The sequence below is a fragment of the Phyllobates terribilis genome, unplaced genomic scaffold (genome assembly GCF_046119375.1).
Source record: "Phyllobates terribilis strain yellow unplaced genomic scaffold, ASM4611937v1 Scaffold_10__3_contigs__length_209671492, whole genome shotgun sequence".
Taxonomy (NCBI): domain Eukaryota; kingdom Metazoa; phylum Chordata; class Amphibia; order Anura; family Dendrobatidae; genus Phyllobates; species Phyllobates terribilis.
In genome coordinates, this window is record NW_027362770.1 from 125,031,495 (window position 1) to 125,168,522 (window position 137,028).

At 46.9% G+C, this 137,028-nt stretch overlaps 1 protein-coding gene across 3 annotated transcripts; it reads left to right on the forward strand.

The window, feature by feature from the left end:
* The first annotated feature begins 38,316 nt into the window (after positions 1 to 38,316).
* On the forward strand, positions 38,317 to 105,653 carry MAML1 (mastermind like transcriptional coactivator 1). 3 transcript variants are annotated; one of them, XM_073649760.1, is made up of 5 exons: positions 38,317 to 38,865; positions 98,820 to 100,253; positions 102,119 to 102,406; positions 102,770 to 102,884; positions 103,997 to 105,653. In XM_073649760.1, the coding sequence occupies exons 1-5, from the start codon at positions 38,536 to 38,538 to the stop codon at positions 104,989 to 104,991; spliced, it is 3,162 nt and encodes a 1,053-aa protein (XP_073505861.1). In that variant the 5' UTR covers positions 38,317 to 38,535; the 3' UTR covers positions 104,992 to 105,653. The 3 variants fall into 3 exon arrangements, with proteins under 3 accessions (XP_073505861.1, XP_073505862.1, XP_073505863.1); XM_073649761.1 differs by having other exon boundaries at positions 98,823 to 100,253; XM_073649762.1 differs by lacking the exon at positions 38,317 to 38,865 and adding an exon at positions 75,176 to 75,424.
* Positions 105,654 to 137,028: the final 31,375 nt, after the last annotated feature.

Sequence of the window (137,028 nt, forward strand, 5' to 3'; positions counted from 1 at the left end):
GAGAAATGCACCCGTAATTAAGTGGGCTTCCCTCACTACCGTAGTACCAAACATGTGGACACTAACTGCGCTTCAGGCATATTGTGGGGCTCAGGAGGGAGGCATTTAAATTTAGTAGTGCAGATTTTGCTGGATTTCCTTTGGGGGGTGTGAAGATATTCAAGGTAATCCCCTGTCGATCACTGTGCACTGACGGGCGGGTTTTACAGAGCTCTACATATGCAAATCTGACACCTCTTGCAGCAAGCAGGAGGGAGGGGAGGCTGAGAAGCAGGGAGTGAGATCCCTCACAGCAGCTGTGAGTGGCACAGGACGGCCCATCCCCCGACCATGTGCTCACTTTGTTTAGGAAACTATAATTAAACAGTGAGTTATGGGAGAACGATACATCCGAGTGATACACAAAATAGATTTTCGGAAACTTAGAAGAATAAAGAATCTCACCATTCCCTTCTTCACCACCTAGCAAGCAAGGATAGGGAGATATGCAGCACAGCCTTTCAGAAGCCACTAGGGCCACGGTGTTTGGTATCCACTTGGAGCTGGGTCCTGGCTGGATCCGATGACATCAGAACCAGTTCCCTAGGATCGTCCAGTAAGGAGGTGTAGCCTGTTGTAGTTTTTAGAGTTGTAGCTAAGAGAGACCAGGGGGAGGAGATTTGAGTCCACCCAAGAGGCAGGAGGGGGCCTGACCCAGAGAGTTTATCAGTTCCCTGCTGGCCGAGCCCAGTGTCTTTTTTCCTGGGAGGGCCATGACGTTAAGTCGTGTGGAAGGAGTTCATCAACCAAGTGAGGTCCCACAAGCCTCCCATGTGGCAGCCCTCCCCCCACAAGCCAGGTCTTTTCATCTAACTGGTAATTGACTCGTAATAACTGCTTTATATCTTTTGTACTCATGCTATTGTGCTTGCAACTCTGACCATTGTGTATGTATAACCCTTATGTATATAGTGTTTGTCTAGTGCGCCCTTATGGCAATTAAATATATAATTTAACCTTGGGCTGTTCTTTTATCTCAATCCACGAACCTCACGTCCATTGTTCGGTCCAACAAACACGCTAACGGGCTGGTTTCTAGCCCAATATAAGTCCGTTATATCAAATAGAAACTGGTGGCAGCTCTCCCAGGCCGAACAGGCTCTGCTTCACTGGAGCTAGTGAGCGGAGCCTCTCAGCCTGTCAGGGTTGTGGGCGAGTGTGGTGCCATGTCAGTGAATGATTGGGCCTCCTCTTCTCACTCTCTGGTGCCTCCCTGTACCCGTGTGGACAGGGAGTGTCTGTGCATAACGTACCAACCTGACCTTACGCATCCCTCAGGGGGTAGGTGCAGAGGGGAGGTCCATACCACGTGCTCCGTCTGACATAACTGTGACATCAGGCGGGTGGATCCATCACAAGTGGTGGCAACAGTGAGATTTTGCAGGGTCTCCCGGTTTCCATTCAATCACAGGGGGTGAGGAGGCATGTCACTTTTTCCAGAGCCTTTGTGCTACCAGTAAAGTGGATGCTTCCTTTATTTCTGTTTACAGATGACAGATCTGATTGGGGACTTTTGTGGGTTGAGTTGAAGCTTTTATTGTTGGCATTTTAGGGTACAGAACATTTTGGATCATTTCACATTTATCCTGTGCTCTACACTGAGCACTTACATTGGAGTTTACATCTAAATCTACAAATACGTAATTCGGATGAAACCCCCGAGGGATCCATTCACTATAATGAGGCAGCAAAGTTACTCTGGACTCCGTTTGGCCTCTGTTCAGTGTTGTTCTTTGTGAAAACACAGGATTTTCTGTTAGCATAATACTACTCAGACAACACAGGGTGAGGGTTAAACAGCGTGGCAATACTTTATTGAACCACCAAACAGACAATAACATATAGAACAGTCCCAGCAAATACCCAAGTTGGTGCAAAATTACAGTCTCACCCTTTTGCTATTAGCATAGTAACAAACATCATTGTTCACAAACCAATATAAGTAAACATTCAGGGTTATACAAATACTAGTCTGTCCTTCTTGACCCACCAAAGAAGCATACACAATCAAAAGTCAAAACAAACACAATAGTGTATTTCTCTTGGCCTAGCAAATCTAGATGTCTAGCTAATTAAGATTAGAAGCTGTGTTGTCACAACCTTCAGAGGTGCCCAAAACCGTGGTCGAACACGCTTTTATGCACGCTTAAAAAGACAGACACTGTCGCATCATAGGCCAGACAGCGTTTACAGTGCCTCCATCTGCCTCATTACAGGGAATTTTCCACTGGGGGTTCCGTCTGAATCACAAATTTCAGAGATTACACGGAAACCGTAAGCACTCAGCACAGAGCGCAGGATTATTGTGCACTGAGCCTTACTACGATCTTTGGGAGGCAGAATGAACAAATCAACAGCAGGTGAAGAATTGGTTTTACTTATTTTTTTTACTTAACCGCTCACTGTGCGGTACCCTTTTTACCGGTTTATAGTAGGGCATGTTGAAAACTGTGACCCTCTGATCTCTGCGCTTACTATGTACGTTCTGAATTAGTTTACTACATATTATACCTTTCTATAGAAACTTATGAATTTTGAGAATAGAAGTTACTGGGATTTCACCTTGACTGGACAAATATCCACCAAGTATTCAAAGTCATCAGTCGCTTCGTACCATAAATGATCAATATCGATCAAAAATATTTTAATGAAAAATCACTGCAAATTTTTTTAATTGTCCTTGTGCTGCCGTATCCAGAGAAATAGGAGGATTCTCTAAAATGTGGATGTTCCTGGGCAGCATTCCTTTATAGCTCATTATAAGCATAATTTAGAAATATAAAATTGGTACCATGATTTACACATGTATTTACTAGTAGATGAAGAATTATGCATACGTAATCTATGACCCATGGGGGAATGGCGTATTAAGAGGCAAAGTTGATTCAGTGAAATATGTCTACCTCTATATTGGTTCAGTACACGGCTGTAAATAATGCCAGACCTCAGATCGTGATTGTCAACACCGACTAAAGAGGCAAATCTATCATGAGTGGAAGAATAAATTAGGCTCTGTGCACAGTTGCACACCACAAAAAAGCATACATCAACAAATATAGGAGCCATTTATTGGAGGTATGCCTCTAAGGGCATTGGGTATAGAAAACGCCATAGGTCAATGTGGAGGAGCATGGCTATAGAGGGCACAGAGATAGCCGTTACATCTTAGATGATGATACCTGAGAGGGCCCCAAAAGCCCTGTGCCACATAATAACAGTATTATAAATGGCATGGCACTTTTACACATTTTTGTTGAAGCCCAGACACTTCAACGTACACTTCTGTCAATGTGGATGGATAAAAGGACAGGGACCCTATACATTCAATCGACAGGAGATATTATGACCTCCTATTCTAAATCCATATACTGTACATTAATACTGGAATTGTTCCCCCTCAGCAGCCATAAATGGTGTCACTCTTCTGGGTAGGTTTTCTACAATATTTTGGAGGTGTCTATGGGAAATTTTGCCTATCCATCCAGAAGAGCATCCATAAGGTCAGACACTGATTTTGGAGGAGAAGGCCGGGCTACAATTGCCATTCTAGTTCATCCCAAAGGGGTAAAGGTCAAAGCTCGGTGCGACCGCTCAAGTTTTTCCACACCAAACTCGTAATCATGCCTTTATGGCTCGCTAGGGAAACAGAGAAGGTTCTTTCCCAAAGTGTTCCTGCACAGTAGGAAGCTACAATTGACCACTATGTCTTGTATGCTGAAGCATTCAGATTTCCCTTCACTTCGTCTTCGGCAGCACATATACTAAGATTTCCCTTCATCAGAACTAAAGGGGCTATGTCAACGCCGTGAAAAAAAACCCCATAGTATTAAACTTTACAGTAAGCACAATGCAGCCAAGCAGGTAACATTCTCCTGCCATTCACCAAATCTAGACTTATTAATCAATCAGACTGTCAGAAATGTCACAATCTGGCATCCTATTATTGGGCCATGCAGGTATTCTGTCACTCGTTAGTAAAGGAAAATTACATGGTGAAGGGCTGGGGTTTATTGACGGGGGGCAAGGGAACTAAATGAAAATCCTGAATTCAGTGATTAAGAAGTGTGTCCCAATATTTTTGTCCATATAGTGTATGTTAACTAACAGCAAAGATAGGATGGGAAATAGAGTTTAAAAGAAAGGGAAAAAATAAACAAAAATTGGGTTCTTTGCTTGCCCTAATCAGTTACTCCGGGATTAGGAGATTCTAGCACAGAGAGAGTTTTTGATTATTGTAATGTGAAGATCTGTATAAAAGGAAAAAAAACAACTGCATAGCTAAAATCTCCTGTAAAACACAGGAAATACTTAGGTCCATAAACAGATAAAAAGTTCTAATGATATTTAAGCATCTCTCTCCGAGCACTAATCTAGCTACATGGTAAGTGATTTTTAATGCTTGCGCCAACATCCAAGTAGTGAAAAGATTAAATTCATTTTCTGGTTAGATGCTCGCAACTGCAAATGTTTAATACTCTACTTCATAAGGGCTCCTCTGTACATGCTTTTAGCAGGGCTGATGTTAAGATCTTGTCTTCTTTTTAATCTGACAATGTGTGCGAATATTATTTTTATTTTGCAGAGAGCCTGGTTTTGACAGCACAGCTCGTTGACCTTACAAGACCGCAGATGGGCCAGTGCGAGGTTGTGTGAGAATTATTAGAAGGATCCACACCCTTAAAGAGGACCTTGGATCAAATTTTTCACATTGACCTAGACACATGATGTAATAAAGGCTGCAGAGAGGAGAATAAAATGTTTTTGTTTCGTTTTTGTTTTATTAATTTTTTTTATTTCGCCATTCTGTTGCAGAGATATTAGAAATAAAAGTATTTGGCACTTAAAGAGTTAATTTTCGTTAAGTCCAAGTGGGTGTTATCAGATAGTTTTCACTGGGGGTATATACTTCTGCCCCCCTGTATGCTGTTGCCCATTCATAAGCAGGTAGCAACACACAGGAGGAAGAAGGACACGGCCCCACAATAGCTTAGTGCAGGTTTCTCAGTCTGTGAGATGTTTGACATACAGCTCTGATCTGGTCTAACATCCTGCATGATTAGAAAGTACTGGGAAGAGAGCACAGATGACTATCACCTTTCAGATAAGGTGTTGGCAGTCAGTGTGGGGGAAGGTGCAGCACAGTTGAGTTTAGCTGTGTCACACTTTCAACTAACTGCATCAAAAGATGGGAAGTCAGCTACAGTATATTCCGTAAACTGGGAGACCTCACCAACTTCTTGGGGACTTTCGAACTCCAAATAAGTAGATTTACCGGAATGGACGACAACACTTCATCTCTCAATCACACCTCCTAGGTGGCAACATTCCTCTCGTCCAATGAAATAGAAGCGTGCCAGGGGTACCAGTTAAAGACACTTGAGGAGTCTAAATATTTGGCATGTTTTAGTTCTGCTTTCCTGGCCTTAACTACATAAGCCATAGAATCTGAGTATATCTGGTCCTATACTGATAGTTACAATTATTGTTAATCATATATTATACTCCCTAGCCCCTACTTACCCATGGGGTTCTCATATTACATGAAACCATATTATCACTGTTTATCTTATCATTTACCTACTTTTTTAAAAAAATATCTGCATCTGCTCCAGAGAATAATGTGCCGCCCACCTCCCCCCCCGTTTTTTGGTGGAGAAGAGAAGGAAAGAGAAAAAGGAAAAGAAAAGAAAAGACTTCTCCCTTTCTATTACACCTTGGAGTACTCTCGTATAATTGGTTCTAGACTTCAGGGTGGACAGCAGTGGGGCTCCTTCCTGCTATTGGCTTCCTCCCTTTTCCCTGGTGTAGGCGTTAATCGTCTTTTAATTATGCACATATGGCTTACAGTTATGGGGTGTTAAACCCTTACCTCTCTCTTTCCCGCTTAACCTTCTACTTCTTTTCCTTTTCTTCTCTGACTGACTCCAGCTCCATTGTCCAAAAACACAGAAATTTTCTCAGTCCTGCTGTCTAGCACCACCACTGCCATCAGGACAAACCGAGAGCTGCATGTAGAAGACAAACACACCCTCTGATTATCCAACCCCACACTATCAAGGGTCAATCGAGTTCCAGATACTCCTTTTTGCTTAGAAACCAAGTGACAGACCCAAATAAAATGTCCCTTTTTACCACAAAGAAACACCCCCCTTTCTCTTGCGGATTTCAGGTGAAATATGCGACGCAGTAGCTCCCCCTAACTGCACGGACTCCTCCAAATTCAAGAGTACAAGTTCACCCCCAGACTGCCCCCCCCCCCCGGCAATGGGGTGTTGCCCCGAAAAAGGGGTTCCGGAGAAGGTGGTCCCACCCTCCTATCCCGAAGGCGTTTATCTACGCGTATAGCCAATGACATGGCAGCCTGCAAGGACCAGGGGCGAACCTATCGCCGGTGCAGCTGCTGCAACTGTACTGGGGCCCGGCGGTGCACAGGGGCTAATGATGAGGGCAATATGGCCTGCTTCTCGGAGCCCCAGGCTCCAGGGGGCCCATGGCCAGATTGTCCTCATCATATGCGACGAGCAGGCAGTGATCCCTGCAGCTCCGCTGCTGACAGGAGGAAAATGGCAGCGGAGCTGCAAGGATCCGTCCTCACCTCTACCTCCTGCCCGGCGCTTCCTCCCTGACACAGGCCCGCGCTGCTTGATGACATCATCATGCAGCGCGGGTCAGTATCAGGAAGAAAGTTACCGGAGATGAGGAGGATGCTGCAGGGGAGCAAGCTGAGAGGTAAGTTGTGTATGTTTTTTTTATATACTGAAATACTGGGAGAGGAACAGGAGAATGAGGGGAGGTGGGGAACAGCAATGATGGGGCTGAGGAGAGCAATGATGAGGCTGGGGTGAGCAATGATGGGGCTGGGGTGAGCAATGATGGGGCTGGGGTGAGAAATGATGGGGAGAGCAATGATGGGGCTGAGGAGAGCAATGATGGGGCTGGGGTGAGCAATGATGGGGCTGGAGTGAGCAATGATGGGGCTGGGCATAGCAATTATGGGGATGAGGTGAGCAATGATGGGGCTGGAGAGAGCAATGATGGGGCTGGTGAGAGCAATGACGGGGCTGAGGAGAGTAATGACGGGGCTGGGGTGAGCATTGATGGGGCTGAGGAGAGCCATGATGGGGCTGGGGTGAGCAATAATAGGGCTGGGGTGAGCAATGATGAGGCTGGAAAGAGCAATGATGGGGCTGAGGAGAGCAATGATGGGGCTCGGGTGAGCAATAATGGGGCTGGGGTGAGCAATGATGGGGCTGGGTAAAGCAATTATGGGGCTGGGTAAAGCAATTATGGGGATGGGGTGAGCAATGGTGGGGATGGGGAGAGCAATGATGGGGCTGGTGAGAGCAATGATGGGACTGAGGAGAGTAATGATGGGGATGGGGAAGGCAATGATGGGGCTGGGGAGAGCAATGATGAGGTTGTGGTGAGCAATGATGGGAATAGGGAGAGAAATGATGGGACTGGGGTGAGCAATGACGGGGCTGGGGTGAGGAATTATGGGGCTGGGGAGAGCAATGATGAGGTTGGGGTGAGCAATGATGGGGATGGGGAGAGCAATGATGGGGCTGGAGAGAGCAGTGAAGGAGGTTGGGGTGAGAAATGATGGGGCTAGGAAGAGCAATGATGGGGCACGGGTGAGCAATGATGGGGCTGGGGTGAGGAATGATGGGGTTGTGGAGAGCAATGATGGGGCTGGAGGGAGCAGTGACGGGGCTGGGGTGAGCAATGATGGGGCTGGGACGAGCAATGATGGGGCTGGGGTGAGCAATGATGGGGCTGGGGTGAGCAATGATGGGGCTAGGGAGAGCAATGATGGGGCTGGGGTGAGCAATGATGGGGTTGTGGAGAGCAATGATGGGGCTGGGGAGAGCAGCGACGAGGCTAGGGTGAGCAATGATGGGGCTGGAGAGAGCAATGATGGGGCTAGGGAGAGCAATGATGGGGCTGGGGTGAGCAATGATGGGGCTGGGGTGAGCAATGATGGGGCTGGGAAGAGCAATGATGGGGCTGGGAAGAGCAATAATGGGGCTGGGGTGAGCAATGATGGGGCTGTGGAGAGCAATGATGGGGCTGTGGAGAGCAATGATGTGGCTGGGGAGAGCAATGATGGGGCTGGAGAGAGCAATGATGGGGCTGGGGTGAGCAATGATGGGGATGGGGAGAGCAATGATGATGCTGCGGAGAGCAATGATGGGGCTGGTGAGAGCAATGATGAGGTTGTGGTGAGCAATGATGGGGATAGGGAGAGAAATGATGGGACTGGGGTGAGCAATGACGGGGCTGGGGTGAGGAATTATGGGGCTGGGGAGAGCAATGATGAGGTTGGGGTGAGCAATGATGGGGATGGGGAGAGAATTTATGGGGCTGAGGTGAGCAATGATGGGGCTGGGGTGAGCAATGATGGGGCTGGGGTGAGCAATGATGGGGCTGGGGAGAGAAATGATGGGGCTGGGGAGAGAAATGATGGGGCTGGGGTGAGCAATGATGGGGCTGGGGTCAGTAGCGATGAGGCTGAAGAGAGCAATGATGGGGCTGGGGAGAGAAATGATGGGGCTGGGGTGAGCAATGATGGGGATGTGGAGAAAAATGATGGGGCTGGAGAGAGAAATGATGGGGCTGGGTAGATCAATGATGGGGCTGGGTAGATCAATGATGGGGCTGGAGAGAGCAGTGAAGGGGGTTGGGGTGAGCAATGATGGGGCTGGGGTGAGCAATGATGGGGCTGGGGTGAGCAATGATGGGGCTGGGGAGAGAAATGATGGTGCTGAGGTGAGCAATGATGGGGCTGGGGTGAGCAATGAAGGGGATGGGGAGAAAAGTTATGGAGCTGGAGAGAGAAATGATGGGGCTGGGGTGAGCAGTGACGGGGCTGGGTGAGCAATGATAGGGCTGTAGAGAGCATTGATGGGGCTGGGGTCAGCAGCAATGGGGCTGAAGAGAGCAATGATGGGGCTGGGGAGAGAAATGATGGGGCTGGGGTGAGCAATGATGGGGATGTGGAGAGCAATGATGGGGTTGGGGAGAGCAGTGATGAGGCTGGGGTGAGCAATGATGGGGCTGGAAAAAGCAATGATGGGGTTGTGGAGAGCAATGTTGGGGCTTGGGAGAGCAGTGATGAGGCTGGGGTGAGCAATGATGGGGCTGGGGAGAGCAATGATGGGGCTGGGGAGAGCAATGTTGGGGCTGGGAAGAGCGATTATGGGGCTGGGAAGAGCGATGATGGGGCTGGGGTGATCAATGATGGGGCTGGGAAGAGCAATGATGGGGCTGGGAAGAGCAATGATGGGGTTGGGGAGAGCAATGATGGGGCTGGGGAGAGCAATGATGGGGCTGGACAGAGCAATGATGGAGCTGGGAAGAGCAATGATGGGGCTGGGAAGAGCAATGATAGGGCTGGGGTGAGCAATGATGGGGATGGGGAGAGCAATGATGGGGCTGGAGAGAGCAATGGGGGGCTGGGGAAAGCAATGATGGGGCTGGATAGAGCAATGATGGGGCTGGGGTCAGCAATGGGCGACTGAGGAGAGCAATGATGGGGCTGGGGAGAGCAATGATGGGATTGGGGAGAGCAATGATGGGGCTGGGGTGAGCAATGATGGGGCTGGAGAGAGCAATGATGGGGCTGGGGTGAGCAATGATGGGAAGAGCAATGATGGGTCTGGGGAGAGCAATGATGGGGCTGGGAATAGCAATGATGAGGATGGTGGAGATGGGGAGAGCAATGATGGGGCTGGGGAGAGCAATGATGGGGCTGGGGAGAGCAATGACAAGGCTGGGGTCAGCAATGATGGAGCTGGGGAGAGGAATGATGGGGATGGGGAGAGCAATGATGGGGCTGGAGAGAGCAATGATGGGGCTGGGGAGAGCAATGATGGGGCTGGGGAGAGCAATAACAAGGCTGGGGTCAGCAATGATGGAGCTGGGGAGAGCAATGATGGGGCTGGGAAGAGCAGTTAATGGGGCTGGGGTGAGCAATTATGGGGCTAGGGAGAGAAATGATGGGACTGGGGTGAGCAATGATGGGGCTGGGGAGAGCAATGATGGGGTTGGGGAGAACAATGATGGGGCTGGGGTGAGCAATGATGGGGTTGGGGCGAGCAATGATGGGGCTGGGCTGAGCAATGATGGGGAGAGCAATGATGGGGCTGGAGAGAGCAATGATAGGGCTGGGAAGAGCAATGATGGGGCTGGGGTGAGCAATGATGGGGCTGGGGAGAGCAATGATGAGGCAGGGGAGAGCAGTAACGGGGCTGGGGTGATCAATGATGGGGCTGGGAGGAGCAATGATGGGGCTGGGGAGAGCAATGATGGGGCTGGGGAGAGACATGATGTGGCTGGAGAGAGCAATAACGTGGCTGGGAAGAGCAATGATGGGGCTGGGAAGAGCAATGATGGGGATGGGGAGAGCAATGATGGGGCTGGGGAGAGCAATGGGGAGCTGAGGAGAGCAATGTTGGGGCTGGATAGAGCAATGATGGGGCTGGGACGAGCAATGATGGGGCTGGGGTGAGCAATGATGGGAATGGGGAGAGCAATGATGGGGATGGGGAGAGCAATGATGGGGCTGGGGAGAGAAATGGGGAGCTGGGGAGAGCAATGATGGGGCTGGATAGAGCAAAGATGAGGCTGGGAAGAGCAATGATGGGGATGGGGAGAGCAATGATGGGGCTGGGGAGAGCAATGATGGGGTTGCGGAGAACAATGATGGGGCTGGGGTGAGCAATGATGGGGGAGAGCGATGATGGGGCTGGGGAGAGCAATGATGGGGCTGGGAAGAGCAAAGGTGGGGCTGAGGAGAGCAATGACGAGGATGGTGGAGATGGGGAGAGCAATGATGAGGATGGGGAGAGCAATTATGGGGATGGTGGGGCTGGGGAGAGAAATGATGGGGATGGTGGGGATGGGGAGTGCAATGATAAGGATATTGGGGATCGGGAGAGCAATGATGAGGATGGTGGGGATGGGGAGAGGAATGACGGGGGTGCTGGGAGAGAGCATTGATGGGGGTGCTGGGAGAGAGCAATGATGGGGGTAATGGGAGAGAGCAAAGATGGGGGTGCTGGGAGAGAGCAATGATGGGGGTTTCACTTTGCTTGTAGATTGTAAGCTTGCGAGCAAGGACCTCACTCCTAATGTAACTGTTTAAACTATCTTACCGTGTACTGAATTTATTGTCTGTACATGTCCCTGCTTAATTGTAAAATGCTGCGGAATATGTTGGCACTATATATATAAAAATTCTTATTATCTGCTTGTACTGTAAAGCCTTGTATATTTTCACTGTGCACATAGCCTTACAGTTAATTGGGGGAGTCTAAAACTGAATAATTTATATTATTGGCTGTTGGATATTATAGTTAAAGGGGGGCACAGTGCTGCTTATCACTTTATATTTTGATTACCAAGTGGCTAATAGTATAATAATGGGGGGGTTACATATCTGTATTCAGGGGAGTAGTGCGGGGGAGACACATGTATGTATACAATATATGTGACCTTGTTATTTTCTAGGCTGGAGATCATCATGACAAGACGAGTCGTGGCTGGGAGATGTCGACATGACGGTCTGACCAGATGGAGAAGAAGCAGAAACCGACTCTGATCAGATGAGACGTCAGTGGTAAGTGCCTGGATGTAAATATTATTCTGTATCTGCACTGTGTGACTTGGAGTGATAATGTTAGATGTAAAATCCCTTAGGCTGCATTCTCACATTTATGTGAAATGTCCATGAGCTGCCATATTTTTTTATCGGATTGTCCACACATCCATGAAAATCATGGATCTGAGAATGAGATCTGTGAGGGTCAGAGAATGTCCTGTTCTAATCTGATTTTGAGGATCAGAATAGGACATGCTCAATGCGTCAGTAAAAGCGGGCAGCACACCGACACTGCACACAGATGCAGGAATGTAGCCTTATTATATATAGCACAGTCCCTTAGTATATAGTGCACTCACTTATTATGTATAGCGCCATCCTTAGTTATATAGTTTCCTCTTTTATTATGTATAACACCCTCCCTTATTACCTACCATACTCTCTAGTTATATATGGTGCCGTCTCTTATTATATAGCTTCCTCTGCTGTTATGTACAGTGCTGTCTCTTACATAGCGTATTCTTGTTATTTTTGTCAGTCACAGCGCCCTCTCTTTATTAAATAGTCGTCTCTTGTTAGATATAAAATGACGGCTGATGGAGCAGCGGGTGACCAGAAGACCAGTCCATCAGCTACTCCATCAGAAAAGATGCTTTCCCATGCTCCATCAGTATGATGGTATGTAATAAAGACAGAGGGCTATAAATAATCCAATATGTAAGGGATGGTGCTGTACATAACAAGAGAGGGCACTGTGTAATAAGGGGCAGCAATATATATAATAAAGGAGGGTATATAAGAGGTATATATGTGTGTGGCTATATATACATCAGTAGCTTTGTCACAATAAAAGATGGGGGGCCCAGACACATTTCTTGCACAGGGGCCCCAAGCAGTCAGTGTCCACCCCTGGCAAGGACCAACGGGTTTCGTAAACTGCCAAGGCATCCTTCAACCTTACTGAAAGACCGTGACAAAATTGGCTTGTAATAGCCGGGTCATTCCACTTGGTATCAGTTGCCCCTGACCAATCCCCCTGCTGAAGGCGACGCAGCCTGGATTCAGCCAAGGAGATTCGGTCAGGATAATTATAGATGAGGGCCAGAGCAGGGCCGGCGTCAGCACCCGGCGCACCCGGGCAGGTGCCGGGGCCCTGAGCAGGCAGTCGGGGACCCCTGCGCGCTATGAGACCCGTGAGCGGTGCGGTGCCAGCGCCCACTCCCCCCCGCTTGCTCAGGGCCCCGGCACAATACTTACCTCTCCCCGTGCCTCCGCAGCAGCTCCGGTCTCTTCCGCGGCTGCTGCACTGTGACGTCTCAGGTCAGAGAGCGCAGTGACGTCTTTACACCGCGCCCTCCCCTGAGCCGTCACAGCGCAGAGCGGGATGACGCCGGCGCGGGTGAGGAGTCCGGAGCAGCGGCAGCAGGTGAGGAGTGAGGTGAGTATTTGATTTTTTGTTTTTTAATATATGGAGGCGTGGGGCATTATAAGAGGGGGGAGAGATGACATCCTGCATGGGGCATTATAAGGGGGGGAGAGATGACATCCTGCATGGGGCATTATAAGAGGGGGTGACATCCTGCATGGGGCATTATAAGGAGGGAAGAGATGACATCCTGCATGGGGCATTATAAGAGGGGGTGACATCCTGCATGTGGTATTATAAGAGGGGGTGACATCCTGCATGGGCCATTATATGGGAGGGGGGGGAGAGGTGACATCCTGCATGGGGCATTCTATGAGGGGTGACATCCTGCATGGGGCATTATAAGAGGGGGTGACATCCTGCATGGGGTATTATAAGAGGGGGTGACATCCTGCATGGGGCATTATATGGGGGGGAGTTTTGAGGAGAGATAAGTGGAAGGAGTTGGGAATCCGTAAGGTGGCCGGGAGTTTTAACTTGTAGGAGGGTATTTTGAGCCGAACATGTTTGGAGGAGAGCCAAACCTTGTCACCCGGACGGAATTGAGGCGGATCCAGATGTCTTGTAATGCACACGCCCGGACTGACTGACGTGTGCGTGTATGTGTAGTGATTCCACTGGGCCGTACCGGAGAGTGAATGCTTGCCGTAACTAAGTATCCACCCGATCCGACCAAGGTCGCACGACGGCATACGACGCCAGTGCACCAAGGAGGGACCGAGCAGAGGGACCAGGTGCTACTCCAGGTCAAACCCCGGACACGGCTGTTGACCCACACCGGGGAATACAGGAACAGGCAGGTTAGGCTGGCACACAGACTGGTGGGTACAGGCAGACACGGCAGGTATGCAGACGGGTGGATGCTGGCAAGCACGACTGGTATGCAAACAGGGAGGTACTGGCAGGTACGGCCGGTATGAAGGCAAGGTGGATGTTGGTAAGCACGACTGGTATGCAGGCAGGGAGGTACTGGCAGGTATGACAGGTTGGAGCACAGAGTGGATAGGGCCCTGTACAGACTGGGACTCAGGAACAGAACCGCAGATGCGGTGGACAAACACAGCAGAGTGAGGCCGCCCAGAGCGGCGAGCAAGAGCAGAGCAAGACGAGACCGCCTGGAGCGGTGAGCGAGAGTAGAGCAGGACGAGGCCGCCTGGAGCAGCGAGCAAAGGGTCAGAGCAGAGCGAGACTGCCGGAGCAGCGAGCAAAGAGTCAGAGCAGAGCGAGACTGCCGGAGCAGTGAGCAAAGGGTCAGAGCAGAGCGAGACTGCCGGAGCAGCGAGCAAAGGGTCAAAGCAGAGCGAGACTGCCGGAGCAGTGAGTAAAGGGTCAGAGCAGAGCGAGACTTCCGGAGCAGCGAGCAAAGGGTCAGAGCAGAGTAAGACTGCCGGAGCAGTGAGCAAAGGGTCAGAGCAAGACTGCTGGAGCAGTGAGCAAAGGGTCAGAGCAGAGCGAGACTGCCGGAGCAGTGAGCAAAGGGTCAGAGCAGAGCGAGACCGCCTGGAGCGGTGAGCAAAGGCAGAGCAGAGCGAGACCGTCTGGAGCGGTGAGCAAAGGCAGAGCAGGAAAGAACCGCCGGAGCGGTGAGCAAGGCAGAGCAGGCAAGAACCGCCGGAGCGGCGAGCAAGGCAGAGCAGATGGGACAGGGCTCTGTTCACACGGAACAGACAGGAAGGGAAAGGCAGAACCAGATACCCACAGGGTACTTGCAGTGAAGTAGCGAGTGGACCACAAACTCACAAACGGAAGTACAGTGACAACGAGCAGGAGTTAGGTACGAGTTCAGACTCTGCAGAAAAAGGGAAGATATGGGCGTAGAGAGAAATGGGAAACAGGCTGGAAGATGGTTAGGGCAGGAACAGACACTGGGAAAGGACATAGACAACTGATCTAGGTATGCGGCCCCTAGAGGGCGGAAGGAACAGGCTAAGAGCGTGTTCACACGGGCCTGGAATTACAGTCTCCAGGAAAGGCAGCTGGCTAGAGTACACAGACAGGACACAGTTCAGACACGGGAACTGATACCGCAAGGCAGGAAACATAGACAGGACCTGGCACATCAGTGACTAGACGCCGACTGAAAGAACAAGATGCTCAGGCAAGGATTCCAGGGAGGAGGTGGGTTAAATACCAGGTGACAGATAGCAATAGGCTGAGGAAGCATCAGGGGTGTGTCTGCAGCAGCTACAAGAAAGAGAAAGTTCAGCGGGCGTCGCCCTAAGCAGACAGAGTAGAGCAAAGCAGACCATATGGAAAGAAGCCAAAGTGATAGTCTGGACTGGAAATCAAGTGCGCGCTCTTGCACAGTGGGAGATGGACCACTATGCAAGGACGCCGCCAGGTATGTTACACGTCTCTTGTCAGCATATCTCTTCATCCGCTCGGAGGACTGAAGAAGTGCGGACCTAGTATTCTCCCAAATGGTGGAAAATTCGCTGACCAGAAACTCCGCGGCAGGGTTGTCCACAGAAGCGGAGACAGGAAACGGAATCCGGGGATGTTGACCATTGACTACAAAGAACGGGGACTTGGAAGTCGATTCGCTATCATGGTTGTTGTAGGAGAATTCGGCTCATGGTAGGAGGTCCACCCAATTGGTATGGTGAGCATTAACAAAGTGCCGGAGGTAGCTGGTAAGGATCTGGTTGATACGCTCCACTTGGCCATTGGACTGTGGATGGTAAGCGGAGGAGAAATCCAGGGTGACATCCAGCAGCTTACACGTAGCTCTCCAGAAGCGTGAGGTAAACTGAACCCCACGATCCGACACAATGTGGAGGGGTAGGCCATGGAGACGGAAAATGTGAAGCAAGAAGTCCTTAGCCAGCTCTGATGCAGATGTGAGACCAGGCTGAGGGATGAAGTGGGCCATTTTAGAAAAGCGGTCGGCGACCACCCAAATGACTGTGCAGCCGGCAGAAACAGGGAGATCTGTAATAAAGTCCATAGCAATGTGTTGCCAAGGGGCAGCAGGTACGGGAAGAGGCAGGAGGTGACCGGCTGGAAGATGTCTGGGAACTTTGTTGCGGGCACAAGACGAACAGGCCGAGACTAAGTCTACTACATCCTTGCGCAGGGTGGGCCACCAGTAATGCCGGGTAATGAGCAGGAAAGTCTTCTTCTGACCGGCATGGCCGGCTAGCTTAGATGAATGACCCCAGTGAAGAATCTTCTCCCGATCTGGAACTGCTACAAACGTCTTACCGGGTGGGAGACGAGTCAGATCTAAGGGGGCCATACTCATTACTTTGGAGGGGTCGATGACTTCTCATATTTGGCATAGAGGTGATTCTGCCTGAGCCTAAGCAGGACCTGACGAACATCCCTCTGGTGTGTGGGAAGGTCCGGAGAGAAGACCAAGATGTCGTCCAGGTACACCACCACGCAGGAATATAGAAGATCACGGAAGATGTCATTGACTAATTCTTGGAAGACGGCGGGGGCATTGCAGAGACCGAAGGGCATTACACGGTATTCATAGTGACCGTCCCGGGTATTGAATGCCGTCTTCCACTCGTCTCCTTGACGGATCCGGACCAGATTATACACCCCACGTAGATCCAGCTTGGAAAAGATCCTAGTGCCCTTAAGGCAGTCAAACAACTCGGAGATGAGTGGCAGGAGGTATTTGTTTTTGACCGTGATTTGGTTAAGACCTCGATAGTCTATACAGCGGCGTAGTGAACCATCCTTCTCCTTGACGAAGAAGAATCCGGCTCCAGCCTTGGAGGTAGATTTCCGCATGAATCCCTTAGCCAGATTCTCCTTAATGTATTCCGACATGGCCCGGGTTTCGGCCGACGACAACGGGTAAATACGCCCACGGGGTGGAGTGGCACCGGGTACCAGGTCGATCGGGCAATCATATGGCCTATGAGGTGGCAGTGTCTCTGCTTCCTTTTTGTCGAAGACATCTGAATAGGACCAGTAAGGTACCGGTAAACAGGGTAGATTAGCCAGGGTGAGGGGCGGACGAACCGGGCGGATCGGGACCAGGCAGGTCTCATGGCAATCCTGCCCCCAACGGAGAACTTCACCGGATTGCCAGTTCAGCACGGGTTCATGTCTCTGAAGCCAGGGTAGACCTAGCAATAGGGAGTGAGAGAGACCGGAAAGCACATGGAAGGTGATCCTTTCAGAGTGCAGCATTCCCACCTGCAGGGTTATAGGTTCTGTGACGAGCAGGATGGTCACCGGAAGGAGTCTTCCATCCACGGAGGCGACTGCCAATGGTTCAGCCAGAGGTTTGGTGGGAATGTGATATTTCTCTACCAGGGACTGGGAAATGAGGTTCCCAGCAGCTCCAGAATCTAGGTGTGCAATTTAAAAGTAGCGGTTCTCTCCCCAGGAGATGGAGACAGACAAAGTCAGGGAAGGAGAGGGTTTACTTTTGCCTAGGACGACTTCTCCGAGCGGTCCTAGGTACTGGCGTTTCCCGGCTTCACCGGGCAGGAACGGATGAAGTGCTCCTTACTGCCACAATAGAAACAGCTCCCCTTGGCTCGGCGTGACTCTTGGCGAGATTTGACCATCTTGGTCTGGTCGACTTGCATAGGTTCGGGCGAGCGTGCCCGGGGAGTAGCTAATTGAGAGACGGGTCTCTGGAAAGTCGGAGCAAGGCGAGGGAATCTTAGCTCCCGGGTAGTCTCTTTAGCACGTTCCAGGAAACGGATGTTGATCCGAATAGCTAGCGACACCAGGTCATCCAGGGTGGTAGGAATGTCCCAGCCGGCCAACTCATCCTTAATCGGCTGGAAAGACCCTCCCAGAAGATGGCACCAGGGCCTCGTTGTCCCAGGCAAGCTCAGAAGCGAGGGTACGGAACAGTATGGCATACTGGCCCACGGTGAGACTCCCTTGGTGGAGACGGAGCAAAGAGGAGGCAGTAGAGGATTTTTCGTTCTGGTTCATTGAAGACTTTCCGGAAAGCAGCGAGGAAAGACGATAGATCGGACACCAGGGGATTCCCTCTCTCCCACAGGGGATTTAGCCATGCCAGTGCCTCCCCAGTGAGATGGGACATTATGAATGCCACCTTGGCCCGGTCGGAGATGAACTGATGTGCCAAGAGTTCAAAGTGCAGGGTGCACTGGTTAATGAAACCTCGAGCTAAGGCGGGGTTGCCAGCAAAACGTGGAGGTGCCGAAAGCCGGGGTCCATAGCCGGACGCCATAATAGGACTGGGTTGTGGTGCCACGGAAGCAGGCGCTACTTGACCAGAGACGGACACAGACGGGTCGGACAATGCGCCTAGGCAAGAGTTAACAGACCGCAGGAAGGACAGGACCGACTCCTGTTAAGCCCTCTGACGTAAGACCTCCTGGTGCAGATCGGAGATTGCGGGGGTCTGGGGGCCACCGGGTTCCATGGCCCGAGCAAACTGTTATGCATCCGGGTGGTGGAACCTCTGTGCTGCGGTGCAAGGAGGGACCCAAAGGGGCATAACTAAGTATCAACTCGGACCGACCCTGGTCGTACGGCGGCTAACGACTCCGTGACCAGGGAGGGACCGAGCAGAAGGACCAGGTGCTATTCTGGGGACGACCTTGTAAGAGAGCAGGTGGTTCCCACAGGTCAGATGGCTGAGACTGACCTATACAGCAGATGGGCACAGCAGGCAGGCTGTCAGGTGGTCACGGCAAGTGACGGGCAGGAGCTTCCGGGTAGGCAGACAGGTGGTCACGCAAGTGACAGGCGGGAGCCTCTAGGTAGGCTGTCAGGTGGTCACGGCAAGTGACAGGCGGGAGCCTCCAGGTAGGCTGACAGGCAACAGGCAGGTGCTCCCAGGTAAGCAGGCAGGCAAAGCCCATAGACAGACTGGAGGACTGAACGGAAGACGTACTGTCGAGCTGGAGAGTAGTCAGGCTGGCGGACTGGACTGATAGTCAGGCTGGCGGGCAGGACTAGTTGTCAGGCTAGCAGCGGGACCTGAGGGCTGAAGCAGAGGTAAGTACACTGTGCATCAACTATTGCTCGGGCACCTCCATTTTGGAGGAGGTGCCTTATATATGGGAGGACCTCCGGCAATTGGCCGGGGACTCCTTCGGGCGGTGCGCGCGGCCCCTTTAATAGGTTTTGATCTGCTCTGCTTGTCTACCGCATCTGCGGGTTTTGCTCTGCTCTGCTTGTCTACCGCACCTGCGGGTTTTGCTCTGCTCTGCTTGTCTAACGCACCTGCGGGTTTTGCTCTGCTCTGCTTGTCTACAGCACCTGCGGGTTTTGCTCTGCTCTGCTTGTCTACCACACCTGCGGGTTTTGCTCTGCTCTGCTTGTTTACCGCACCTGCGGGTTTTGCTCTGCTCTGCTTGTCTACCGCACCTGCGGGTTTTGCTCTGCTCTACTTGTCTACCGCACCTGTAGGTTTTGCTCTGCTCTGCTTGTCTACCGCATCTGCGGCTCCATTCCTGTATCCCAGTCTGTACTGGTCCCTATCCTGCCTGCGTTCCTACCTGCCAGTGCCCGCCTGTCTGCATGCCAGCCGTGCCTGCCAGTGCCCACCTGTCTGCATGCCAGCCGTGCCTGCCAGTGCCCACCTGTCTGCATACCAGCCATGCCTGCCAATATCCACCTGTCTGCATACCAGCCGTGCCTGCCAGTACCCACCTGTCTATATGCCAGTCTAACCTGCCTGTTCCTGCATTCCCCGGTGTGGGTCAACAGCTGTGACCAGGGTCTGACCTGGAGTAGCACCTGGTCCCTCTGCTCGGTTCCTCCCTGGTTCACGGAGTCGACTGAGCCGCAGTACGACCTTGGTCGGACCGGGTTGATACTTAGTCACGCCCCTCCAGGTACTCCTCGGTTCATGGTCCAGTGGGATCACTAATCACGCTCACGCCAGTCAGTCCAGGCGTGTGCGTAACAAGAAGATCCTAGAATATGTTGTTCACCAGCTCTTGAAAGACTGCTGGTGCGTTGCAGAGTCCAAACAGCACTGCCTGATACTCATAGTGGCCGTCCCGAGTATTGACTGCCGTCTTCCTCTTATCTCCCTGCCGAATTTGGATCAGGTTGTATGCCCCTCGAAGATCGAGTTTAGTGAAGACTTTTGAGCTTTTGAGATGATCAAACAGCTCGGGGATGAGAGGCAATTGGTACTTAATTTTTATAGTTATTTGATTAAATCCCCTATAGTCGATACAGGGCTAAAGAGAACCGTCTTTTCTCTTGACGAAGAAGACTCCTGCACCAGCTGGAGAGGTGAATTTCCAGATAAATCCCCTAGCAAGATTCTCCTTTACATAATCAGACATGGTACGGGTCTCGGCCAGCAACAGGGGATAAATTCGACCTCGAGGAGGAGAAGCACCGGGCAGAAGGTCAATAGGACAGTCATACGGCCTATGGGGCAGTAGAGTCTCAGCCTCCTTTTTGTCAAAGATGTCCGCATACATCCAGTAGGGTGTAGGCAAGGAAATCTTCTCTGAGTGGAGCATTCCTACCTGGAGCACCAAGGGCTCAGTAACGAACAAGATAGTCTCCGAAAGCCCCTCCCATCCACCAAAGAGACAGCCAATGGATCCGGGAGTTGTTTGGTAGGAATTTGATACCACTCCACCAGGGCTGAATGAGATTACCTAGGGCGCCAGAGTCTAGATAGGCAGATTCAACTAAATGGATGTTGCCGCAGGATACTGATACTGGCAGAGTCAGAGATGGAGAGGACTGATTCACGCCCTGGGCGACCTCTCCAAGTGGCCCTGGAAGGCCTCCAAGAAAGCCAGAACGTTTGACACCAGTAGGTCTCCTCTCTCCCATAGGGGATTGACCCATGCCAGCGCTTCACCGGTAAGATGAGACATGATGAAGGCTACTTTGACTCGGTCTGACGGGAGATGAGAAGCCAGGACTTCGAAGTGCAGCATGAACTGATTCACGAATCCATGGTATTGAGCAGGATCCCCACCATAGCGTGGAGGAGCAGTCAGTCGTAGTCCCGAACCATTGCAGGATTGAGATGGCACCGGAGTAGTTACCGCCCGAGTAGGGGTTGGTGCCGAGGGTGAGGCCAGCGCATCCAGGTGGGAGTTCACAGTCTGCAAAAAGGACAGAATAGTGTCTTGGTGAGATGTCTGGCGGGAGACCTCCTGGTATAGATCTGCAATGGAGGGCGCCTGGGAGCCATCGGATTCCATGGCCTGTGCAAACTGTAACAGGTTCGGTGGTGGAACCACTGTGCACGGTGCAAGGAGAAACTGGAGGGGCGTAACTAGGTGCCTCACCGAATCCGACCTTAGATCTACGGTGATTTAATGACTCCGTGATCCAAGGAGAGACAGAAGGTGAACCAGGTGCTACTCCAGTTCTGACCTTGGATGGTTGGCAGCTGAGCCCTAGAGGCAGGCACAGACTGACGCGGCTGATGAACAGGTAGGCGGGCATGGCTGAGAGACAGGCAGGCGGGCACACCTGGCAGACACGGCTGATAGACAAGCAGCCGTACACGACTGATAGACAGGCAGGCAGGTGGACAGGTACATGTATTGGGACCTGAGAACTAAACAGAGTGTTACACACAAACAAACTAAGTTACACAGGCACCTCTTTATTGGAGGAGGTGCCTTAAATAGCCAAATTCCTCTGGCCATTGGCCTGGGGATTGGCGTCTCTGCCGAGAAATGGTGGCAGGAGGCAGAGACACCGGCGCTACATGAGGGGACAGTTTTTGGAAAGAAAAGTGGGGGCAACAGTATGGGGAGAGAAAAGTGTAAGAAGACTTGCCATTGCCATTCCCGTTTGTGGCTCCATTATTACTCCACAGCAACACGCCCGCTGTCTTGGGCTCATACTCGATTCAGATCTTTCCTTCACGCCTCACATCAAATCACTCGCTCGTTCGTGTCATCTACACCTCAAAAATATCTCTAGAATAAGAACTCTTAAGTTTGACTCGGTAAAAACTCTTACTGTCGCTCTTATTCATTCTCGTCTGGACTATTGCAACTCTTTACTAATTGGTCTCCCTCTTTCTAAACTTTCCCCTCTCCAATCCATCCTGAATGCAGCAGACAGGATCATATTCCTCACCAACCGATACACCGATACCTCTTCCCTGTGCCAGTCATTGCACTGGTTGCCCATCCAAAACAGAGTTCAATATTGTTAGAACCCTCCTGTTTGTTTTTTCCATCTTGTGTTTTGCGGTCACGTGACCATCTGCCTTTATATTGCAGCTCCGACCTTTTGGCTGTGCTGGACTTCAGTGTTTGACTGTTTCTCTAGCCAGGTGCTTCTGTGCCTTTCTCTGTCAGTTCGCTTGGTCCTTCTGAGACCTCTAGTACCTTTTTGTCAGTTTGTCTTTTTGTGTTCTGCAACAACTTCTCTATTTAGGAGGTGTCCCATTTTTGTCCCAGTCCCTAGTTCTTTTAGGGACCCCTACCCTTATGCTATAGGTCTTCGATCAGACTAGCCGAGGACAAAGGCGGGTCTGTTCACTAGGAACAGGCAGTCCGCTACATCGTAGGGATTCAGCTTAGTCTTACTGTAGGGACAGCTTTCCCCTATCTTCCCTTAGTACTTGTTGCAGATCATAACAGTAAGTCCAGCCCAAAAGCTAAGGAAAGAAATTCGGGGATCAGTATGGTTTCCGTCCAGGATTTGGCTCAACGCTTGCAGGGATTGTCTCTGGAGGTGGCCGAGCTACAGCAACACGTGAGTAGCTGTTCTGGAGCGCATTTTGTGGAATCCAAGGTAGGACTGCCTGATGGTTTTTATGGTAAACAGCAAGATTTTTTTTCCTTTAAAAATGTTTGTTATCTTTTCGTTTGAGACCAAGGTCCTCTGGGAATGAATCACAGCGCATTGGTTTTATTATGTCACTTTTCGGCAATGAACCACAGGGGTGGGCCTTTTTTCTCCAATCTAATGATCCATGCTTAAGGCCTGTAGAAGAATTTTTTTCTGCTATGGGTCTATTATATGATGATCCTGATAGAATCTCATCTGCTGAGGCAGAACTCAGGCGTTTGAATCAGGGGTCAGGCGATGTTGAAAATTATTGCACACACTTCAGAAGATGGACTTCAGAAGTCTTATGGAAAGATCCTGCTCTGAAATGTTTATTTCTTGCTGGTCTGAGTGAAAGGGTTAAGGATCTGCTAATTGCATTCCCTGCACCCTAGACTCTGCAGGATGCCATGCAATTAGCTGTTGTGTGGACAGGAGGCTGAGGTTCAGGCTGAATGAGGTAAAGACTCCTGTAATGTCAGGTCCTAGTCCCCAGAAAATCTGCTCAGACGGCGGAGAACAGATGGAGGTTGGGGCGATGTCACTCCGCTCTCAGGAAAGAGACCGGAGGTTCACTGAGGGATTGTGCCTTTATTGTGGTAAAGCTGACCATTTGATTAAGTATTGTGAGCTTCGTTTAAGTAAACAAAAAAAAAAAGGTCAGATACGCCCGTATTGCCTGTTTACGCTCTGCAAGAGTATTTATTTCTGGGAGTACTACTTTGCAGGGAGATTTGATTGAATTTCAGGTATTTGTGGATTGTGGTTCAACACTTAATGTGATTGATAAAGGGTTTTTGGAAAAACTTTGTAGCACCGGTGTCTCAGCCTCCTGCCCGGCAGAGACGCCGTCCCCCTTACTGCTCCGGCGTCTTCCGGCCTCCCTGCAGCTGCTGCTAGCGCACGCAGCTTCCCCGGCTCTGTGCTTAGGGCGCACGCGCTCCCTCCCTCTTAAAGGGGGCGCGCGCGCCGTCTTAAAAAGTCCCCGGCCAATGGCCGGAGGATTTCCCCTATAATAGGCACCTCCTCCAGTATGGAGGTGCCCGTGCAAGGTTGTTGCTTTCTGATTCTTACTTTACTTCAGCCCCAGGTGCTCTGCAAGTCAGTCCTGTCCGCCAGTCTGATCTTCAGTTTAGTCTGCCAGCCTGACTACTCTCCAGCCTGACAGTCTGTCTACAGTCCAGTCCGCCAGTCTGTCTATGGGCTCTGCCCGCCTGCTTACCTGGAAGCTCCTGCCTGTTACCTGCCGTACCTGCCAGCCCGCTTACCTGGAAGCACCTGCCTGTTACCTGCCGTGCCTGCCAGCCCCCTAACCTGGAAGCACCTGCTTGTTACCTGCCGCGCCTGCATGCCTGCTTACCTGGAAACACCAGCCTGCTACCTGTTGTGCCGCCAGCTTGCCTACCCGGAACACTCGCCTGACTATCTGCCTAATCAGCCTGCTTGTCTACCCGGATCACCCGTCAGCCTGCCAGCCGAAGCTCATCCGCTGCACCAGTCAGTTCCTGCCTTCTGATCCGTGGGAGTCACCTGCTCTCATACAAGGTCAGTCCCAGAGTTGCACCTGGACCCTCTGCTCGGTTCCTCCCTGGTTCACGGAGTCGACTGAGCCGCCGTGCGACCTTGGTCGGACCGAGTTGACACTTAGTCACGCCCCTCTGGCCCCTCCTTGCACCGCAGCACAGAGGTTCCACCACCCGGATCCGTAACAGTTTGCACGGACCATGGAACCCGGTGGCCCCCAGGCTCCTTCGCTTGCTGACCTGTACCAGGAGGTTTCTCGTCAGAGATCCCAACAGGAAACCATCCTGACCTACCTGCGGTCTGTCAACTCTCGCCTGGACACGCTGCCCACCCCACCTGTGTCCGTCTCGAGCCAAGCTGCACCCGCTCTGGCGGCACCTCTGCCTACCAGTGCCACGGCATCCAGCTCTGCGCCTCCTCGTTTTGGGGGTGACGCCGTCTTATGTCGGGGTTTTCTGAACCAGTGCACGCTGCACTTTGAACTCTTGGCACATCAGTTTCCCTCTGATCGGGCCAAGGTTAATCATGTCTCACCTCACCGGGGAAGCATTGGCATGGCTAAACCTTCTAACCCTCTTTCCTCACTGCCTTCCAGAAGGTCTTCGATGAGCCCGGACGAAGTACTTCTACTGCCTCCTCATTGCTCCGTCTCCACCAAGGGAATCTCACCGTGGGCCAGTATGCCATACAGTTCCGTACCCTCGCATCTGAGCTTGCCTGTAACAACGAGGCCCTGGTGTACACCTTCTGGGAGGGTCTTTCCGGACGGATCAAGGACGAGCTAGCCGGACGGAACAGTCCTACCACCCTGGATGACCTGGTGTCTCTAGCTACCCGGATTGACATCCGTTTCTTGGAAAGAGTTAAGGAGACTATCCGGGAGAGAAGATTCTCTCGTCTCACTCCTGTTTTCCAGAAACCTGCCTCCCAACCAGCAACTCCTCGGGCCCGAACCCATGCAGATTGACCAGACCAAGATGGTCAAGTCTTGTCAAGAGACACGCCGAGCCGAGGGGAGCTGTTTCTACTGTGGTAGTAAGGAGCACCTGATCCGTTCCTGTCCGGTGAAGCCGGGAAACTCCAGTGTCTAGGACCACTCGGAGAGGTCGTCCTAGCCAAGAGTAAATCCTCTCCGTCTTTGACTCTATCCGTTTCTATTTCCTGTGGAGAGATCCGCTTCTTTGAAACCGCCCACCTGGATTCCGGAGCCACTGGGAATCTCATTTCTCAGTCCCTTGTGGGGAAGTATCAGATTCCCACCAAATGTCTGGCCGAACCATTGGCAGTCGCTTCCGTGGATGGAAGGCTCCTTCCGGTGACCATCTTGCTCGTCACAGAGCCTGTAACCCTTCAGGTGGGAATGTTGCACTCAGAGAGGATCTCCTTCCAGGTGCTATCTGGTCTCTCTCACTCCCTTTTGTTAGGTCTGCCCTGGCTACAGAAGCATGAACCCATCCTGAATTGGCGATCTGGTGAGGGGGCTGGATTGCCAGGGGGCCTGCCTGGTTAAGGTTCGCCCGCCTCAACCTCCGTCTACTCCGGCTAATCTACCTGGTCTGCCGGCACCCTACTGGTCCTATGCGGACGTCTTTGACAAGAAGGAGGCTGAAACACTACCACCTCATAGGCCGTATGATTGCCCCATTGACCTGGTACCTGGTGCTTCTCCTCCCCGCGGGCGTATCTACCCATTGTCGCTGGCTGAGACCCGGGCCATGTCTGAGTACATCGAGGAGAATCTTGCTAGGGGATTCATTCAGAAATCCACTTCCCCGGCTGGAGCAGGATTCTTCTTCGTTAAAAAGAAAGAAGGCTCGCTACGACCGTGTATCGATTACAGGGGGCTTAATCAAATTACCATCAAGAATAAGTACCCCCTGCCTCTCATCTCGGAGCTGTTCGACCGCCTTAAAGGTGCGAGGGTCTTCACCAAGCTCGATCTACGTGGGGCGTACAATCTGGTCCGGATCCGCCAGGGAGACGAGTGGAAGACGGCATTCAACACCCGGGACGGTCACTATGAATACCGCGTCATGCCCTTTGGTCTCTGTAATGCTCCAGCCATCATCCAGGGGCTAGTTAATGACATTTTCCGCAACCTCTTGTATTCTTGCGTAGTGGTATACCTGGACGATATCTTGGTCTTCTCTCCGAATCTGCCCTCACACCGGAGGAATGTTCGTCAGGTTCTGCTAAGGCTCCGGCAGAATCGTCTCTACGCAAAATTTGAAAAATGTCTCTTCCAGCAGACTTCCCTTCCGTTCCTGGGATATATTATCTCCGAGACTGGTCTTCGGATGGATCCCAAGAAGGTTTCTGCCGTCTTAAAATGGCCCCAACCGGAGGGGTTGAAGGCGATGCAGCGATTCCTGGGCTTCGCAAATTATTACCGCCTCTTCATTCCTCACTTTTCCTCCCGGACTGCTCCCATCTCCGCGCTCACCCGTAAGGGAGCAAATCCCAAGGAATGGACTTCCAAAGCGGAGGAGGCCTTCGTCTCCCTAACACAAGCCTTCTCCTCCGCCCCTGTGCTGCACCGTCCGGATTGCAACAAGCAGTTCTTCTTGGAGGTTGATGCTTCCTCCTCCGGAGCTGGAGAGGTGCTCACCCAGAAATCCCCGTCCGGGAGAATGGTAACCTGCGGCTTCTTCTCCAAGCTCTTCTCCTCATCCGAGCGCAACTACTCCATAGGAGATCGTGAGCTGCTTGCCATCAAATTGGCGCTGGAGGAGTGACGCTACCTGCTGGAAGGGGCTCTGCACCCAGTGATCATCTTCACAGATCACAAAAACCTGGCCTATCTACAAAACGCCCAGAGACTCGATCGGCGTCAGGCCCGGTGGTCTCTGTTCTTTGCCCGATTCTGCTTTTTTCTACATTACCGCCCTGCGGACAAGAACGTTAAAACCGATGCTCTATCCCGCTCTTTCCTGTCCTCCGACCAAGAGGAGGAGCTTCTGCATATCATCGACCCCTCCAGTGTAATGACTGTGGCCCCGTTTGACCTGGCTCGTCTTCCACCCGGTAAGACTTTTGTAGCTGTTCCGGATCGTAAGAAGGTTCTTCTCTGGGGTCATTCGTACAAACTAGCCGGCCATGCAGGCCAGAGGAAGACCTTCCTGCTCATCGCCCGGCATTACTGGTGGCCTTCTCTACGCTAGGACGTTGCGGATTTCGTCATGACTTGTTCCTCCTGTGCCCGTAAAAAAGTTCCCAGGCATCTTCCCGCCGGCCGTCTTCTGCCTTTACCCGTACCTTCTGCTCCTTGGCAACACATTGCTATGGACTTCATTACGGATCTCCCTGTTTCTGCCAGTTGTAAGATGGCCCACTTCATCCTTCTGCCTGGTCTCCCGTTCGCATCTGTGCTGGCTAAGGACTTCATTCATCACATCTTTTGTCTCCATGGCCTACCCCTCCACATTGTGTCTGATCGCGGGGTCCAGTTCACTTCGCGCTTCTGGAGAGCTACATGTAAACTGCTGGATGTCACCCTGGATTTCTCCTCTGCTTATCATCCTCAGTCCAATGGTCAAGTGGAACGTATCAGCCAGGTCCTTACCAGCTTTCTTCGACATTCCGTCAATGCTCACCATAATGACTGGGTTGAGCTCCTACCATGGGCCGAGTTCTCTTATAACAACCATGAGAGTGAGTCTTCTTCCAAATCCCCGTTCTTTGTGGTCTACGGACAACATCCCCGGATTCCGTTTCCCGTCTCCGCTTCTGTGGACAATCCTGCCGCGGAGTCTCTGGTCAGCAAATTTTCTACTATTTGGGAAGACACTAGATCTGCACTTCTTCAGTCCTCTGAGCGGATAAAGAGACATGCCAATGAGAGACGTCTGGATCCACCTCAATTCCATCCGGGAGACAGGGTCTGGCTCTCCTCCAAACATGTTCGGCTCAAAATACCATCGTATAAGTTGGGTCCGCGGTTCATCGGCCCGTTTGAGGTTCTCAAGCTAATCAATCCCGTGGCTTACAAGCTAAAACTCCCGGCCACCTTACGGATACCCAACTCCTTCCACGTATCTCTCCTCAAACCAGTTATTCTTAACTCTTTTTTTGACGAGCCAGGTACCACTCCAGCTCTAGTTTCCGCTGAGGACATCTATGAGGTAGAGAACATTTTGGCCACCAAAAGGGTAAGAGGAAAAAACTTTTTTTCTGGTGGATTGGAAGGGGTTTGGCCCGGAGGAGAGGTCTTGGGAATCCAGTGAGAACATTCATGCCCCTCTTCTCTTTAAAGAATTTCTTGCTGGCCTGAAAAAGAGGGGGCATAAAGGGGGGGGTACTGTAGCACCGGCGTCTCTGACTCCTGACCAGCAGAGACGCCGTCCCCCTTACCGCCGCGGTCCTGCTCCGGCGTCTTCCGGCCTCCCTGCAGCTGCTGCTGGTGCACGCAGCTTCCCCGGCTCTGTGCTTAGGGCGTGCGCGCGCTCCCTCCCTCTTACAGGAGCCTCACGAGCCGTCCTAAAAAGTCCCCCCCTATGATAGGCACCTCCTCCAATATGGAGGTGCCCGTGCAAGGTTGTTGCTTTCTGATTCTTACTTTACTTCAGCCCCCAGGTCCTTGCAAGTCAGTCCTGTCCGCCAGTTTGATCTTCAGTCTAGTCCGCCAGCCTGACTACTCTCCAGCCCAACAGTCTGTCTACAGTCCTGTCCGCCAGTCTGTCTATGGGCTCTGCCCGCCTGCTTACCTGGAAGCTCCTGCCTGTTACCTGCCGTGCCTGCCAGCCCGCTTACCTGGAAGCACCTGCCTGTTACCTTCCGTGCCTGCCAGCCCCCTTACCTGGAAGATCCTGCCTGTTACCTGCCATGCCTGCCAGCACCCTTACCTGGAAGCACCTGCTTGTTACCTGCCGTGCCTGCCTGCCCGCTTACCTGGAAGCACCAGCCTGCTACATGTTGTGCCACCAGCTTGCCTACCCGGAACACTCGCCTGACTATCTGCCTAATCAGCCTGCTTGTCTACCCGGACCACCAGTCAGCCTGCCAGCTGAAGCTCATCCGCTGTACCGGTCAGTTCCTGCCTTCTGACCCGTTGGAGTCACCTGCTCTCATACAAAGTCGGTCCCAGAGTGGCACCTGGTCCCTCTGCTCGGTTCCTCCCTGGTTCACGGAGTCGAATGAGCCGCCGTGCGACCTTGGTCGGACCGAGTTGATACTTAGTCACGCCCCTCTGGCCCCTCCTTGCACCGCAGCACAGAGGTTCCACCACCCGGATAAGTAACAAACTTATCTTGAAATCCAAACCTTTGTCATCAACTATTTCTGTGATTGCAATTGATAACACTCCCTTGAAATCTATTACTCACAAGGTTGCTGCATTTCCCTTCACTATCAATGGAGTTCACCAAGAAATTTTGGACTTGGTTGTATTAGATAATTTACCCTCTCCGGTTGCTCTAGGTTTGCCTTCGTTAAAACTGCACAATCCTTTACTGGACTGATCTACTAATGTGATTAAGTCTTGGAGTCCGAAGTGCTATGATAAATGTTGTAATGGTCGCATTGCGGCTGTGGAAAAAGGGGAATTACCGTTACCTATTCAAGATTTTTGGAGGTTTTTTTCGGAGGAGGAGTCGCAAGTTTTACCTCCTCATAGGGATTATGATTGCGCCATTGAGTTTGTTCCGGGAGATACTCTTCCCAAGAGTCGCTTGTTTAATCTGACTATCCCTGAAAGAAAGGCCTTGGAGGAGTACATACAGACTAGCCTGGCTGCTGGTCACATTAGACCTTCTAAGTCGCGTGTGGCAGTTGGATTTTTCTTTCTTAAAAAAAAGGAAGGGGGTTTACGTCCATGTCTGGATTTTCGTGACATTAATAAGATTACCGTACGCAATTCCTACCCATTGCCGTTAATTCCTGACTTGTTTAACCAGTTAGTGGGGGCCAAATGGTTCTCTAAAATTGATCTCCGGGGGGCATACAATTTGTTACGAGTGAAGGAGGGTGATGAATGGAAAACTGCTTTTAACACTCCGGTAGGTCATTTTGAGAATCTGGTGATGCCTTTTGGTCTTACCAATGCGCCTGCATTTTTTCAGAACCTTATTAATGACATCCTGAGACCTTTGATTGGTAAGAATGTGGTTGTGTATTTGGATGACATTTTGATTTATTCACCAGATCTAGAGTCCCATTGGCAGAGTGTACGTGAATTTTTGCTGTTATTGGGTGATAATTCACTCTTTGCTAAGCTGGAGAAATGTGAGTTCGCTGTGCAGAAAATTAGTTTTTTGGGCTACATTGTCTCCAGCGAGGACTTTGAGATGGACTCAGTGAAGGTTCAGGCTGTGCAGGAATGGCCTAGGCCTATTGGTTTGAAATCTATACAGAGATTTTGGGGTTTTGCCAATTATTACAGGAAATTCATTAAGAATTTTTCTGTAATTGTTAAGCCTCTGACCGATCTCACCAGGAAAGGTGCGAATACGGTCCAGTGGACTACTGAGGCCATTGAAGCGTTTAAGTATCTCAAAGAGAGGTTCAGTTCTGCCCCTATCCTTATGCAGCCTGATGAGACCAAGCCTTTTTTGGTCGAGGTCGATGCTTCATCAGTGGGGGTCGAAGCAGTTTTGTCTCAGGAGAACAAGGGTGGAGTACATCCTTGTGCCTTCTTTTCGAAAAAATTTTCAGAAACCGAACTGAATTATGATGTTGGAAATCGGGAGTTGCTGGCTATTAAACTCTCGTTTGAACATTGGCGTCATTTTTTGGAAGAAGCTAGATTTTCTATTCAAGTTTTCACAGATCATAAGAATTTGATCTATCTGGATGCTGCCAAGGGCTTGAATGCCCATCAAGCTAGGTGGGCACTTTTTTTTCTCGGTTTCATTTTTCTGTTACCTATATCCCTGGTACTAAGAATGTTAAAGCCGATGCTTTATCTCGCAGCTTCTCTCCTACGGTCGGTGCCGAGGAGGAGGAGAGCATTTTACAGAAAGGAGTTGTGGTGGCGGCATTGGACTCCGATTTGGAGAATGGAATTCTGAATGCTCAAGATGATGCTCCATCTAACACTCCCCATGGGAGGTTGTTCGTGCCTAGAACCTTTAGGAGAGATTTGTTTGTGGAGTGTCATGAGTCTTGGTTGGCAGGTCATCCAGGAATTTCTGAGACTAAGAGACTTATCAGTCGCAGTTTTTGGTGGCCTGGATGGCAGAAGGAAGTCATCAAGTGGGTGTGTCAGTGTACTGTGTGCGCTAGGTCAAAGGCTTCACATACTCCTGCTGCGGAGTTGCTTTGTCCTCTGGAGGTTCCTAGTGCGCCTTGGACGCATCTCACAATGAATTTTATTACTGATCTTCCTGTGTCCGATGGTTTTACTGTCATCTGGGTGGTCGTGGACCGTTTTAGTAAGATGTGTCATTTGGTTCCAGTCATTAAGTTGCCCTGCGCCAAGATACTCGCTAAGGCGTTTGTTAAGGAGATTATCAAGCTCCATGGCGTTCCCACGGATATTGTTTCTGATAGAGGACCTCAGTTTGTGGCTCGCTTTTGGCGTGCTTTTTGTGACAGCTTGGGAGTTCATTTGTCATTTTCGTCTGGGTATCAACCTGAGTCTAATGGACAGACTGAAAGAAAGAACCAGGATGTAGAACAGTTTTTGCGTTGTTTTGTGGCAGACAATCAAGAGGTGTGGTCTGAGTTTCTGCCTATCGCAGAATTTGCTCTTAACAATCATACAGCTTCCTCTGCTGGGTGTTCTCCTTTTTTTGTTGTACTGGGAGACATCCGTCTTTTGGTTCGTTCTCCAAATTGGGGTCGGCGGTGCCAGAGGAGGAGAATTTTTCCAGTGATTTGGAGAGAGTTTGGACTAATGTACGTTGCAACCTTCAAGAGGTTAACAAGAGGTCCAAGAAGTATTTTGACAGGAAACGTAAGGAGGTTTTGTTTACTGTGGGTGACATGGTTTGGTTGTCCTCAAAGAACCTGTGGTTGAGGATTCCCTCTAAAAAACTGGGTTCTAAGTTTGTGGGTCCATTTAAAGTGCTTCAGGTTGTTAACCCGTCTGCTGTTAGATTGGATATCCCTACTTCCTGGAAAATTAATCCTGTTTCATGTTTCTTTGTTGAAAAGGGCTGATGTATCTGATAGGGATGCCACTGTTACAGTTCCTCCTGTGGTGGAAGACGGTGAATATGAAATTTCTCATATCTTGAATTTTAGATGGCATAGAGGGGGATTACAGTATCTTGTCTCCTGGAAGGGTTTCGGTCCCGAAGACAACTCCTGGGTAAGGACGGATGATGTCTCTGCTCCTAGGCTTGTTAAAGCTTTCCACAAAAGGTTTCCAGATAGGCCCGGACCTGGAGGATCCGGAGGATCCTCATAAAAGAGGGGGTACTGTTAAAACCCTCCTGTTTGTTTTTTTCCATCTTGTGTTTTGCGGTCACATGACCATCTGCCTTTATATTCCAGCTCCGCCCTTTTGGCTGTACTGGACTTCAGTGTTTGACTGTTTCTCTAGCTAGGTGCTTCTGTGCCTTTCTCTGTAAATTCGCTTGGTCCTTCTGGGACCTCTAGTACCTTTTTGTCAGTTTGTCTTTTTGTGTTCTGCAACAACTTCTCTGTTTAGGAGGTGTCCCATTTTTGTCCCAGTCCCTAGTTCTTTTAGGGACCCCTCCCCTTATGCTGTAGGTCTTCGATCAGACTAGCCGAGGACAAAGGCGGGTCTGTTCACTAGGAACAGGCAGCCCGCTACATCGTAGGGATTCAGCTTAGTCTTACTGTAGGGATAGCTTTCCCCTATCTTTCCTTAGTTTTTGTTGCAGATCATAACAAATATAAACTTATCACTCTTACCCACAAAGCTCTCCATGATTCAGCACCACTCTACTTCTCCTCCCTCATCTCAGTCTACCACCCTCCCGTGCCCGCTGTTCTGCTAATGACTTAACACTAGGAGTACTGGACTCGTGACCCCGCCTAGAACTACTGAAAGGAGTCATTTTGACTCCTTGCTTGTTTTCGTTTATTTTTAGAGTTTCATTTGTGGTTATTTATTAATAATTATATTTTTTGTAATGTATTATTATTGTGAGATCCAACAGTAATGCTTTTGATTGTTTTTTTTTCTGCTTTTCTTATTTTTCTACAGAAAATAACAATAATTATAATAGACGTTTTTCAAACATTTTTTTTTATTCAAGTGCACACATATAAACAACAACTGAAGAACAAAAAGCAGAGAAAATGTAGGTGGAGGAGCATAAAAATGAAAATATGGCGCAGAATTCACCTTCTAAACATTTGGTGTTTCGCATTTTAGGCATTGCCTTTGATTTATGGCAGTACATTGACCACACAAAGACTTACCACAAGTCTTACAATTTCCGACAGATCTATTTTTCTTGCACTTTTCTTTGATCTGGCAAAATTTTGTTTGAACCATCACTTCTGAGCATGTAGAAACTTGGGACGTGGAACCCTTTTCCCTATCTGTGACATAAGGACCACTCAACTCTCTCACAAGCGTTTGCAAAAATGCCTTGCGTGACATTTTTTGGTGGGTAATCTCCTTGAATATTATCCATGCATTTATACCCGCAAAGTCTAAGGCATTTTCAAATGCATGAACAGGCCATCTCCTTGTGCATGTTCGTGTGGTATATTTTCGTGCCATCTGATCCACTACATCTACTCCATATTTTGTTTCATTGTAAAACTTTACCGTTTCTGGAGTTTTTTTTAGCGGAATCAGACGCAACAACAACATCTGGATGGACGGAACTCAAAATGACAACATTTTTGTTGGGCTTTCCTTGATATACTGTAAGTGTAAAATTGTCTTCATTTCTAAACACTTTAGTGTTGTACAATTCCTCTTTCATGGATTTTATTTCTTTAGGCACTTCTCGCCTTATCTTGTTCAGTGTTCCCACGATGGTTGTTCCTTTGCTTTTTAGCTGTTTAGCTAATTTTACTGAAGTAAAATAATTATCGGTTGTAACATTGCGACCTTTTTTCAAAAACGGGTCCAATAACTTCATTACCACATGGTCAGCTAAACGGTCCTCAGCACGGCGTGTGTCATCTTTGCCTAGATAAGGGAAGCCATTTGCCAGATATTTGCTCCTCTTATCAACAGCTAGCCAATATTTGTGGCCATATTTATCTGGTTTGGAAGGCATGTACTGCGTGAATGGACACCTAGTTTTGCTTGGGAAAAGTTGCTCATCCACCATTATGTATGGGCCAGGTTTGTAACACGCAATACAATTTTCAATAAACCTGTCCCACACAGTAGAAAATAGAGCAAACTTGTCCGTTTGCAGTCTCTCCGATCGAGTAGATTTCTCATCAAATCTGAGAAACCTCATAATTTCAACAAAGCGGTCCCTAGACATTGTCGCTTTGCAAAACGGTATTCCCCAGTCATTACACCAAATACTGCTAATCGAGTGACGGTTTGTGCCAGATATTCCATGAGCATAGAATATCGCAATGAATGCATCTAGCTCCTCATCAGATAGAGTTTGTTCAGCATTACACAGTAATACAAGCAGGTAAAACACAAGGAAAATGTGAAAAGTTGACATGTAAATTGAACTACATCTATATGAACATCAGGGTAAATAAGACAGAGTGAAAAAATTATGCACAAAACTTTATAGCAACATTTAGTGACAAAAGGACCTCAAAATATAGTAGGGAGTCAAAATGACTCCCTTCAGTAGTTCTTGGTAAATTTTGAAAAAAACGCGCAAATTTTTCACCAAAATTATTTATTCTCACAAAATCTTTTTTCACATCATATTTGAGGAAAAGTCACCGAGTTTCAAGCCGGAATTCTGAAAAATGTAGTCACAGAAGAGAAATAAAAAATGAAAGGAGTCAAAATGACTCCATCAGTAGTTCTAGTGTTAAAACTAAAATCCTCCGTAATCTGAACTCCCCACTCCAGTCTCCAAGATTTCTCACGTGCTGCGCCAATTCTTTGGAATGCACTACCCAGGACAATTCAATTAATTCCCAATACCCACATCTTTAAGCGTGCCCTAAAAACCCATTTCTTTGGACTGGCCAATCGCCTTAACACACTTATCTAACTGTCCCAGTTTGGCCCATATTAAAATTTTCTTCACAATCATGTTCATACCATCCATGCACTGAATAGCCTCTGTCTGTACTGTACCCATACTGGCTGGCGACCAGTTCATGTAATGTTATGTACTTACCCTATTTAGCATATTATGGCTGTATTATACAATATTTGTACATTTTACCTTTTCGGTCCCCCTTATTTCCTCATAGTCTGTAAGCTTGCGAGCAGGGCCCTCACTCCTTTTAATATCTGAGTTATGCTTATTCTGTAATGTCTTTATGTCTGTTCAAGCCCCCCTTTATAAATAAAAATTATTATTATATTATTATTATATTATAAGACAGTATGGAGTGAAAGTGTAAGACAATATGGAGAGAAAAGTGTAGGGGAACAGTAAGGAGGAAAGTGTAATCGGATAGAATGGGGGCCATGTGAATAGACAGTATGGGAGGAAGGGAGAATAGTGTGAGCAGACAGTATGGGGGGGATAAAACTGTGATGAGACATTATGGGAGATGTGTAATGGGACAGTATGGGGGAAATGTGTAAGGGGACATTTTGGGGGGAGAAATGCGTAAGGTGACATTTTGGGGGGAATTGTGAAGGGACAGTATAGGGGCAAAGTTTAAGGGCACAGTATGGGGGGAATAGTGTGAGGGGACAGTCTGGGGGGACAGTGTTAAGGAACAGTATGGGGGTGGAGTGTAACAGAGCACAGTACAGACACTGGATAATCGGGGAGGCGCAGTATAGAAAGGGGGCAGCATGAGACAAAAAAGAGAGAAAAAAGACATTACAGCATGGGATCACATCTGATTATTTCTGAGAGGTAAAACAGTTTTAAGACAGGCAGGGAAATGTTTTACTTCTCCAGAAAGAATCAGCTGTGATCCCCTGCTGTCCTGTCTGTATACTCTCTTGCCTCCTCCCCAGCCCAGGAGATGTGGTATGATCAGACCATGTTCCTGTACGGTCAGACACAGCCATTACACAGTACACAGCAGGGGCACATTTAGGCTATGTGCGCACGATGCAGAAATGAAGCAGAAAATTTCTGCAGCATTTCTGCATCTCCCTGGCAGAAAAAACGCATGCAGATTGTGCATGCGCTTTTCCTGCAGAATACATGCGGATTCACATGCGGATTCACATGTGTTTCCGCATGCAGATTGACAAGCGCTTTCCAGGCGATAGCATCACTTGGAAAGTGCTTGACAACTAGGTCACACTGTATAAATCCTTGTAACCGGCATGGATTTATACAGTGTGAACCGTAAAAATTAAAACAAATAAAGCTATACTCACCCCCGAGGCCCCGGCGTGGCTGCAGCGCTCGTTCCTGTCTGGTTCCCGGCTGCCGGCATCTCGCGAGACAGAGCGGTGAAGGGCCTGCGGTCACATGACTGTGACATCACCGCAGGTCCTCAAGCGATGCTGGCATTCAGAGAGAAGCCTTCGGAAAGGTGAATATAACTTTATTTGTTATTTTATTCTTTTCTTACAGGTACAATGGTACCCAGGTCTGGATGAGAGTCTCCTCTCCTCCAGAACTGGGTACCATCCGCACATAGAGACGCATAGAAGCCGCTTGTACAAATGTACAGTTGCGGTTTCTATGCGTTTCAATGCAAGTCAATGGCGGGAGTTCCGCTGCGCTTCCGCAAAATTAATGGACATGCTGCGGATTTTTGTACGTAGCATAAACGCTGCGGAAAAATCCGCAGCATGTGCCTAGAACATGCGGAATTCCCTTGGGGACCATGGGGTGCGGATTACCTAGCGTTTTACAAGCGTTTCCGCTGCGGAAATTCCGCAGCATAAACGCTTGAAAAACGCTACGTGGGCACGCAGCCTTAGAAGATTATCTCAGCACAGGAACATTTTATTTAAACTCAACCAATTGTGGAACTTATTATTATTCCAAGATCTATTGATTAAAGTGTACTTTGTTCATGGGAAAACCCCTTTAAGTGATTGACCAGGCCATGATGCACTGAGCACCTGTACTTGGTTTGAACAGCCATTCTGTGCTGACAGAGTCCCTTTAAACCCTGTGTAGCAGAAGCTACAGGGGAAAAATTAAAGGGGTTGTCCAGGTCAGGGATGAAAGTCTGCAGTCAATCTATGTGACTGCAGACTTCTCACAGTGCGCACCGCACGTGGATTCTCCAGTGACAATAGCGAGCAGTCACGAGTGCCTTTAAAGGGAACTATGCTATTGCCCTGCAGATATAGGGTTAATCTACAGACTAATATGGCTCTACGGTTGCCTGGCCGTTGTACTGAGAGCCTGGCTACTGGGTGGAAATGGACTTTATTCCCCCTGGCAGCCTCTGGCGTGGCCACACCCAGTTGTCAATGTATTCCTGACCTTTCCAGGAGGAATAACAGAGGAATACCATCACGTAGAGGATAAGGGCCGATCGCTCGCTGTGATGGATTCGCCACGTCTGATCTTCTCCCGTTGAATTCTGGATTTACGGTTTCGGGGGATCAGCAATCTTTTCCCAAATTTCGGAACAAGACCTTGTGTATTGGGATTGGTGACAGGTCTCCCAGACGCCCTGTTATATAAGACCTCTAGGAAGGCGTGCGACCACCGCCGGGCGCGGAGCACCACCATACGGCTATAAATAGCTGCTGGCGGACATTGTGAAGCGTTAATCAGCGGCTGCTACTTTCCTTCTATTTTTAGATTCTGCAGAATTTGAACTTTGTTCCAAAAAAAGAAAAAAAAAACTAAAACAAATAAAGAGTTTGTTTTGTTTTCAGCTAACTTGTGGGCGGAGAGAAGCCTGTAAGCCACGCCCACGCCATAGAAAAAAAAAAGAAGAAGCGCCCGATAGGGCGAATCGGAAATTCCTCGCTGTCTCCACCCTTTTTTTCCCATTGCCTCCCCCGTAGACAAACAACTCCGTTTACAAAACACGACGTCACCGCCCAGCTGTAGTTTGATTGGTTGGCGCCAGCAGTGACGTCACTCTCATGTAGTGAGAGGAAAAAAAAAGGGAAAAAAAAAAAGAAAAAAAAAAAAAAAGCAGTTTCAAGATGGCGGCTGCGCAGATAACAATGGCGAGAGAGCGAAGAGGGTCCGGGGGACTGTGAGGCGGGAGGGGAGGGCTCGCTGCAGGGAACAGGTTGCTCTCTTCGTCCTCCCTCCAGATGGCGGATTTTGTGGTCCCTCGGCACAGCGCGGTGATGGAGCGCCTCCGCCGGCGGATAGAGCTGTGCCGGCGGCACCACGGCAGCTGTGAGTCCCGCTACGACTCGGTGTCCGGAGAGCGGCTGGAGATAGAGCGGCAGCACACCTTCCAGCTGCACCAGCGCTGCCTGCAGGCCAAGGCCAAGCGAGCCGGCAAGCACCGGCAGCAGCAGCAGCCGCCGGCCAGCAGCGACACGACGCGGGGGAGCCAGGCCGGCAGCGGCGGCACCATGGAGCCGGGAGACGGAGGCAGCGCCGGGGAGCAGTGCCGGAACAGCACCCTGATCGCGGTAAGATCGGCCGACCCCTGCCCGAGCACTCCCCATCCCCCGGGCATGCTGGGACTTGTAGTCACAAACTTTATTCTTCACTTTGGGAAACTTTCTACAAGTTTCATGTATTAACTTCTATCATAAGAAAAACTATTAAATCTCCCCAAAAAGTTTCCGTAACCGTAAGGAAAGTGTCGTTCTCCGGTCACCGGTCGTCCTCAGCGGGCGATCTGCTGGACTTCTAGGGACAGCGGCCTGCAGACGATTGCAGCGGTTCTGATTGATGTGTGCGGACTACAGGTCCCAGCTGTCAGCATCGCCTGTGTTCCCACTGTTCCTGATTATTTTGGCTCAATTTTTCTGAAAAACTTTTTTTTTTTCTATTCCTAAAACCATTTTAGTTCCGGGGCGAAACATCACGGTAATGAATAGGGTCACTTTGCGGCCTGCAAGGGACCGCCAATACAAAGTTGGGACCACTTATTATTATTATTTTTTTTTTGCGTGTTCCGTTGCCCCCCTCAGTGATGTAGCAGTGACATCATTGGCCACAACGTCCCCAGACTAAGCATTTGTACTAATAACATTTTTCACACTGATTTTTGGGTTGTATTTTGTATGAATAACCCCTCCAAAGCTGCATCCTATTTAAAGGGGTTGTCCAGGAATTTAGTGTTAATGGCTTATCCTTAGTATAGGTCATCAATGTCTGATCGGTGGGGGTGCGACACCCGTGATGCCGCTGTTCTAGTGGCGGCTGTAGCTGCACAGCTCCATCAACTGTATAGTGGCCACGGCCTGGTACTGCACATCTGTCCTTTGTTGATTTGAATAGGTGGTGGATGTGCAGTAGCTGGCCACGGCCACGATAGACTCGATGGAGCTGTGCAGCTCCGGCCGCCACCGACACTAGAACAGCTGATCTGCGGCATCACGGGTGTCGCACCCCCACCAATCAGATACTGATGACCTAAACTAAGGGTAGGCCATCAGAGTGAAAATCCTGGACAATCCCTTTAAATGGGAAAACTGTTGCTGTTTGGTTTATACCACCATTTCCCCCACCCGATATCGCCTACGACAACTTTTTTAATAAAGTGAGTGGATCTTAGCCGAGAGGGGGCGTGATGGCGCACAGCCGGCAAAGTTTTCGTAATCTACGCCACGGCAGTGGTATGCGCTACGACGAGGTGAGCGTCCGGCAGCTGGAAGATGTCCCATTCATTAAAGAGGCGGCCAAAACCCCAGCCGTGATGAATCGGGGGGGGATTCAAAGAAACAACTGTTTTCCGTGGAAAAAAAAACGTACTGTGCATTATTGAAACATTTTCCCAACTGTTGTGAAACTACAACTCCCAGCATGCTCAGATTGCCCCACCATGTTGTATTATATTAATGATATGTATGAGCCGAGAACTGGGGTCAGGGCTCGGAGCCTGCGTGGACATGGTGGTCTGATAGCCCGGCACACACAAGTTGGGTACATCAATTTTTCACCATGGTGGGCGGTTGTGCCACTCGCTGTTGGGTGGGCATTGTGCCACTGTTAGGCAGTAAGGAGCAATTGCAACTTTCTTTGCCACCTCTCAGGGAGAAGTATGAAGGTCTCGTGCCTCTTACACCCGACCATGCGGCGACCAACGTATTTCTGCTTGCGGTGTGCAGGGCATCGGTGCCTGGTTATTTCGAGGACTCATCCAATTCTTCATTGTGATTTTTGCTTCGTTTTCTCCGGTTTCTATGGTGTCACTAAATATTTGGTTCCGTCATGACGGCCGGCGTTGTGGCTGTTTACTTAGTATTACCTTTTCCTGTCCAGCGCTGGAGTAGCACCATGCCAGAGATTGCGCCGAGAGCGGCCCACACCCCGACTGTGCCAGTCCGGGGGATGAATGGTAACCCATGCTCTATGGAAATCATACAAGTATGCCAGGCTGGGAGTTGTAGTTCTGTCCCTGCCACCCCTTGTGGACTTTCTTAGGACTTGCCGATAAGCAGAAGCTCTCAGTCGTGGCGCTACGTTTAGGGTAGATGCATTACAAGCCCTCGTTCCTCTTTGTCAGAACTGTCTCCAGTAATCTTTTCGGGGTCGTACGATGTTTTTTTCTTTTTGCACAGTAATATTTGTCTTTTTGGCCTTTTCGTTGCATTTCCTACCAGGTTAATACTTTGCGTCTTTCCAGGAGTGACTCGGGGAACGCAGGCCCTGACTCAGTCCTTTGGTGGCTCCCCGCGAGGAAATGAGTGAAGTCTTACAGTAATTTCTCGTGGAGCTTTGGAAGGGTTAAAGCCGTCACCCGTGTGTCAGCGCTGCCGCTGTGAATGATTCACGTACTGTCGGAAGTTGCACCATGGGGCAGGAGCGTGCAGCTGCCAGGAGGCCTGGTTATGGCGTGCTGCATATTACAATGTACTGCAGAGCCCAGCAGCCAGGCTGACTTGTTGCTAGCCCTTTAATTGGAGATTTCATAGGCATCTATAAAGGACAATGCAAAAGAAGTGTTAGAAACTTGTCAGGAAGCTGAGATCTGTGCTGCTGTTTGCTTTTCACACTGTAGCACCGCTGTCACAGCTACTGCTCTTGGCAGCGACATGGCGACCCAGACCCTTATAATGCTGTTCTTTACAGAGCTCCTATGGGCTTCTTGTGTCATCTATTATTTTTATTTATATTTTTTTTTTTGCGCATCCACATAAGAAAAAGCCTAGTGCATAATGCATTTTTTTTCTATTTTTTTTACATTTCCATTTTTTTTCTTTTGCTCTTCTGAACACCCCTATTGGATAATATTTGTCCTATTCTCCTTGTGAGGTTGTTTTTTTTTTTTCTTGGACAGGACCAAAAATACAGTTGTGTGGACGTAGCCTAATGCAGACACAGTATATTGTAAGTCCATATGCAGTGCTATAATACACATGCGTGTTAGGTTACGTGTCTGCCATCAGTCTGTGTGACTGCAGACTTGTGAATCCTCCCATCGCACACACTGTGCACTGAATTCTCCGTCGTCGGACTCATCACAAATATGGGATTTGCACACACGGTCACGTGCTGACTAGACGTGTGTGACCTCGCTCAATGCAAGTGTATTGAGCAAGGCTGGAAACAGTCTAGTCAGAATGTGTCCGGAAGCATGCAAATCACATACTCATGGTCTACATGTCTACCCGGCACTGGAGGATACTCTATTCACGCGCTGTGAGGATTCACAAGTCTGCAGTCACATAGAGTGACTGCAGACTTGTACCCTAAGGCCGGACCACCTCTTTAAAGAAACTATCCTGGATTGTAATACGGTTTCTTTCTTTCAAAAATCAGCGCCACCCCTCTTCACAGCTTGTGTCTATTATTGTAATTCAGTTGTATTGAAATCAAGGAGCTTGAGCTGCAATGCCAAACACAACCTGTGGGCAGGTGGGGCACTGTATTTACATGTGTTTGAGATCCTCTACCACCTCTCTGCGCAGACCATACACATATAATAGCTGTCAGCTATATGTTTATCTTGGTTCCACCATGTCGGCAGAGGGTGCACATATTACTGGGCGGTGGGCAAGAAGTTGCAGTGCCAACATATGCATTCGTCCTGTCTCCCAGAAATTAGTAAGCCCCGTCAGAATCAACTGGTCTGATGGCGAATTGAATTCTAGAGCACCTTTCTCAGAATCTGTGGGGGTTCCTTTCTGGTTCTCAATGTCCTTTCCATAGGTGACGACAACTTTTAATGATTGGGATATGACCCCTTAAAGCGGTCCTGTCATCAGGTTTCACAATTCAAACTGTTTTCATTGCACACATGTGGTCACGTGCCGACTAGACGTGTGTGGCCTCGCTCTGTAAGTGTATTGAGCAAGGCTGGAAACAGTCTAGTCTGAATGTGCCTGGAAGTATGCAAATCACATACTTATGGTCACATGTCTACCCGGTGCTGTTGAAAATCAAGCTCCTTGCTTTCACAATTCAAACTGTATTCAACTGATATTAGACTTGATGAGACTGGTGTACTTGCTATGAAAACCCATGACAGAAGGATTATCCTTTTTGATATTAAGATTTGATTTTGTGACTCCTGGAAAATCTTCATTTTAATAAGAGACTTAAATGAAGGATTCTGTAATGTAGGTTTTTATATAAGTAAGTACATCAGGCTCATCTGGTCTGATATATATATTTCACAATGTATGCAGTTTATATTGTGAAATCTAGTGAGGGATCGTCTGAAAATTGGATTGTTCAGCTCGACACTCTGCCCCTATGTGAGTCCAGCAGCGTGCCAATCAGCGGGGCACAGAATGGTGGAGGACGTGCTCTCCTTATGAATACATCACAGTGTAAGTATGTGGCCTTCTCAGTAGCCAAACATTGTCTCTTCCTTTACGCCAGTTTTTGAGCAAGGAGCTGTAATGTGCTCTCCTTACATAGGGCGGCATGGTAAGATGACAGATCCACTTTGAGGCCATATGTAAGGCCACGGCCCCACTATCAGTATTTGATCAGTATTTTTTCTCACGAGTGGGAGCCAAAACCAGGAGTGGGTGATAAATGCAGAATTGGTGACTTGTTTCTATTCTACCTTTTCTCTGATTGTTCCTCACCTGGTTTTGTCTCCCACTCCTGAGAAATAATACTGATAGTGGGGCTGTGGCCTAACAGTCCGTATTCTGGCCAGACGTCATAGTGATCCAGGTTTGGTTAAGGTGTTGTGTTTAGCAGACCCCTCCATACATACAGGGTCCGTGGGAGCATGATGTAGTTTCCTTTCTCGAATTAATATGGAATCCATAAGAAATCCCCTTTTGTTATAGAGTGGGTGGCATATAGCGGCACAGCAGAGGGTTCATGCCGCCCTATGCCATATAGATCTCAATAGAAAACTTAGCACCGAAATATTGATGAATGGCTAAAAAAATTGCGCACTGATGAGCAGTGTCCATGTGATAATGCGGGTTGTATGGTCACGTCCCTGTCCCCTCGCAGTTCCTTGTGCCCGATCTTGTCTATGCTTTCTCCATATTAATATAAATACCCATGATGCCCCATGGGAGGTGGCAAAGGCTTGCTGCCGTTCCTCTCGCTCAGGCTTGGCAGGCTTTCCCTTCTGTTTGTATGCTGGCCATCGGGTGTGATAAATGCGCCCGGGTAGACATCTTTTATGGAGTGTCTGTCAGCTGTAAAGCTGTAAGGTTTGTTTGCATTGGGTTGGCACAGTAGAAGGCTTGGCACCGGAGCCAGAGGTCTGTCTGCTCTGCATCGTTAGCAGGGATTTCAGCCCCAGCCGGACATGTAACTCATCTCAACTATCTCCTGCAAAGTTAACAAGAGTCTTGAAATGCTGGCAGGGCCGCTGCAAGCTGCTGGCCTGCCTCATGGTGTCTGACATGCCACCCTCCCCTTTGCCCTCTTTGTTTTTCTCTGAGTCGTCTGCACAGGCGATCACTTCAGGGCATTGTCTCATGTAATGGTCTAGGATAAGCCATCTACAAGGATAGAAAAGCTGCTTCTGGCTTGGCTTAGTTTCTTGGGTGATGCCCACTAATGACGGTGCCCGCATGGGCTGTCACCCACTTATATTGTGTGGCACATAAACGTGCATCCTTGTGCTCTTCCCCTGTGTCAGTCTTTACTTCCTTCTCCATCTGTGCTAAATTGAGGGAGGTTGTGGCATGCTTTAACCCTTGTCAGGCACTTGTGGCAAGTTTCTTCCAGGAGCTACTAGCCTCCCCTCCTGATGGAGCGTTAACCCTTTCCCCTACGTGGTTGGCTGTGGCCACTTACTGCATTTAATACTTGGCTACATCGGCACGGAAACTCCCATTTGAGTCACCAGGAGCTTCTGTGTGGTCAGAGCTATTACTGTCATGATTTCCCTGCTACCTCGTCCAGCCAAGGCGCAGGGTTTTGGGAGTCGCTAGGTTTGAGGTTCGTGAAAACTTTTAAAGATTGTAAGCTGAACAGCGAAACTTTTTTTTTTTTTTATATTCCCCTCTAAGACGTCTCAATGAACCCGGCACAACGACTCAGTTTTTTTGGAATGGGAGCATTCAGGCTGTCTGTATGTAGTGGTAACTCCTGGTCTGATGGGTGTTTTGGTACCTGAAGCTAAAAATTAGGACAACGTTTTGGTCTTTTTTTTTTTTTTTTTTTAGGTGAGCCCCTGAAAAAGTGAACGTTTCACTTACTAGCTTTTGAACGCTTTCATCCATTTGTTACAACATGAATAGATGAAAAAATCAGGAGAGCTTGATTGGCTTAAAATAATTCATTGGGGAAAGCTCTGTGCTAGGTCTGAGGGTGCCCGGCATAACCCTGATACATGTGCACATCTGGTTTGGCTGAGCATGCATATGTTCTGTATGGGGAGAGGAGAGCAAGTTGCTGCTAGACAACTAGTAGAGCCAAAGGATTGGCCATTGAAAGTCCACATGACTAATGATTCTTTCCACTCATCTGTCTGGAGACCCTCCTTACATATAAGTGAATGGCCAGTTCTGCCGACATTTGTGTCTGCTGATTATGTTCTAATGTCTATGAAAAATAGTAAAAAATCAGTCAGCAATTTTTTTTCCCTGTAACTACTGTGTATGGAGGAGACCCCAGGTTCCTGCTATACATTTGTATTTGGGGCTAACCTTACATTGCAATTGATTGCTTTACTAAGCTTGGTGATTTATTCGTGTACTGATTGTGGCTCTGGTGCTGCGTTCATGTACCAATGATGGTTCTTTTTTTTTTTTTTTGTCAACTGCTTATACTATTGTCTGAGATGCCCACAAAAGGAACACCTGTACCAGCATGTGTCATGGTCTTCTGGTGAATATGTCCGTGCCATACCCTCAAATCAGTGTCAGATAGCTGCAATGTCGCTCATGATGGTTACTGTGGTTTTAGGTTGGTTTTGATGCTGGCTGCTTTGAATGAATTGTTGATGGTGGTGTTCGGAAGATGTAAAGAATTCTGTGTGAAAGTAATCTTGTCTTCGCCCAAAGAAAAGTTATTTTTAAATTCTCTGAACCCTTTTTTATGAACTGTGCTTTCTCCATAGTTACTATTTGCTGCCTGTAAAGATCTGATATTTTCATTTTTTTTTTTTTTTTTTTAATCGATGGCTGGTTCGTTCTAGATGTGCCAGTCTATAGACAGGGTTTCTGCTGTTAAAGGGGTTGTCTATTCTCTCTTCAGGAATGCGCTGCCTTCTGGCTTCCTGCTTGTCCGTGGCGGTGCGCTCCCTGATTCTGCTACCAGAGGTAGCTTTGCTCCTGCAGTTTTGGAGGAGCACGGTGGCACTGAAGCTCGTTGTACTTGGTGAGTTACAGAGCAGCGTTTGCAAGCTCTAAATTGGAGAGGTTGGAAGCATGCGCTCCTTGCCTAGGACGCAAGACACCACTGATAGAGTGCAGAGGTGGCTGGAAACCTTGGCAACCAGCAGTAAACTGTAAATGTAAAAATCTCTCCGTTCTTGAGAATAGAGGGAATTGTCAATAAGCCATAAATAGCAAAGTAGTTTGTTTTCCAAGCAGTTTGCAATTTTACCTGTTTCAAGGGAACCTGACAGTGAATATATGCTGCCAGATACATGGGCTACATGCATCAAACACGGGCTGTATGATTTATAAGCCCCTGGGGGCAGGCTGGTCCCTGCCAGCTGCCAATGGCTGAACTTTCTCTTGCTATGCATACACGCTGGGAGAGACCTGTCAGTCATTGGCAGTGGGCGGAGAGAAGCTGCACCATTTCAGAGTCAACCATACAGCCAGCGTCTGATGCATGCTGCCTGATCCGTGAATCATGTATCTGCTGTCAGGTTCCCTTTTATGAAGGTGAGCTCCTTTAAGCTGCCTCTATAAGATGAGTATTGTCCAAAGTGCAGCCCATCAGTCATTCCCAGAATCATTCGTACAATCGATCTGACCATCAACACGCCAGACTATAAAGTAGAGAGAAACTTTGCCCTACAAGTGAAGCTAGTGACGACTAAAAAGAATCTGACCATTCGCCTTGTTGGTAACCATAGCATGCAGTCAGTCATTGGGAACAATCGGTAACAGGTAATTTCCAAAGGATCATCTGCTAAAATGGGTATAATTGCCCGACTTTGGACAGCTTAAAGGAGTTTTCCACAGGATAGGTGATAACTTGTAGATTGTTGAGGTTCAACCGCTGTGACCGGCACTGATCAGCAGGACGGGGCAGATGGAGCAGCAGTGCATATGCCTGTCCGCCACCCATTCATTCTCTATTCGGCTGCTGGAAAAAGCAGAGATCTGCACTCGGCAACCCCATAAGGAGTGAATGGAGCTGTGGTCGGGCATGTGCTCTGCTGCTCCATCCGAACAGGGATAGTGTCCTGTTCTGCTGATAGGTGCTGGTCCCAGCTGTCAGATCCCCACAATCTGTTATCACTTATCTGCACCAGACTACCCCTTTAAGGCTCCACTTCGTGCCGCCATGGGCAGATTGCATATAAAAAAGTGAATTCCTCACCGACACTGCGAGTTCCACACTCAGGATACTTCAAGGAACAAGTGCAAGAACGGCACTAAAAATCCACGTACCACGACCAGACGTCCAGCACACAAGCATCGGTGCTTAGCTCACAGGTAGGTAATCAGTCGTCCACATTGTTCAGAAGATGGGCCCTTTGAGAAAGCGAGTTTTCACGCAAAACAGCATTGCCTGATGGCTGTGATGTCTACCCGGTGCAGTGTGCATATTTTTCATTAAGCCGCACTATTCCTCAGCATGGCGTGCTGCTAATTTCTCCTGAACAGTATGTAAGATTACTACAGCACACCCTGGCAAACCTGATCTGCATTAAATTGTGTGTGTGTATATAATCTATATCTACAGCTACTTTCTTCCAAAAATTGCCCCACACCTGTCCATTGGGTATGTCTGGAATTGCTCCTTAGCTCCATTGAAGTAAATGGGGTTGAGCTGTAATACCAGATACAAACTGTGGACACACGTGGCGCTGTTTGGGGAAGGAAGAGAGAAGCCATGTTTTTTGAATTGAATGGTGGGATAATTTTTTGACAGTGTACTGAGCTTTTCATGGTCCATGTCCTGCTGCAACCCCCAGGAGCTCAACCTATTAATTTCTGTTTATTACTGCAGCCTATGTGGGATATGTTTGGTGTGTTGCCTTGCTACCTACTTCCACTCCATGCTGACGGTCTCCAAAATAAATACTTTCAGATTCTGACTCTGCCACCTGGGCTCACAAAAAGTCTTTTCGTTTGGGGTCCTGGCCTGATTTAATTTGCAAGCAGTGAAATTCTCCCTGGTCGCACAGTGGGATCTTCATGGGATGAGGTCTGGCGCGGTCTGTGCTGAGGAACGCTCTGTTCCTTTGGGTCTCCTATCGTTTGATGTTCTATGAATGATGGCTGTGGGTTATTTCTGCGGCAGGAGGTCACATCCTGGGGATGCTGCCGTGATGATAGGAAGCATTATTTAATTTCACTCTAAACCATGCACATTGCAGACACAGATCTGCTGAAGAGCAAATATCCAAGTGGCTGCTATGAGGAATCTGTCCTGCATTCAGGGGTGTCCAGCACTTCAGGGCGCCACGTCACAGTGTGGGCCGCTCACTGATAACGCTACACTATTGGCAAATCCCTGATACGTGGCCCTGATACGTGGTTATGTTTCCTATAACCTAATTCTGGGTGAGAGATAAATGAGGCCTTTGCTGCTCTCATCACCAAGGGTTTTCCCACACTCATGAGTTATTCCCTATCCGTAGGTTAGGGGTAGAGTTACTGCCAATCAGTTCACGAGACCCAGTCTATCGGCTTCAGCAGTAATTTGTGGCCCGTGGACAGGAGCCCTGTGAGCTGCCTCTTACCTGCTGGCATCAGCGGTTCGTCTATGGATTAGCTGAATGGGCGCAATGTCAGCGTGATGGCACACCAGGTTGGCTAACGAAAAGAAGAGCCACAGATGTCATCAAGTAAGAGAGACGGTCCTCAGGGCTCCCGTCCAGTGGCCGCAGCTTGCCGACGTGGTGCCTGGACCAAATCAATTCGCACCAACTCTGGAGTCAGTTTTTTGGGGACTCTCCCCCACTCCCCGCCATTTCCAATAATGGGGCTCCAGAAGCCTCAGAACCTGGCTTTTAAGAGCCCTGTTTTGAATGGAGCAGAGGTATTCATGGTGCCTTCTCTAGTCATAGTCAATGAGCACTGTGCTCTATTTCCGCCAGTCCTATTGACAATAATAAGAGTTCAAGCATGCGCACCTTGAAGCTATTGAATACTGTACTCTGTGCTGCAGCGGGGTCCTGGATCCCTGTCGTTTGGATCTGGAGGTCCCAGTTTTATGGATAGTTTTTGGTTGTTTTCTGATGCCCGGCCTGTGGTGGGGCTCCTTCGTAGACGTCACAATCAAAGTGACGGGATGTAATTACAGCACTCTCACTTTGTAGTTAGCCGTGACAGTAATGTCTCCCTCCTTGCACCGGCCCTATAACGGGAAGCGAGTGGCCGCAGGGAGAATAAAACGTAATTTTCTCCCAGTAGCTAACTTTTTTTCGTTAAGCCAGCTAACCAGGCTTTAAACACTATTTACCTGCTGATTGACCTTATATTGGCAGATAGTGTTTATCAAGGTTGCCTCTAAAGAGGTGTCCAGTACACTTGTAGGATTCACTCCCGACTCCCAACGTTGTATAATGTACTATTAGGATTTGGCTGTTTTCACACACTCTGTGCTCCTCACATCACTGCTCCATATGCAATTTGCATAGAGACTATCACATGGCAATCGCTTTCTCTTCAGCTTCTTTCATTGTTTCAATTGGGAAAGAGGTTGGCACATAAGTAGGCAAAGTGCATTTGTAGTGCTAATATGACGAGTGCAGAGAATGTAAAAGCAGCCGAACCCTAACTGTATCCTAAAATAAAATTTAGAATATTTTTTTTGCAGGTGAAAATAGTTTCCAAAAGGGTGTTTTATTATTATTATTATTATTATTAATAATATTAATATTATTATTAATAATATTATGAAGAAGAAAGGTGTGAGAATAACATGCAATTTCCAATCCACAGACTATATTTATTCTGACATATTTTGTGCCCAAAAGTAGTGAGCTTGGTTCTGTTCCCATCTCTATGTAGTGAGCTTGGTTCTGTTCCCATCTCTATGTAGTGAGCTTGGTTCTGTTCCCATCTCTATGTAGTGAGCTTGGTTCTGTTCCCATCTCTATGTAGTGAGCTTGGTTCTGTTCCCATCTCTATGTAGTGAGCTTGGTTCTGTTCCCATCTCTATGTAGTGAGCTTGGTTCTGTTCCCATCTCTATGTAGTGAGCTTGGTTCTGTTCCCATCTCTATGTAGTGAGCTTGGTTCTGTTCCCATCTCTATGTAGTGAGCTTGGTTCTGTTCCCATCTCTATGTAGTGAGCTTGGTTCTGTTCCCATCTCTATGTAGTGAGCTTGGTTCTGTTCCCATCTCTTATGTAGTGAGCTTGGTTCTGTTCCCATCTCTTATGTAGTGAGCTTGGTTCTGTTCCCATCTCTTATGTAGTGAGCTTGGTTGTGTTCCCATCTCTATGTAGTGAGCTTGGTTGTGTTCCTGTATCTATGTAGTGAGCTTGGTTGTGTTCCTGTATCTATGTACCAGTAACTGTTATTTTTAAAGTCGCTTACTGCTGCTGCTTTAATGCAGGCTAAAGATGGGGCCACTGCTATGTGATTGCTTTTCCCCCTGGCCAAAATTTGCCAGCCAGCCCCAGTGACAGCCTGTGCCCGTTTTCTAAAGGCAGCCTGCATTGGATATTGGTGGAAAGCTAATAGAGTGATTCCAGGATAGATGATCTATATGGGGAATCTCTTAGGCTATGTGCCCACGTTGCATTTATGAAGCAGAAAATTTCTGCTGCATAAATGCAAGTCCTCTCCCGGAAAAACGCATGCGGAATTCCGCACGCGTTTATCACGCGTTTTCCACATGCGGAATTGCCTTGCGTTTTTTATGCATTGGACAAAGGCAATTCCGCTTGCGGAAACGCAAAATTAAATGACATGCTGTGGATTTTTGAACGCGGCATAAACGCTGCGGAAAAATCCGCAGCATGTGCATAGAACTTGCGGAATCCCATTGGGGACCATGGGGTGCGGATATACATGCGTTTTTCAAGCGTTTACGCTGCGGAAATTCCGCAGCATATACGCTTGAAAAATGCTACGTGGGCACACAGCCTTATTCGCGTAGATGTATAAATGGTGAACTTCTACTTTTCATTGACCTACTTCGTTACATAAAGGAGGAGACTCCGGCGTACCGCTGCATGTCTTTTATATCCCTCCATAAACTTTGTTCTTGGATATTCAGGTCACGTTAATCTTAGGGGAACAGGGTATCTGTAATTTTCTCATTTTCCCTTTCTTGAAAATATGGGTCAGGATAATTAGGGACCCCTTGAATGGGTTTTTAATTAGCCGGCTGGTGCGTACAGTAGCCCCCCTATGTTTCAGGAATCCACCATTTAATAGCATCTGACAAACGCCAAGGCTCTGAACATCTGCTGAAGTTGCCATTTTTAACACTCTGGTTGCCGGTGTGTCGCGCTGCCAGTACCTTCCGCTTGCCCATAATGCAAAACCCTCTCCCACATGTGTCATGGTTAGGATAAAAGGATGGGCTTCTAAGGTTGCCTTGTCCTTATATCAACCCCTCCGCGCACCAGGCACAATCCCAGGACGCATTCCAGAGCTCCATGTAATCGCTCCTTCTCCAGCGCTAAGCTCTGCTGTTAAAGGTATAGCAACACGTGGAGCGCTAATGGAAGTGTCAGCGGGCGGCATGTTCAGCAGTTTTGCTGGCGGGGCACTTCTGCTGGCATCTTAAGGGTTACCGCATGTATCTGGTGTGCTGCCACCATCTCTTCAATAAGCATAAATTAACACAGAACTAGACATCAGATAAAGATGGAAATTGCCAGAGCTGACCTGTGGGCATAGGTTTCTGGGAATGGCTGGTGAACTATATTTTTTACATAAAATAATAAATATATATATTTTTAAAAATATATTAGAATTATAATATATAGTATAAAATATATTTTTTTACTTTTTATATAAAACTTTTTTTTTTTTTTATGCTAATAATGCTTAGGGATGAAGGATGTGCACCCTCTGGCATGCCCATGTGAGTATGTGGAGCTCCAGTGTCTGTCCTTGGTCTCAACCTGAAATTAGTCCACTATTTTTAGAGAATTTTTAATTTTACTGAACAGAGGCTGCACATATCTAATGTGCTGGGGGAATGGCGGATTAAATCTATGAACAGATCGGGTCACCTACATGTTCCGTTTCACCATCTCCTGACATTTTAGGCTCCTGCGTCACCTTTTTTTTTTTTTTTTTTCTGACATACAAGTATGCTACTATTTTGCGGAAGCATCCTGGTGATTTGTGAATCCCTGCTGTTTTCAGCATTCTGAATTCGGTCCGTGGCTTTCACGGTGTTGGCTCATTTGTACGTACAACCAAGATCAATGCTGGATAGGAGTTCTACAGAAATACTGTATTTGCAACTTACTACCCTTACCAGGATTTCACATCAAAAAATGCATACACTAATAAATGCATCTATTGGACCTGATGAGAATGGTGTCCTTACTTTGAAAAACCATACTAGAATGACTGTAAAATCCGCAGTGAAAGCTTCTTTATACTAAATTGAACATTTCATGCATCTATTTGTCACCGCCATCATAAAACTGAACATTTTAATAAACCGGATCCTAGTCTGACTTTTTTTAAAGTGAGTACACCAGCCCCATCAGGTCTAATTTATTTAATGGCATAGGCATGTATTAGGAAATCAGGCAATAGATTCTCTGATCCCTGACCCAAGTAACTTTGCTAACGTTGTCCTTTCAGGTTGTAGACTGAATCCTGGGTTTCATTCGCAGGGTCATAAGCAGAAGCTATTTGTGCCACAGACTAAATTTGCATTGCAGAGACTCCTGTGTGAATGAGGCATACAGGGTGTAATCCAGCCCATGTTTGGGTTCACTACACAGAGGGTCACGTTCAAATTTGTGTTGTTTGCAGCTACTGCTAGTTAAACCCTCTTCTTCGAATAGTGTTGTTTGCGCTCTGGTTTCCCCCCTTTTTTGCTTCTTGCGTTGCCCCATGCCTAGCAGTGTTGTTTGCACCCCGGTATCCCCCCTCATTTGCTTCTTGCGTTGCCTCGTGTCTAGTAGTGTTTGCACTCCGGTTCCCCCCCCTTTTTTGCTTCTTGCGTTGCCCCGTGTCTAGTAGTGTTTGCACTCCGGTTCCCCCCCCTTTTTTGCTTCTTGCGTTGCCCCATGTCTAGTAGTGTTTGCACTCCGGTTCCCCCCCCCATTTTTGCTTCTTGCGTTGCCCCGTGTCTAGTAGTGTTTGCACTCCGGTTCCCCCCCCCCTTTTTTGCTTCTTGCGTTGCCCCGTGTCTAGTAGTGTTTGCACTCCGGTTCCCCCCCCCATTTTTGCTTCTTGCGTTGCCTCGAGTCTAGTAGTGTTTGCACCCCGGTATCCCCCCTCTTTTGCTTCTTGCGTTGCCTCGTGTCTAGTAGTGTTTGCACTCCGGTTCCCCCCCCTTTTTTGCTTCTTGCGTTGCCCCGTGTCTAGTAGTGTTTGCACTCCGGTTCCCCCCCCTTTTTTGCTTCTTGCGTTGCCCCGTGTCTAGTAGTGTTTGCACTCCGGTTCCCCCCCCTTTTTTGCTTCTTGCGTTGCCCCGTGTCTAGTAGTGTTTGCACTCCGGTTCCCCCCTCTTTTTTGCTTCTTGCTTTGCCTCGTGTCTAGTAGTGTTTGCGCTCCGGTTTCTCCCGTTTTGCTTCTTGCGTTGCCCCGTCCCTAGTAGTGTTGTTTGTGCTCCGGTTTCTTGCATTGCCCTGTGCCTTGTGGGACTGCTTGTTGGGTTCCAGGCTGGGATGACACCCACTCACAAGTGGGAAATGCCGTGCATATCTTCAGAGGCTGCTCGGTGGCTTCGGTGAGGTCAGTATGTTTCCTCCCTGCCTCATCATTTTGCTTCCAGACCTTAAATGTAAATCTAGACTAAAATAGGTTTTCCTACTTCCTGAAAAATCTCATTAACGTGGCAATGAGAGATATAGGACATGAATGTTGCCGCGTCTTTAGCCAAGGCTTTTAGCTGTACTCTACGAGATTAGGGGAACTGCCTCATGTCCTTCACATCTTTTATAGTAGTTATTAGGGGAAGACTGCCTTACATCTCAGTCTGCATCAGTAAGCAGATGACATTAGATTGATCTCTCAGACCTGATGAGGCTGGTGTATTTACTTTGAAACCCCATGTCACAATGGCTGTACTGTGCTTTTTGAAAGTTTAAATTCAATCTCTGCCCACCAAGCGTCTTTGACTGCGTCTTAAAGGGGAATCTTGTCAATGGGATAAACCCTCCTAAACGGTCTATATGGGTATGCAGGTCATAGACAGCTGAATAAAATGATATTTTGACATCTGTGCCCTGATGTCTTATTCTAGAGAAATCCACATTTTTCTTAATATGTAAATGAGCTGTTAAGATCTATGGGCCGGACATGGATCTCCTTGAGAATTTGCTGCCATTGCTTATTTTACATGAAGGGGCAGTTACCAGTGTGAGACATGTAATGACTGACAGCCTGCTCTCCTGATATCACTGCTGAACTGTGTGTGATTATACCTGACACATCTTCAGCTTCCATCTCGCAGGCAAGCAGGGTTGTAATATTGTTGCAAAAAAATGTGTTTGAGATAAATTATGTTCAGTTGTACTGTTCTGTTAGTTACATGTCTCACACTGGTAACTCCTCCTTTCATTTATAATAAGCTCTGTAGGCAGATTCTTGGGGAGGTCTATGTCCGGCCCAGAGATCTTAACAGCTTATTTACATATTAAGAAAAATCTGGATTTCTCTGGAGTAAGACATCGGATCGCAGATATCAAGGTATCATTTTATTCAGCTTCCTATGACCTACATGCCCATATAGACAGCTTTAAAGGGTTGATCCTACTGGCAGATTCCTTTTAATGTCCCTCCTCCATGTTAAATCTCAACACTGCTCAGTACGAGCTGCAGCAGTCAGTCAGCCTGGATGGGGGGAGAGTGAATACACTTGGATTCATGAGATTGCCCATAAAATTCTCTTAGTGTCAGGATTATACAATCATTCTGATAAGGATTTTCATAGTAAGTCTATCAGCCTAATCAGGTTGAAGAGCTTTATTTAATAATGTCTGCTGTTTATATTATGAAATTTAGGGACAGATCTGCTTTAGCATATCAATGTGAAATGTCTGTTTATTAGCTTTATTATCCTCGTCCAGCACTCAGACCCATTGCAAAGGCCGATTCTGATCTTAAGAATGTGCTCAGAATAGGATGTGCGAAGTCTCATGGATCTCACCTTGCCTTAAAGTCAATGGGCAAGCGAGTCGTGTGCATTGCAACTTTCGCCACAGAATCATACATACCTGGAGAGATTTCCCACTCTGCTGCTGTAGGTCTCGGCTGTGTAACACCGTGGGAGACCATTAGGTGCGATGTCACACGACACACGTCAGTGTAGCCCTCGCCTTAGGAAAGCTAATGAAATACGAGCGGACAGCTGGAATTCATAGTAAGACGCAGGCTATGATGTGAACATTGTGCCTGGTCAGTGGAGTACAAGCTGTGGAACCAGACATTAACCCTGTCCTCAATGCTCCGCCATCCAAGCGTCTCTGAATAGGCGACCTATAACTTTACTGTCTTCACACACTTTCTCCTTGTTTTGCCACGTTGTAGCATATATTGTAATGCAATAATCCCATGTCATCGTCTCGCCGAAGAGTTAGGGACCTAAAAACAAGTCTGTGAATCTTAAATGCAGTGCATTGTAAAACAGTCCTGTAGGTGTAGCTTTATGTACTCCCTTGGTGGTCACCCACCCTGGATGTGGTTTTAAGGGCAGCATAGTCCAGCTATGGATGATGTGGGAAGGTGCACCGAGCCTCTGTGCTTGATTTGGACAGTTGTTTTGTGCTGACACTCCCTCTATACCAGGGATGTCAAACTCAAACACACAGAGGGCTAAAATGAAAAACTTGGACAAAGTCGTGTGCCAACCAGTATGTAGTATAATAGGCCCCACATAGTCCTCCATGCAGCAGAATGATGGGCCCCACACAGTCCTCCATGCAGCCGAGTGATGGGCCCCACGCAGTCCTCCATGCAGCCGAGTGATGGGCCCCACGCAGTCCTCCATGCAGCCGAGTGATGGGCCCCACGCAGTCCTCCATGCAGCCGAGTGATGGGCCCCACGCAGTCCTCCATGCAGCCGAGTGATGGGCCCCACGCAGTCCCCCATGCCGCCGAGTGATGGGCCCCACGCAGTCCCCCATGCCGCCGAGTGATGGGCCCCACGCAGTCCCCCATGCCGCCGAGTGATGGGCCCCACGCAGTCCCCCATGCCGCCGAGTGATGGGCCCCACGCAGTCCCCCATGCCGCCGAGTGATGGGCCCCACATAGCGATGGTGGTTCTAGTGTTGCGGGCCAAATAAAACCACCCTGTGGGCCAGAGTTTGACATGTGCTTTAAAGCTAGGGCTACTTTGTCCACAACACAGATTAAAGTTGGCGGTGACATTGCACCTGTTGACACCACTAATATTCTGGTCTCCATAAATCAAAACCTGCTGGATTTCTTGAAACTTCTATGATGCGCCAACTTGCGTGGCAGATAATTATAGTCTGGGCATTAGCTGCTTCTTGTAGTAGGTGCCCACCTTCTTCTATGATGGTAGTGGCATATGGGCCCCATGATATATTGAGTAACTATGATACACTTATTAGACCAGTTCTGCTGGTGAGCAGCATTTAGTGCAGCCTTTCCAAGAAATGAGGTAAGGCAGAGTTCAGGTATGTGTTCCTCAGCTGCTGCACACATGGTATTGGTTTGTACATGTCTGCGCTGCTTCATCAGTCCATACTATCCGGGCGGCTGCTGGTGGCCCGCAGTTAGTTACCTTCTTTACTGCTTATCCCTACATTTATAGTAGTTAGCAATCCTTATTTGCAGTGTATCGGGTTACTGCAGCCCCTCTGCCAGAGTACGTTACTCCGAGACCCCATAGTCATTGCTGACATTCTCGCTGATTAGTGCCGCACCTTCTGCTGGGACAGAGATACTGTCAGTATTATGGAGGCGCCAGCTAGATCTTGACAGCGTTTTTGTTGAATTCTCTTCTACCGATGGTGCTGAACGATTCGCAGGACTGCACCCCGGCCTGGCTTGACATCACATGTGCGTCATGCCTTAATGATGACGTCGCACCAGACCAACTAATCAATAGAAGAGCCATCTGGTAAGAGGCGCTTTGCAGGACTCGTCCGACTGCCCAGTTCTTGTGACTTGATTCGCACCAAGCAGAGAAATATATGCTGCTGCCGGACACCTCTTTGCCTTCTGCTGGACCCTTCTCTTCTCTAACACTATCTCTATGCTGAGAGTCTGGAGGCCCCTTAAACACCATGTGGTTGTCAGGACTTGCAGGTTTGGAAAACTTTAATGTGTGGCTTTAGAGTACATTCACACAAACAAATTTGAAGCTGCGGATTTTGCCGTCTGTAGAGTAAAATCCGCTGCTTCAGAGAAATCCGCGCTGCAGGTCAAGTTCCGTTGCAGATGTTTTGCAGATCTCATCCACTTCGCTTCTACAACCATTTGCTGTGGATTATAATCTGCCGCGTATCCACAGCCTGTGCTTCTACAAGAACACGGAGAACCTGTGGACCCATCAGACCAGCCGATGCCCCGATCTGAGGATCGTATGCTGCCAGTACCATATAAATAGAGGCCGCTGTCTGATTTGAGTAACCTTTGCATTCTGTGTGGCACGCCGTCCCTCCGTCTACAGTCACACCCACGGTGCACATGTGTAATTAGTCTGACAGGTCGCATCATTTTTTGCTACGTGTCTAATTGCCACGAACAATTTGTTTCTACTTTTGCATCTACTAAATTGCTGTATTTCTTTCATCCCTGGTCCATTGCGGGAGAGGAATAGATGCGATTAGCAGCGATCGATCGCACTTTGTAGGCTCTTTTTGTTGATCCTGGACAACCCCTTTGGTGCAGTCACTGAGCAGAGAACTTTTTTGCTTTGCGCACAGACCACTTCCTATCTTGCCCACATTTTTTCCGTTACGCCTGAAAATGTGCATTACTTTTTGCCGCAATCCCCGGGACTGAGGTTTCCACTGCTCTTCGGTCAGTTCCTCCGGTAGTGATCGGTGCGGGGCTGGTGGGATTCGAGCCACAGGCGTCTGTCAGGCCCCTCCCGCAGAGCAGGGGGTAGCAGGCATGGCCGCCTCCTCTCCCCTGCATTCCCAGACTGGTCCCAGTCTGCCCTGCATTCCCAGTTGTGGATGTCATCAGGAGGGACTGCATTCCTTATCTCAGGCGAACGCTTCCTGTCTGTTGCATGTGTGACTTGTCCGTGCTGCGGCTTCTTCCACCACCTCCATGTCTTCATCACTCCTGTGCTTTCCATGATGTGTTCCATATCAATGATCCCTTGTGCATTCGAAAATGAAGTAGTGATCACGAGGGCAGTTTTTGTTTTTTTCAGGACATGCTGTTATGTAATCCTATTTAGGATCATATACACATTCATAAGACTGCTCAATCCCAAACATCGGACTGTATAAACATTCTGCCGAACAAGCAAAATGCTTGCTGATCGATTGTATGCTGGCAAAAATAAAAATCCTCTTTTCTCGGCAGCACATCAAAGCAGGAAAAGTGCTGCCGAGAACATGCAAGCTATATGGGGACAGAACGATCCTATTAACAATCAGTCTGTCCCTGTACAGTTTTGTCGGCCTATATATAGTTGATGCACAGTAAATCATTGCTGGTTTATGGGTAGAAATAATAATATAATCTTTTTATTTATATATTGTGCCAAAAAGAAACTTTTACACAAGTAAAGGCTAAGGGTGTGTACTCACAGCGTCTTTAAGACAGTTCTGCTGAGATTTTCAGGCAAAGATGCTTCAGGAAAAATAATAATCCAAAAAAAAGAGAGGCCTAGACCTTCACACAAATTAAATGCAAAATCGAATATCTTTAATTTTCACAGAGCAATATTTAAAAATTTAAGAAAACACCTGTAGGAGGACAATGAGCCATGAAAGAACAGTACACTGGATGAGAAATACATTACATAAATGAAGTCCGACAATCATGTTTTAATAGCAGTGAGTGTATTTTGGATCATAAAGTGATCATACAATAAGAATTTAATAGACAAATGTATAAAGAAATTATCCTAATACAATGATTTCAAAACAAAGTAAGCAGATACCAAAGAATAAAGATGCTATGAAGTCTCAGTATAGAGGTCATTTAACAAATTAAGTGATTATAATCCTGAGAGGAGCCTGGTAATCCCGCCCTATGCACTACATATGAATATAGCAAACGCCTTCTGATGAAGCTTGATGCGAAACGTGCGTCAAGGGGTACTGGATGAGACATTACTACGGTGGGTTGATCATTTGGGCCGCATTAGCTTTGTATTGCATCACGGATGGATAAGGTATTGACTGTTTGACACTTAATAGCACTGAGCATTTTAGATTACAAATCATTGGGTTTCTATATTCATATGTAGTGCCTAGGGTGGGATTACCGGGCTCCTCTCAGGGTTATAATCACTTGATTTGTTACATGACCTCTATACTGAGACTTCATAGCATCTTTATTCTTTGGTATCTGCTTATTTTGTTTTGAAGTCATTGTATTAGATAATTTCTTTATACATTTGTCTATTAAATTCTTATTGTATGATCACTTTATGATCCAATATACACCCACTGCTATTAAGATATGATTGTCAGACTTCATTTATGTAATGTATTTCTGATCCAGTGTACTGTTCTTTCATGGCTCATTGTCCTCCTATAGGTATTTTTTTAAAAGGTTTTTAAATATTGCTCTGTGAAAATTAATAAAATATTTAATTTTGCATTTAATTTGTGTGGAGGTCTAGTTCTCTCTTGTGGATTATTATATTTTGACCTACCACAATATGCTTTTGGCCAGTTTAGGCTTCCTACGTCAGGAAAAAGCCAGCTGTCTTTTTTTCTGAAGCGGTTTCGCCATCGTCTTTGTGGCGACTCTGCTTTATACTTGGAAGTATATAGAGCGGGCGGCTTCCAATCGAAGCCGCCAGAAGGATGAACAGGTAACATCTTTTAACCGGTTCACGGTTTCCAAACCCTGAAGTGGTTAAAAGTGAAAAAAGTCTGAACATGTGAACAGCATTGTTAGTTATACATTTCTGTGCGTTATGTTAATTTCTTGCTGTGGATTTGCAGCCCTTTTTCAGAGGCTAATAGGCAAAACTATCTGAAAGACGTTATGTGCCCTAAAATGGCTGATGTTGACTTTTTCGGCTGGCCTTCGTTGGGAAATTACATATGACCTATTATGAGGATGGACTATTGTCTGTTAAAAATTGTGATCCATAAGGGGTTTGTTTTTTGTTTTTTATCGCATTTCAGCCTTTGCCAGCTGTAAAAATCTGTGTGGTGTGATTGACTTGTCATTTGCTGGGTCTCCTGCTGAAAACTACTTTTCTGGTTTCCCATACATGATCCAGCGGGCGATTGACTTTCTGTCCTGATCAACCAATCAGCTGCAAGACTTTTGGTTCAGCGGACCTTTAACTATACCTCCCCCAAATACCTAGAGAAATACCTTTTCCATAGCTTATAGGTCAGACCAGATTTTTTTTATAAAGTGTGCGTTTTTTTTTTTTTTTGTGCTTTTTTTTTTATATTATTTTATAGGTGGGGGGGGGGGTCTGGGTTGGTATTCTGCCATTTTTACACATAGTATGGCTTCTGGGTCACTCTCTTAGGGATGTCAAACTCAAAACCCACAGAGGGCCGAAATGAAAAATTTGGAAAAGGCCAACCAGTATACAGTATAATGGGCCCCACATAGTTCTGCATACAGTATAATGGGCCCTACATAGTCCTCCATACAGAATAATGGGCACACATAGTGCTCTATACAGTATAATGGGCTCCACATAGTCCTCCATACAGTATAAGGGGCCCCACTTAGTCCTCCATACAGTATAAGGGGCCCCACTTAGTCCTCCATACAGTATAATGGGCCCACGTAGTCCTCCATACAGTATAATGGGCCCACGTAGTCCTCCATACAGTATAATGGGCCCACGTAGTCCTCCATACAGTATAATGGGCCCACGTAGTCCTCCACACAGTATAATGGGCCCACGTAGTCCTCCACACAGTATAATGGGCCCACGTAGTCCTCCACACAGTATAATGGGCCCACGTAGTCCTCCACACAGTATAATGGGCCCACGTAGTCCTCCACACAGTATAATGGGCCCACGTAGTCCTCCACACAGTATAATGGGCCCACGTAGTCCTCCACACAGTATAATGGGCCCACGTAGTCCTCCACACAGTATAATGGGCCCACGTAGTCCTCCACACAGTATAATGGGCCCACGTAGTCCTCCACACAGTATAATGGGCCCACGTAGTCCTCCACACAGTATAATGGGCCCACGTAGTCCTCCACACAGTATAATGGGCCCACGTAGTCCTCCACACAGTATAATGGGCCCACGTAGTCCTCCACACAGTATAATGGGCCCACGTAGTCCTCCACACAGTATAATGGGCCCCACATAGGGGTGCTGGTTCTGGTGTCATGGGCCAGAGTTTGACACGTGTGCTGTAAGTGTAGGATTCTTCGTAGTGTAGACTGAGTCGTGCCAACCCATGGGTGAGCGCTGTGTAGAGATTTTCTTGCCGTTTGGTGATCACCGGCAGGAGATGTTTAACTGATGTGACTTTCCTGTGTGTTGTGTAGTTAAAATAAGAAAAAGGAAGTTGGTGGAGATGAACAATAGCGCGGTACGGGAAGCCTGGATGTGTCATCAGAGGAGAGGCCACAGCAAATGGGGAGCACATTTCTACCTCACCATTTCTTGGTGTAACTTTTCAAAACCTTTTGAAATGGTATATAGAAGAAAAACTCCCTGGGTCCACTTCCAGGGAAAAAAGCGTTGTGTGCACATGCCCTTCCTGTTCGTACAAAGAAGTTATAAACCCCCTAAAACCTATTTTTTTTTTTTCCTGATTTGAGCTTTTGAAAACCACCTTGTGGGGAAAAAAAGTACATCACCTTTTTGTAAAGGATCTTGAAGGAGACTTTTCCAAAGTAAGCACTGTCCAATCAAAAGGCTGCAAAAAGAGATTCAGGAAACTCTTCAGAAAAAATTCCCCCCCAAAGGGGAGTTTCCTGAAGCTTTTTGCTTCAAATACTTGTAGTTTTTGAAAGCCTCAAAATCCTCTGTGTGTACATAGCCTAAGAACTGGAAAACATTTTTTTTCCTCCAGAATCAGCACCATTTCTAGACCTAGTTTGGAGCTACATTCCTTCAAACCGGGATGAGTTTCAGGGCTTAATGTGGATGCTTTGCCACCAGCAAATTACAGCGACAGTCCGAGCATGAGCCGCAATTAATGGACTTGTCCACGAGTCTCCCAACCCATGCATGATGGCTTCATAGGCATATCGGAGTCTGAGTTAGGAGACTCATGGACGGTCCATGCTCAGTTTCACAGATGTCTGCATTAGCCGTAAGTTTCCAGCCAGTTTGCTGGTTGCGACCTATATTTTTGATAATGATGATATGTTGCATAGTCGTCTTGTAGCCCCATTCTTAATTCAGAAAGTCATTTGGCTCTTGTCTTGGTTACATTCTTGGTTCTGTTTAGATCACTTTTGGTTTTTGAGTAACCCTTCAACCCCCATACGTGCATGTAAAGAGACTGTGACCCGGTAGGGTTTATGCTCTCCTCAGCAGTTTTGTACTTGGTCACACTTTAAAATAAAGAACGTTGAATTGGAAGAAGCGTAAATGAGGCTCCGGTACGTCCTAGGGAGGAGGAACCTGCTGGACAGCGTGAAGTGACCTCAATCACAGAGGCCAGTGACGAAAAAAAAGTCCTCTGTTTGAGGTGGAGAGATTCTACCATTGAACGGGCTGCTTTACTAATAATTAGTCTCTTCCCTATTATGTAGTCACAAAAGACCCCGCTCTTTGATCAACTCCCTATTGTATAAGACCAAGGCCAAGGATTCAGAGCCAAAATGGACAACCGTCTCCCACCCCCACTTCAAGGCAATGACTTCTGGCCTAGAAGCAGAACATTGTGTAGCTTCAAAGATATTGAAATGTACCTGTCCTTTCCAAAAATGTGTGAACTGTTGAATTCTGTGTGCAAATAACCAAATAAGCTGTTCATTAGTGGGGTATCTTTAAATTTTACTTTTTTGAGTGGTACACCTAAAAAAGCCCAAGCAGATATCTTTGCGGGTTCATAGTCCTCGCATGTGTACTACCCCACTAATTTTCCCTGGCCAATAAAAAAAAAAAAAAAAAAAAAAGCCCGGGGCTCCAGCCCTTTTTAATGCAGGATATGAGCTGTAGAAATAAATTGACCATTTTGTCCATAGTATGTAATTTCTTGAAAGACCATTTGAGTACTGGGAAGAGCAGAATATCTGAACGCAATAGTGAGCATCCAGAATCTCTCCAGACAGAAGATATTGGGGGAAAGATTGTCTGCGAATGATGGGTTTCACAGTGTCCTATCATTTTGCTCTTAAGGGATGTAAGTGGCTTCCTCCTCTCCCCTTTGAGTATGTACGCACACTTGGCTGAGCATTCATATGTATGTGGGGGCTCCAGAGGAATGGCTGTCCCGGTATAGCCTTTAGCCATAATTGTTCTGCCCATCTGTAAGCGTAGGGGTAGGTAAAGTCTGCACCCATGGAAATGGGTTACCCGTATGGGAAAGCTCCCATAATGGTATTTGGGCTGTCAGAGAGGGGTGCCTCATGCTGGCCCCCGTAATAACAAGCACAAAGATTTATACATTGCCCATGTGTCAGTCTGGGAATATTGATGAGTTTCGGCTGACTTTTCAGCGTTCTAATGCTTTGATTCCCAGTGAGGACACGGCATGCTGTATTTTCGAATATCGTTGGGCACTACTCGTCATTTGGTGACTGGGCGCCTACAGCACTATATGTTCTAGCTGTTACATCTGAGGTCCAGCGTGTTCCCTTTAAATTGCTGGTCATTATGCAACTGGTAGTTTACTACGCGGCTGTTTGGTTACTTTGCCGGTTATGGAAGGTTCAGCGTGTTCTACCCTCCGTCTCCTCGAATGTAAGCAATTGTTCTGAGTCACTGTGCTTCAAAGCCGCGTAATCCCCTGAACACCAGCAAGGCTGCTTTGTGTCCAGCTTTGTAAAGGTTACCGCAAAGAGGAATATGTTGGCTTTAACCCCTTCACCCCCCTTTGTCTCGTTCGGCAGAATGAGCCGCTGATTTGGCTCCAGGCTGGCATGCTGGGAGTTGTAGTTTTACAGCTGCAAGGGAGTCGCAGGTTGGTGATTAGTAATTCTGTATCATCTGAGGCCTTCAGGGAAGATCTCTTGACTTTTTTTTTTTTCCTTCTTTCCCCTTTGATAAATTATTTTGGAAATTCAGTAAAAACAAAAAATCCCCTATATGTCACTGAGTCGTCTTTATATAATCCTGTTCACTGGTGCCGGTACCGGATTAGAGGACTCGCTGTACAGAAGGTTTACCATTAGCTGATGTGCCCAGACAATGCCTGCCTTTGTTAGCTGGGTTACTACAGGTTATCGGAGCGTTGTATGGGCAGGCTCGGGCTGTGCTCGGAGGAGGCTTGTATAGGACTTGGGGATATGTTCAGCTACAACAGATCTGATGCCGACATTTCTGTTTGGTGTTTGCAGACATAATGTACATGATGCAGAAACCACCTCGTTCAGAAGTAATTTCTGCTACGAAACCTTCGCGTGTGTATACATACCCTTAAGGAAGAGCTCAACGATTGGCATCCACCACCTTCACATTTACATTTGTCATACGGCTTTTTTTTTCTTTGCTCTCCTCTTCACTTTAGGAGGAGACTCTGAGCAGGACTTCTGCTTGAGAAACCGATCCCAAACTGCTCTTACGTATCAGATCCTGTTGGTTTGGTCAGTCTCATCTATGGTCCATCCAGCACTTAGATATTTAACCCATATGGTCTTGTTTATATGCAACTAACTGGCCGCTGCTTATCACCTTTCCATAAAAAAAAACGCAAGCATGAGACAGTGGCTGCCAGAGGAGATCCCCATCAACCACCTCATACCTGCCGGCATCCCCGACTCCCGCTTTGATTAGTAGGACTGGCTTGACGTTTCGCCAGACCTGGTAATAAGAAGAGGTGCCGGGAAGGAGCAGGTACGCAGGGCTCTGATCTGTCAGCCACCAACTATCAACTTGGTCACTAGATCAGGGTCCTGCAAATAGTATTGATTCAATGACCATGAAATAACCATCCTAGCTCTATGGTTGGTATCTGTGTTTGGCAGGGTCTGCAAGATCAATGTAAAGCCTGCCATATAATCAGATGGCTGTGGACCAGATGATCTTTCCTCTGACATCTATCTCTTCCAACTTCCTTATATGCAGGAAAATTCAGCTGAGTGGTGCTGTGCTCTCTCTGAGAAAGCCGCTGCCAGAATTATATGGCAGTGGCTTATAACCCCTAGAGGTTGAATTCCATCGGCCCAATCTTTATGCCTCCCAACTTAATCTGTCAGGAGACTGTAAAGAGGCTCCCATTCACATTGGATGGTCTTCTGATTCCACCAAAACTGACACATTCGGCCGACATTTATCTAATGTGTTTGGAAGGCCTTTAGGGTCACCATTCACATTACAATAATGTAGCCTCAATCCGCCAATTGCGAGGAGACCCCCTGACCATAGGGTGTGTATAGGGGAATCCAACAAATGATGACTGTCAGAAAGTAGGATGATATATGGTGCACGTCAGCGCTCGATCCTTGTGTTCTTACTGAAACAAGGATGCAGCCATAATCGTTTCAGCTACAAATTTGTGCTGTCAGGGGCTTCTAGATCTGTTTGGCCATAAATGTAACCTGGAGTTATCCGGTATTTGCCAGTGTGCCCCTGACTATACAGTTCCCTACATGCCTAGCCATTTTATCATGCTGATATAACCTTATTAGAAAATATAAAGATGTGGATAGAAATCTCGAGGATACACAGGGTGTCTGCTAATTTATGGTCAACAAAATAATTAAGGTCAAGGCTAAGAATTTCACACCAGGTCAGTACTCGGCACCGCCCCTTTAAATGTGTGTTTATGACTTTAAGGAATGTCTGTGAGTCACTACATAAACAGCCTGTGTTCTGTGAATTGGGTTATCCATGTGCACAGAGTAGGGCTTGTCGTGAGTCAGCAGGTGCCCAAAGTGCCCTCCTTGTGCCGCTGGCACCAAATCTGTGCTTATAGTGGGGTGCGGATTTATTATTTTCTATCATCTTGAAAAGGATATCGCAGCTCCTGCATCATTTGCCGGTTATCAGGACATTCCTAATAATATATTATTAGTCTAGTCTGTATGTATGGCCCAGATCTGTCGAAACTAAATCTACTTTGCTTCGATCCATATTTGGAGGAATTCTGTGCTTATATTTAAGACTAGATGGTGGCCCGATTCTAACGCATCGGGTATTCTAGAATATGTATGCGGCAGACCGGGCGCAATCAGCAGAGCGGTGTTTAAATTTGGCGCCAAAATCGCTGAATGGTCGCGGCCGGCAACCGCGACCAATCAGCAAAGCGGTGTTGAAATTTGGCGACTATATCGCTGATTGGTCACAGCCGGCGGTCGCGACTAATCAGCACAGCAGTGTTTAAATATGGCGGCAAGATCGGTGATTGGTCGTGGCCACTATTTAAATGTGGCGCCCAAATCGGTGATTGGTCACGGGCAGCGGCCATGACCAATCAGCAGAGCGGTGTTTAACTTTAGCGCCAAGATCACTGATTGGTCGCGTGCGGAGAGCACGACCAATCAGCGAATCGTATTGGTGAGGACCGGGGAGCGCCGCTGCCTGTGCGGCTACTTCCACTGCAAGAAGCCGGGAGATGAGCGACTGCTCGCAGCAGAAGTATCCCGACCCGCAGCGCTGCTGCCCCGGTCCTCCCTTGACACACTAGCCGCTGATGTCCCCACAGTATCCGCATGGTGTTACAAAGGTCCGGACATTTGTATTAAAAATTGCTGATTGGTCGCTGGCGCTGCCCGCGACCAATCACCGATCTTGCAGACACATTTAAACACCGCTGTGCTGATTGGTCGCGGACGCTATTTAAATGTGGCGCCAAAATCTGTGATTGGTCGCGCCCAGCGTCGGTGACCAATCACAGATTTTGGCGCCACATTTAAATAGCGTCCGCGACCAATCAGCACAGTGGTGTTTAAATGTGTCTGCAAGATCGGTGATTGGTCGCGGCCGATATTTAAATTTGGCGCCCAAATCGGTGATTGGTCGCGGGCAGCGTCCGCGACCAATCAGCACAGTAGTGTTTAACTTTTGCGGCAAGATCAGTGATTGATCTTGCTGCGGTCTTGGCCCGCGACCAATCGCTGATCTTGCCGCGGTCTTGGCCCGCGACCAGTGATTGGTCGCGGGCCAAGACCGCGACCAATCACCGATTTGTGCGGCACATTTAAATAGCGGCCGCGACCAATTGGATGTCAGCGCCGCTCCCCGGTCCTCCCTTGACACCCTAGCCGCTGATGTCCCCACAGTATCCGCATGGTGTTACAAAGGTCCGGACATTTGTGGTAAAAATCGCTGATTGGTCGCGCCCAGCGTCGGCGACCAATCACCGATTTTGACGCCACATTTAAATAGCGTCCGCGACCAATCAGCACAGCGGTGTTTAAATGTGGAGCCAAGATCGGTGATTGGTCGCGGCCGATATTTAAATTTGGCGGCCAAATCGGTGATTGGTCGCGGGCAGCGTCCGCGACCAATCAACACAGTAGTGTTTAACTTTTGCGGTAAAATCAGTGATTGGTCGCGGTCTTCGGACCCGACCAATCATCGAATCGTCTTGGTGAGGACCCGGGGAGCGGAGCTGCCTGTGCCGGTACTTCCGCAGCGAGCAGCAGAAGTATCCCGACCCGCAGCGCCGCTCCCCGGTCCTCCCTTCCGCATGGAGGTCAGCGACGCCGGCGGTCTTTCCGCTGCTCATCTCGGCGCTCATCTCCCGGCTGCATCGCCGCTGAGCTCCGTCCCGCAGGTGAGCCGCTAACGGCCGCCATCTTTATTCAGAAATCCCGCGGCGCTGATTGGCCGCTGCCGGACCAATGAGCGGCGCGGGATTTCCAGGACGGACGGACTGGATAAGACAATTATATAGTAGATATCTTCTGTGTAACCAAAGGGTACAGTTACATAGGTTGGTAATGATGCCGCCTACAGCCAAAACCACGCGTAGCTTTTGGTTTTGTGGCGATTTATAGTCACGGCTTGGTAAAAAGAAACTTTTATAGTGTTAGGTCTGTAAAATGGTGCTGGGAGCAGGCACTATATGGCCGTACTTGGATTCCATACTACGATGGTGTGTCCGAACCCTACATGCGGCTCTCGGCTTAGATTGCACGATCGTTAGAGGCTGGTTGGTATCTCTGTTATCAGTCTTGGCATATTCGTGACGAGCCACAAATAAATCGGACTGACCCCAGTATAAGTCCTGGGGGTCTGCTGGTCACCAGTGGTATTTTGTGTGTATCAGACCTGGTAGATCGATGTGGCTTCACAATGATGCCGACAAGAGTCCAGAAATGGCTGTCAGCCAAAGGGATGTAAAACCAGTAGTCATTTCTCCTGGCTCCCTCATACAGAAGGGCTCGACTGGGGAGCAGAGAAACCTGTCTCTGGTAGCGCCTTATCTCCCCCTAAAATCAAAGGGAACCTCCATTGAAGTTCTGAGAGCCTGATCCTTCTCTTTCAGCATCATCTGTTAGGGGAGAGTTGGGAGACCCCTAAAAACCATCAGATCACCAGTCACAATCTGTATGTATGTATTGGGCCTTTAGGATGAAACTGTGAATACGGCCTATAAGGTGGCACCCTGTAACCCGACTTGAGAAAGCTGCCCTGCTTATTCCAAGCAAGTGAGAGCTAATTATATTCGCTAATTAGATCTATTAGGTGAGGATGTAAATCCATTTATACTGATGATTTTGCTTGCAGGAAGCCATCTCCCTACAGCTGGAGCTTGGGATGCTGTGATTTCTGCTATCCCCTCTGTGAAGGTGCAAATAAGATCCTGTGGACCCCCCACCACCTATTCTAGAGGGCCACACTCTGCGTGATTAGCACTTCATTAGGGTTGTGTAGTAGCTCATTATCATCCTGCCCTTTTCTAATATATGACTTGCCATGATATATTTGTCCTCTGCAGGGGGCCTATGTGGTATACTGGCGGACCTACACATGGATAGATCGATATATTTGCCCCTCTTGTGCTGTGTAACCTGCTCCTCATATAGCAGAGGGATATCGATAATAATAAAGGTTATAAAATGAGGCCTGATTGACTTTCTATAGTATTGATGGAGGTCTCTGGATATAGACCCTCACTGTCCCTCTGTTGGGGTCTAATAACATGGATGGCGATGCTTTTGATCCGTGTCACACTTTTGCACATTGTCTCGGCCGCGGTGGCAGGTTTGGCCTTTGTTTGAGTCTAAGCAGTTAAGAGGGGGGCACTTGTATATTGAAATTCTAGTCACCAGGCAGACCGAGGCATACAATGCTGGCACTTTGGTCTGTGGCAGCGCTCCAGAATTACTGTATAAGTAGTTACTGGTTTTATTATTGAAGAATAAAAAACCTGTAGAAAGCGTCTGTGTGAAGGCCCCGCAGGCTGCAGTGTCTGGGGCTCACCGTACGTCTCTGGGGGTGCTGCTGCTGGATATGAATGGAGTTGGCGCCGGTAGTCCGCTGTGAATGCGGTGGCACCGGCTATGCTGCCAGATGGTGAAGTCTGATCAACACAGGGGGTATCCATATCTACAGATGTCCAAACCTCAAGGCTCTATGTACTGGACTAGGAGATGGTAGTGACAGCCAAAGACCTTGGGTAGAATTAGGTTGAGGATTGTGCCAATTAGTATTTATTGTATTATTTGACTTTTTTTTTCTGTTTGTGGCCAATTGTTTTACTTTTAACAACCTCCTCTTAAAAAAAAAAAAAAAAAAAAAAAAAAAAAAAGCTATAAAGTTCAAGGCAAAGAAACCTGGCACCATTTTATCAGTAGCTACGCCCTCCCCGAGCATGCCAGGAAACAGCTCTTCAATTCAGCTCTGTTCCAGACTGGCCGGCAGTGCCCCAGTGCGTGACAAGGCTGTGCGCAGCGGCAGACGTCACCGGGAGGATCAGCACTGCAGGCCTACCGTACTAGTCATGCACACCAGCATATTGCCTTTGGAGGTCGACAATGAGAAATCCCTCAGATCTTAGAGAAGAAGCCGCAGGAAGCGAGGGGAAGGCTGGAGAGGGTGTGACGGCGAGAACAAGGCTGCAGATAGTCATCTATGTCAAATCATGAGCTTGTCTTCTCCGCCATCATCACACCGACACATTACCGTTGTCACATGTGGGTTTAGCGGCTCTCGGTGTTCCCATGAGATCGTTTCTTCGTTACCGATCAATCTCTTTTTTTACAAGTATTCCTGTATTCTCACACAATAGAAACCAAGCATTTCTGGGAGGCGAGGGTGCAGGGATTGCTGTAACCTGATCCTGATGTCCACTGCAAATGCCCTGAGGACACCTGTTGAGCAACAGGGCCTTTCCCTTGAGATTTTTTTCTTAAAGCAGGACATTTTGGAGGAGATTGTGTAGAGCAGGGATGTCAAACTCAAACACACAGAGGGCCAAAATGAGAAACTTGGACAAAGACGCTGGCCAACCATTATACAATATAATGGGCCCCACATAGTCCCCCATACAGAATAATGGGCCCCACATAGTCCTCCGCACAGTATAATGGGCCCCGCATAGTCCTCCGTACAGTATAATGGGCCCCGCATAGTCCTCCGTACAGTATAATGGGCCCCGCATAGTCCTCCGTACAGAATAATGGGCCCCACATAGGAGTGGTGGTTCTGGTGTCAAGGACCAAATCAAACCACCCTGTGAGTCAGATTTGGCCCACAGGCTGGAGTTTGACAAGTGTGGTGCAGAGGAACACTGAATTGTGTTCTGCCGGACAAATTGGTATATGTAGTCAGATGACTAGTATACATGGTTAGAAATAGCCTTCCAGTGTGCTTTGTATCTATACTGGACATTAAGTAAAAACAACGCCATAGCATTATGCCTCGTCCAAAAAAAAACTTTACAAGTTGGCAGGTAGCGGTCTCCTTTCAGTCGCCAATCCCAGATTCCGCCATCACATGGCCAGATATAGAATTGTGAGCCATCATTGAACAGAACATGTTTTCTATCGCTCCAGAGTCCAATGAAGGCTGCTGTACATCACTACATCTGACGCTTGACATTGTACTCTGTGATATAAGGCTGCATGCAGCTGTTTGGCTTGAAACCCATGAAATGAGACTCCATTTTTGTGGTATTCATAACTACAGAGTCCAAACCTCCACAGGTATGCATGATACCGTCTCACAATTACTCTCCAGATGAGTGTCTTATAGAGGTACTATATAGCCGCATGTGGGGTCTATTGATGGGGGGAGGGGGGGGGTGTCCATAATACATTGGTTTTGCTTTCTTAACCCCTTTTTCTTTATGCAGTTATTCAGGTTTCACATGCTCATAAATCCTACCAGGAGCTGTGTGACTATTAGTTGTGTGAACAACGTTGTATCTGTCCGTCTACCTCAAACGTCTGTATACAATGCATATGTTGCCAGACCATATAGTGTTCTCTGTTGCTTTGGCCTTTTCCAGAAGAGAATATAAAATGTTTCTTGTAGCATTATGACCCATAGGATTGAGCAACATCGTAAAAAAAATCGGAGTCTTCGCCACTAGCTCGCCGTGTACATGTGCCATCATCACGTTTCTAGGACGTAAACAATGAAGCGTTCTGTTGATTGACTGCAAGCAAAGGTCTTGAAAGTAATGAGGAACTGAAATATGATACCAAAATCTGCCTTTAGGCCTCCCTCGCACCGGGTAGTAGTTGTGAAAACTGCCAATGTTGCCCATAGCAACCAATCACAGCTCTGCTTTAATTTAAAAAAAAAAAAAAGTACTCTGGGAAATTGGAATCTTGGAATCAAAGTTCTGTTGCTACGGCAACAAAGACAGTTACTGTCACAGGTTTCATAAATGAGGCCCTGTGTTCTGTGTTTGCTCAGTTTCTTGTATTACTTGTTGCATTTATGTTTTTGTTTTTTTGTTATGAAGCCTATGGAAAAATGCCAGAAATATGCAAAAATACCTAGCAGGTATTAAAGCTGCCACAAACAAAAATAAAATGCAAGTAGACTTTTCAGTATCCCCATATGAGCTTTGAAGGAACATCTGAGCGTAGGACTTTTCAATTTAAAATAAAATAAAAAAAAATCTGTTTAAAATAGTAGTGTGAATGCAGAATAAGGCCTCATTCACACCATGTTTTTGCTGCATTTTGCATAAACTGCCAATCATTTTGTTCTCTATTTTCGCATCAGTGTTTGTATGCCAAAACCAGCTGTGAAACTTAGAGAAAAACTATAATTGAGAGATTAACGCCGTTCTGTGTTTTGGAGACAAATACTGATGTGTGAATGAGGCCTGAGAGAGAAGCCTCCGCCAGAGATGCCTGGCAGCAGCTCTCATAGAGAACAAGAGAGCAGAGAGGCGAGATAGCTGCCGGCTGAATTTCTGTTAATCTGACAGCTATCTAATGTGTGGGGGGCTTTAGGGCACTCGCAGTTTGCCTGGGACTTGTAGGCCGAACCTGCAGATTTAGGTGGGATTGGTCTTCCATCTAATGTGTATGGGGGTCTATTGAATGTTATCCGAGACGTTGTTATAATAATAATCTTTATTTTTATATAGCGCTAACATATTCCACAGCACTTTACATACATTATCATCGCTGTCCCCATCGGGGCTCACAATCTAGATTCCCTATCAGTATGTCTTTGGAGTGTGGGAGGAAACCGGAGAACCCGGAGGAAACCCACGCAAACACAGGGAGAACATACAAACTCCTTGCAGATGTTGTCCTTGGTGGGATTTGAACCCAGGACCCCAGTGCTGCAGGGCTGCAGTGCTATCCACTGAGCCTCCGTGCCGCCCATCTCTAGGATCTAAGGATCAGGTGGTTGGATTTCAATCTACCGATTCCTTTGTTTGACTGGGAAATAATCTGGCAGTGACTTTTAGAGAAAACACGGGAATGATCAGCCGGACACAGTGTTCCTGTGTATGGGGGGGAGAGGAGCTTCTGATATCTCATATATTGTCATATATCTCACGTGCCCGTCCAGCTTTCGTTCTGCTATTCATGAGCTCCAGGAACAGAGCTTGCACATTGTGACCCTTTTTGCCTTTGGATTCTGCAACCTATTGCTGCAAGGAAACTGCTAACCACAAACCCCTACATAATTGGGTGGATTCACACATGGTTGATTTGTCATGAGGAGAATTGTTCATTTTGCTTGTGGCAGTGTTGTCGTCTTTTTGCATCAAATTTATCAAAATGTTGCTCGATGTTTTATATATCAGGAGCATCTTTTTACATATCGCACTTCTGTCCAGTGCCGTTTCTCCACGTTCTACGCCTCCTCCCTTCCGTGGAGCGAGAGTTGCGTCTTTTTAACAAGGCACAATTTGTAATACTGGCATAAGCCTTAATTGTATGGCCGACCACCACACTTTCCTTTCCACTTTTTAAGTGATGAGAGCAACGTAAATATAACAAAAACGGTGTCACATAATTTGTGACTTTGGGTATGTGCACACAGCGTCTTTTACACAGCGGCTTAACCGCCCAATATTGCAAGAAGATTCTTTAGGAAAACTCCGGCTGTGGTGTTCATTAAATTTTTTTTTTTTGCAGCAGTATTTATTATTAATTGGTTATAAAAAAATATATGTATATAATTATTATTATTTTTTTTTTCTAACTGTGGGAACTAACGGGGAGCCCGCTGCCGATCTTTGCTGGCTCAGAGTAGTCACAGACCACTCCTGCTGCCGATTCTGCGGCTTCCACCGACGTCATGTCGACTGGGCAGCTTCCTCTCTTCCGCTGTTGAATGAGCGTGACTGTCAACTGTCACGCCCTGTCAACAGAGGAGCCCACAAGAGGAAGAGCTGCTCTGTTGATGTGGAGCAGCAGAATCGTCGGCAAGAGTGGTTTGTGACCTCCCTGAGCCGCTAACAGGCAGGTAGTTATCGGCCTCTTAGTAAAAAAAAATTAATCCTGGAAAACCCTTCTTGAATCCCTTCCCATTGTGTAACAGAATTGCTATGTGCACAGTCTTTTTTGGTGCAGAAACTGAGAAGCAACTCATCAAAAAGTCACAATTTTGACTTTCCTCTCCAAAATGTCATAAAAAAAACCTCACTGTGCTCTGACATTTAGCAAAAACTACAGGTAGATGTTAATAGGTTTCAATAAACCTCATGCACTCATGTAGGGCTGGAGCGGATTTTTACACCCGGTGTATTTTCACTGCGGATTTCACACATGGTTATGGAGTGAGTGAAATCTTCTTCTAAAATTCCACTCCAAAAACAACAAGATCCATTTTTTTTAACTTTTTTTTTACGCTGTAATGTGTGTGAACCAAACCTTATGCTTCCAGCAGACCGCTAATAAAATCTGTTCCGCTCTTGCAGGTGATCTTGCCGTTCTCCTGGTTGGCACGTGTCGGTACGTGCTGCCTACCTGGTATCTCTCGGCAGTGATGACACCAAGTTTGCGATAAAACATTGGTTGTGTGTGAAGAGTGATTTCCATGGCCGTTGGGCTGCTCAGGCCCGGCTATGAAGATCTTGGCTGTTTTGTTATGTTTTATGGTAACAGAAAAGAAAACCGATCTGACGATCTGTTCTTGCAAGTCTTGTACGTTCAGCGACACCAGGCAGTCAAAAGAATTAAGTAGAGCGAGCCTTCCACTGTATGTTGGCCCAGGCTGCAGGAATGCATTGTTTCGTGTTTGCGTGGGTGGGGGAGAAGCAGATTTCACTGAGCAGAACAATTTGTTTGAAGAGTGAACCATCCTGCTGGGCTCCAGGCCCGCCCGCCTCATACACAGGGCTGTGAGGGGTTAACTGGCAGTTTTGTGCCCCACCCCCAGTGCTGTCTAAAAAAGCACATTCTGCATTGGAGAGATGCAAGATATGAGAGTACAGTTACTTTAGTCACTGATTACTCCTACCCTCCATAGTGGAAGCCGCTACACCGGTGTCACCTAATCGCTTTCCAGCTCTGTGCGAAATCTGCTGGGATCGCTGCCGGCCTTGTGGGGCTGCCGTAGTGGGAATACATGTGCGCAGTGTTTGCTGACTTGGTGACATTTCACAAATGCCGGACGATTTTTGCCAATTCCTGTAGAACCACTTTCATCATCAGGAAATCGTTGTCTTGCTTGCAGTGAGTTAATTCACTCTTGTCATTCTGCATTTTTAAAAGCACAGATTCCTTCTTTGGTTTTTTTTGGAGGGGAGGATTATAGTCTTGACCACCCAGAACTGCGTTAGAATAAAAAGTGGGCATTTCAATCAATGGTTGTCCTTTTTCACCCCTTGTAAGATAAAGGGGAAAAAAACCTGAAACTCCAGTTTAGTTTGTACTAATTTGTGGTGTTGTAATAAGGGTTCAGGACCTCGCACAAGAGCAGTCTAATGTGCATACGACCTCTTCCTGACGGGTCCGCCCCGTAACCAGTCTGACCTAGCGCTCCATAATCACTATAGAGAACATACTGCAACGTCTGAACGACACTCAGGCTTTTTGAGGTGGTTCTATCCCCTTCAAAGGAATTGAAGTGGTTAATATAAGTGACCCGGCCGTTCTTCAGGTGGCTTCTACTTGGAGGCAAAAAAAAAAAAAAACCCCGCAGAAGTAAAGGCGCCTAAACAAGACTCTGCAGGACAAAAGGCCGCCGGCATGTCCTGAAGCCTGTCTCTCCTGTATATCTCGGCTGGTACGTGGACGTCTAAAAGACATAAGTGTGCACAGACCCTAGGTGAGGACCCCCTAGCTGTCCTTTTCAGCAGGATCTTTACAAACTTGTGGCACATGACTCTCGCCAAGGTCCCTGGCATGTAGAGTCTGCAGCTTGTGGCCACTTTGTTGGTCATATGGTTAAACGGTGTTTTATAGGCAGCTATTTAGAAGTGCCAATATATGTCGGCACGGTTATGAGCACCATACTGAAGGACTTTCTTGTGTATAGGGCAGTTGAGAGCTACCGCTTTTGTATGACAAGCTTTTTTTCTTTTTGTTTTTTTCCTAAAAAAAAATTCAACTGGTTGCCCTTAGACCAGGTTCGCACAAGCCGTTTTCACAAACCCGTAAGTGAAACACAATGCCCAGACTGACCATGGATCTCCCAACCCAAACTTAATGCTTCTTAGACACACACATAAGGATTAAAGTGTTTTTCCCACAAACAAAGTTAATTTTAATCAATACATTTTTGAATAATGTGTTCCACAATTGGATGTGTTTAAAAGAAAATGTTCCTGTGCTGAGATAATCTTATAAATGTGCCCCTGCTGTGTACTGTATAATGGCTGTGTCTGACTGTACAGGAACATGGTCTGATCATACCACATCTCCTGGCAGAGGAGGACACAAAAATGGTATATAGACATTACAGCACAGGATCGCAAATAATTCTTTCTTTGAGGTCATACATTGTTTTAAAGCAGGCAGGGAAATGTTTTACCGCACAGAATAAGCTGTGATCCCCTGCTGTCCTGTCTGTATACTCTGTTGCGTCTTCCCCTGTCCAGGAGATGTGGTATGATCAGACCATGTTCCTGCACGGTCAGACACAGCCATTACACAGTACACAGCAGGGGCACATTTATAAGATTATCTCAGCACAGGAACATTTTATTTAAACACATCCAATTGTGGAACGTAGTATTCTAAGATCTATTACCGTAATTAAAAATGTACTTTGTTCGTGGGAAAACCCCTTTAACTTTGAGTTGGGAGATTCGCCACCACATGGAGCATTGTGGTCTGTACACAGGCAGAGTGTGAACCCAGCCTAACTGTAACCATCACCTCTGATCCCACAATGCACTGCTCTGCTATAGACCTATAGTAATGAAATATTGGGTAACTCCAAAATCCTCCATCATAAGTAAACCAAAAAAGTTACTATTCAGGGTAAATTTGCTGTGTTTGATCTTTTTTATTGTAATTGTAATATTTTTTTGAAGACCCCTGGGACTACGATTGGCTTTTTATTTGCCCCCTCTTTGTTATTACTTAAAATCTTGGCGCAGGAAAATCTGATCACCCGCAAAGTATGTGCATATATGATCAATATGTGCCACCCTGCAGGTCTTAAAGGGAACCTGTCACCTTATACATGCTGTCTGATCTGTGGACAGCACGGTACAGAGGAGAAGCTGAGCAGAATGATGTATAGATTTGTTGGAGAATATTAAGTATAATTTGTAGTTTATCCATTGATCTCCCCGGTGTGTGCACACGAGTCCAGTGGGCGGTCAGCTGATGTGCGTGTGCACACAGTGGTGTACGGACATAGACTTCCTGTTGAGCCACTACACCACTGTGTGCACTCCTTTTGGCTGAGCACTTTTGCCTGGTCAGATGATTGATCAATGGGGGTCTCAAAACCCATATTTCCACAGATTAACATGGCTTCTAAGGGGCTTTAACATATCAAAAGTTTTTTTATAGGATTAGTCAAACTTTTCAGCTGGGTTTGGACATTGAAAAAATTTGTGCAACCAATAATGTGCCACTAGTCTAGGTCTTGATTTTGCCGTCAGACTACAAGTTGCATGTTATTTACGGTTTCCACCTTACAGTAAGAAAAAAGTACATTTTTTGTGTTTTTCATCCATATTATAATAGAGGGTATGGACACGAGCACCAATCTACATAGATAATATACAGTGAATAAATCTACACTTAAAGGTATATTGTCCTCATGTATCCCCCGTGAGTAAGCTATAGGCGTAACGTACGTCGGGGCTGTGCTGCAGTTGGTGGTTTGTATTTACCTTGCTGGCTATTTGGCATATACTTTGGGCATTACTATGTCAGCATATATTGATCCCGTTTTTATTACTGTGTATTACTACTCATCCACGTTATTTGTGGATCACATTGTGGTCCTTCTGCATCTCAAGGTTTGCTTTTACTTTTTGTGCACTACTTTCTAAGCTTACCTGACTATTCAATGTACATTTTGGGTGTTTTTACACCCCCTTCATACTGCCCTCTTCTATATTATACTTGTCAGTATAGATTTACTATGTTTTACTACTTATCCATGGGGTTTGCAGCTCATGCTTCTATGTGGACGTGTCCTCCGTATTATTCTGTTTTTTTTTTTTATGCGTGTTTTATAATTATTTTACTTTTATGATCATATGGTGTGCTCCAGTTTCTAGAAGATAGGTATGTTCGTAATACAAATGCAGATTTTGGCGTTCTTCATTTAAGATTTGTGTTTTGTTATGTATGTATTTTGGAGATAATAATCTTTGCAATTGAGTTTCATTAAAAATGTTGCACCATTTCCGCTCTATAGCTGCTATATTGCTGTCTAATGTTGGTTGCAGAATGAGTTAATTGAGAATCAATCAGTGAGCTTGGTCTGACAGGTGACTGCTGTTCCTATGCGCACAGAACGATCAATAATGGAGTGTTCTGTGCCCATAGCTTGTCATTATTCTTGCAGAATTATAAAACTAGAGAATGCCAAAGTGCAGTAGACTTATCTGGGTAAATTGTGTAGATAAAATTGCTCACCTGGTTGGGTTGTGTTCACACAACTATTGAAGAGGCTTTTGGCTGCTGCAGACCGAGGAGGAAAAATCAGAAGCACGTATGTTAACCTGCGCTGCCATCAAAAGATAAGACGGGAATCAAAGTAATGCAGTTTATTTGTCAACGCGTTTCGAAGTCTAAAACTTCATCAGGACAAACCGTGATCATCGTAATTTGTCCTGATGAAGTTTTAAACTTGGAAACGCGTTGACAAATAAACCATATTACTTGGATTCCAGTCTTTTCATCTTTCTACGGCAGCGCAGGTTAACACGTTTGTTTCCGATTATTCTCGCCAGCACGTCTTGTTTACACCGGATGATGTGCTGCCGAGAACGATGATTATTCTAAGCTTTCACCCGACGAGCAAGCATTTTGCTCATTAATCAGGTGATCGTCAGCCTGTTCACACTTCCAGGGAACGCTCGTTGCCGCAATATAAAAGTTCCTCTCGACTGATTTATGACCACAGACGTCCTCTAAATTAAAAAGTAAACAAAAAGCTTGGAAAAGACAAAAATGTGCACATTTTTTTAATGACGCCCAGTGGCAAAAATGCTTTTTAACCCCACATACATGCACTTAAATGGAACCTGTCACCACAAAAATGCATTGAAATCTGCAGTCATCACCTTATAGAGAAGGTGTAGGAAAAGCCGGACCAAAATTCCCAGAAAGAGCAGAAGTTTACATGATTAAAACACAGTGAATCTTTTCTCCGAAAGCTATAAATCATTCTTCTCTGCTCTATAACAGGGTGCCAGCAGATTGCACTGTATTTTCGTGGTGACAATTTTGGAGACATTTTTCTTAAAGAGAACTTAACTGGAAGCTCTGGTCCATATTTGAGAGTGCTCCAGTACCTTTGGTAAGGAATGACTTTAAGGGAACATTTGAGCACTAAATTAATACGCTTAGAACTACCACCGGGCCTGAAGGGGCTGATGCAGGGTCGGCTCCAGGTTTTTCGGGGCCCTGGGCGAAAGAGTCTCAGGGGCCCCTTTAACACATACCACGATTCATGATTCACAGATACTACAGAGAAATAAATAAATAAATATATATATATATATATATATATATATATATATATATATATATATATATATATATATATATCTATATCCGAAGATTTCACTTATCACTCATGTAATGTAAGAAGTATCTATTGTAAATTCCATAATAGCTCAGAAACCGGTGAATCGCTCCACACAGTATACTGGCCCCCATATAACGCTCCATACAGGATACTGGCCCCTATATAATGCCCCATGCAGGATGTCCCTTTCCCCCACCATATAATGCCCCATGCAGGATGTCATCCCCCCATATAATGCCCCATGCAGGATGTCACCTCTTCCCCCGGCGATATAATGCACCAAAATCGGATGTCCCTTCCCCCCCCCCCTCCATATAATGCCCCATACAAGATGTCATTCCCCCCTCTGTTTAAAATGTCCCATGCAGGATGTCACCTCCTCCCCCCCCCCCCCTCCCCTCCCCATATAGTGCCACATGCAGGATGTCACCCCCCCTCCCCATATAATGCCCCATGCCTCCATACATTTAAAAAAAAAATCTAATATTCTCCTCACTCCTCCTCACCTGCTGCCGCTGCTCAGGTCCGGACTCCAGCGTCGCCGGCCTCATCCCACTCTGCGCTGCCTGTGATGGCTCAGGGGAGGGCGCGGTGGAAAGACGTCACCGCACCCTCTGACCTGAGACGTCACAGGGAGCGCACAGCAGGAAGACAGCGGATCTGCAGAGGCATGGGGAGAGGTAAGTATCCGGCTGCGGGGGTCCTGAGCAAGCGGGGGAGAAGGGCGGGCGCTGGCACCGCTCTCCTTCGCCCATAGCCCAGCGGGGTGCCCGATTGCGAGTGGGCCCCCCGCCTGCTCAGGGCCCGACACTTGCCCGGGTGCGCCAGGTGCTGACGCCAGCCCTTGGCTGATGCATCACTCCAAACAAAGAGGTCATGCCCAAAATGTCATCTTTACCAACAGCGTTCCTTTAAGAGGTATTTGACAGTAGTAAGTAGCGTGTTATACAGTATAGTTGAGTGACGTGTTCAGTATATGTGACCATAAACATTAGATTGTCAGCTAAATCCCCCTCAAATGTGTTTGAGGACATCCCAATATTTCATCATTCCCGATCCTTTTTTTTAAGGCTCGCTCATTCCCATGGATATCGTTCCTGCGGCGCTCCCACAGTGATATTCTCAGCAGAATGCGAAGATGATGTGAGGGGACCTGTGCATTTCACCATTTGCATTGCAAAGTTTGCAGTTCACACAAATATCCACAGCATTAGAGCCCGCAGCTATTGACAAAGTACGTTGTTTGCTTTTTTTTTGCAGCGTGTCTGAGTTTTTTTATTTCATGCAGGCACTGTAAAAGACTGCAGAAAAACCACAGCATTTTTGCTACATGTAATTGTTACCTAAGGGAGAGGAGTCTGAGCCAGAGGTGTAGGCCGCTGCCTCTTCACAACACTCATACATGTGTCTAGAGGGGTATAGTTGTCATCCTAGCAATGTGAATTATAAGGCTCACTTAAAGAAAACATTTCACTGGACTTTTTTTTTCTTTTCTCTTTAAACAGTACCTCCTCCAATTGGTGCTGCTCCACTGACTCTGAAACAGTTTCTCTTTTTTCTGTGCCCCTCCAGTCCAAAGTTATGCCCCAAGTAATAATGATGCAAATTTTCCCTCAAACCAACTGGGCGTGTACCACAGAATGTCTCTGTGGGCGTTTGCCCTTTCTCCTCTGACACTGGCCAATCAAAACTCAGCTGTGCCCGCAGAGAACTTCTGTGGTATACACCCAGTTGATTGAAAGGAAAATTTGCATTATTATTACTGAGGGGCTTATCATTAGAAAAGAGGGGCCTAGTAGAACACTTGACTCACAATCAAGTGGAGCAGTGGCAATTGGAGGAGGTACTCTGTTTAAACTAAAAAGTCCATAGACTGGTCCAGCATTTGGACATTGCTTTTGTTTGTTCCGTTTTTTTTAGGTACAGATAGTCCATTTATCTGCAAAAGCGGAGGGGCGTATTGATTTATCGGTTTCAATATTTGTCCATTTTTACAAAGTTCTGCATTACGCATTTTGTTGGTGTGTGTGTTTTTTTTTTTTTTTTTTTTTTTTTTTCTCCGTTCCAGATTAACACAGAACCCAGACGGACCCCATAATAATGAAGGTGCCCCTCTGCTACTGTGTGTATCATTCATGTAACAGATCCGTTTGGGGCAGGAATTTCCTTTTGTGTTCTTAAACACCGAAAAGAAAATGGAACATCTGAACGGAAGTGTGAATGTAGCCTTAGGGTGGTCTCTGCTAGTTACTTTTTAGCTACAAAGAATTGTTTGGGAGGTTTATTAGCTAAGGATATGTAGTCTAGTGTTCTAGTATTTTTTTTTTTTTTTTTCTAGTAAGTCTTCCTTTGGGAATAAATAGAAAATCATTGTCTTGCACTTTGCTAATGTAACAACATCTTGCAGTAATTACACATTAAAATGTTCTAATCTAGGAAGCGGCTGAAGGTTCCCCAGCAGCCCCGATCCTCCATGTTGAAATAGTTTGCAAGGACAATCTGTGTGAGGGGGGAGCTGCTCGGCTGCAGATGTTCACTCCCCCGACCTCCCCCCCAGTATGTGCACATTTCTGCTCTGACCTCTTTTACCACTAGAATGACCAGCTGGTCTGTGCCTGACAGTCCCCCGCCGGCAGTGGAGGGGTTAATGTGGGCCTCCGTTGCTAAAGCAACAGCTCAGCATTCTTCCGAGCCCCACAGACAAAAGAGCGCATTAAGGCTTAGTGTCATTCATGTTGGAACAAATAGCATGTAGCCGCAGCCCGCCTGTGTTTTCCTGCCTGTTTCCAATGATACCGAAACAAAACAACGTACAACTTGGTATTTGTGCCCAAGTGGCTGGAAAAGTGGGCACGAGTACGCATGTGCCACTCCAATACTTGATGTACACACCATGGTGGTAGCAGCAAGCATGCCATTGGGTGGTGGTGGACGTACAAGAGAAACGGGACATGATACAAATCCAATATGTCAGGATCGGCGCCCAATAAATTTCCAAAGTGAGTTTTCCGTGAAGCCAGAGAACCTCACAATCAGTTGTCCCTCCAGTGTGAGCTGAGGGAGGCCCCCCAATCTCCTGGTAAAGGCCGCCTCACTTGGTTCCAGCCCATGGACCACTTAGAGATCCAAGATTAGAGGACACTACACTAGGTCAGAAGTGACCATTTTTGGTCCTTATTTTAGCCCCGCTGCTTCCCTGTGTATTATGTTTTTTTGGTGGGGAGGGTTTTAAATCCACTATTCCAGTTATGGGCCTCATTATTTAGGCTGCTCTGCTTTAATATCCTGCATAGAGATGAGGATCGATTTGCAGGACTCCAGTTCAGCGTCCAGGTCAGTGGTGACCGGTGGCTGGACAGGAGGTCCATGAATCTTTTACCTTCAATGTCCCCGGTGCGACATATGACGACATCTGGGTGTCACGTCATACAGATGACATTACACCAGTCCTGGCTGATCGAAAGCTGCATTTGTGGACTCCAGAAGGTAAGAGTCTCGGGCCTCCTTCCTAGCCACCAGATACCACTGACCTGGACGCTGGAGCAGAGTCCTGCAAATTGATCCTCTCAGCTCTTCCTGTAGGCAGCCCCCCTTGTAAAAACCACAAAAAATAGTACCAAAAAGGCCATAACTCTGGAATCGTAAGCAGAATAAAAAAAAACACAAAAAAGAGCATAATTTTCTGAGCAGTGAGGATAAAATAAGAACTAAAACTGGACACCCGTTAACAGGTTCTCTTTAAGGCCTAGCTAATATATTGGACTCAGATTAATTATAACTGGTCTTCAGGTTCAACGTACTCAGTAAAATAAAAATACGCCAATGTGTTTATGGTGGAGTCGGGAAAATTTGTTTTCTGGAACGATAGTCTTTTGATGTTTCTGATTGCCAGTCTTTATTTTTTGTTTTATTCCATAGGTTTCCTCAATGATAAAAATGTAGAAAGTCAGAGCACTGTCCTCGCCCTCTGCCCCCCCCCAGGCTTTGTTGATAGAGGGGCAGTTACAAATCCCAGCATCACAAGACTGCAACCAATCCTTGAGCTCAATGGTGGTGCCGATTTTAGACACCACAAGGCCGCCAAGCTCAGTGATTGGCTGCAGCTGGCACTGGCTCAGAAGGGTTAAGTGCTGCTGAACTATTATTTTTTTATTCCCCAGACCTGTTGTATGTAAAAATAATAAAGTTGGGCAATTCCTTTTGAATGGTTTGTCTAGAATTAGCAAAAACATGGTTGCTTTTTCTGAGAAATGGCGCCACCCTTGACCATACGTTTTTATTAATACTCTGCCCCATTGAATGGAGCTGAGCTGCAATACCTCACACACCCATAGTCATTGGTGGCGCTGTTTCTGAAAGTAAGTGTCCATGTTTTTTTAAACCTGAACAACCCTTTTATCTCAGACTAGGTGGGAGTTTTGCCCCATGATGCAGACGTGGATTGGTGGCAATTACTTGGGTTCTGCCCACCTCCACTCCTCCCTAGAAGCACTATATAAAATGCTATCAGATACGGCTTCATCTTCCATTGTTCCAAAGCTTCTGAAACATCGGACTCTTGCCCTGTAAATGAGCTCTTAATGTACGGACGTACTACATGGCACAAGAGATCGCTTACTAGGCTTTGTCATAGACTTTTTTTTTTTTTTTCTCATCCAGCAATAAAAAAATTCTGTTGCAAGTTTTTCTGGAATCTAGCTCTATCTAAACTGCTAACATGACCTTTACATGTACGTCTCGTCTAGCCATTGAGGTGTGGATTGTCCTTTGTGAAGTCTTCACCCTACCTATAACTCATTTCACCTAACTGATCTACTGTCATGCCTTTGCTCTGCCGTCAGTCGCACTGTATGTCTGCTATTATATTTAAAGGCAAGGCCTGTAGCCCATTAGCCAGCGCTGCCTGAAGTTTCGATCTACGATACAAGTAAAGAAATCCTTGTTAGTAGTCCTTATCGGCAAGAAAATGTAATGGCTAATCAATGCTCTACATAACCCTATAAAATTAATTTGTGTAATTTATATTTGTGCTCTGAGCCAGGTTTTGGATGGGTCGTTACGGCCCCACGCGTGTTGGATGGGGTCGGCCCCACGCGTGTTGGATGGGGTAGGTGGTTTGGCCGACATTAGACCTGATGTGTATGCCAAGGTTGGGAGGAATATTGGGCGTTTGGCTGCCAGCTGTTGTATGTGGATGGGCTCCATTTAGGTTGCTAAATATACTAGCTCCAATATACTACTGTTTTTTTGTGTTTTTTTTTTTTTTTACTAGAAAGGTGTTTTTCCCAATTGTTTGGCCACAGAAGGAATCTCCGCCCAACCACAAGATTCCTGTGCCTGGTGAACATGTGAATACAGTTATATGAAAAAGTTTGGGCACCTCTATTAATCTTAAGCTTAATGTTTTATAAAAATTTGTGTTTTTGCAACAGCTGTTTCAGTTTGATATATGTAATAACTGTTGGACACAGTAATGTTTCTGCCTTGAAATGAGGTTTGTTGTACTAACAGAAAATGTGCAATATGCATTCAAACAAAATTTGACAGGTGCATAAGTATGGGCACCCTTATCATTTTCTTGTTTTAAATACTCCTACCTACTTTTTACTGACTTACTAAAGCACTTTTTTTGGTTTTGTAACCTCATTGAGCTTTGAACTTCATAGCCAGGTGTATGCACTCATGAGAAAAGCTACTTAAAGTGGCCACTTGCAAGTTGTTCTCCTGTTTGAATCTCCTCTGAAGAGTGGCATCATGGGCTCCTCAAAACAACTGTCAAATGATCTGAAAACAAAGATTATTCAACATAGTTGTTCAGGGGAAGGATACAAAAAGCTGTCTCAGAGATTTAACCTGTCAGTTTCCACTGTGAGGAACATAGTAAGGAAATGGAAGAACACAGGGACAGTTCTTGTTAAGGCCAGAAGTGGCAGGCCAAGAAAAACATCAGAAAGGCAGAGAAGAAGAATGGTGAGATCAGTCAAGGACAATCCTCAGACCACCTCCAGAGAGCTGCAGCATCAACTTGCTGCAGATGGTGTCACTGTGCATCGGTCAACTATACAACGCACTTTGCACAAGGAGAAGCTGTATGAGAGAGTGATGCGAAAGAAGCAGTTTCTGCAAGCACGTCACAAACAGAGTTGGCTGAGGTATGCAAAAGCACATTTGGAGAAGCCAATTTCTTTTTGGAAGAAGGTCCTGTGGACTGATGAAACCAAGATTGAGTTGTTTGGTCATGCAAAAAGGCGTTATGCATGGCGGCAAAAAAGCACAGCATTCCAAGAAAAACACTTGCTACCCACAGTGAAATTTGGTGGAGGTTCCATCATGCTTTGGGGCTGTGTGGCCAATGCCGGCACCGAGAATCTTGTTAAAGTTGAGGGACGCATGGATTCCACTCAGTATCAGCAGATTCTTGACAATAATGTTCAAGAATCAGTGACAAAGTTGAAGTTACGCAGGGGATGGATCTTTCAGCAAGACAATGATCCAAAACACCGCTCCAAAATCTACTCAGGCATTCATGCAGAGGAACAATTACAATGTTCTGGAATGGCCATCCCAGTCCCCAGACCTGAATATCATTGACCATCTGTGGGATCATTTGAAGAGGGCTGTCCATGCTCTGCCACCATCAAACTTAACTGAACTGGAATTGTTTTGTAAAGAGGAATGGTCAAAAATACCTTCATCCAGGATCCAGGAAATCACTAAAAGCTACCGGAAGCGACTAGAGGCTGTTATTTTTGCAAAAGGAGGATCTACTAAATATTAATGTCACTTTTCTGGTGAGGTGCCCATACTTATGCACCTGTCAAATTTTGTTTGAATGCAAATTGCACATTTTCTGTTAGTACAATAAACCTCATTTCAAGGCAGAAACATTACTGTGTCCAACAGTTATTACATATATCAAACTGAAATAGCTGTTGCAAAAACACCAATTTTTATAAAACATTAAGCTTAAGATTAATAGGGGTGCCCAAACTTTTTCATATAACTGTATATCCTTATGTGCACATTGTAACCTATCCCGGCTTTGGTAGACATATACTTGGTGAAGTTGGTTCGCTGTTAGTTGGGCCAAAGATGTCACCTCCATCGCCAGCCTCGCTAGCCTTGTATGCTAAGGCTCGTTTTTTACATTGGCATTAACTGCCCAGAACAAGCCACCGATCAATGATATAGGAATCTGATCAGTGCTGGTTAAGGACCGTTTTGATTTAGAAATAAACATAGGATGGGCTCATCCAGCGTTACCCCGTGTGCACATGCCTCTAGTTATATAGAAATGTAACAGCGAATTCAAGGCTCCAGCATATAAAGCGAATTTCCAGATATATAAATAAAGCTTCATATTCAGTTCAGTTCAAAAAAACTGACATTGGCCACCACGGTGTACTGCGGGACCCCGGCTGATCAGACATTGATGACCTATCCTACGGATAGGGCATCAGTGTAAAAGTAGTGGACACCTTCTTTAAGATTATTGGTCATGATTAGTAAATGAAAAATGCTATACTTTGAAATGCGTAGGTCCCCTACCTTTTTATGTCAAGTACTATTTATATAAAGTTTTTTTTTTAACTAAACTTTTATAAAGTTTTATCTCTCCGGAAATTTGCTTTCTATGCTGGACCATTTTGTTCGCTATTACTATTAGTGACCTAGTCTGTGCCAGGCTTCCTGGAGTTATGGAGTCTGAACAACCAGGTTGGTGAGCTGCCCCTGTCCTTGTCTAGATATGTAGTCTACTGTCTGTCAGTCCCATGGGCACCTTCACTCCATTCTAATGAGGCCTCCAGAGCCCAGTTCTGTGGATCAGTGGGAGGCCCAGTTATCTCGCCCCAATAATCAGCAACTTTATCACCTGTCGTTAATGGGTTGTGTTATTACTCCCTGCCATTTTGTGGTTGTAAATTAAAAAAAAAAAAATTAAAAGGAGCCATCAAATAATGTTCTCTATTAGTAATATTGGCTCAATGGTGAAAATAGCAAGACGGGTCCTTCACTGTGTGCATGACATCCTCTGTGGAGGAATTATAAGGGGGCTCGTGTATAGGTTTCTCCATGTCGGATCAATGCAGGGTAATAGTCTTATCATTATAAGCTGGTTTCTAGTAAATTCACCTTTTACTGATTTCTCTGCTGAAAGCCAAACCCAGATCTTTTCTTTCCTCCCATTAGAGAAACCAGTTCTTCTGGTTTGCAGAGCAGATTGGGTTTCTTGGGGTGAGCCGGGAGTATCAGAGGCTGGAGACTCTCCTAGCTTGCTCATCGCTCGCTTGGATGTCTCACTATCTGTGTGTGTGTGTGTGTGTATATATATATTATATTATATTATATTATATTATATTTGCTGGCGGTGATCTTCACCATCATGCAGCTTCTGCCTCATGATGACCAGTCACTGCCCCCATTGTTGGTGGAAGTACCTCCCCTGACATGCCTGCTATGTCTTGGGGTCTGCTAGCTCCAGGCTATGTCAAGTATCTGATTGTGTTCCCAGTGTGTGAGACAAGATGAGCTGTTTTTGCTTGTAAATGGCGGCATATTAACACGTCAAAGGCAACTGTGAGCTCATCTACATAAAGGAGGTAAAAGGAAACGCAGTTTCTACATAAACACCATCTTAAAGTCCTGTCTTAGCTCTATATATTTAATTCAAAAAAGAAAAAACCTTTTAGAAAAAATTGTTTCCTCTGCAATTTTGTCTGCATTCATGTTACATGCCGGTTTGGATGCGGTTTGGCAATGGAATTGCTGTGGATTTCACCCCAAAATGAAAACGTTATCGTGCTTGTTACAGTACCATATTTGCTTTGCCAGGAGTGATCCCTTTTAAAGGGAGTCTGTTGGCACAAAATGACTGTTCAAACCAAGCACAGGCGCTCGTGACCTTTCCATCTATCACACCCTCCTTTTCCTTGATTGACAGCTTTGGCTTTACTTAAATGGGTGGAGACGGAAAACAAGTAGGTGGGAAGGTGCACTGAACCGATTGGCCACACCAAGGGTGCACCTAGTGCCTGTGGTTGGTTTGATCAGTCATTTTAGTCCCCCTTTTAGTTGCTGTTTATGCTGCAGATTAGCTCAGTCGATGTTAAGTGGAGCTAACACATGACTTTTAGTTCACCCGAGTGTTCATGTCTGAAGAGAGCCGGGGAGTATGTGACTGCCAGACATCTCTGCTGACAACTTACCGGCAATCGGAACTAAAGAATCGGGCATGTTGAAACACAACATGCCCAACCCTGTTTCTCATTGACATCGTGGCAGAGCTCGGACCCCCCCAAGACCCTTGATAGTCTGGTCTTGCAGAAATTGGCAGGTTTGGCCATCGTTTATCTGATGTGTATGGCTACCAGTGACTCCTTTATCTTCCAGAAATTTGACTGATTTGAAATGTTTTTAGCTTTTCTGCAGCAGGAAAGTTTCCGCGCCGTCCAGACCCACACGTGATTCCTTCCTGTTGATATTATTTCCTGTGTAGTCAGAAAGCTTGTAAGGTTGTGCTGGTGGATCAGCACTGAGTCTGCTGGGCTGGTAGAGATGGACGGCCCCCCAGGAATCTTTGGGACAGGAGTCAGGCTTGTTCAGGGGTCCTTCATATTGGGCCACATTTATCAAGTGATCGAGAAACTCAGTCAATTGTTTTGGTAACACAGATTATAGAGGTGTTTTCCATGATGCCATAGCAGTTGCCCAATGGGCCACTTGTTGCTCCTGAGCCATTGGTTTCGGTGCCCTTGTATAAACCAGAGATTAGAGCAGCAGCCCAATCTGATGCATATGGGCTAAGCCCCCATACACCTTAAGTGGCTGTTGGGCCGTCTTCTGTCTCGGCCATCCTTCCCATGCTCTTGATCGCTTGCATTGTGTACTATGAGAAGGCCGATGCCAGACCTCTCTCTCTGATAGGATTGTCATTCCAAAATGGGGCTTGCTAGATTTTTGTGCCCCCCCCAACTTCATCTGTCCGGGGCGCCCGCCCACACATTAGAGTGTGAAATCTGTCAATATGGTTGGGTTCAGCTGACTGATAAATGTGGATGACTTTGGTAAAGTGCGCCAGTAGACGCATGGCCCACAACATGGTGTGATCTCAGCCTTACATAGACGCCATTCATCTCCTCCAGTAACATCAAACCCCCCTGTCTGGACTCGTGTGAACAGATAACAACCTGGGCTACTCCCATATTGGAGGACCCCCACAGTGTGATCAAATTGGGGGCTTATTAGTGCAGCATTTTGACATGATATCTCAGTATTTCCATAATTTTTCCGGGTTCTGGTTAGCGGTGATGTGACAGCGCCATGTAAGTACCTCGGGTTCTTCCCCATGTGCCAGGTCCTCTGTGGACGTATCCACAGCTGTGAAGAACGCTGCCGATATCATCGGGAACATTTACTGATTATAAGATGCACATTTGCCCAACAGCATAAATGACATCCACAATGCAAGTCCATTTACCCAGCAGATTTGGGCCGAGATCTGTTAAAGGGAATCTGTCAGCAGACTTTTGCTTCCCCATCTGAGAGCAGCAAGATGTAGGGGCAGAGATCCTGATTCCAGTGCTGTCACTTACTGGACTGCTTGCTGATCTTTTGATTAAAATCCCTGTTTTCACTGCTGCAGATTTAGCAGTTCTCTGAATGCTGAGCTCTGTATAACCCTGTCCACACCACTGATTTGCAGCTGTGTACACTGCATAGGCAGAAAGCTGCCCATCAATGGTGGGAGCAGAGTTATATAGAGCTGATTAATATGGAGGACTACATGGCAGCAGGTTTACTAGTCCTCTAATGATGATCTCCTACTGATTAAAAGTGATTTTATGAAAACTGCAGCAAGAAGCCTAGTAAGTGACACAACTCTGGAATCAGGGTCTCTGTCTGTACATTATGCTGCTCCCAGATTGGGTGGCAAAAACCCGGTGGCAGATGCCCTTTAAAGAGGTTGTCCGGTGTATATTGATGAGACTGTTGGGGGTTTGACATCCGGCACCCCCGCTGGTCAGCGGATATCGGCGGCCGGATGTAAGCCATGCACACAGCGGGACGCAGCGCCATACACGGCATACTGACTGGTTTCCCCCGTCCCTTGAGTCGTTGCCAGTTAAGTCCTTGGAAACCTTCTGGTGATCACTCAGTGAACAAGCAAAATGCTTATGCCGGGTGATCAGATGTCGACGCTTGAAAATAGAAATCCTTATCGGCAGCACATGGGCTCGGTGTAAAGTGGAGGATGTGCGAATAACAGGACACTGTATGGGGACAGAGCGATCGGATTAACAGAAGATCTCATCAGTTTTCTTAACCTGTATAAGGGCGTGTTCACATTGAGGGAGGGTTTTTTCAGGAGTGTGGGAGGAAACCGGACAACCCAGAGGAAACCCACGCAAACTCTGGGAGAACATACAAACTCCTTGGTGGGGTTTGAGCCCAGGATGGCAGTCCTGTGTTTTGTACTCCTTGTCTTTTTTTGAGAGTTTCTGCTCCAAAAACTCCTGAAAAATCCAAACAAAACTTGTGTGAACATACCCTAAAGAGGCCAGTAAGCGAGCTCTGGTGTACAGTGGATGGGCTGTTGGATGATGTGTATGGTGATCTCTCATGGCCCCACTAGAGATGGTCATGTCCATGGTGTATACACTGTACCACGCCATGGTATACAGCGGTGATGGTCGTCTGAGACTGGTTTTTCACAGTACAGAGCTCAGCTTGGAAGTGGTTGCTCTGTAATTCAAGAACGTCGGCTGTAACAGAGTAGCTGGATTGTCTTGTAGGAGATACTAGTCTCCACACGCCTGAGGGAGACGTTCCTCCATCCAGACTTTCCCAACAACCCCCCCCCCAGGTCCGGGGAGTGAGCGCGGCCTCCAGCCTGATTATGCACGGGCCCCATTTACTAGACCCCATCTTATGTCTCCCATCATGGGACTTCACAAGTGATTATTACCTTCCATTCATCTGGCTTTACTACTTCTGCTTTTATTTCCTCTGTGGCTCCTGATGTCCTAAGGGGGAAAAAAAGCACTGTAATATAGTCTTTGTTAAGCCATGATGTTGGGGGTGGGCAGCTGGCGGCTTTTTGCGGCCCACCTCTCTACAGAGTGAACAGATATATGGAAATAGCTGAGCGCACTGGACTGTTCTCCTATAGAGTATAATGGAGAGTGACCAGTCATGGATGGCCGCCTCTCTGCAGAACACAGGGAACATAGGACATCGCAGGCCTCGGCTGTGCTCTGTATTCAGGGGCCCTCCAGGTTGTAGCAGCATGACCACAGCTGCAATAGATGTTACACATGTAATCTATAGTTTACCTATACCCCATGTCCATAAATAATGTTCTGCACTGGCACCTCAATTCCATTTTGGACTTTGGCTTTGTTTGCAGTTCTCTTGCTTACTGCAGCTGGCTTTACATTATGCACATACAGTGGCGACCAAAAGTTTTGCATTTTTTTTTTTTAAAGTGATTACTTTTGTCCGGTTGTTGTGATGAATTGAAAGTGCATGAAGTTGTCGTCATGCAAGACAAAAATGCTTTTGAATTGGAGGTATCGTCATTTAATTATAGAAAACTGACTGCCAAAAGTTTTGCATAAACTATTTATTGATCTCATCATATAGAGTAATTCATTTAATTCATTGCTTACAATGCCATAACTTAGTATTTTGTAGCATAACCTCTTGCTTTAATTACTGCACTGACGGGGCATTGAAGCCACTCAGGTATTAAAGACATCTTGAGGGATCTTGTTCTATTCCATTTAAAAAAGTAGGGAGAGGGGCACAAATAGCGCCGTTACCCGGTAATACAATCGTGATGTGATTACAATCTGCTCACCTTAATGAGTTGTGATGATGCACAACTCGTATAAACAGCGTATTGGAGGGCTGCAGGGAATCTTGAAGCACGTAGTAGAAGATATGATGGTGTGAGTACAGTCCGCTCCTCCGTGTACAGATGATGATACCAATGAATAAGGTTACAATGGCTTAAGCCATTAAATAAAATATGTAACCTTTATTCATTGGTGTCATCTGTACACGGAGGAGCGTGGACTGTTCTCTGTTCCATTTGCAAATCTTCAAACAATTCATCTCTATTGCTATGGGTAAGGGCCCCTACTCGTCTCCCTAACTCATCCCAAAGGTGCTCTATAGGGTGTAAATCAGGTGATTGTCTTCGCTTTTGCAACAGGCGAACATTTTTTTTTTTTGCTAACCAATTTTTGACTAAATTGAATGTGTGATTAGGATCATTGTCTTGCTGGAATTTCCATCCGTGGCCTACTTTTGTTTTCCCATGTGGCAGCATTATATTCTTCAGTATATCCTTGTACATGGTAGCATTCATATTTCCATCAATTTCTATGCAGGGGGCCAATGGCAGATGCAGAAAAGCAGCCCCAAACCATGACATGGCCACCACCATGTTTCACTGTAGGTGTTTGGTACCTTACATCATTACGATTTCCAGTTGAGCAGTATATATTGTGCTTGCCATCACTACCAGACAGATTGAACTTGGATTCATCCAACCACAACACCTTACACCAATCTGTCTCTATCCATTGTCTGTGTTCTTTGGCAAACTCAAGTCGGACCTTCCGGTTCTTTGCGGAGATGAAAGGCTTCTTGACTGGAACTCGTGCTTTCAACCCTACTGCTCTTAGCCATCGCACCACAGTTTGGTGACTCCCTTTGACCCCATATCCTTCATTCATTTCGTGTGAAATCTGTACAGCACTTTTATGGACATCAGATACTGACTTTTCCTTAATAATGTGATCAACTCTGGAGGAAGTTTTCCGTGTTCGTCCACTTCTAGGTTTGTCAGCTGTTTCAGAACCTTCTTGTTCTTTCTTTAATATACGTGACACTTGTCTCTGAGAACAGGTGAATTCCACAGCTCCTCGTTTGGTTTTTGCCTGACCTCACTCTCAGAATAATAAGCTTCCTGACATCTGGTGATATATTTGTGTTGGTCTTTGCCATGTTTTAACCTAAAGACACACACACAAAAAAAAAGTTTTAGGCAAAATTCGTCTACCCACGACAAAATATGCAAAACATTTGGCCCAGCAACTGTTGAAAACTAACACACAAAGGGATTAAACCAGGTCAAACACCATTTTCGTCCTTATAGCTGACAACCATTTGCTTCCGGTTTACTAAAATCACCAGGGAAATGACATCACAACAACCGGACGGAAGTAATAATAAAAAAAAAAAAGCAAAACTTTTGGTTGCCGCTGTACTTAGGGTCACATCGGATGGACCTGTTCAGAGGTTTTTTTTTTTACATTATAATATATTAAAAATACAGTAAATTTAAACATTTTACATAATTACAAATTATCTGACACGGTTTAAAAAAAGACCATTAAAGAGGATCTGCCAGCAGGTTTTTGCTATTTAATCTGAGAGTAGAATGATTTTGGTGTAGAAAGCCCGATTCCAGGGATGTCATTTGCCAGGCTGTGTGCTGTAGTTTCAATACAATCAGTGTTTTATCAGCAGGAGATTATTACTAGAGGACTAGGTCTCACATGCAGGAAAGTCAGGGTAATCTGTGTAACCCCGCCCCCACCTCTGATTGGCAGCTTTGCTTACCATTCACAGGAAGTAGCCAATGAGAGATGTGGGCGAGGTTATACACAGCTCAGAATCAAAACAAGGATTCTATCAAAATAGCACCAAGCAGTCCAGTAAGTGACACGTCGCTGGAATCGGGGTCTGTGCCACTACATCATGCTGCTATCCGATTCCATCGCAAAAACTTGCTGACAGTTTCCCTTTTAAGGTGCATTTAGACAATCAGCAAGCAAGTGGCTGATCACTGGCAGGTTACCATTGTTTGTAAGATAACTGCGAATGCGTGATCACTGGGCGGGCGAGTGTAACACTTGTTCAGCGGGTGATCGGATCGTTTACAGCTACATAAAAATCATCGGCAGCACATCGCCCAGTGTTTACAGGTGAGGTGCTGCCAATACCACAATGCTATATCGGAACAGGACAGGTGTATTAAGGCCACGTTCACACGTTCAGTATTTGGTCAGTATTTTACATCAGTATTTGTAAGCCAAAACCAGGAGTGGGTGATAAATGCAGAAGTGGTGAAGTGTTTCTATTATACTTTTCCTCTGACTGTTCCACCCCTGGTTTTGGCTTACAAAAACTGATGTAAAATTCTGAACGTGTGAACATGGCCCAGCTATCACAGAGTACTGAATTGCATGTGATGAGGAGCCCTGGACACGCACATTCAACTTTGATGTGGTCACCAATCAGCTGATTGGGGCTCAGAAAACCACTGGAAAGGGATGCAAATTCAGACCCTTATAGCGGGCTCACTGACTGAGTCTCAGTTCACTCATTCTGCAGCAGGCAGCAATAGACAAACTGTGTAAGAGGCAAACTGCAAAATTCCAATGAAACCCGATTACAAAAATTACTTTTAGGAAAAAATACATACATTTGATTGAGGAGGGAGTGTAACCCAACAGTGAAACAGTGAGCAACCTCTGTATATATTTGTATTTATTTTTTTTGTTAAAATGTCTCTTCACTGTCATCCATGAGAACAGGAGTCCCTTTTTGTGCGTGTCAGACACCGGTTCCAGGTTTCGTGTGGGTGTGCGTCTTACTCACTGACATTACGCTGTCTCTCCCCGGCAGATGGAGGCGATACTGCCGTACATTACATATAATGGGCGGGCGTTGTGCTGACTGTTCTAGAGGCGATCGGACAAACCTAGGAGGCAGCGCAATATATAATTTATCTCTGAAATGTGCGGGGGCGGCAGCATGGACTAAACACAGTCATTCTCAACGCATTTAAAAGTGAAGCAACTTTGTCTATTGTCTTGGTTAAGGATCTCCTACCGTTTTGTGCCTACAGCTTCTGTGTATTCCTTTGTGTCGCCATGGTCACTGACTGTAAACCATTATATTGTAGGCTGATCCTGCAATTGTGTCACTACATTTTTCATTTCAACTATAAAAAAAAGTGGAAAAAATGGGAATCAGTCACCAAGTTTTTGCTATCCCATCTGAGAGCAAAATAATATAGGGGCAGAGACCCTGATTCCAGAGATGTATCATTTACTGATCTGCCTGTTGCAGTTTTGATAAGATCACTTCTATCTGCTGCAGATCTAGTAGAATGCTGACCTCTGTATAACCCCGCCCACACCACTGATTGGCAGATTTCTGTGTACACTGTGCATAGGCAGAAAGCTGCCAATCAGTGGTGGGGGTGGGTTATAGAGAACTCATGAATATGGAGGACTACATGGCAGTAGGTTTACTAGTCCCTCAGTAAGTGATACATCACTGGAATCAGGGTCTGTGCCTCTACATTAATTACGCTGCTCTCAGATGTAACCAAAACCTGCTGACAGATTCCCAATAAATTTATACTGTTTTCCAAAATGCTTTACCCATGTGAGACCTGTGTTGAATAAGTGTCTATTGGCGGCACAAGTCAGGAGTGACTAGAAGTTTTGTTTTTATGACAACCTGTTGCCACAAGCAAAAAAAAAAAAAAAAAAAAAAAGAAAGCTCTTACTTTTGAGGTGGATTCATCTTTGACTTCTTTACAAATTTAACAGTTAAGTAAAAAGTTTGCAAAACACTGTATGGGCAAAAGAAAAACTCCTTGTAAAAAATGCCTTCAGAACAAAACCACACAAATAAAAGCAACGTTTACCAAAAAGGGATTCCTCCTGAAAAAAACTGCACGTGAGCATACCCTAAACGTGTAGCCCCCCAGGATATTGGAGAACCAATGAAGGCTCATGTTAACAGTTACTGTCCCGTGTAAATGAGCATTGAGGCCATGTTCCCATCTAAGAAAACGCTGCCTTTATTTTCTTCAGGTATCTGGACTGATTGTATTTTATTTTTTTGGTACTTTAGGTGTAGATTTAACACAGCATTTGTTAAATGTATTATTTTTTTAGTTCAGAAATGCTGGAAAATATGGAAAATGCACTTAATCGCAGGTTAAAAAAAAAAAATTCAGTTGCAATTTTTTTCCTATTTTTTTTTTGGGTTCCCTATAGAATCCAGAAACCTTTTTTTGTGCACACGCCTCGCTGCGTTACCTGACCGTCCGATGACGTGGTATCGCAGGTGTGCTGCTCCGCATGGACGCCGTGTTCTCAGTGAGATTTAGATCACTTTCTGCTGGGTTGTGAAATAACGGGGGAAGACGAGGGAGGCAAAGATGCCATGGGGACTTGTCAGGTCTAATGTGCACTATGTGAATATCTGCCAAAGCATCAAGTGAAAACAACTAAAAGAAAAATGGCTGACTGCCTCATCACCTGTACGGGAATTATTGACCACTTTGCTGTGATTCTCACTTTATCTATAGATCTATTAATTTCATGTAATGCTGCACATTGCCATCATCCCTGTTAAACTGCTTGTGCCGCATAGTATACGTGTAGAAACTTTAGAGGCTGTCAGACACATCTTCCAAATCTGCAGCTCTTCCAATCCTTTCCCACAATAGGACACGTCCTCCCGGCCTCAGACGGTGACTGATTACAGACGGCCGTCCATACGCAGAGGGTCTGTGCAGATCCCTGGATTAATGTAAGGATCTGCCCGTGTGGGGCTTTACCCACTGGGAGCACTAACACTGCGTTCATTCTTCTCAGGAACCCTTGTTCTAGTGATCCGGGAGACCCCAAGCAACCAACCCCTTTAAATTCAACTTTTTCAAGATCTCCATTTGTTGTCAGTGAATTAGAATGGAAGTCTGTACAATCCTTACTTTTCACAGCTGATGATTTGCTACAAAGTATTCAGCCTCGGTAATCCTATGGGAGCTACATACTTGAGCAGCACACGTGTTGTATGTTGGATTATTTTGCTACAATGTGTCAGCGCAGATGATGTAAAACAGGCCCGAGTGCGACATATTTAGCTGACATATGTCCGTCTGGACTGGTCGCAATTGTGGGAAATACATTAGGGTTTTCTAGCCTCTTTTTAAACCAGGATTTCCTATATTACGGGGTGGTATGGCATTTCCATCTGCAGTGACATACAGTATATGGTAGAAGTCGTCTGAGGAAAGCGAGTTGTTTTAATAAGTCTCTAGAAGAAGGAATGCTCCGGCTGGGGCTGCACGCTTATCCGAAAAGGTCACCATAACCACAGAGGAATTTCTCTGGCCGACACTCTGAGTGCAGCTTCTGTTTTATGTGGCTGTGAACTGGCGTTATGGCAATGTCTACTGCCCCCTGGTGTACAGCTGGTGGAATTGCCACAACACAGCTTATGACTTTTTAACTTAACGCCTCTGTTAGAGTGTAGCAATAGCGCTGGTTACACTGGTGCATATTGGACCAGAACTTTTTCAGTAATGTCTATATTGAAAAAATAAATGTTGGCATTTCTAGACTAATTGCAACTATTATTCTAATGCCTTAGTCTCTTCATCGCTTTGATTCAGTTCAGATGTCTTTTATTTTTTTCTGAAAAAGAACTATTCACTTAGACAGCCCTAAGGTAAATTTAGTACAGAGCCAGCCTATATCCCTTGAAATTAAAATAAATATATATATTAATTACATACACATTAATTTACATTACTAAAGAGATCTTAGACCTGATGCGGATAGTATATTCACTTTGGCCATTCTGACATGAATTTTCAATCTCCACCCAAGCTCCTCAGTGTCCCTCTCCCCTGCTGACCTCTCATGCTGATCAGTACATGCTGCAGCTGTCAGAGTGGATGGAGATTGAATACACTTGGATACACTTGGGACTCATGAGATCTCACACTATACATGTGTTTTTACGAGTTAGTTTTTCTGGTCCTGACTGTTCATAAAAATAACTGAGTGTTTTTTATTTTTTTCCCAGCAGCTTCATGACACCGTGAAAAGAAAGCTGGACAGTGCCGCTTCACCTCAAAATGGGGAGCAACAGAACGGATACGGAGATATCTTCTCAGTGTCGAAAAAGCTGAGACACGATGACGGGCTGTCGGGGGTGATTGGATCCGCTAACGGGATGCCGCCAGTCTCTCCCTTGCACCAACTGGACAGCAAGCCTCCGAGCGGAGATTCCCTGCAGCTAAACGGCGGCCATTCGATTGGACTGGATGGCATCAATAAAAAGTGTCTTTCGGACGCAGGTTTGCAGCTGAACGGCAACGGGGACGTGGATGATTTTGGTCTTTGCCTCGGCAAAGAAATGAAGCAGGAGCCGATGGATGACTTGCCGTGCATGCTCTCTGGAGTCGGTGGGTCAATGTGTCAAAATAATTTGATGCCCGACCTAAACCTGAATGAGCAGGAATGGAAAGAACTCATCGAGGAACTGAACAAATCTGTCCCTGATGCGGACCTGGATGATATTTTTAATGATGACTTAGAAGACAAAAAGGACAAAGATGCCTCAAATTCTGCCACACAGACCCCACTGCCGCAAGACATTCACATCAAAACTGAGTTTTCTCCTGCCGCTTTTGAGCAGGATTCCCTTGGATCACCTCAAGTCAGGTCGTCCTCTTGTGGGCCTTTTGGTGCGACTCCTTCAGTGCCTACTAGCAGTTCATCTCCCGTGGTCGGTGTTTCCCAGACTGTGTTTCAGCAGTCTTCTCAGACCGTGACCGAATCATCCAACCAGACGTCAATGCAACCTTCAAGCCAATCGCAAAATGTGCAGAGACCTTTAACCAATGTATTATTGAGCGGCCAGGGGGCTGGCGCTACCAAAGATATGTCCTCAGCCCACCAACTTCAGCAGATTGCAGTTGCAGCCAAGAAAAAGCGGGACCAGATGCTGCAAAACAAACAGGCACCGCAGGTCCATCCATCAAATCCAATGACCAACTGGCCACAGTCAGGATCTTCTCAGAGTCCTCTCGGTGTTCCCTTTAGCATGGATAAACCCACCAGCCCTTCTGTTTACCAGCAAGAGTTTAATAACCAGAAACTTATGATGCCCAACATGAACAAAAACTCCCCACGTGGCGGAGCCACCTACATCCAGGCGAACCACGTCACCATGATCGGTCATAAACCCGCCAACAATCTAAACCCCAACCAGTCTGCAGGTCCCAATGCCATGCTGGACTATGGCAATACCTTACCGCTCTCGCATTACGAGGCCGACTGCGGTCCTGGGCTTGTAGCCCAAAATCCCAACAAGAATGTAATGATCCCATATATCCAGCAGCGGCAGCAGCAACAGGCGGCACAGCAGCTGCCTCCTATGACGGAGGAACAGAGCCGATTATTTATAAAGCACAAGGCTGGAATTTCTTATAGACCATTAGTATCACATGGGCAGGTAAGTGCCAAGTGCCACAATCCAACATTGCCAATCCTTGATTCCTTGGCTGTAGACACAAGGTGACCATACTCATCAGATGTCTGCCCGACTGGGAGACCATCTTATCTATATGGGCTTGTCTTGACTGTCCCATTGGCAGATGGTTGGGGTTTAAAAGAATCGAGCATGTTGGATTTCAACATGCCCCATACTTTGTGCTTGGATAGGAGGCCGCATTCAGCAGTGTCAGTCAGTAGTTTATTCTCTTCCTCCCATCAAGAATGCACATTTGGCCAAACGCCATAAGGTATTTGTCCGCAGAACCAACTAGATTTGGTAGGCTATGCTGATAATATATTTGTGGTGGTCAAACAGATAAGATTAATAGCGGATCTTACTAAGATAAGCTGGAGATGGCAAGGATCTCCACTAAAATATCCTAATTATTGTGTGTGTGTGTATATATATATATATATATATATATATATATATATATATATATATATATATATATATATATATATATATATATATATATATATATATATATATATATATATATATATATATATATATTAAAAAAAAAAAAAAGTCTGATAAGACACTTGCAGCACATAAAGTATTTTATTAAACAAAAATACTAACTATATATACCATGAAATGGTAAATCAAAGTCAGTTGAAAGAGCAAGTGCAGACCAATAATATAGGCATAGTAAGTGAAATGATGTATATGGTATGCATATGCAACCAGTAGCTAAATACTACAGTATATGAAAGCTTAAAAAAAAACAAAGACAAGAAAAATACCCAAATAACTGGAAGTAAATGGATAGATCGTACAGTGCATAAATAATAAAGGGTATTTAGTTAACATAATTTTGATCAAAATAATGTAAAAGCCATCCCGCCACGTCACGGCAACCCTTATGGGACAGTCCTAACTCTAATATTAAAAACCTTACCATTTGTCAAGTGACATACATATGGAAAAGGGCAGAGAGACTGACCCCCTAGTATAAGCATAGACCCGAGGCAGAATGAGCGTCTCAACTCAAAGGGCGGCCACACCCTTTTATATGCACTAAAGCACACTGAACTACAAAGAAAAACCTGGAGGTCTGAACTGAAACGTAAATTGATGTGCATGCAAAATGTAAATGCATGTTCACACAGGGCCATTAGACAGAGAAAAACCAAAGACAAGAAAAATACCCAAATAACTGGAAGTAAATGGATAGATCGCACAGTTTTAAAATAATAAATAATAAAGGGTATTTAGTTAACATAATTTTGATCAAAATAATGAAAAAGCTATCCCGGCACGTCACGGCAACCCTTATGGGACAGTCCTAACTTTCTAATATATGAAAGCTTGTATAGCTATGGTTATAAAGCAGGTCTCAAACTGCAGTAATCAGTAAAATACGGTACAAACTGTGCAGGTAACACTGTTTTCTACCACCTTACTTTCCAACACATGTTTAGCTCACACTTCTTCTGGAAAACACCATTCCATGAAGAAGCGTGAGCGAAATGTGTGATGGAGAACACATGCACGATTGATTGGCCTATGGTGGTAGCTAATCTCTTGTGAGAACAAATTATTGGATGTGTTAAAATTCAACATGCCCAATAATTATTTTTTTTTACTTTTACCTGCAAGTGGGGAAAAAAGTCAGGATACACATTAGATTTAATTGTCCGGTCTGAATATTGATATTTTAATATTTATGGCCACATTCAGGACTGTGTGAGGGGGGGCGGGGGTTCTCATCCTCTGGGAAAAAATAATATCTGTGCATTTTGCTGGGTATTTAAAGTATTCTAGTGTTCAGGTTTTTGTTATAATGTGGCATTTCCTTCTCATTGGGAAATTTACAGGACCAGAATCCACAGCCCAATGTGCCTCGTGTCCCAGTGTCAGTGGGAGGCCCTGGTGTGGTGTCACAGCCCCCCGCCGTGTCAATGTCTGGCAACCACGCCAATGCCACATACCTGAGCAGTCAGCAGCAAGCCCTGATAAAGCAGCAGCAACAGCAGCAGCAGCAACAGCAGCTTCTTCTGGAGCAGCAAAAACAGCGAGAGCAGAAGCAGCAGATACTTCTGGAGCAACAAAAGCAGCAGTACCTCCTGGGGCAGCGGCAGCAGCAGCAGCTCCTGGCAGAGCAGGTAAGGAAACCAAATACAGGAGACGCCACCAATGAACTTCACACAATTAAGACATAAAATTACCATTGAAAAGGCAGATGACTCTTATGGGGCAACTGATCGGTATCGGATATCACTAAAGGCCTTACCTGTTTACTGGAACATATTCTCAACATTTTTCCTCCTAGTTTATTGATATGTAGCCACCCTACTCCCTAACTTAACTGTTTTTAACACTTTCACTGCCAAGGACGTGTGTAAAACTTCATCACTTTATGCCTAAGCTACTGTCTTGCCTTTCTGTTTGTATTGCCACATATGCCCAAAAGTGTCAAGGCACCCTATAGGCACCTGTCTATATTACATTTTTTCTTTTCATAATAGGAGAAGCAAAGGCACCAACAGGAGCAACTACAGCGGCATCTCACCAGACCGCCCCCTCAGTACCAGGACCAGCAACAGAACTCCTATCCCCAGCAGACAGTGGGCCCTTTTCAGGGTAAGGACACTAAACCTTTATAATCAATCCGTGTTTGCAATGCTTTAAAAAATAAGTTAGCTACTCTGGGAAGCGGATAACACAGGATCATACTACTGACAATCAAAGCATGCCTTTATGTGACTGCAGACACTGCAGACTTGTGACCCCTCACATCATGTTCACTGTGAGGATTCGCCAGCGCCAGGAGTGAGCGATCATATGACTGCAAGTATGTGATTTACATACTTCAGGCCACATTCCGACTAGACTGTATCCGACCTCGCTCACATATCGAGCGCCCATCTAGTCGGCACGTGACCGCATATATGCAAAACCTATGCTTAAGGTCATACATCCACCACTCCTGGTGCTGGCACCAGAGAATTCTCGCGGTGCATGTGATCTGAGGATGTTAGAAGCCTCCTGTCACTTAGCATGACTGCAGACTTTTAGGTTAAGAATGGACAACCCCATTAACTTGCTTTTATGGTATAAATTCTTTAAGAAGCGACTGTATAAGTGATAACTTGCTGATTGCTGGAGTCCCAACCAATCAGAAGAACTGAGCTCTGAGTAATGGAGCAATGGTCTTACATAGACACCGCCAGTATGTTCATCGTATATGGGAAGGCGAAACATAGCAGAATTTATGTCTTGACTATTTTCTGGAAGTCCCATAGGCAAATAATTGATGATGTGCATGTGAGGGCACCCCAGCGACCAGCAAGATATTACCTATCCATGAGCTGAGCCCCTCCACACACAACAGCAACCGCAGCTTACTTTGACACGGGGCAGGCGCGGGCCCATGGCTGTCCCCTGGCGCGGGGCAGGCGCGGGCCCATGGCTGTCCCCTGGCAGGCGCGGGCCCATGGCTGTTGTTCTCATAGAAGATAAGCTGCTGCCAGAGGTGTCTGGTAGCCGCTTACTTTCTGAACCATGCATGCATGTGTATAGGGGCGTCAGGAGCAATGGCTGTTTAGTTAATGGCTATTGAAGGTTTAGGACCAGCTTTAGATGAGGCATTCGACACCCTAGTCTTTCTCAGTCCATTTGGAAGAAGGTAAGCTTGACAGCCTGACAGTAAATAAAGTAAGCCTCTACCATGATTGTTCTCTTTTCTTTTGTAGGGTCTGCTTCAGTTATGGCAGGGGTGAACAATATGGCACATCAGACCTCAGGGAGTCCACGCATGTTCCCCCAGTCACAGCCGATGCTTCAGATGGCGGGGGGCCATACTACTGTTCCACCCTTGTCTTCTGTAGCAAGTTCTCAAGAACGAGCGGTTTCCCAATACCCCAATATGCAGAATGTGCAGCGTAGCGGGATGTACAACATGGGGTCAGGCCTCCCACAGATGGTTCCCAATCACACAGCGCAGGGTAACCTGCCCAACGGACAGCCTCAGATACAGAGGCAGCCAAACCTGGGACAAGGAAACGGGCTTCCCGCTGGTTATGGACCAAACCACATGGCAAATCCAGCTCTAGCAGCACAGCATAATAAAGCAGGGATGAACCATGCTATATCCAAGGCTCAAATGCCAAGAATGCCTGCTGGCATGACATCGCAGAATCCAGGATGGCAGCATCAACAAATGCAAAACATGAACAATCAACCTCAAGGAAATAATGGCTTGTCTGCCTTCAGTACGGCCAATCCTGGTTTTCACCTCCAGCAGAATCACCACAAGATATCCAGCCAAGCATTTGGCCAAGGCCTGCCACAGGTTGGCCTAGGAGCTGGTCGACCTATGAACTCGCTGAGCTCTGTCCCTGGTCAGATGATGCCAAATTTGGCTTCCCAGCAAAGGACAAATTCTGCCAGTCAACAGCCAGCACCTAATCAGCAAGTCCTTCCTGTGATGAACCAAGCAGTGCCAGACTTGACGGCGTTCACCCAGAACCCGGGCCAGCAAATGGCCAACAGAGTTGGGCTCCATTGTACTCAAAATTACCAGGTGAGGTCGACGGGTCAGGACCTCCCATTTGGATTTGGTGGACAGTCGGGCAATGCCGGGTTACAGAACTTGTCGGGGGATGCAGATTTGTTGGACTCCTTACTCAAAAACAGGACTTCAGAAGAATGGATGAATGACTTGGATGAGTTATTGGGGAACCATTGACACCGAGCCTGGGTTTCTGTTTTTTTTATATGGTTTTTGAGAACATTTTTAGTGCATTTTATAAAAAAGAAAAACTAAAATGTACATTTTTTTTTTCTTTTTGGACCAAAAACCTGTGCCATTGAGATACTATTGTCCCCTGAGGCTGGAACATAAAATGGCCTGCTGCTTCCTTCCCCGCCCCCATGGCCACAGATGCCTGGAGCATATGTGGGTCTTTCTGCTCACCACTGCCTGTCTCTGTCATTGTTGATGGCAGGGCCCCTCTTCCCAGCTCTACAAATGCCTTATTCTACAGAAGCACTGTGGGGAGTGATGGGTCCGCAGTAGCAGAGAGCCAGATGAATGCTACTACTTGGGATTGTCCTCCACTTGTAAGTCAACGCTTCATCACAACACCCCATTATTTCCTTTACCTCGCCCTACTGTGAAATCGCACCCCACAGAAGTGATCCGTAGCTGTTCTCGGTGGCCGAGAATCTCCATCTCTTCCATCTTCTCATATGTGATACTCGAAATAATCACGGTCAATAAAGGAAAGCTTTAGGGAATGCCGATAGTCCTAGCTCCCCGATGTACCCCCCGATGTATTTTAGTTTTCCAACTTGTCTCCATTGTGTAATTTTGCAAACTTTGAAAATATTCTTCCCAAATGCAAACAACGCTGCTTTTTTTTTTTTATACACTTAGTATTTTCTGGAGGTGTCCACACCAAAATATGCAACAGCAATCTGCTCTGATTATTGCATTTTTTTCCTCCTATTTTTTTATGCATTTTTGGTGCAGAAAATGTAAGCGGCAGGTTGTTTTTTTATGCAGAATCTCTGGGATTCTTCACTAAAAGAACGCAGTTGCATTTGTATTCGGCTTCACATACAACCCTATAGAGGGAAATAAGAACCGCACAATCCAACAGCGTCTTTAAACACACAGTAGGCCGGAGTTTTCCTGAAGTCACATCCATTTTGCTTGCACTGATACTTCCTGCGTTTTTTCTGCACAAAAAAAGCAGCATTTAGGCCAAGTGTGTAGGAACATGGCCTTTGACTTTCACAAAGTTGTTCCATCGTTGTCCCAAACTTGCGCTCCTTTATTTGCCAATCACTAGAGAATTTGGATTTTAATATTTTTATTTTTTTTATTGCTCTTGCTTTTTTTTTCCCCAATTAAAAACTGATACACAGGAAACCTATAAAATGTGCTGCATATTAAAAAGTCAGCTGCTCCTTTGCAACATGCAGCAAACTGTGACTGGTAGTAAATAAACCATAAGGAGCAACTGCCCAAAAGTAAGGAAAACTTGCTTCAGTGATTGCACCTTGTAGCAATCTCACACTCATTTCCTATCCCGGCCCATTCATTGTCACCTGGCAAACCCATAGCAGACCGGGCGGTGGGGGAGGGCTTCTGTTCTGACCAGTTGCCTTACAGCAAGAGAGAGTTTGGTAAAATGAGGAAAAGATTGTATGAACGTTTGAGAGATGAGATTTCTATTTTGTATATTTTCAGTTCTGATTGATCCAATCATTACAAAGGAGAGAAGGGTATGGAGGAGGAATTCTGGGGTGTTTTCTACATTATTTTTTTTTCTTTCTCTACAACAAAAAAATCCGAGCTATGCTAGAAGTTCTGACTGGCGAGTATGTAAAGATGCAGAGGAAAAGTCTGTGACCATAACTTCTATTACTGACGGGATCCTTTGCTGAGAATTGTATGGACACGACCCTTCATCAGTACATTTCCACTTTGGTCCCACACCAAGTTGTATAAGCAAGCAGTCTGCTGCTAGGGTCAGTGACGGGGGTCTCACGAATACACACACACAAACCTATGCAACAATGGGATGTTCTGCAGTCATATGTTCATTAATTGGGATAGACCTAGTGTCACCATTTCCCACATCCGTGTCCTGTCCTCCATAATTTAGAGAGTAACAAGGACCACTGCTCATTAACCCACCATGAATATATCATTTTTTAATATACCTTAGCTCATCTCACTCCACTCGGCACTTTCTTCCTTTAACTCACATCATTAACTTCAATTTCAAAAACGTTTTATTTCACCTTTCTTCCATTTTTTTTGTCTTGTAGAATAATAATTGTCCTCTTTATTTTTTTAGATGTCACCTTAACTAGCAGCCCAATTTGCTTGCTACTGTCTAGTCCAGGGTTCTTCACCAATGTGCCTTTTTAGAAGCGAAGTAATAATTTTTGTAATATCACAACATGTCGATGTTACCCATAATCCCCATTGTTGAAGGTTTATTTTTTTTTTCCAATACCCTTTTTTGGTTAATATGCATCAGCAATAGTAATGTGGGGCCTGAGCATCCAGAACACCTTGTGAGTAAGCGGAGACCCGATTCCCTAAGGTGCCCATACACCAGGTGGCAGTCGGCCAACAATTTTCAATTGTAAAGTCGGAGAAAGCCAGTTGACTCTGAGCTGGTGGGTGGACACTAGCTGCTTAGTCTCCCATGCACAGCTCAGAGGGGGATTCCTAATCCTCATTTCTTAGCACAAAGACAGAAAAAAACTGTAACAGTGAGGACAGTATATAGCAGTACTCATCTAGTGTAGCTGTTAATCCAGCACAGGGTTGAAATAACACTTGTTGGAAAGCTCAGCACAATCTTTCTGTGTCTCCCTCTGCTTGTTTTCCCACCCTGCTCCATCCTCTTCCTATCCCTCCCCTCTCCATAGAGTGTAATAGGAGGTGTAACTAGACACCGCAGTGTGCTTTTCTTCAGCAAGAAAAAGCTGACATTTTGTTTCCAGAATGGATGGGAGAGTTCAAGAGAGAAGTTCAAAGGAAAGAAGTGTCTCATAAGTGGAGATGAAGTAAAATTCTCGGATATTTGTACTATTGATTTTGAAGTTTGAAAGTGCAGTTCTCCTTATAGTGTGTATGGGGCCCTGGGCCCTAGTTTATACGAAAGTGGACGGTTATCATACAGTGATGAGGGGTGCATACTTTTGGGTAATATGTAACTAAAGGACATTGTCTGGGAGGACCAGACTGTGGAACTGAGTAAACTCTCATCTAGATTACACAATAGATTTCTTCAATCCTATCTGAAAGGATGAAACACCACCATTGTTGAGCAATTTTTCTTTTTTGGTGATTAAAGGGACTATTTCCTACTTTGCTCTGTAGTCCTTTTGACACTTGATGAACCAGACAGAAGTTTACCACTGTTCTAATTTTGCTGAGATACTTATAATTTCTCTCTTTTAGTTCAGAATGTGCATTTTTGCAAGTCTACACCTTAGAATGGCATCACCAGTTTATACAAAGTTGACGTTCGTGTTCGGCCATGGTCTCTCAATTTAGAAGCCAGTCAATCCACTAGGATTCCAAATTTTTTACAGTGGTGGCGGCCTCTGTTGTCTTAGTTTTGCGTTGAGGAAGTTCGCTGTTGAGTTGGAATTATCACAGGATCACATCAGATTCACAGGAGCAGGGAGTAAATGTCTACCAAAAGCCACAAAGGGCTCAGTCTTCAATGTTTTCAAAGTCAACCTGTCAGTAGATTCATTCTGCCGAACCACAGGCAGCGTGTATCGGACACAACCGCGCTCTTGCAGCCATGCGGCAGTTTAACAGAACCTACTTTAAAAAATTGTCTGGGGATCATGCGACTCAGATGATTAGACTGAGGCAGATTGCAGTGGCGTCGCCCTTCTTCCGCTTTCCGCAGCATGAATTTCAAGGTGGGTTCTATTTAACTTGCTCCGGGCCAGTGTTGAGAGAGGACGATGCCTAGTCCTTGAAATCTAAAGGATTGTCTACATCTGGGTACAACTCATTCTGCAGTAGAGACAGAGGCCACACTTTTTATGAAACTAAATTACACACATGACTTTTAGCCCAAAATGTATGCTTTTTAGTAAGGGAAAAAAAAATTGGCCCAGAGGTGAACAATTCTCTTTAAAACGGCTATAAGGTCTTGTAGATTTCCCAAAGAGTTGAACATTTCCACTGTTGTTTTTTTTTTTTTTTTTCTTCTTGCATGAATTTCACTAATAAATTTACATCAGAGCTGTTCCCATTGGGCCACAATAAATCAAAAACAATTTTCCTGAATTTTATGGGCTTAAAGCATTTTGACCAAACCCCCATATATAATGCTGCTGGTGGGAATACTCTTCTAGCCATTTTCATGCACTGAGGTTCTGGTTACGTGGAGTTGAGTGATGCCTGTAACATACGTTAGTGGTTACATTACAGAATTAAAAGTATTCTTTAATAATCATTTTTTTGGAGGTGGGGTTGGTCAATCTCTTTATGTTCGTTTTGTCTGTTTCTGCCAGTAGCTCCTCTCATTTCAATTCTTTTCCCCTGACTTTTTGCACCAGTACACTTGGCAATAGTTTTGGTTTTTTTTAGGGCGAGATTGGGGTAGGGAATAGTGATCACTGTGGGGCCTAAAATGCTTACTAGTGCAGCGAGTCTGTAGGTAGTGGTCACCCGCTAATTAGTAAGCAAGTGGTAACTGCTGCCTAGTGGCCGTCAATCCCAGCGTTCTGTGTTTCTCCTCTGAATACACTTCCTCTGTAAATAATAGTTTACAGTTTTATATTAAAAAATAAATATTACAAAATTAGATCCTGACTGTATATTTTTTAACTTTTTTTTTTAATAGATTTTAAAAGAAACTGTAATTCTTTATATATATATATTTTTTCCCTGTGTCTAGGGGATGTATGTACTTTTTACTTTTTTTTTTTTTTTTCCTTTCCTCCCCTTTGCTTGTAAATGGAGATGACTTTTTGAACATCGGCCTTTTTTTTTTCTCTTTTGAAAATGTGTTAAAAACAATACTTTATTCTTGTACTACAGATATGGCTTACTAAAGAGAAAGAAATCCACTTATGTTCTGCCATTCAAAAAAAAAAAATAAAAAAAATAAAGTATTTTTAGAGTATTTGGTGATTTGTGCCTTATTTAAGAGAGTTCAACTAAAGAGAAATTTTACAGAACACAGATCACAAGGTGTGTTGTCATTTTAATTCTGTTTGATCTGATGAAAAAGGAAAAAGTACTCTGAAAAAATGACAATTTGCCATATTTTGGGGAGGAGGGGGATTGTACTCTTTAACATGCTTATTTATATTAAGTTACTTCTAATTTAATTGCAGAAAAAAAAAATTGCTTGGGCGTCAACAAGAAAAAATACTTTAGTCGCTTCAGTTTCGGTACTTTTTAGTTTCAATCCCTCAAGAGTTTGGATCCAACCTGATTTTTTTACTTTTATCCCAAAAGATGGAAACCACATCCAAGATGATACTTGTATCCCAACAGATGAGAGGTGGACTATAGAATGGAAAAGAAGCCGTGACATGCATGACAAATGAAATTCTTTGTAAGGTGTGGCGACAACGGGGTCAGTGGGTGCTCTCGACCACTGGCCCGAGACAGCATGGACCATGGCTCATCCTACTGAACACCTGCTCTCCTTCCCGGTGGGCATAATACTACTCACAGCACAGGGTGAACATAACACAGTGTGGAAATACTTTATTGAATTACCAACAGACAACGTATAGCACAGTCCCAGCAAATACACAAGATGGTGCAAAATTAGAGTTTCACCCTTCTGCTGACTTGCCCGGATTAGGGCAGCTGCGGCTTTCAGGGCCGACTACCCCCACCAGTGGCACCCTGCTTTTGGCGGGTACCCACAGAGTAGGTAATGACAAGCTTAGGAAGCTGACAGTCCATTGAGGTACATGGCCAGGTGACCGAACGGTCCCTTCCTGGCTTCTCTGAATGTATCCATTGGGCCAGGTGACCAGAGGGTCCCAACCTGGCTTCCCCAAACGTCTCCATGAGTTCAGTGATGGTCAATGGAGCTGATCTGTATTCTTCCAAATAGAGCCGTGGTTCATTAAGCTGGCATCCTGTAGAATGACAAATCTGTATCCCTCTTGATGGAGCCATGGTGTCCTAGCTGCTGTTCTGCAGAGTCTCACCTTGCAGAAAGATAGGGATCCCTTTTTATACCTACATCTGTGGTTCAGGCCATCATTCACAAGTCAGAGGGAAGGTGAAATGAGGTCAATTCTCATTGTTTTGAGTATTTAATCAATCTGCATAGTTTGTTCTTCACTGTTTGCAAGTCAACAAGCTACATAAACCTATAAAGCGCGTAATCAACATATTCGCAAACATCAATTGTTCAATGACCCTGCGTCCCTATCCTCCAAAGATGGCAACACAATGTGCTGCAATAAATGTGAACTCGAGTCAACGTTAAGGCTCATATAACAATGACCTGTGTCTCTTGACCTACTGAAAATAATTGAGATGAAATGCTATGTTGTCACGTTAGGTGCAGTAGTGTTCAAAATAATAGTCCAATATGACTAACCAGATTAATCACTGTTTTTGGTATAAATTATATTACAATTTACCAGTTGGTGCAGTAGATTCTAAGAAAACCAACACTCAGCATTCATGATCTGCAGGTTTTTGAGTCTGTGAATTTCAATAATTAATTGAAAGGGGATGTGTTCAAAATAATAGCAGTGTGGAGTTCAATTAGTGAGGTCAATCATTCTTACTTGTTTAAACAAAGGGCAACCACCCAGTGAAGTTTAGTGCCATCCTCACCACATTCCCTCCAGCATGGCGCTAGGTACTGATGGAAGATGGGGGACTTCTAATACGATCTGGTAAGTTTTGGATGATTCCTCTTTAGTGCAGGACACTCCATAGGAAATCTGTGAGGACTAATTAAAGCTTTTGCCCAATCATTATTCAACCCATCAAGTTCTTTTTCATAAGAGACCAGAAGAGGAGACATGGATTTAGGCTTGGCCTCCAGAATCTTACAAATTTAGGATATCGTCATTGGGGTAGAGATCCTCGAAGGCGTGGAGAAAAGAGCCCTATTCACTTTTGGGTATACATATAAAAAAAAATAACCCAATTCATTGCAGGCTAGCCATGGCATGGCGAGGTCTACACTCTGGGTCTGTCGAAAATAAGGGTCTCTAAGAGACCTTGGTGCTCATTGACACATCAGATTTTCACATACGAGTGCTATCTGTGTTTTAATATTCAGGATGTTTTTCTTGTTCTTGGAACAATCAGACGTGAGACTGAGCCCTAAGGATTGTGGTTGATCTTGGTTAGTTCAGAGATTGCTAAAAAGAATTTTGCTGTTTATCGCTTTGTAAAAAAAATAAATGCGTTGCTGTTAATTCACATGTAAAGTGCCATGGAATAAATGTCGCTATAATAATTGATATGTTCAGGCCTTTGAGCATCTTTTAACCATTTCAGGTTTCTAAAAGTAGTTAAAAGAAGTGAGCAAACCATTCTTCAGGTGGCTTCTGCTTGGAAGACACACTAAACTTTACAATAGAAGTGCCGGGACGTCTTCAGCAGTTTTTTGTTTGTTTTTTCCCTTCGGTGTTGCTTTAGAAAATGCTGGCAATTTTCTTCATTATTTAATGGATTAAAAAAAAGGCTGAAAAAACGTTTTGGAAAAGTGACAAGGAAATTACTGTAAACACTAAAAAAAACTCAAATTCACAAGACTCCAGAGAAAAGGAGCAATTCCTGAGCCTGAAAGAAAAAAAAAATGCATGCACATAATCTAAGGCTGTGTACACACGTTGCAGATTTGGTGCATTTTTTTTATGCAGATTTTCTAGTTAAGCCTGATGCCAGCAAAGTGAATGAGAAACCTGAAGTGTCATGGACACGTTGAGTATTTTTGACTTGCTAATTTGGTGCGGAAAATGATCTGCAGCATGTCAATTTTCTGTGCGTTTTTGCCTCCTTGCGGTACGTGCCCACAATCAGGAATAGCGGTTTGGACGCAGCTCACCTGTGCTGCGTCCAAAACGCTGCGTTCTACAATAGAAGCATAATGGATGGGATTTATAGAAATCTCATTCCCACTGTGCTTGTTTTTAACGCTGCGTAAACTCACCCGCGGAGCGGGTTTACGAGCCGCAGCATGTGAATTTCTGTAGAGGAGACACCTAGTCTCAGCTGCAGATTTTGACCGATCTGAATGTCATTACATGCGATGGACGCATGTACTGCAAAACAAGTGCGGCATTAGGACGCAGCGAAAATATGTGTATCGGCACGCTGCTGGTTCTTGATTGTGGGGACATACCCTTGAATGCACTGAAAAAACGTGGCAAAAATGCAACGTTTTTGAGGCTGTGTTTTCCTGCCAAGAGATACAGAAATTTCTGCACACAAAATCCTCAGCGTGTGCACATACCCTAAGGCCATGTTCACACATTCAGTATTTGGCCAGTGTTTTACATCAGTATTTGTAAGCCAAAACCAGGAGTGGAACAATCAGAGGAAAAGTATAATAGAAACACGTCACCACTTCTGTATTTATCACCCACTCCTGGTTTTGGCTTACAAATACTGAGGTAAAATACTGAACGTGTGGCCATGGGTTAAGGGTATGTGCACATGTTGAGTATTTTGTGTGCAGAAATTTCTGCAAAATTTCTACAACTCTTGGCAGGAAAACGCAGCCTCAAAAACATTGCGTTTTTGGTGAGTTTTTTCAGTGCATTCAATGGGTGAAAAACAGGCAAAAAATGCTCAGAATTAACATGCACATTTTTGGGGTTTTGTGTTAAATGTCCAATTTGCCTTTTTATTTTTATGTTTCAATACACAATAAATAAACATGTATATAACAAAACATATGCACCATAATTGAAATAATTTCCTGGGAGAAATACCGAATTTTTTGGACTATAAGACGCATCTAGGTTTTAGAGGAGGAAAATAGAAAAATGTAAGCAAAATATGTGGTCATGATGCACTGTTATGGGGTAGGGGGTCTGCTGCTGACACAGTTATAGGGGTAATATCCCCCAATTCTGTACGAATATCCCCCATCCTGGTATATATGGCCCCCCTTCCTGTTATACATGGCCTCCATCAACATCCTGTTATACATGGCCCTCCATACTAGTATGCATGGCACTCCCATCCCCATCGCACTGCACACACACAAAAAAAATAACGTATTATACTCGCCTTCCCTCTGCTCCAGTGCTGTGTCCTGTTCTGATGCCAGCAGCATGTGCCCTCACACCCTGAGATGAGTTGCTGGAATATTCACTGCTCCCCACACCCAGACTATGGGCATGGGGAGCAGTGAATATTCATTTTCCTTAATAGCACGCACAGTGTCAGCTGAAGCCGCGGCTACTGCATCGGCTGGGGTAAAGAGAATGAATATTCACTACTTCACATTCCCTTGGGCGTGGGGAGCTGTGAATATTCATTTTTGTTCAGCAGCGAGCACAGTGTTAGATGCAGCAGGCGTCTCCTGTGACGCGCTCCTCTGCTGCTCCACCCACACCTTACCATCCACAGCCGGACTGTGCATCCGGACTATAAGACGCAAACCCCACTTTCCTCCAAAATTTTTGAGGAAAAAAGTGCGTCTTATAGACCGAAAAATACGGTACTTCATTTTCTGGAATAATTTCAAGGCTGCCAACACTTTCGGCCATGCGTGTGTGCGCCTTCATGATTTGGGCTTTGCATGCCACTATTTTTTATTTAAAATGAAACCACTAAGATGAAATTGAAGTGTAGACTTTCATGTGTAATTAACCCCTTCATCCCTGGGTGATTTTCTGTTTTCGTTTTTTCCTCCCCTTTTTCCAAGAGCCATGACCTTTTTTATTTTTCCATCAATTTAGCCCTATGAAGGCGTGTTTTTTGCAGGACGAGTTGTACATCATTCATTCTACCACATAGTGCACTGGCACATAGTGAATTCCGGCGTTTAGAATTTCTTTCTCGTTACTCCGTTTACCGATCGGATTAATGATTTTTTTATATTGATTGGGCGATTCTGAACACAGCGATACCAAATATGTGTATGTGTTGTGTTTTTTTACGGTTTTATTTTGAATGGGTTGAAAGGGGGAGGATTTTATTTTTTTAATATATATATATTTTTATATATTTTTTATATTTTTAAAAACATTTTTTTTTCACTTTTTGCATGTTTCAATAGTCTCCATAGGAGACTAGAAGCTGCAGTTGTCTGATCCCTTCTGTTACACACAGGTGATGATCAGATCACCACCTGTGTGTAGCAAATTTGCTCACTTGCTATGAGCGCCGTCCACTTTGCGGCGCTCATAGCGATCTGGCACTGACAACCAAAGGGGTCTCCTGCAGACCCCAGGTTTTCATGCCAACCCATCGGTGACCCATGATGATGTGATGGGGTCGCCGATGGGCGGGGCCAGTGGCGCGCTTCCCAGAAGCGTGAGTTAAATGCTGCTAGGTAACAAGCCGTGGGTGGATAGCGATTCCACCCGCGGCTGTTGCAGCACATGTCAGCTGTATAGATCAGCGGACGTGCCCAGAAAGGCTCAGCGGCGGAGCCCACACCAAACGGGGATCTGACGTGGGTCGTACTATTATGCTCCAAGTCAGAAAGGGGTTAAAAACACTTTTCACTGTATTTAATAGACCCCTTAGGGGACTTGAAGTTGCGATCATCCAATCGCTTGTGCTATACATAGCAGTGCATCCGTGAGCCATCGGTCGGTATTCACAGGATGATCATAATGACAGGCACGTGTGTCTTCTGTAGACGCTCTGCTGTCATGACAACCCATTGTTGCCTCGCGATCAAGTCACAGGCGTACCGATGGGAACGTAGAATGTTTCACTCCCTTCCGGCGCATGTTGAATAGACTTGAGCGAACCCGAACTCTTATAGTTTCGGGTTCGTACCACAGTCCAGTGCTGAAATCCGAACACAGACTCCTCACAGAAGTCTGATTTAGAGTTCGGAGTTCAGATGCTAAATAAAGTTTGTTGGCTACGCTGCAACCTTCCAATCAACAAGCTTTTCGACTGTGGGCAGTTCCTCAGTTATCACAACCATGCCGAGTATTGGCATGCTGTGATTGACTGGCGCACTGTGTGACTCGGCCTGTATGACCGCTGGATCACTGCTTTTGCCACCATTGTGCTCTGACTAGCGTAGGGACAGGACTTGGCTCGAGTGAGGGACAATGTTAGATTCTGTGGAGGTACTCTGAAAACAGCCTCTGTGGGGGCACTCTGCATACAAGCAGTGTAACAATCTGCAGGCCACTCTCTGTATACAGGCAGTGTAATACTCTGCACTTTTTTGGGGTGCAAAGAAGGAGGAGAGCATCAAATAGGGGACGTGGCTGTGATCCTGGTGGTGGTGATGTAGCTGCTCCAGAGAGGACGTAGTCATTCTGTGGCTGCTCTGCTCCGAAGTGAAACTCCTTCCTCTGGTGCACGCAGGCGTCAGGATGTTCTGCATAATTTCGTAGGCCCAAGTTCTGCTGGACATCCTTGATCTGCATGAATATGTTGCGGACAAAATCAGGTGTTCACTGCGCAACGCCATCAGTGGTAAGGTCCACATAACCACCGATATGTGGAACTGTAAGCACAGGCAGGACGATATACCTCCCTAACTGCCCACTGGGTAAATGTAGTGGGGGCTCGGCCTGAGGCGGAAGTCGTTTTGGCGCTTGTCCTACCACCACCAAGGATTTCTGGATGTTTCTCTGTCCCTGTTGCCTCCTCCTACTCTGCTTCCTCCACCGCCTCCTCATCCGGTCAGCATAACACCTGCACCACCAACTTCAGCACAGCCAAGAGGAAATGACAGCAGGCTGTTCTGAAACTCATCTGTTTGGGGGAAAAATTCCACACCGCACAGGAGCTGTGGACGGGGATCAAACGGAGCGATGAGTGGTTGGTGCTGCTGAACCTCAGGCCCGGCTTGGTGGTGTGTGATAACGGGCGAAATGTCGTAGCAGCTCTGGATCTAGCCTGTTTGACGCACATCCCTTGCCTGGCGCATGTGCTGAATTTGGTGGTGCAGAGCTTCCTGAAAAATTACACCAAGATGTCAGAGCTACTGCTGAAAATCCGCGCTGTCTGTCCGCGCTTTCGGCATTCTAACCCTGCTGCTGCTCGGCTCTGTGTTGCAGCATCACTTCTGCCTTCCCGCTCACCGCCTCATATGAGACGTACCATCAAGGTGGAATTCCACCTTGCATATGCTGGAGAGACTGTGCAAGTGTGGCACCCCAGGGGTCTGGTTTCCACAGTAACAGCAATGTTATGTCTGAGAGCAGGTGGGAGGTCTCTTGGTCAGGGATCCTGTGCATGCCACACCTCCTGCCCAGTCCTGGGAGGGGAAGGACTTCCCCTATATAAACCTGGGGCTGAGGCAGGGTTAGTGAGTAGAGACAGAGAAAAGAAGCAAATATAGGAACAGAACATCAGGAGCTCTGTGGGAGCAGTGTTACAAGGAGTCAGGGGCTGGCAGCTGCAGAGCTCGCCCTGACTGAGAAGATTTCTTACCGGACCCGGAGTCCGAGGCTGTGGGGACTAACTCCTACCCAGCAGCAGAATCCGTCAGGCAGGGGATTTCAGGTCCTCTGGCCAAGAAACCCGAAGGCACGGTCACACGCGTGGGACCAGCACCGCCATCGTGGAGCGGAAGCCATTCGAAGGCCCCGAGTCACCGGCCATACGGGTGAGCACCACACGGTACACTCAGGGACGTGGGCTACTATTATCCGCTTCTAGCAAGGTAGCCAGAAGAGTACAGTCAGTTTGGGAGGCCTACAACTCCGCCTGGCCAGGGGAGATCCCATCTGCTCAAGGACTGACCAGGCCCCGTTCGCTAGCAAGTACTCCGGGAGGGTCTATCGTTGTTACCAGTAAAGACCCTGAACTACACCGTACCGTCTCCAAGTGGTTCCTGCTACCCCCATCATCCACGTCGGCTGCCCTGAGGCCATACCCCTCCCGTTGGGGGTTATACTATCACGCTGCACAATCCTACCACCGGCCTCAGCGGACTGTCTTGCAGCAGCAGCTCCTTAGCTGCATTCAACGGGTGGCGTAGTCGTACAACATCTACCGCTAATCCAGCGCCACTTAGTCTGACTCCCTGGGCACGGACCGGATCACCGCCACGAGACTACAACCCTCAAGAGATCCGGCTCCGGGTAAGCTCCCGCGTGCGCAACGCAGTGCGACACAGGCCCAGGGGCGCGTCAACTTTTGGCGTAGTCGGCAGGATCTCGTGCCCGCAACCACCGGGTACTGCGTGCCTGAAAAAGACTGTTCAAACTTACCAGTGGTGAAGATTCCCGCCATCCGGCGCCATCTTCTACATTCTTCCCGCCATCCGCGAAGTTTTCCCGCCATCCGGCGCCATCTTCGGCCTTCTTCCCGCCATCCGTGGAGGTTTCCCGCCATTGGACGCCATCTTGAGGACGCCGCGCGGGAAGAAGAGGGGCGTGGACTCCGAAAGCGCGCGAGAACTGAAGCCCCGCCTCACGTCCGGACGTTGCGTAAGGTCCTGGAAGGAGCCCAGCAGACGCCGACGTCACAGGAGCGCGACGGAAGGTCCTCAACCCTGACGATCCACTGCGGAGCCGCGGCCTACGGAAGAGGATCATCGCAAGGTAGGCCACGGTCCACTAGGGGGGAGAAGGATGTCTGATACGGAGGAGAGCTTCACCGCTTCAACCCCCGCCAGCGCCACCGCTGTTGCGGTCATGCCTTTCACCATGCCCTATATCCCGGGGGCAGCCTGGCTACCCCAGTACTCAGGGGAATCGCATACCCTGCATGACTTTAGAGAAAAGCTGGATAGCCTCTTCCAGGTGTACCCCCTTACAGAAGAGCAAAAAGTGAGCATCCTGGTGGCCCAATTAACCGGGGCAGCCCAAAGGGAGGTAAAGTCCTGGCCACCTGGGGGGAGGACTGTCGCAGGGATACTGGCCCGGCTGAGGGACACCTTTGATACCCGCACCTCAGCCGAGATCAAGCTCAGATTCTACGGGTGCAAACAGCGGGCACATGAGAGTATAAGGGACTATGCATTAAACCTACAAGAAGCCCTGAGAGCCATTAAGCAGACCGACCCTGACGGCGTGGGAGACGAGGACAGGCTGTTGACTGAACAATTTATAGAGGGTTTATATTGCAATGCCCACCGAACCCAGTTGCGGGCAATGGCCTTACAGGACCCTCATCTGGGATTTGCACATTTCAAGGACAGAGCCATCCGGGTGCTCCGAGAACCGGCACCAGGTGGCGTTGTGACCCACAGACGCCCCACTACTACTTACCACCAGGAGGCGGCGCCCTTGTCGGCAGGGCCTGTGGGAGCTGATGCGCAGGTTTTGAGCAATGACCCGGCTCCAGACCTGCACCATCAGGTCCAAGAGCTAGCTAAAAGCGTTGCTGCGCTAACCCGAACTGTGCAGTCTTTACAGGTTTCTACTCCAGGGAAGATCCAGCTGGCATCCGGACCGGAGGACATCCCGTGGCGTCGACCAAGGAGGACCCCAACGGCCAGAGGAAGACCCAGCGACCGATACAACAAGGACGGACGACCCATCTGCCGCCGCTGTAATCAACCCGGACATATGGCAAGGTACTGTCCTTTAAACTGGCACAACCTAGGGTAGAGGGCCAACCCCTAGGAAAAAGATCATCAGGCCCATCGAACTGGCGCGACAAATATGTGGGAGGACGTCCAGTCTTGCCTGTGGTACTGGACGGCATTCCTATGAGTGCCCTACTGGACACCGGGTCACAGGTCACCACCATCCCGTACGTGCTCTTCAAGCAGTACTGGAATGACTCGGATATTACCCGCTACCCTGACGACGACTTGAGTATCATCGCCAGCAATGGTCAGCCCATGCCACAGATCGGATTTAAAGAGGTGACCATTAAAATTGGTAGAGTTGAACTGGCAGCACAGGGACTGATCATTGTAGACATTGACAAACACGAGAGTCACCCAAAGATAACTCTAGGAACTAATGTAATTGAAAATTGTCTTGCAGAGGTGATTTTCCTTTTACAGCAGGTTGCCAAGAACGCCAGCTCCGGCAAGCAGCGAGTGCTCCAAAAAGAGATCCGGGCACTGATGCAACAGGTGGAACTCTCCGGCGGTGAGATTGGTAGCGTGAGAATGTGTGACCCTTTCCCTATTGCCATGCCCCCAAAAAGTGAAATGATGATTTGGTGCCGGGCAGCTATTGGTCTGAGAGGTAGAGATTACCAGGCAATGGTAGAACCAGTTTACTCAGACAGTAGGCCCACCATCTTGACAGCACGGGGGGTGGTTAATGTACGCCATGGGAGGGTGCCCGTTCGCATAATCAATATCGGGAAGAGGGAAGTGTACCTGCCCCGGTATGCCACGCTAGCCAAATTATATACCATTAACCAAAATGCTATACAATCTGTGGAACCCTTGCCTCCATCTCACCCGGAGGAAGGTAACGGCTCTAAGAAAACAATGGAGGACTGGTGTCAGCAACTACATTTGGGTACTGACTCCACTCCCTCACACCAGAAACAGGGAGTCTATCGGGTGGTTCAAGAGTACGAGAGAGTGTTTAGTAAACACCCGTTAGACTTCGGGCGAGTCAAGGGGGTAGAACACCACATCCCCACGGGAGACCATCCTCCCATAAAAGAGAGGTATCGACCCGTACCCCCTGCACACTACCAACACGCCAAGGGGATGCTTAGAGACATGAAGGAGGCTGGGGTGATCAGGGATAGCTGTAGCCCCTGGGCAGCTCCACTAGTCTTAGTCAAAAAGAAAGACAACACCATGAGGATGTGTGTAGATTACCGGAAAATCAACCGTATCACACACAAGGATGCGTAGCCCTTACCAAGGATAGAGGAGTCTTTGGCTGCTTTAAGATCTGCTAACTTCTTCTCTACCTTGGATCTCACTAGTGGGTACTGGCAGGTTCCTGTAGCAGAGGCGGACCGGGAGAAGACCGCATTCACCACCCCGATGGGACTTAGCGAGTTTACCTATATGCCGTTCGGACTCTGCAACGCACCAGGAACCTTCCAACGATTAATGGAGTGCTGTCTGGGCCACAGAAACTTCGAGACGGTCCTGTTGTACCTGGACGATGTCATCGTATATTCTAAGACTTATGAGGACCACCTGAAACACCTGGCGGAAGTGTTCGAAGCTCTGGCAAGCTACGGCCTAAAGGTGAAACCCTCCAAGTGTCACCTCCTGAAACCAAAGGTGCAGTACCTGGGACACGTGGTGAGCGCTGACGGAGTGGCTCCCGACCCTGATAAGATCACCGCAATTAAGGAATGGCCAAGTCCCTCCAGTGTAAAGGAAGTGCGGCAGTTCCTCGGGTTGGTAGGCTACTACCGCAGGTTCATCCCCGGTTTCACCAAAAAGGCAGCTCCTATGCAGGACCTCCTGATAGGCCAGTCCCGGAAGGCCAAGAACCAGAAGCCGCCCTTCAGATGGGAGAAGTTGGAAGAAGAGTCCTTCCGCCAGCTGAAGATGGCCCTCACGGGGGATGAAATCCTGGCGTACCCGGATTACAGCCAGCCCTTTATCCTCTACACCGACGCAAGTAACATCGGGCTAGGAGCCGTGCTGTCCCAGATCCAGCAGGGGAAAGAGCGAGTAATCGCTTACGCCAGCCGAAAACTGCGACCCACCGAAAGAAACCCTGAGAATTACAGCTCATTTAAGCTAGAGTTCCTGGCAGTGGTGTGGGCAGTCACCGAACGCTTTAAGCACTACCTCGCTTCTTCCCGGTTCGTCGTGTACACGGATAACAACCCGTTGACACACCTGGACACGGCAAGACTCGGTGCCCTAGAGCAGAGATGGATGGCCCACCTGTCCAACTACGAGTTCACCATCAAATACCGGGCAGGACGCTCCAATACCAACGCGGACGCCCTGTCCAGGATGCCAAACCTACCGGACGTAGGAGAAGATCCAGAGGGACTGGAAGAAGTCGAACTCCCCGCGTTTCACCGTCATGGGACTATCCAGTATTCCCATCGGGTAAGGAGTAAGCAAGGCACTACGCTTAACCCCTTACCTCACTACAACTGGGCGGAAACGCAAGACAGTGACCCTGCCGTCCGGCTGGTGAAGGAGATGCTGACTCGGCCAGAGGCTCGCCTTGACCCAGACGCTCCGGAGGAAGCCAAGCAACTGTGGGCAGAAAAGAGTAGACTGTTCCTTTACAAGGGGAAGTTGTGCCGCAGGATGGTTAACTCCCGGACGCATGAACTAATCTGGCAAGTAGTGGTGCCACGACGAGACGCAGCCATGGTGATGGAGGCATACCACGATGGAGCTGGGCATTTCGGATGGAAGAAGCTGGAGTTCCTGCTGCGCGGGCGGTTCCATTGGGTAGGCATGAGGGGAACCATCGAGAGGTGGTGCAGAGACTGTGGCCCGTGCAACCTGAGGAGGAAGGACCGTGCCAGCCAGAAGACTCCCCTGCAGTCCATAGTCACCCGGCAGCCGTTGGAACTGGTAGCCTTGGATCATGTAAAACTGACCCCAAGCAGAAGTGGCTACGTCTACGCGTTAACCATCGTGGATCATTACTCCCGGTTCTTGGTTGTCGTCCCCGTCAAGGACTTAACGGCTCAAACAGCAGCTAGAGCCTTCCAGCAGCACTTCTGCCGTCCACACGGGTACCCGGACCAAGTGCTGACGGACCAGGGACCTGCCTTTGAAGCGGAGGTCTTCCAGGAATTCTGCAATCTGTATGGCTGCCGGAAGATAAGGACGACACCCTATCATCCGCAAACTAATGGACTTTGTGAGAAAATGAACCAGGTGGTAATGGATCTTCTGAAAACGTTGCCCCTGGAAGAACGCAGTCTGTGGCCTGAGAAGCTGCCCGATCTGGTGGACCTATACAACCACATCCCGGTAGGTTCCACCAACTGTACCCCGGCTTACCTAATGAGGGCGAGACCTGGTAAGTTACCTGTTGACCTGGAAATGGGAGTCCTGACACCCGAGGACACTTCATCAGAAGCAGACTGGGACACAGAGAGGCAGCAGCAGTACCGGAAAGTACAGGAGAGCGTGGAGCGAAGTCTCTGTCAGGCTAGGGAGAGACAAGAGAAAACTTACAACCAGTATGCTCCCGCTGTTCCCCTGGTGCCCGGAGAGCAGGTCTTGAAGAGGAAAAGACGGCTCCACAAGTTGGACGACCAGTGGGAGAAGGACCCGTACACCGTACTGCCCTCAAGCCACGAGAACCCGAAGGTCTGTACCATCAGTAAAGACGGAGGGGAGACCACAGCCATTGTATCCCGGGATCACCTGAAGAAGTGTCCTGAACAGCTACGGAACCCTGAAGAGGAACAAGAAGACCATCGACCCGTAGAGGAAAGGGAAGATATGGTTAGTACTGTGCTCGGAGACTTCCCTCGGTCTTGGACTCAAGTCAATGGTGCAGTTGTGGTACCCGTACTCACCTTCCTCCAACCAGCATCCCAAGCACCTACGGAGCAACAGGTAGAGCTGGAAGAACAGCCGGTCCAGGAGGCAGAAGACCCCACACCAGCAGATCAGGAGGATCAACCCTCTGCTTGCAGTGAGCCTGCCATATCCCTAGTGAGCCAAAGGGCCCGTAGACAGCTGCCCAGTTTACCCTTGACAGCTCCTACACCCTGTAGTTCAGGGCCAGACAGTCAGCTCCGTAGGTCCACTAGGGCCACTAGAGGCCAGTTACCCGCACGTTGGAGGATTTGAAGTGTATAAATTGTTTTATTTGTGGTTACCTGTTTTTCTTGTTGCTTGTGTATAATTATGTGTTTCTAGTTGTTTATAGGAGTCTTTGGTGGATTTACCGGGAATCCTGTGTACATAGTTGGAGCGTAACCCAGGACGGACTAAAGACTGTTAAGGACTCGGGGCAGGACAGACCCCTACCTGGTTACGTCTCCCTGTTTTGGTGAAATGGACACCTTGCTTTCTTCAAAGACTGCACCCGGTTACGGACATGCCGTGACCACCTTTATGTGTTTCTTTATTGTATTGTTATTGTTATATCTTGTTATGTTTTTCTAAAATATGTTTAGTCCCGGAGTACTAAATTTCACTAGGGGGGAATGTGGCACCCCAGGGGTCTGGTTTCCACAGTAACAGCAATGTTATGTCTGAGAGCAGGTGGGAGGTCTCTTGGTCAGGGATCCTGTGCATGCCACACCTCCTGCCCAGTCCTGGGAGGGGAAGGACTTCCCCTATATAAACCTGGGGCTGAGGCAGGGTTAGTGAGTAGAGAAGAAGTAGAGACAGAGAAAAGAAGCAAATATAGGAACAGAACATCAGGAGCTCTGTGGGAGCAGTGTTACAAGGAGTCAGGGGCTGGCAGCTGCAGAGCTCGCCCTGACTGAGAAGATTTCTTACCGGACCCGGAGTCCGAGGCTGTGGGGACTAACTCCTACCCAGCAGCAGAATCCGTCAGGCAGGGGATTTCAGGTCCTCTGGCCAAGAAACCCGAAGGCACGGTCACACGCGTGGGACCAGCACCGCCATCGTGGAGCGGAAGCCATTAGAAGGCCCCGAGTCACCGGCCATACGGGTGAGCACCACACGGTACACTCAGGGACGTGGGCTACTATTATCCGCTTCTAGCAAGGTAGCCAGAAGAGTACAGTCAGTTTGGGAGGCCTACAACTCCGCCTGGCCAGGGGAGATCCCATCTGCTCAAGGACTGACCAGGCCCCGTTTGCTAGCAAGTACTCCGGGAGGGTCTATCGTTGTTACCAGTAAAGACCCTGAACTACACCGTACCGTCTCCGAGTGGTTCCTGCTACCCCCATCATCCACGTCGGCTGCCCTGAGGCCATACCCCTCCCGTTGGGGGTTATACTATCACGCTGCACAATCCTACCACCGGCCTCAGCGGACTGTCTTGCAGCAGCAGCTCCTTAGCTGCATTCAACGGGTGGCGTAGTCGTACAACATCTACCGCTAATCCAGCGCCACTTAGTCTGACTCCCTGGGCACGGACCGGATCACCGCCACGAGACTACAACCCTCAAGAGATCCGGCTCCGGGTAAGCTCCCGCGTGCGCAACGCAGCGCGACACAGGCCCAGGGGGGCGTCACAAGAAGCAGGCAATAGTGGAGTTTCAGCTGCAGCACGCACTGGTGAGTCGCTCTGCAGAACAACACCACTTTACCACCGAGTGGGTCTCCATGCGGGACGTGTGTGCCATGTTGTGCTGCTTCGAGTACTCCACAAACATGTCTAGCACATCATCAATAAACACTAGTGACCAGGTGCTTTTGGAAGCCATGCATGCCCGGCCATCACACTGCCTCCACCATGTGTTACAGAGGATGTGCTGTGCTTTGGATCATGAGTAGTGTTGAGCATTCCGATACTGAAATATCGGGTATCGGCCGATATTCGCGGTATCGGAATTCCGATACTTAATTCCGATACTTTTGCAATATCGTATACCGGAATCCGAAGTTCCCATAATGCAATGAGCCATTTTCATTTTATTCAGCCAATGAGGATCCTAAGAACTGTGGGCACATCCTGTTAGGCATGTAGGCATCTTAACTAATGGCATGGCTGTGATTGGCTGCTGAAATGATGTCATGATGCACTATAAAAGCCTCCGCCGCCATTTTGAGCTCACTCTGCTGTGAATTCAGTTAGGGATAGGATGCTGTTGTTCTGAGGGACAGTTTTAGCTACCTATTTGGTCTATTCTGCTTTACCCAAGCTACTTTATAAATCGCTGTGCCTTGCAGTGCTAGTGCACAGTTCTCTGTGCTGTTCACCGCTGTCTGCAAGGTCTCTGTGTGTGAGTGCAGCTCACCCTGTAGTGTGTGCTTCAGCCACGTCTGGTTATAGTGCACTCAGTGTGTGTCACTGCCTCATACATTGTCCTTTTTTGCCAATTCATAATTTTTCCTGATATCTCCTATTAGTGTGGTGGTTCCATCCGTATTCAGCTAAATTGGTTCCAAACACACTATATAGGAGTAGATAGAGAAATTTTTTTGGTCTTGCAGCGCTAGTGCACAATGCTCTGCATCTGTACTGTTCACCGCTGTCTGCAAGGTCTGGTGTGTGAGTGCAGCTCACCCTATAGTGTGTGCTTCAGCCACGTCTGGTTGTAGTGCACTCAGTGTGTGTCACTGCCTCATACATTGTCCTTTTTTGCCAATTCATAATTTTTCCTGATATCTCCTATTAGTGTGGTGGTTCCATCTGTATTCAGCTACATTGGTTCCAAACACACTATATAAGAGTAGTTAGAGGAGCCTTTCTGCAGCATTGGGCCCTGCAGCCCCAGCCAGATTAGTATTAGCCTATTTTTTGTAGCCTCATCTATTGCATTGTAGGTTACCTTCCTACATTGTAATAGCTACAAAAAGTTTGTGATACTATCGGTATTACATCTTTGGGCACATCCAGTGTCTTTTTGTGACAAAAAAAACCTAAATAAAGTTCACCAAACACTCCACTTTACAGTTGTGTAGGCCACATTAGCTCATATTAAAGTCTAGTCCACACTTTGTAAAATTAGTGTTTCTTATACCTGTTAGCATCTGTTCAGGAATAAGCACACTAAGCCCTTAGTACTTTTCTGCCTATCTTTATCCGTCTACCAAGATGAAGAAGGCAGGGAGTAAGGCATGTGGCCGTGGAGTTTCTGCAGGGAGAGGACGTGGGGATTCTGTGCCTGCTGCGGGCACCAGTGACTCAGCATCCCCCAGTTTTAGCAGGGAACAGTCCTTTATGCGCAGCTTTGTAGGAGCTAGCCGTACCCCACTGCTGCTGGAGGACCAAATTGAAGCCGTTGTCGGATGGATGGCAGCTAACGCATCGACTTCAATTAGTTCCAGATCCTCTCAGGTCCTGAGCACTGAAGAGCACCCATCTGTCTCTTCACCACCTGCCAAATTGCCCAGGCAGTCAGAGAGCCCTGGACAGGAGCCATCTCTACTTCTGTTCTCTGAATCTCTTTGCTTGGAAAGAAGGGGCCAGCCAAGCAGAATTCGAGAATTTGAAGAAGAGGTAGTATGCAGTGATGCGCAACCGTTTTGTCTCTCTGAATCTGAAGAGGCGGGTGGGCCAGTGCCTATGGTCAGCAGCACACCTCAGTACGCATCTGATGATGAGACTCAGGTGCCACTTTCTGGTGCGTACTGTGCTGTCGAGACTACCCAGGAGAAGCAGTTGTTTGAAGAGGGTGGTGTAGATGATGAGGTCCTTGACCCATCATGGCGTGAGGGACAGGAAGGTGGTGGGAGCAGCTCTGAGGAAGAGATTCCCCGAACAGCCCAAAAAGGAGGAAGAGGGAGGGGGCAGACTTGGTTGCCTGTAGCCTCCACTTCGGCACCCATTAGGAGCATGGCTCTTCCAAAATCCAAAGCGGGCGCTCCCAAGACTTGCAGTGCCTGGTCCTTTTTTGACACAGTTGCAGATTACATTTGCTTTGTCAAATGCAAGCTGTGTAATCAGAAGGTGAAAAGTGTCAGCAACCTCAATACCACAAATATGTGGAAACATGTGCGGACCAAGCACGTGGTGGAGTTACAAAAACACACTGAAGACCTAGGCCAACCTACAGTGCCACCTACCACCTCTTCAGCTCGTGTTGTAGCCTCTTCCTCCAGCTCACACACAGCTGGTTCGGCTTCCTCACAGAATCGCCATGGAAGAATCTCTGGCACTGTTGTACAGAGACACAGTGTAATTCCACCCACAGCACCACTTTCCCAGTCATCCTCACACTCCCAGGCCAGTCTACAGCCATCGTTAGCACAGGCATGGGAGAAAAGGCGCCCATACTCGGCAAACCACCCCCGAGCACGGGCTCTGAATGCTGGCATTGCTAAACTACTGGCCCTTGAAATGCTATCATTCAGGCTGGTGGAGACTGACACATTCCGTAACTTTATGGCATTGGCAGTCCCACAATACAACGTGCCCAGCCGCTTTTATTTCAGCAGGCAAGCCGTCCCTGCCCTACAACATCATGTGGAGGGAAAAATTAAACATGCGCTACAATACGCCGTCAGTAGCAAGGTCCACCTGACCACCGATGCGTGGACCAGTAAGCATGGACAGGGACGATACCTTTCCCTCACTGCCCATTGGGTAAATGTTGTGGAGCCGGGTACAGATCTTGAGAGTGGCGCTGTACGTGTTCTGCCAACTCCAAGGATTGCAGGAATCCAGTCTGTACACATTGACTCCTCCTCATACTCCAGTTCCTCTGAATCAGAGCTGCAGGAGCCGTCACGGTCTACCTCCACATCGACCCGTGAACGGTTACCTGTTATGGTGACCAATATGAGCACAGCCGTGGCCAAACAGCAACAGGCCGTATTAAAATTAATTTCTTTGGGGAATCGAAGCCACACAGCGCAGGAACTCTGGAATGTCATCAAGCTGCAGAGCGACGTGTGGTTTGTGCCAGCGAATCTCCAGCCAGGCATGGTAGTGTGTGACAATGGCCGAAATCTGGTGGCAGCTCTGGGCCTAGGCAACCTCACTCACATCCCATGTCTGGCACGTGTGCTCAACTTGGTCGTGCAGAGTTTTTTGAGGGACTATCCGGATCTTGATGCACTGCTTCACAAGGTCCGCATAGAGTGCGCTCACTTGCGGCGTTCCAGCAATGCAAGATCACGCATTGCAGCTCTGCAGCGCCGATTACGTCTTCCGGAACATCGCATCATATGTGACCTACCCACCAGGTGGAATTCAACGTTACATATGTTGGAGAGGTTGTGTGAGCAGCAGGCAGCAGTAATGGAGTACCAGCTGCAGCAGGCACAAACAAGTCGCAGTGCGCGCCGTTCACACTTCACCACCACTGAGTGGGCCTCTATAAAGGACATTTGCCACGTTTTGCGTGCCTTCGATTATTCCACGCGGATGGCGAGTGCAGATGATGCACTAGTCAGCATGACTATCCCCCTTATCTGCCTGCTTGAAAAAACACTGCAAGCACTAAGGGACGAGGTTTTGGAAGAGGTGGAGGATGAGGAGTCACAAATGCCATCTGCTTCTCTACAGTCTGCGCAACGTGGTTCCTCACAAAGGCCTAGGCAGGGGACACTTTGTGAGGAGGATGAGGAGGAGTCAATAGATGAGGAAGACATCTGTCCAGAGGAGGGAGGTACACAATGCTCTAGTAGTCAGTATCTAGAGCGAGGGTGGGGTGATGCAGAGCAGGCAGAGATCACGCCTCAAACAGGGGACAGCGTTTCTTGGCCAGTTGGCAGTCTGCAGCACATGGTTGATTTCATGCTGCAGTGCTTGAGAAACGACCGCCGCATCGCCCACATTCTCAACACGGCTGATTATTGGGTGTCCACCCTCCTAGATCCTCGCTACCGGGACAACTTACAAAGCCACATAACACCGTTGAACCGGGAGCGTAAAATGCGGGAGTACCAAGACGCACTGGTGCATTCCATCATGTTCTCCATTCCAACCGAGAGCAGTGCTGCTAGTGCTTTACAAAGCAGCTCAGTGCGTCGAGGCAGTGGAGGAAGCTCTGCACAAAGAGGGAGCAGAAGCAGCGCCTCAGCACAAGGCAAGACCAGTATGGCCGAAATGTGGCAAAGTTTTGTGTCCCCGCCGCCACAAATGTCTACACCATCACAGACGGCTCCAGTCAGCAGGAGGCAACGTTTCCGTCAGATGGTGACAGACTACATGTCTTGCCCTCTTAGTGTACTCCCAGACGGCTCTTCTCCCTTCAAGTTTTGGGTCTGTAAGCTGGATACATGGCCAAAGCTTAGTCAGTATGCATTGGAGGTGCTAGCTTGCCCTGCTGCTAGTGTATTATCGGAACGCGTCTTTAGTGCCGCAGGTGGTGTACTAACAGACCGTTGCATGCGACTATCCTCCGATAACGTTGACCGGCTTACTTTTCTCAAAATGAACAAGGCCTGGATCTCTCATGAATTTGCCAGTCCTCTTCCAGAATAAATAATTGGTTGGCAACAGTATCCAGGTCTCCTGTTCTGTTCATGTTTCTACCACCTGAACTGTAATCCCTGAGCTCCAACAACGCCAGTTGGCTCTCGGAAGTGCCGTCTGCACAGTCAACACTTGCTGCCATGTTATTGGGGTTCAGTAACGTCAGCTGTTCCCCTGCTGTGCGGACGGCAATTTCTCCTGCTCTATCCACATTCTCACTACTACAGATTTTAAAGTTGCTCCAATTACACCTCTGGCTCCTCTATTTTCAGTATTATCCCTGAGCTCCAACACCGCCAGTTGGCGCTCGGAAGTGCCGTCTGCACAGTCAACACTTGCTGCCATGTAATTGGGGTTCAGTAACGTCAGCTGTTCCCCTGCTGTGCGGACGGCAATTTCTCCTGCTCTGTCCACATCCACTGTACTACTGATTTAAAACGTCCTCCAAATACACCTCTGGCTCCTCTGTTTTCAGTATTATCCCTGAGCTCCAACACCGCCAGTTGGCGCTCGGAAGTGCCGTCTGCACAGTCAACACTTGCTGCCATGTTATTGGGGTTCGGTAACGTCAGCTGTTCCCCTGCTGTGCGGACGGCAATTTCTCCTGCTCTGTCCACATCCACTGTACTACTGATTTAAAACCTCCTCCAAATACACCTCTGGCTCCTCTGTTTTCAGTATTATCCCTGAGCTCCAACATCGCCAGTTGGCGCTCGGAAGTGCCGTCTGCACAGTCAACACTTGCTGCCATGTTATTGGGGTTCGGTAACGTCAGCTGTTCCCCTGCTGTGCGGACAGCAATTTCTCCTGCTCTGTCCACATCCACTGTACTACTGATTTAAAACCTCCTCCAAATACACCTCTGGCTCCTCTGTTTTTAGTATTTACCCTGGGCTCCAATACCGCTAGTTTGGTGCTCAGAAGTGCCGTCTGCACAGTCAACGCTTGCTCCAGTGTTATTGAGGTTCAGTAACGTCAGCTGTTCCCCTGCTGTGTGTCCGGCAAATTCTCCTGCTTTGTCCACATCCACTGTACTACTGATTTAAAACTTGCTCCAATTACACCTCTGGCTCCACTCTGTTTTTAGTATTTACCCTGGGTTCCAGCACCGCCAGCTGGTTCTCGGTAGTTCCATTTGCTCTTGTACCTTCTACTACCCATCCGGGTTCCAGTACAGTCAGCTGGTTCTCGGCAGTGCCTTTGGATTAGGTGCCTCCTTCTCGGTATCCAAGTTCCATCAACGTCTGCTGGTTCTTGGTAGTGCTTTCTGGCACAGGTACCTCCTGCTTAGTAACCGAGTTCCAGTACCGTCAGCTGGTCTTCGGCAGTTCCATTGGCTCTTGTACCTTCTGCTTCCCATCCGGGTTCCAGTACCGTCAGCTGGTCCTCGGTAGTTCCATTTGCTCTTGTACCTTCTACTACCCATCCGGGTTCCAGTACTGTCAGCTGGTTCTCGGCAGTGCCTTTGGATTAGGTGCCTCCTTCTCGGTATCCAAGTTCCACCAACGTCTGCTGGTCCTTGGTAGTGCTTTCTGGCACAGGTACCTCCTGCTTAGTAACCGAGTTCCAGTACCGTCAGCTGGTCTTCGGCAGTTCCATTGGCTCTTGTACCTTTTACTACCCATCCGGGTTCCAGTACCGTCAGCTGGTTCTCGGCAGTGTCTTTGGCACGGGTACTCCCTCCTGCCCAGCCTGGTTCCAGCACGCCACCTGTTTCCGGGTAGTGTCAACGTCACTTTGCCTCCAATGCGTTGTCCTGTCGTGTTGCGGTCGGGTTAGCTGACTCTATGGTGCCTGCAGTTTAGGTGACTCCTATGTGGGCTGCGGGATCTGGCAATGAAAGCTGGTTCCATAGTGCCAATAGGACAAGCACCCCCTGTAGGACTGTGGGTTTTGGTAACTGCGGCCGGCTCGCGGCCTTGAACTTTTTTTTTACATGGGTACCTTCTGCTACCCATCCGGGTTCCAGTACCGTCAGCTGGTTCTCGGCAGTGCCTTTGGATTAGGTGCCTCCTTCTCAGTATCCAAGTTCCACCAACGTCTGCTGGTCCTTGGTAGTGCTTTCTGGCACAGGTACCTCCTGCTTAGTAACCGAGTTCCAGTACCGTCAGCTGGTCTTCGGCAGTTCCATTGGCTCTTGTACCTTCTGCTACCCATCCGGGTTCCAGTACCGTCAGCTGGTCCTCGGTAGTTCCTCAGCTTTCTTGTACCTTCTGCTACATTTCCAAGTTCAAGCTTTTTGAAATGGTTCTTGGTAATCACTCTGGATCTCCCTGACGAGGACCCTGAAGACGAGGACCCTGAAGACTAACCCTAAGAAGACGAGGACCCCGAAGATGACGACCCTGAAGACGAGGACCCTGAAGACCACCCCGAAGAAGACGAGGAACCTGAAGACCACCCCGAAGAAGACGAGGACCCTGAAGACCACCCCGAAGAAGACGAGGACCCTGAAGACCACCCCGAAGAAGACGAGGACCCTGAAGACCACCCCGAAGAAGACGAGGACCCCGAAGACGAGGACCCAGAAGACCAACCCGAAGAAGATGAGGACCCCCGAAGACGAGGACCCTGAAGACCACCCCGAAGAAGACCAAGAAGATGACCCTGAAGAAGTTGACCAAGAGGACAAAGAAGAGAAGACAAGCACCAAGATACAGAAGAACAAGAGACAGAAAACCAAGAAGCAGAAATACAAGAAGCTGCAGAAAAAAAAACGCAAAAACATTAAGCATAAGACTAAAAATCAGAGCAAAAGATAATATCTAAATTATAAGCAGAAGATGACTAAGCAGTGTATGGGGGTGAGTCCGTTCCTCCTCGTGGTGCCCCTGGAAAAGACCTGCTGCTGCAGGCAAAACTGAACGCGGACAAATCCTGTTGTAAATCTTTTGTGACGGGTAGAACGAAAGGTGTAATGTCCAACCTTTTATAGATAACAACTACAGGAATGCCTGTCGCAAATAAGAATATGATGAAGAAGAAGAATATGAAGAAGATGAAGAAGTAGAATATGAAGAATGTAAAAAAAAGAATAATACGAAGGTGAAGAAGATGAAGAAGGTGAAGAAGAAGAGGATGAAAAAGATGCTGAGGATGATGAAGGAGAAAGTGTGGGAGAAGTAAAAAAGAAGGTGAAGAGCATGGAAGTAGTGAAACATAAATATCTGACAAAATATAAAAATACTTAACATAGTCAATATTTCCGTAACTCAGAACGTCTTAAAAAAAATATTAATTCCTGCTATTCCATTTGATTGGGCTAAACCTCTATGCCTTTGTCTCCCCCACCTCCCCCAATACATTCTACATTATTCTTAGTTGTTTTCCTTCATGTAGAATTAACCTACAAGGAAAGAAAGGGTTTATCTTCATTCCGATATTTCTGTCCCATTGACTTGCATTGGTTTCCGGTATCGGAATCGGCGATATCCGATACTTTTTCGGTATCGGTCCGATCCAATCCGATCCGATATTTCCCGATATCTGAAGGTATCGCTCAACACTAGTAATGACTCTACATATATAATTGCAGGGTTCTCCAACTCCAGTCCTAAAGGCCCACCAACAGATCATGTTTTCAAGATCTCCTTAGTATTGCACAGGTGATGGAATTATTCCCTGTGCAGGTGATGGAATTATCACCTGTGTAATACTAAGGAAATCCTGAAAACGTGACTTGTGAGGACTGGAGTTGGGGAACCCTGCATAACAGTACAAGCTCTGAAGACCAGACTGCATGTAGAAAAGCCTTGTACAGCTTGGTATCTAAGGCATAGATCACTGGGGAGAAGGAGTGGAGACATCTTTTGTCTGGCTGTTAAGTCCAGCCAAGTTCAGCCAGTCTGGATATGGATTAATGGGCAGACAAAAAAAAAAATCATCAAGAGCAACTTTACATCCTGGTATTACACGCATGCCGCTAGGTTCAGATAGGGGCGAGACAGGTTACATGAATTATTTGGAATCCTGGGTGAACCGTTACTCAGGGCGACCATAGACCATGTGCAGCAGCTTCTCTCAGGCACACAGGGGTATTGACCCTCAGGCACAGACACATTGGTTGTTTCACTTGCTGACCAGACACACTTGACAAGAGTCCTCATAAATGGTAGAACAGTAGCATTTAATAAGAAGCTGCACAGCCAGTGGAAGCCTCCCCAGTAGTACAGGAAAGCACAGTTCTTTATGAACACAGAATTCTTTACAGCACAGTGAGTTGGAGGAGGGGGGAGGGTTTGCTGAGGGAGATGATCCCTGTGACACCATATCTTTCAGTGCTTAACTTTCTGCCTGACAATACTCTGCACTGCATGTTCAGGAACTCTACCTGACCTGTGCTTAGCTTCACTCCTGACTTGAATCCTTTTCACTTGCAGGGGCGCTTCTGTGAGATACAGAACACACACACCACCTTTCTCTTTGACTCCAGCCAGACAGTAAACAACTTCCCCACAATAGTCCTGGGGCTTTGCTAAAACCCTCCCTGTCTCTTGTGACTGAGTTAACCCCTCTAGTTGCTGGATGTTTCTGGAGCACAACACGTCCTGTCTCATGTGTTTGTGTTACTTCTAATAGTTGCTGAATGTTTTTAAAGCAACAGCACTACTTGTGACTGTCACTCTCTGCAACAGCACTTGTTCGGCATGTCACACTGGGCATCAGTAAAAGGCCTCTTAAATCCTGCAGTACGTGGTGGAGTACGGAGTTCCCAGAACACTAAGGAGATGGATATCAATATGAGTTATAAGGAAAACTCAGCCATTCTGGCTGACTTGCACGGACAACCTATGTCGGGTTTACACAGGACTGACCTTGGGCATTGGTCACATATAAGAGACATCAGCAATTTGTGCTAAATCGCACGAATTTGTAATGTAAAGTAAAAACTTGACTGCAATACAGATTAAATTGATACCTTTAGTGATGAAATCCACTTTGTGGTGGTTTAATCACCCTTTGAAGTTTTCTGCTAATTAGGTGTCCGTGCACAGGGGCCGGACTGTTTCCTGTCGTCTCCTCCCTGTCTGTGATTCCCTATCCTGCCCCCCGTCTTTGAATGACAGGTCATTCCAAAGATTTTAAACAGAGGAGGCAGGTGTTTTAATCAGGGCCCTCACTGTCCTGAGCTGTGTGCTTGTCCAAATGCCCTGTTATCTCTATGTGTAAATAAAATGATAGCAGTGTAGACTTCAGAACAAACCACTGATATATGAATGTGTTATGCTGCGTGCCCACTATGCGCTTTTTAAGTGTTTCTGCAGCTGCAATTCCGCTGTGGAAACGCTTAAACGCTTGGTAGAAGGTCTGCAATGATAATCCGCATGTGCTGTGAACATGCTGCGGAAATTTCCGCTGCGGATTATCATTGCGTAAAAATCCACAGCACTACCATTTATTTTGCGGAATCGCGGTGTAATCGCTGCCATTGACTTGCACTGAATCGCATAATATCCGCATGACTACATGTGCACATGCGGATATTAAGCACTTCAATGCGCGGATGATACCCGGGTCTGGAGAAGAGGAGATTCTCATCCAACCCGGGTACCATAGTACCTGTAGTTAAAAAAGAATTAAAATACAAACAAAAACATTATACTCACCTTCTGATGGCCCCCGGAATACTGTACTGTGCGTCCAGTGTCTTCGGAGGCTCGCGGTGGTGTAAAAGGACCTTCCATGACGTCATTTAGTCATGTGACGACACCGGAGGAGGCCATTCACCATTTTATTCTTTTTTTTTACTATTGATGCTGCATTTGCAGTATCATAACTTGGTCACACAGCATAAATCCATGCCGGTTGCATAGATTTATATACTGTAGTGTGACCAAGTTGTCAAGCACTTTCCAAGTGATGCTAAAATTGCTTGGAACGCGCCTGTCAACCCGCATGCGAAATCACATGTAAAAACGCTTCACAAACGCTTCTACCTGGCAGGAAAAACGCATGTACAATCCGCATGCGTTTTTTTCTGCCAGGGAAATGCAGAAACGCTCAGGAAAAATCCGGAGCATTTCTGTATCGTGGGTACTTAGCCTTAGAGCAAAAATAGTGTTCATGTTTACAGTTCTACAAAGGCCACATTCACACTATCAGTATTTGGTCAGTATTTGACCTCAGTATTTGTAAGCCAAAACCAGAAGTGGGTGATAAATACAGAAGTGGTGATGTGTTTCTATTATACTTTTCCTCTGACTGTTCCTTTCCTGGTTTTAGCTTACAAATACTGAGGTCAAATACTGACCAAATACTGAACGTGTGAACGTGGCTTAATTCTACAGCTCTGCTACTCACCAGCACTGTCACTCAAGGAGAAGTGCCCGCCTCCACATAAACCAGGAAGTAAGGGAACTGGAAAGCGGTGTGCTGCTCAAGAGATTTCAGAATAACCCTTTAATTACCACTTATTTTAGAACTACTAATGGATGTTTGGGGCCAGACATGTCAAAGAGCTTCTTACACGGTGGAGACAGTCAGAAGAGGGGCTCTTTAAGTATAGAACAAGAACCCCACCCTTTGTGATAAATTGTAAGTGTAACGTTATTTGTAAAATAGTACTTGTGTTCCCTAATAGGCAAAGCAGAGAGCTGTTTCTCATAGTGGATCAGGCTTTTAAGGTGTTGGCATGCACATGAGAACTTTCTAATGGTGTTCTGTCGGGGGAAGGGGGTCTCAGGGGCAGGGCCCTACAATCTGCCTCTGGCTAGGGTACTTGGTAACCTCATGATTAGGATAATGTGGCGCCCCTGAGGGTTCGGTCGCCACAAGGGGGGATACTGCAGCCTGTCAGCAGGTGTAGTGTCTCCTCACCCAGGTAAGGAAGGTGCACTGGTCAGGACCCTGAATCTACAATCAACACTACACCCTCCTGACCTATGGGAGGCAAGTATGCACCATAGTGCTGCCTCAGCAGGATCACAAGTGAGGGGAACCAAAAGTTAGGGGAAACCATCTTAAGCACAAGGTTCTTTGATTGTGGTCTTTGCAGCTGACAGTGGCCTTGTGTAGGAGCCTGCAGTGTGCTGAAGATGCACGGTCCTCGTGCTCTGACCTTGACACGAAGAGCGGGAAGGAGTTAAGTGTCTCTACCCCGGTCAAGTTCCCTTGCTTAAGAAGGTCGGGAGCTATAGTGACAGCTCCACAAGCAAAAGGATCCCAGGGAGCACGGACGGAGCGGCGTACGCCACCTGTACTCTCCATTCTGGCC

Excerpts from the sequence above, each read along its gene's own strand:
- MAML1 (XM_073649760.1), top strand. The coding sequence starts at position 38,536 with ATGGCGGATTTTGTGGTCCCTCGGCACAGCGCGGTGATGGAGCGCCTC. Across the intron at positions 38,866-98,819 it reads GGAACAGCACCCTGATCGCG|CAGCTTCATGACACCGTGAA; the intron begins GTAAGATCGGCC and ends TTTTTTTCCCAG. Across the intron at positions 102,407-102,769 it reads AGCAGCTCCTGGCAGAGCAG|GAGAAGCAAAGGCACCAACA; the intron begins GTAAGGAAACCA and ends TTTTCATAATAG.